This window comes from Ursus arctos, unplaced genomic scaffold (assembly GCF_023065955.2).
Source record: "Ursus arctos isolate Adak ecotype North America unplaced genomic scaffold, UrsArc2.0 scaffold_13, whole genome shotgun sequence".
NCBI lineage: Eukaryota > Metazoa > Chordata > Mammalia > Carnivora > Ursidae > Ursus > Ursus arctos.
The window spans coordinates 43,236,279-43,380,457 of record NW_026622797.1 but is presented as its reverse complement, the minus strand read 5'-3'; the positions used below and the strand labels follow the sequence as shown (position 1 = coordinate 43,380,457).

The 144,179-nt window shown below is 40.7% G+C and overlaps 2 protein-coding genes across 4 annotated transcripts in view; one reads left to right on the top strand and one right to left on the bottom strand.

The window, feature by feature from the left end:
* The window catches only part of VGLL2 (vestigial like family member 2), a 7,947-nt gene extending 792 nt beyond the window's left edge, over window positions 1–7,155 (top strand). Inside the window, exons 2-4 of one of the 3 annotated variants that reach the window (XM_026504687.4) lie at window positions 1,725–2,037; window positions 4,106–4,627; window positions 5,920–7,155. In XM_026504687.4, the coding sequence (XP_026360472.2) occupies window positions 1,725–2,037; window positions 4,106–4,627; window positions 5,920–5,960 (876 nt within the window). In that variant the 3' untranslated portion in view covers window positions 5,961–7,155. The other 2 variants (XM_044386274.3, XM_026504686.4) reach the window with 2 other exon arrangements.
* Window positions 7,156–23,254: 16,099 nt separating this feature from the next.
* Window positions 23,255–141,756, bottom strand: ROS1 (ROS proto-oncogene 1, receptor tyrosine kinase). The gene is made up of 44 exons (XM_057311122.1): window positions 141,138–141,756; window positions 133,136–133,180; window positions 132,227–132,286; window positions 130,306–130,332; window positions 125,533–125,593; window positions 118,450–118,598; window positions 117,651–117,789; window positions 114,503–114,704; window positions 113,771–113,847; window positions 112,021–112,143; window positions 111,670–111,854; window positions 110,373–110,470; window positions 106,131–106,627; window positions 104,570–104,782; window positions 103,711–103,821; window positions 102,280–102,458; window positions 100,273–100,464; window positions 96,794–96,894; window positions 80,195–80,409; window positions 79,709–79,869; window positions 78,976–79,120; window positions 76,500–76,762; window positions 74,158–74,221; window positions 73,635–73,837; window positions 71,881–72,086; window positions 70,726–71,003; window positions 67,532–67,708; window positions 66,765–66,967; window positions 64,915–65,059; window positions 63,917–64,149; window positions 63,653–63,829; window positions 59,914–60,082; window positions 59,076–59,193; window positions 56,004–56,194; window positions 54,290–54,373; window positions 50,710–50,845; window positions 49,242–49,404; window positions 47,561–47,625; window positions 46,496–46,625; window positions 40,598–40,695; window positions 40,179–40,382; window positions 39,085–39,219; window positions 33,760–33,923; window positions 23,255–25,393 (listed from the first exon to the last, which is right to left on the bottom strand). The coding sequence occupies exons 1-44, from the start codon at window positions 141,258–141,260 to the stop codon at window positions 25,083–25,085; spliced, it is 7,020 nt and encodes a 2,339-aa protein (XP_057167105.1). The 5' UTR covers window positions 141,261–141,756; the 3' UTR covers window positions 23,255–25,082.
* Window positions 141,757–144,179: the final 2,423 nt, after the last annotated feature.

The following is a 144,179-nucleotide window of genomic DNA, read 5'->3' as shown; positions in this document are numbered from 1 at the left end:
GGGATCAGGCCAATTAATTCCGGAACCAGAAATTCGTTACAAAGAGAACGTGAAAGCGTGGGTTGTATAATCTTTGCTCTGCAAAATTCTGGGGATTATTATCGGGCTGCAGTTGACCTGGCGGATGAGAGCTTCAGAGATAATATTTCTCCTTTCTAGAGCTGCATCGGGCTAACCTGCCGTCCACAAACGCACCTGTAAAAAAGACCACTTAACCCCGTTTCGGCAAACTCTTTAAGTTTTGTTTAATTATTCCAATTTCTCTCTTCTCCGGGCTGAGTCTGGTGGACCAGTTTTTCTTTCCACATCCTCAGCTGATATTGTAGAAACTGAAGATCGTAATCCAGTAAAAGAATAAGATCACACACCCAGGGGCCGTGGGAGTCGGGAGCAGGTTCCAAAGCCAGGACCTGGACTCCTGTTCAAGAGAGATGAAATACATCCGGACCCCCCACATCCAAGCTTCTGCCAATTTTGATTGTAAATTCAGAATGTCCATTCAAAAATTTCCTGATGAATTAGTGATGGAAGGAGTAGGTTTTGCTTTTTGCTTTTTTCCTTCTACCTCCCCCCCCCCTTTTAAACTTTCCATCTAGGAGTTTGCTTAGTCTCATAATGTTAATTTGGGGAATCACCAGAATCCCTCATGATAAGCCAAGTGGGAATCTGGTGGAAGTGGTGATACTAGGAAGCAACGGCAGTCTTTTGGCTTCAGTGTCTGAGATGGCTCCTTCCCAGGCTGGCACTGTTGCAAAGAGGAGAGATGGGTTGGTTTTCTGTCTTTTGGGTCCTTTCTACTCCCTGACCCTGGACCAACCCAACCTTTTCCATGAAGTTCTCTGTTCATTTTTGTATGATCCGCCTGCTTCAAGGCCATCTCTGCCTGCCTAAATTCGTTAAGACTGCAGTCTATTGCTCATTTCTAAGAAAATGCTCATTTCAGCAGCCACACGTGGTTTTTAAAATCACTACCAGACAGCCACAATTTATCCATCCTCACAGCCGAGATCTTCTTCTGTGTTCCTTATTATTACTTGTTTCCTCAATGTGCACAGAGATGGTAAGGGTAGAAATGCTCATAGCCCACTGGTTTTTCCTTACTCAAAAGAGGATCTCTTCAAAAACTGAGATAGACTTTTAAGTAGCCAGTTTGTGGGTGACCAAACAAATATCAACTTGCATTATTCACATGATCCATGTCAGGATGTGATTCCGCATTTTTACCCCCACATGATTCTTTCCTAAATGGAACTGTCTCCTACCTCTGTGGCAGTTCTTCCTTTACATTCCTGGCTGCAAGGGGTAGATTTGGGTCTTTTCATGCTCTATCAGGACGATGCTTAAGTCTTACATCTTGTGCATCTGCCCTGGATTCTTAGGCAGGGGACCGTCAGGATGCCCTTTATCCTTGGAGCCTGATTTTAAAAATATACCTGAGACTGGCTCTGCGGTCAAACTCAGCTCATATCCTGGCATCTTCTGGGACTTTTCCGCTGATATCTTCAGAGAGCTTTCCCTGTGGTCCGGCAGCAATTTTGGGGAGACAGAGATACCAAGAAGGGCCGTCTGCCTCTCAAGGAGCTCACGTGTGTTACTGAGCATGGGGATTAGGCCTGGCTGCCAGTTTTCCCCTGGGTACCTTAGGGATCTGAGGGAGTGAAGCAGGAACCCAATTTGCCATCTCCTTTGAAACTGACCTCTCTGTTCTTTCTGTCTTTGGGCAGAAACTAGCCTATTACTCCAAAATGCAGGAAGCCCAAGAGTGCAACGCCAGCCCCAGCAACAGCACTGGCAGCGGCAGCTCCTCCTTTTCCAGCCAAACTCCAGCCAGTATCAAAGAGGAAGAAGGCAGCCCTGAGAAAGAGCGCCCACCAGAGGCCGAGTACATCAACTCCCGCTGCGTGCTCTTCACCTATTTCCAGGGGGACATCAGCTCTGTGGTGGATGAGCACTTCAGTAGGGCCCTGAGCCAGCCTAGCAGCTATTCCCCAAGCTGTACGAGCAGCAAAGCACCCAGGAGCTCCGGGCCCTGGCGGGGTGAGTAAAGGGCCCACTTCTAAGGGCGGATAGAGAGCGCTCTAGGCCTGGGGCCCACTTACAGGGGCTCAAGGAAAGGCAGCAAATGTCAGAGAGGAAGTGAGGAGGAGCTTGTGGGGAGGGTAAGTAAAAGGAAAGATGGAAAAAAAAATATCTCCTTGAAGACGCAGAGCAGAGCAGAAGAGTGACCTGGAAAAAACACTAGTCTTGGAATTGGGAAACCTGGGTCTTCCTACTGGCCCTACCACTTCCTAGCAATATGACCTTAGGCAAGTCTCTTAACCTCTATGGGGTCACTCTATTTACTGGTCTCTAAAATTAGAATCATACTCGCCCTCTTAACTATCCCTGGAGATGGCTGTATGACAAGTAGGAAAATGTATGTAAAAGTGCTGTGGGAATGTGACGTATCCAACACGATTCCAAGCCACGAGGAAGATCTTCACCTACAACCTCTTAAGGGCACTTAGCAGTTCCTGAAAATTTGCCCAGAGGAAAAAGTCCTAGACCCCACTGGAAGCAAAACCTGCTGAAGTTTGTCTCTTAAAATGTATGTATGCTTTTTGCCGGGTTTCAATTCCTTAGGACATCTTGAAGCAGAAAATGTCCTTCAGTAAGCAAGTCAAGTACCAATTTTACTTTGGTACTTTAGTACCAAACATCTCTAAGGGTTTTCCCCCAAACACATCCCCTCTTTATTGTTCCACCCTTCTCACAAAGCGCTGCTTTATCTAGCCTGGGACAATGATTTACTGGTCAAGTCAACTAAATCTCCCTTCTATTATGAAATCTCAAGCTCCTTTTATTCCCAGGGCAAGGGTGGGGGTAACTATTTGGTAAGCTTTCTTACTAAACTTAATTTTTGATGTGTTGTACCAAGATGAGAAATGAGGACTTTGTAGTAAAAGGGAAACAAATATTACATTTGGGGGGGGGGGGGGAAGGACAGCCGTCACCCTCCCTTTTCCTCTTAAGAGTGTCTGACAGTTTGTGCAAGCCTTGCCTAGACAAAATCCCAAATCATTAGGCTGGAATACAGAACATTCTTTTTATTCTGCAGATGCCTAAATGTTTTTAACAGGAAGACTGTCCACGACTTAGAATGCATTCTGCGCACATTTTTAATTCTCTGGCACGTGGTGCAGATGCCTTCCCTAGAGAGGTGCTCCATCAAGTCCCCTGGAATTAAGTATCTTTCCTTCCCCTCCCACTAAAGGCAACACGTTTGATCTAAATGCTGTTGTTCTGTTAAAATGTTTCCCGGCATGGGGGTCAACAGTGCTACTGGCCATAAGAATTAGTATTATTCCTGGCGTCCCCACTTTAAGGAACAAATACTACTAATTAAAATTTAAAAGATCTGTCTCTTTGTGTCCCTCTGCAAATAATACAACTGCCCTTTTAATATATCCGGTTTACTCTTTTGCGTGAGTTCTTGGAAAAAAATATTTGAAAGAAGGTTTCTAGAAAGGAGGCTAATAATAGCAAGACTTTGAAATATGTCGATGGACTTCCAGTCTATCAGAGGCCTTGGAGGGGCACATTTTCTGGAGCTGGGGTGGCTGAAACGCGAGAGGGGGTAGTGAAATCACTAGGCGGCTGACCAAGAGTGGGTAGAAGTATCTTTAGCTTGGGGAGAGGCTGCGGGCTGGGACACGGAGGCCGCGTCTACCCCGAGGCCGCCCGGGCAGCGCAGCCTCGAGGCGGGGGAAGCTCCCTGCTCCCCAAGACTGGAACTGAAGGGGGGGTGCCTCCTCTCTTCCTCTCCCAGTCTGTCCTGGGGTTTCCGCACTGGAGACGCGTCTGCAAATTCCGAGGAAGCGGCCCTCCTTCCCAAAGGGTTTCCCCCATTTTGCGACGCCTCCAGCTCGCGTTCGCAGGCTGCAGCCCCCTCAGAAAGGCGCCGCCCCCGAGGCCCGGCTGCAGGTCCGCTCCCCGCCGCGGCTTTCCCGCCCTTTGCCGGCCCGGCGCGTTCAGCTTTCCCGCCGTGCGGGGTTGGCTCTTCCACCTCCCCCGCCGTGACGCGCTCCTCTCTTCCTTTCCTCCCCTCCGCCTCGCCGGCCTGCAGACGGCTCCTTCCCGATGAGCCAGCGCAGCTTCCCCGCCTCCTTCTGGAACAGCGCGTACCAGGCACCGGTGCCCGCCCCGCTGGGCAGCCCGCTGGCCGCCGCGCACTCGGAGCTGCCCTTCGCCGCCGCCGACCCCTACTCGCCGGCCGCGCTGCACAGCCACCTGCACCAGGGCGCGGCCGAGCCCTGGCACCACGCGCACCCGCACCACGCGCACCCGCACCACCCATACGCGCTGGGCAGCGCCCTGGGCGCCCAGGCAGCCGCCTACCCGCGGCCCGCCGCCGTGCACGAGGTCTACGCGCCGCACTTCGACCCGCGCTACGGGCCGCTGCTGATGCCCGCAGCCTCGGGGCGCCCGGCCCGCCTCGCGCCCGCCCCGGCGCCCGCCCCGGGCAGCCCGCCCTGCGAGCTCTCCGCCAAGGGCGAGCCGACCGGCTCCGCGTGGGCCGCGCCCGGGGGACCCTTCGCCAGCCCCGCGGGGGACGTGGCCCAGGGTCTGGGACTCAGCGTGGACTCAGGTAAGCGGGAGAGGGAGCTTGGCCTCCCCGGACCCCTCCTGCCCTGTGTCCGACCCTGGGCTGAGCCCCGGATCCCCCTTAGTTCTCCTTGGAGACCCCAGTGACCTTGTGGCCCAAAGGTCTGCATGGCAGGGTTGTGCTTCAGCAGGTGACCCAGTGTCATCGGTGTGGGCAGAATGAGAAAGGACACTGCCCTAACCTGGCTGGTAGAGATAATAGAGGATTTTTTTTCAAATAAATAAATAAATAAATAAATAAATAAATAAATAAATTTGTTGAAAAGGTTCTAGCTCTGCGCTGTTCAATTCTGTAACCGCTAGCCGCATGTACCTGTTGAGCACTTGAAATGCGGCTAGGACGAATTGGGATGTGCTGTAGGGCGCATAATACACACTGGATTTCAAAACTGTGGGCAAAGAAAAAATGTAAAATTCATGTCACTAGTATTTTTATGTTGATTGCATGTTGGAATACTTTCGACACATTGCATATTGAACATATTGGGCTAAATAAAATATATAACTAAGATTAATTCTCACCTGGTTCTTTTTACTTTTTTCCCAATGTGGCTGCTAGAAAATTTAGAATGATGCCTGTGGCTCCCATTGTGTTTTTATTGGACAGCGCTGACCTAGAGGACCTAGAGCTAAGAGTGTAGCTCAAAATCTTCTTCAGCTTGGGAGGGGGGGGCGGTATTGTCTCCTAGTGACAAGAAAAATGTGCTTCTGGTATCAACCTAATTGCCAAATTAAATAGGTCTCTTAAAATGTAAAATTCAAGGAGAATGTGATTTCAATGACTATATTGAGTTTCTGGCTTAACGAGTTGAATTTGAAAGGTACGTTCTTCTGCTTCCTTTATTTTTAGGGCATAATCAAAAAATGGTTATATTATAAATGCAGTCATTGGCTTGTAGTCTTGCCCACCCACCCTCCCTTCAGGTGAAGATCTGACACTTCTGTTTGCTTTGCTTTTACTTTCATTCATGCCCTTTGAATGAATTGTGACATTCACAATAAAACTGTGGTGTTTGTCTTTCTCTTTCCTTAAACACCTGTGCCTTCCCGCCCCCAACCCCCTTTCTCTCCCTCTCTATTTCTCTTCTCCTTCTCTCTCTCTCTTTCTTTTGTTTTCTCTCTGTTTTCAGGTTTACAGCCTCAGGACAAAAGCAAGGATCTGTACTGGTTTTAGACTGCCCACCTTGTTCCCTGTAGGTCTCTGCCTAGCGCGATTGCTGACGCTCAGAGCTGAAATCGAGTGGGTTTGTAATGGCTTCTGATCTTGGTTTGCAGCTCGTCGTTATTCCCTCTGTGGTGCATCCCTCCTGAGCTGATCTGATGATCCCGGGTTTCCCCTTCCCTTTCCCTTCCGACCAGCCATGAAGGCTCAAGCATCTGGGCCTCTCACTTCATGGATGAGGACGTGGGGGAAGGCAGAGACTTCAAACATCTCCACGTGTTGGGAAAACCAAAACATACATCTACAGAAATTTTGTCTAACAATAATTCCTTCTGCGGAAAGAGCAGATCCAAAGACTCTGAATCATGTTTGATGACTTTTGGGCAAATCACTGGAAATATCTGCGGTGAGCTCCCTTAGATGATATGATGTCATAAGTTTTCTTGGAAAGAGGAGGAAAAAAAAAGAGACTTTTTGGTGTGAATATTTTTTATGCTGATGTGAATTATGTCAGTAAGTAGTGTGACCGTAGCACTACTGATGTCAGTATCCTCACATTTAAAATGTGTTTGTATTTGCATCGAAGACTGTGGTAGAGAAGTAAAAGAGGCCAGTTCCTTCTTCCTCACCTCATGGCCTCCAGCTCCCTCCGTGCCCACTCCCTCTGCAACACCCACTCCAGACACAAAGACACACTCTTCTCCTTTGGACTGTGAATATGGAAGCCTCAGCCTAAATGTGAGTGGCAAGTGGCTTATCTGGAGCCACCTGCCCAAGTCTTACTGAAATGCAGCTGTTGTAGGACAACTGTTGAAAACTCCAGAAATACATCGACCAAGGTGGCACTTCCCAGTGTTTGGCACAACAATTGCAATTGCACTGGATCTATTTTGTGTGTGTGTGTGTGTGTGTGTGTGTGTGTGTGTGTGTGTCATATTTTTTACGAGGAACATTTTACGATGAAAGAAGAAACCCTTCTCTGCCTTCTCTCCCACAAATTCCGTCTCTCCTTCCGCCCTCCTCTGGATGGGAAAAAAAAGAAAAGCAGCAAGAAACCCCAACTGTCTCCATGAAGAAGAACCAGGAATCACCACAAGGGGAAGAAATGTCCACAGAGTCTCTAATACCTCGAATAGTCCTCCCAGTCTCTGTGGTCGCGATTTGGTCACTTTCATTTTGGCACAGGGGAAGGGGTCCATGCATGGGCAAAGCTGAAGGTGATGAGGAAGAAGAAACGAACAGTAAAGATGTCTCTTTACTGCAGGGTCGCTGTGTTATTTCATAAAAAGAAAATAAATGTCTTAGTCTTTCTCGAGTAGAATAAAATAATTTATAGTAGTACAATCTGATGTCGGTAACTAACGTGACTTTATGTATATAGTGCTTTTTGTTTTCCCAAAGTGTTTTGCATCCTGTGAAACCTGTTAACCCTTTCCACTTGACGTCAGCCCTGGGAGTGAGAAGTTAGGTATCCCACGTCTGTTTCACAAAGGAGAAAATTGTGGCCTGCAGACGCCTAGGGCTTACCTGTCAGCATTCGCTGGGTTGAAAGTAGAGATGGTACTGAAAGCACCACCCGGACACCACCGTTCAGTCAGGCACACATTTATTCTCCAGAAGGGAATTGTTGCTTTTTCTGTTCTCTTAAGACAGTAGTCGGATAAAAAAGTGTTTTTTATTGCTTGTATTACATTTTAGTAAGCTAGGCTAAGAAACCAAACCTACCACTAGGCAAAAAAAAAAAAAAAAAAAAAAAAAAAAAAGAAAGAAAGAAAGAAAAGAAAAGAAGGGAGAGAGAGATTGATTATTAAGAAATTAGTGGTCTTTCTCTTAATTTTCTCTTGATGCCAGAGTTATGTTCATTCACTAAAGTGCCTGAAGGAAATATTTTGTGTTATGTTCAAATCGCCCTTCTAGATCTAGATTATTCAAGCATAAAAATATTAGTTCAAATCTTGACCTTCATGATAACATGAGAAACAAATACAATTTATCTTGCATAATAGTCTCAAGAGTTGGGGGCCGTAAGGGACCTTACTCAGAGTACGGCTTAGCAAAGGTACCCATCCCCTCGTTCTATCATCTTGGCAGCTGTGAAGTAGACGGCAATCATTACAGGAACCTGTTACTGGTTTTGCTTCTGGGGAAGGTACTCGATGAGTATGCTGCATCAGACGCGATAGCGCTCATAATAACTGATGTTAAGTGTTTATCAGGCGCTGGTCTGAGGACTTCATACGCAGGTTAACTCATTGAAGTCGCAGCCATTCGATGTCGTATTTATTATGATGATCCCCTTCTCATCGACAAGACAACTGAGGCTCAGAGAGGAAAAATAATTTGCCCAGTCACACAGCCAGTAAGTGGCAGAGCCAGGGTGCCAACCCAGGCCACCTGGATGCAGAGACCGCCCTGTTACCCACCACACAGGCTGCTTGTCCTCTTCTGATTTGCCTCGGGTGGCTCAACTTTGGGTTTCCTTTCTCCTCCACAGTAAATGAAGAAGGAAGGGGAGAGAGGCAGGGCAGCAAAGGCTGACATACCATAGACCTTACGGAATCCCTGGTCTCAAAGGAACTATCACAGGACATTTTCACACCTCTTCATCAAATGATACTATCTATAGACCATTCAGTCAGATGCAGATTTCCATTCTTCTCCAGGAGGGAATTATTTTTGCTTCTCTTATTAATTCATTTCAGTATTTACCAGACTTCACGGCCCTGAAGCTCTTCACACCCAAGCCGAGTCGTGTAAGAGTTAGCCTGAGGTTTGGACATTGAAGCAATAACTAAAATTAACTCTGGACATCTCTGTGGATTTTTTTAATCCATGTTCCATTGGCACGGAACACTAGTATATACAAGCATAAATAAAATTCATTAAGTCCCAGCTTGCTTTTTAGAATTTGCCGCTGAGTATGCCGTTGAAGAAGAAAGCACGAGGTGCATTCTCTGCTGGACATTGTCTGCAAACAGTCCCCACTGGAAGAGACGCTGCCCGTGCCCCACGGCGTTAGCACCCACAAGATCTCTGCTCAGAACCCACAGGCAGCATTTGCCCAGCCACAAGGTTCTGATTACTGAAGCCTCTCCCCTGAGTTGCATCTGACCTGAATATCAGGTTGCTGGTGAGGAGACTCATTCACTGGAACTGGCCTTCAGGGCAGTCCTGACCAGACCATCCAGACTGCTGAGCTGGGCTCTGATGACCTGGCACGCAGGACACTCAGATGACAGCATTTCCCTCCGTGTTAGACGTTCCCCAAGTAGAAATGCAAGACGACCTAGAACTATAATGATCCTGTCTGTGTCATCAGAGAGAACTTGAGTGAATTAAAAATCCTAACAGACATGCTTTAGGCCCACCAAATTCATGCAAAATATGAATTCCTATGCCTGTCTTGTTAATATTCATGAAAGGATGCAGATTAGAGAAGGCCCTGGACGTCGATAAAAGGACATTCAAGGGCATGAAGGATGACACGGGGAAAGGCAAACATGACGTTTTCACGTGTTCTACCTGGTTGGGCGGCCTGAGAGAAAGATAAGCTTCTCCTCTGCTCATCTCCGCTGGCACTGGCAGCCTCTCCATGCAGCGTTCCCTGTGCGCTTGGCCTCAGCTGAGGGAGAGGTGATGAAAAGGGGAGAGACAGCTCTCCGCCACCAAGTAATCCTTTTGCCGATTGCCCTCTGGCTGAGAACTCAGTCACCCAACTTCAGGGAACTCTATCTGTTCTACTCCTTTAGTTTAAAAGGAGTTGCCATCCTGTCTCATTTCCCCTTTGAAGTTCTATTTCAATGTGTGGCAAATTCTAGCAATGACTTAAGATTGATTTGGGCCTGGATAGGAAGGAGGGCAGAAATGGTGGACGTTAGGACTTACATCCCCTTACTGGAAGCTTCTCTTGCACTCTTTCTGGGTAAGTACTGCTCTTTCTGTGCCCTTTTTATCAGAGGAAACAACTCTTAAGAGCAATTTAACTTCCAGTTTGCTCAGATTCATAAACCCTGGGTTTATGTGCGGTCACCCATACCCTTTCTATCAAAATATACAGGATTTTTTTTTAAACACTTAGTGATTGATCACTTTGGAGTTGGAGGAGAAAAAAAATAAGACTTAGGCAAACTGCTTTTCATATAAATGCTATTTCTATAAATAGCATTTTAAATGTAATTCCTACGGTGTCAAAGCATGAAAGTAAACTTGAAAGATATTTGAAAAGACTTTAAAGGAAACAAAAAAAAATAAGATTCCTTTATAAAATTGCCTTAACACTCTGTTGACAATATGCCTGCAAATAATTTACATTTTGATCATACTTTTCAAAGTCTATACTCTGTACATTCCATTTTCTTTGCAAGATTTTTAGGATTTATTATTATTCAGTATCTATTACATATTCCTAAAATCTGGAGTAAAGGAATAAATGGCCCAAAGGCAGTATCATTATTAGATTTGCTGTTTGTACATAACTGAAGTTTTGACATTTACGCAAGCAACGGGGTTAAGCAAACGTAAATTTCACATTTCCTCAACACCAGCTTTCCCTCATCTCTCATGAATAAATGAAACTAATAATATAAATATGGTACCCTCACAATAGAATCTGTCTACGGATATTTCTCTCTCTCTCTCTTTCTCTCTCTCTCTCTCTCTGATGCAGGCCTACAGGAAAATCAGAGACTCCGTGCCCTCAGACAGGCACAGACACAAATGATTATTCTCACTTGACAGACCAACTGTACTGCTCTTTCCTTGTATTTCACTCCAGCCCCAGAAGGCTGGATCAGGAAAGAGACACTTGATAGCTGCTGGTTCCGTGGTTGAAATATTTGTGAAGTTAACGCATAATCTGAAAGCAGAAGCTAATAAATTATAGGGTGCTAATTGGAGCTGGAGTGGAGCTGTCAATCATGTTCTCCTAAACACAGAGAGACCCTCATACCCTAAAAAGGCAAAGCAGCCTTCAGGAACAGCTCCCAGTTGTTTCCAGCCTTGACCCGCACTCCAGGAGAAACATCAAGTCCAGGCCGACTGGCCTCTGACAGAGGCGGCAGAGGTGTTCTGCTAGTCCAAGCTCACTTTAAGGAGAGAGACAGATTCTCTTCTAGGGGGAAAGAGCAGAATATTTTTACTAAAGAATTACTGTCTCGGAGAAACATATTGTTTACAGAAATACATAAAATCGAATTTACCAGAATAATGATTACTTTGGTAAAACGTTACCCTTTATTTGGAATTTTTCACTTTACAAAACAAGTTTAACTCAACGAGAGAAAAATCTAAAGGTCTCCACAATACCGTCATGTCTACCTCAAGTTACAGTATCTCTCTGAGTTTTCTGACCTACTCTCACGGAACGAACCTCCGCTAGAACAAAACTAAGGAGTCCAAATTTCCATTGCCTTACTGGAATTCCTTTATCTCCCCCTAGAAAAACAGCAGCAGCATATTTCTTATTCTTTTGTTTTGTTCTTATAAACTCGTAGTAACCTCTGGTTCTACTTATCTCCCACTATGTCAAATGGCTGACGTGATTTTGCTCAAACGATCCTCCTCTGTTCCATTTCCTGTCAACACTGTATAAATCAATAAATACGTAATTATTACATAAGAGAAAATTTAGGTTAAAGGTAAACCCAATTTTTGGGAAACAAAACTAAAAAATTAACATTTTTTGATTCCTAATCAATATTTGTGTGATTCTCACGATCGAGTTACTAGGCAGAAATTTTTACCAGCATTTATTTATAGAGTATATGTTTTGGTTTCTATGTGTATTTACAACTAGTAAAATACTGCTTATAATTTGGAAACTTCTTTAACATACTTCAAGTAAAAATCGTTCTCACTCAGGAAAAGCAAATCACGTATCCTAAAATTCTACACACACAATGGCTCAAAACAACAATTATAATTGATGACAATGTCGTAAGTTTGTTTCTTTTCTGGCTAATTCTCACTGCTACAGCCTTGCCCTTATTTTTGGCAAGTCTATAATCTGCCCTGTGCCAATAACAGCACTATCAAGAAATGGGATAGAAAACAAAAATACATATTTTGTTGTCGTTGCTGTTTATTTTCACGAGGTATAATCTTATTTCTCTTTTCTTCATCTGCCACATTCTACCCAATGTGTAATGCATCCCAGAAAATAATTGGATATTTTTTCATCTAGTATCACATGACTTTTTTTTAATATCGTACCTGTTTTTTTATGGAAGTTTCTGATATCTTTGGATCTTTTCTGATATCAGAAAAGTTCTGTATTATTAGTGTTATCCCACCTTGTTTGGTAGAGTGTGAAATCCTGTTTTTACTTCAGACAATTCCTCCTCTATACCCAGAAACTGACAGAAAGGTATTGACAGACTTTTGGTAAGAAACACAGCAAACATAGCTTATAATATTTGTTCTTCCTTGTTCAAAGATTCCTAAAAATACTCTTTTCTCTTTTTTTGCTTGCACTTTTTAATTTTTTATTTTTTAAATATTTTATTTATTTATTTATTTATTTATTTATTTATTTATTTATTAGAGAGAGAGACAGCAGCGAGAGAGGGAACACAAGCAGAGGGAGTGGGAGAGGGAGAAGCAGGCCTCCAGTGGAGGAGCCTGATGCGGGGCTCGATCCCATAGCCGGGATCACGCCCTGAGCCAAAGGCAGACGCCCCTGCTTGCACTTTTTTAAAGGAGTAAGAAAAGAGTCTAAGGAAATGTCAGACTTATACCCTGAGGAAAAATGACAATGAAGGTGTATTCCTTGGAATTGGTGAGAAGGAAAATTATTCACAATTTTATACTTAGTGCCAAACCATGTAGTTAACAAATAAAAATTGATAATGCTGACAACTTCATCTTGCGTTGATGTTTGAGATGTCTGGTTATTTGATCTTTAAGGAACGGTGTTATTATAAATGAGACTGAAAAATTTAAAAATCCACCATTGGGGTATTGCCATCTTCCTTTCTTTGCTTGAGATATAAAATGTGTTGAAACTGAAAAAGACACATAAACAATGCCTCCCAGTCACGTATCAGGCTGCAGGTGAATATGGGCTTTAGATCTTGGGAGGAAGAGAAAGTATACGTACCACTGAATCTCCCTACGTTACGGAACAGCAATTAAGTGATAAAATAAAACAAAAGTATACAGTTTAATAGTATATAATTTTTCAGATCCTAAAAGCTTATGACTACGTATTTTACTGCTATTTTAGAACGCATATTTCACTTTTGTCACCTCCCCATTAGAGGAATTCCTAATTTGAACTCAATTACACATCCTTTATTCTTTCTCTCCTTAATATAAACAGAAAAGTTCTAAAAGTGATGTGATAGACAATGCTTTGTATGCTGTCTTTCCATTTTCTTTTTTTTTTTTAAGATTTTATTTATTTATTAGAGAGAGAGACAGCCAGCGAGAGAGGGAACACAAGCAAGGGGAGTGGGAGAGGAAGAAGCAGGCTCCTAGCAGAGGAGCCTGATGTGGGGCTCGATCCCAGAACGCTGGGATCACGCCCTGAGCCGAAGGCAGACGCTTAACAACTGTGCCACCCAGGCGCCCCTGTCTTTCCATTTTCTGATCTGGCTCTTGTGCTTTCTTGTCCCAGATATCCACATCAATGCTCAGAATGAAGCTAGAGCTATCTTGTCTTGGTTTTCAGGGGGACACCAAACTCACCATCAGATGACTTCGGCTCAACAGCACACAATCTGGAAATTAACAGAGTACCTCAGCACAATTCTAGTTGACTATTCTTCCGGGTTAGAGCAGTCTGCCATGATTTTCTCATATGCTGCCGAAGGTTCCTTGTAAATTCCTACCTCCCGCTGTATTGGGAAACCTTCTAACTACCCTGTTATCCAAATGCTATCTATTCTCCAAAGTCTAGCGTAAGTTCTCCCTCCTCCGTGAAGCCTCGTCTCCACACCAGAGCCAGTGCGTAGTCTCCCCTCTATTGGGACTCCTACCACCTGATGTCTGTGCCACTTACTTGGCATTTACTTTATAACCTCTTGGGACTAAAGTTCAGCATGTAAGAGGTTGCAGTCACCCTAAAGATCATTCCATTCACCCTTGATTTATAATATTCTTTGCTCCCTTACCTGGATACTAAATACATTGAGCAGGTACTGTCAATTATTGTGAAAAATACACACAAAACATTGCATTAGTGTTTCCTATTTCATTATGTGCAAACAAATCTAAAAATAGGAGTTGAGTTGAGGTTTGGGGTAAAAGCTAAAAAAGGGAAAACTATCTGGAAGCCTGCTTCAGTAAAGAAAATCTCTTATTAAGAGAAGTGGGGAGAGGTTCTCCACTTTAAATAGGAGTCAGTGAGTGTCGAATACCATGTTCCTGCACTGTATCCCACTCTTTGTGCTCAAGACATCACTTCAACACTTGGCCTCTCTTCTTCCTGCATCATCAGTTTGCCCACTCTACTGGGTCATTCCCACTAACATAAAACAGGCTGCAATACTCCTGCCTTTAAAGACAAAAAACAAAAACAAACTCCCTTGACCCCTCTCCTTCCGGTTGCTTCTCTGTTTCCTTTAAATGACAAAATGCCTCACATGAGTCATCTTCTTGCTCTGTCCATTTATATATTCATTTCCCTTTTATCCACTCTAATTTAGCTTCCACTACACACACACTTGTCAAGGCCATCAGTTAGCTCTGTTATGTCTAAACCTGAAGTATTCCTTTTATCTGTCTCATCAATAGGGGCTACCTCAGGTAGGATTCTCTGATAAGCAGATGCCAAGACATGTACCAGGTACTGGCGGCCTTACCAATATGTTCTAGTAAAGATACTACATCTGGCATAGCAACTGTAATTGGGGCTCTATTTGGTTTAACTCATGGTATGCAAGTCATTCTCCAGGATCCATGTGGTCTCCATAGGAGCTCTGGGGAATTAAATGGAGAGATGATAGAAGCCATGAACCCTGCAACCTTTAGATCTTTAGTGATGGCGTGAACCATTGCTATCCCCTGAGCTTCAGCTTTGACATGGCTAGGGGAGGGAAAGGAGGAGAGCAGCCGGTTCAGAGGTTTCCACTTGGCTTGACACCTGTTAAAGAGAGAGAGAAGGGACGATTGGATGGGAAGAGCCTCAGATTACAGTGTAATTCTGGGAAAGTCTCAGCTAGACCAAAAGGGAGCCCCAAGTCAACATGGCCTCTTAGTAGCCCATAACAGCCACATCAGGTAGGAATGGCCCATTTCTAGTACTTCTCTGCATTCAGTCATTGGTAGGAAATGGCTCAAGGGAGGCACGACCTGGCATAAATGTCACAGTAGATCTGAAAATACAGCAGCTGGAGGTGTCAATCAGCCGTGCTCCCCACAGCAGGCTCTCCGGAAGATGATCTGAACAACACACCTCCGTGTGCACTGTAGGGGACCATGTAAGTTATGGTCTGAACAAGATCACTTTTAAGTGTGAAAGGGGCACTGCTAGTAATTAATCCAGGACAAAGGCATAAGCTGGGATGATCCTGGGCAAACTGGTGCATATGGCTACCTCGCCTGTCAATAATAATTGACACAGTTCATAATTCCATCCTTCTTCAAACATTTTGTCCACTTGGTTTCCAGGATTCCACTCTCCTAATCTTCATACTATTTTTCTGAGCCCTCCTTCTCAGCCTTTGCTAGTCTTTCCTTAGCTCCCTAATATCTAAACATGGAGTGACTCTGGCCTCATGCTTAGATGTCCTCTCTTATTTATAGGCAGCCCTGGTTGAGCTGAGCCTGTCTCATGGCAAGTCTCAGCCTTCTGTACATATGGAAAACTCTTCAGCCTGAATCCCTCTCCTTCATCCCTCTCCAACTGCACGCTCAGTGTCTCCCCAAAGATATCTAATAGCCATCTCAAAACTAACAATTCCAAAGGGAACCTCTCATTGCCACTCAGCCTGTCAACATGAATCACCTCTCCTGTCTTCCACATCTGAGCAAGTGATAACTTCCATTCTTCCTACTGCCTGGACTAAAATCTTTCTCTTTCTTCTCTCATACCCCACTCTTAATTCATCAGCAAAACCTCCCCCCAACATACCCTCTAGATCAAACCCTTTCATCGCTTGCACCGCTCTTGCACCACCTTCACTGCCAAGACACCGTTATCTCTTGCCTGGTTGATCATAATAACTTCTAGTTGATTTTCCTGCTTCTACCTCTCAGCCCCACCCTACTCTCAGGCTCCTCTCCACACATCTGGAATGATCCTTTCGAAACCTAGGTCACATCATATCTCTTGTTTGTTCAAAACTCTGGTGTTTTCCCATCACACACAGGGAATAGGCCAAAGTCCTCCTAATAGCCTACAGTGGCCCGTATGATGTAAGCACCACTACCACGCTTCCCTCCTTCGATTGACTCCTGACCTTGGTGCTGTTCCTCCCGTAGGCCAGGCATGCTTCCATCTCAGAGAGGGCTTTTGAACTTGTTTTTCCCTCTACTACATAGACATATGACTACTTTTTTCAATTCATTTCAGGTCTTCACTAAGTATCTCCTTATCAGTGTGGCCTTCCCTGGCTGTTGTACATGAAATAACAACTGCCCTTTCTTTCTCGCTATGCCTCAAGCCCTGATTCATATTTCTATTAGCACTCAACATCCTCTGACACATCATATATGTGTCTGTCATCTATATATAGTGAGTAGAGTTTTTTTAAGCTCTTATTTACAGGAGGAGTGTTCTAGACTTTGGGACTATGCTCAAAGATGGACCGAATATGTAATTCTCTGCATAACAACAAAAGAATGTTTGAACTTTGCAAAGATGAATGTGGAGAAGTTAGAATGAAGCCTAATGCAGTTATGGGGGTTTGGCTCAGAATATCTATTCCGATTTTCTTCTGTTGTGACTTCCCTCTCCCGTGGAGAGCAGAAAGCTAAACCAAGCTTTTCCCTAATTCATGTTCAGCTGGTGATGCAAGTTTGATTCAGGTTCTGTATCAGACGCAATCACAGGAGACTTGAAATTTGAACTGAGATAATGGGATGCTGGGCCTGTGTTTTATCAATGGGTATTATGGGAAATGTGGCATAGTTCTGCAGCCAAACTGTGTCTCTGAGGCTTGTTGGTTTGGCAGAAATGGCTTCTTGCTACTAGAAAAGGCGACATCATGTGGGATCCCGAAGCTTCCTGATTTTGCACATGAGGTTTCCCGACTAGGGCATGGTTGTGCTGTTCCAAGTCCAATAACAGTGGCTAATTTAACCACTCCAACTGAGGCAGCCCTGTATTTAAATACATAATAAGGGAAGCCTCCTAATTTGACAAGCAGCTTCCTAATCATGGCAGGAGAAGCAGCTCCTTTTGCAGCCTGGTTCTGCAGTACAGACTTGAAAATAGATTCTGGAATTTCATCCTACAGATTTCCATTCAACCATCTCAATAATTCTGTAAAGCCATCTGACATGCTGTAATAAATCCTTTTACTCAAATTGTCTAGAGTGGAATCTGTTCTCTGCATCAGAAAATTGACAAATATGAGAGCCCAAAGAGAATATACTGACCACATAAAAGGATATTTTTAAAAGTAAATCAAGTAATTGATTAAATTATAATTATTGACCCTAACAGTAAGTGTCCCACTGTTACTTCTCTCCCTTTCACTTCCAGTTATTTTCTGCTTCTTCACTCTATTCCTCTCTGTTGCCTTGCCATTCAGAGGAAGGGTAAAAGTAGACTATACAGTCAGCTATGATATCTGCAAGAAAATGTTCTTTTGAAATGTAATTTTGTATTTTTAATGTACATTTTTGACTCTCCTCAATATGGTACAAGATCTCAATTCAAATTAAACTTATTCCCATTTTATCATCAAGTGTACATTCTCTTAGATTTTTCTTTTACTTAAAAAATTATCCTTACTGCTAAACTTGCTTCCTTTTGGTTCTCATAACCTTTTTCTTTTGAAAAATTATTTTTTGAATAAGACATTTATTCAATTTCTTTAAACTTCTCCCATAAAAAAGAATAGTTCATTATCTCTCCTGCTCCCCCAACCCGACCTCTTGCACACAGCAAACACCGATCTATTCTCCATATCCATGAACCTGGGTTTTTTCTCTCTCTCTCTCTTTCTCTCTCAATCTAGCTATTATTCTTTTTAAGAGTTCATATATAAGAGAGGCCATACAATATTTGTCTTTTTCTGTCTGACTTATTTCACTTAGCATAATGCCCTCAAGGTCAGTCCATGTTGTCATGAACGGCAAAATTTCATTATTTTTATGGCTGAATAATAACCCATCGTACATACATACCACAAATTTTTTATCTATTCATCCATTGATGGACATTTAGGTTCTTTCTATATCTTATCTTGGCTATTGTAAATAATGCTGCATTGAACAAGGGGGTGCATATATCTTTTCTAATTAGTGTTTTCGTTTTCTTCTGATAAATACCTACAAGAGAAATTGCTGGATCATATGGTAGTTCTATTTTTAATTTTTGAGGAACGTCCATGCCCTTTTCCATAGGGGTTGTAATAATTCACATTACCATCAACAGTGCACAAGGGTTCCTTTTTTCCACGTCTCTGCCAACACTTGTTAGTTCTTGTCTTTTGATAATGGCCATTCTAATAGGCGTGAAGTGATAGCCCATTGTGGTTTGGAGTTTTACTACCCTGATGAGTAATGATTTCCCATCTTTTCATGTACCTAGTGGCCATCTGTATATGTCTTCTTCAGAAAAATGTCTATTCAGATCTTCTGCCCATTTTTTAAAAGTTTTTATTTTAATTCCAGTTAGTTAACATGCAGCATTATATTAGTTTCAGGTGTACGATATGGTGCTTCAAAATTCCATACAACACCAGGTTCTCATTACAACAAATGCACACCCTAATCCCCATCACCTATTTCACCCTTCTCCCTACCCTCCTCCCTTCTGGTAACCAACAGTTGTTTGTTCTGTATAATTAAGAGTCTGTTTCTTGATTGGTCTCTCTCTCTCTTTTTTTTCCCCTTTGCTCGCTTGTTTTGTTTCTTAAATTCCATGTATGAGTGAAATCATATGGTATTTGTCTTTCTCTGACTTATTTTGCCTAGCGTTATACCCTCTAGCTCCAACCATGTTGTTGCAAATTCTTCTGCCCTATTTTTAGATTTATTTATTTATTTGAGAGAGAGAAAAAAAAAAATGAGCAGGGGGAGGGAGAGAGAATCCCAAGCAGACTCCCGGCTGAGCTTGGAGCCCGAGGCGGGGCTTGATCTCACAACCCTGAGATCATGACCTGAGCCGAAATCAAGAGCTGGATGCTTCACTGACTGAGCCACCTAGGCACCCCTTTTCTGCCTTTTTTTTTTTTTTTAAAGATTTTATTTATTTATTCGACAGAGATAGAGACAACCAGCGAGAGAGGGAACACAAGCAGGGGGAGTGGGAGAGGAAGAAGCAGGCTCCCAGCAGAGGAGCCTGATGTGGGGCTCGATCCCATAACACCGGGATCACGCCCTGAGCCGAAGGCAGACGCTTAACCGCTGTGCCACCCAGGCACCCCATCTGCCCTTTTTTTTAAATTGGATTGTTTTTAGCTGTGAGTTCTTTGTATATTTTAGATATTAGCCCCTTATCGGATGTATGATTTACAATTATTTTCTCCCATTCAGGAGGTTGTCTTTGCATTTTGTTGATGGTTTCCTTTGTTGTGCAGAAATTTTATAGTTTCATATAGTTCCATTTGTTTATTTTTGCTTTTGTTGCTTTTGCTTTGGTGTCATATTAAAAAAAAATCATCAACAAGACTTACGTCAAGGAGCTTACCACCCATGTTTTCTTCTAGGAGTTTTATGGTTTCAGGTCTTCTGTTCAAGTCTCTACTCCATCTTGAGCTCATTTTTGTGTACTGTGTAAGATAGCTGTCCAGTTCCATTCCTTTGTATGTACTGTCCAATTTTCCCAACACCAGTTATTGAAGAGACTGTCCTTTCTCCATTGTGTGTTCTTGACTTCTTAGTCATCAATTAATCAACCATCGATGTGTGGCTCTCTGCTCTGTTCTGTTGATCCACACGTCTGTTTTTATGCAAATACCATACTGTTTTAGTAGCTTTGTAATATAGTTTGAAATCAAGAAGCATGAGGCCTCCAGCTTTGTTCTTTTTCAAGATTTCTTTGCCTATTTGGGGTTCTGTGATTTCAGGCAAATTTTAGAATTGTTTATTCCATTTCTGTGAAAAATACCATTAAAATTTTGATAGGGATTGCATTGAATCTATATATTGCTTTGGGTAGTATGGATACTTCAACAATATTAATTCTTCTAATCCATTTATTTATGTCTTCTTCAATTTGTTTCATTAATGCCTTGTAGTTTTAAATATATAGATCTTTCACCTCCTTGGTTGAATTTACACGTAGGTATTTTACTCTTCTTGATGAAATTATAATGGGATTTACTTAATTTCTCTAATAGCTTGCTATTAGTGTAAAAAAACACAACAGATTTTTGTGTATTGATTTTGTATCCTGCAACATTGCTGAATTTGTTTATTAGTTCTAACAGTATTTTGGTGGAATATTTCGTGTTTTCTCAATATAATATCATGTCATCTGCAAACAGTGACAGTTTTACTCATTCCTTTCCAATTTAGGTGTCTTTTAAACACCTTTGTCCTGCCTAATTGCTCTGGCTAAGACATCCAACACAGACTTTACTGTGTTGAACAGAAGTGGTGAGAATGGACATCCTTGTCTTGCTCCTGATCTTAGAGGGAAAGCTCTCAGCTTTTCATAATTGAGTATGATGTTAACTGTGGGCTGGGTATAAATGACCTTTATTATGTTGAGGTGCATTCCCTCCATACTCACTTTGCTGTTTTTATTATAAATGAATGCTGAATTTTGGCAAATACTTTTTCGGCATCTATCTAGATGCTTATGTGATTTTTATCCTCCATTTTGTCAATGTTATGTATCACATGGACGGATTTGTGGATATTGAAACATCCTTGTATCTCTGGAATAAATTCCACCTGATCATGGTATAAGATACTTTCAGTGTATTATCATATATATTTTTGCTTATTCATTATGTCTTTTCCCCCACCTGGAATGCTAGAATGTAACCTCCGGCAAGGCAGAGACCGCTTTGTTTATTACTCCATTCCTAGTGCCTGTAACAATGCTTGCTATACGGCAAGCACTCAAAAAATATTTATTGAATGAGTGAATAAACGAATAGGTAGATCTATAAGGGAGCAGTAAACCACAGCATATCCATCCTACGAGATTTTATGTAGCCATTAGAAACATTCCCAAAGGCCATTTTGAGGATGAAAGGTGGATTTGCGACAGGAAAGAAACTGACAATGGTAAAATAAATTATTGTCTCCTCTAGCATATGTTCTCCATCATTTCAAGGGCTTCCAGAATTTCAGTCCTAAGTCTGGCCTGAACCTCAAAGCAGTCTCCTAACTTCTATAATCTATCTAGGTCTTAGGAGATGACTCAGGATCAAAAGAATCCTCTTGAGCCCCCCTTGGCATTAGACCAATTTTCTGGCATCCTTTCTAAGAGTTACAAGTGAAGACTTGTTGTGAAATGTGTTGTAAAAATATGATGAGACAATCAGCCAATTAATCCATTAAATATTATTTTGGCTGAGAGAAGATACAAAGGGTTCAAAGTTATCACCTTGTCTTCAGAGAGCTTGCTATTTATTCAAGTGGGTCAGATACAGAGAAATTAGATGGAGATATATGTGGTTACTGCTAAATGAGATGTAAGGACAAGAAGGGCAACAGTAATTCTGAGAAGGGGGAGGAGAGGAAGTTAGGGACAAGCTTTTCCAGTTGGAATATGAGCTGATCCTAAAGGATGAGTGTGATTCCAACAAGCAGAGAATAGATGAGAGGTCCCACAAGGAGTCCCCCGACAAAACCAGTATAGGTGAGCAACAGGGCGCATGTGGGCCCAGGGACAGGCTCTTTTATCAAGGGCATTTTAAGTAAAGCATTGTCATTTCATTTCCCCTTCGCCTGTTTCACCTGTCCCTCTACAGCCGTTCCCCTCTGGCAACCACTGGTTTGTTCTCTATGTGTATAGTCTGTGTTGTTGTTGTTGTTTATAAACAATATTTTTCATTTGCAACTTACTTTTTCTTATGAATTATTTCTTTTCCTTGAACAATTTAAAATGAAAGTTAGATGGACGGACCTAGAGGGTATTTTGCTATATCTGCTATATTATTGAAATAAGTCAGACAAAGGCAAATACCGTATGATTTCATTTACATGTGGAATCTAGAAAATAAAACAAATGAACAAAAAAACAAAACAGAAACAGACTCATAGATACAGGAAACAAACTGTTAGTTACCAGAGGGGGAGGGTGAAGGTGAAAGAGGTGAAGGGGATTAAGAGGTACAAATTGCTAGCTATAAAATAAATAAGTCATGGGGACGTATTGTACCTAGGGAACATAAGCACAGGGAATATAGTCAAGAATATTGTAATAACTTTGTATGGCAACAGATGGTAACTAGACTTATTGTGGGAATCATTTTGCAATGTATAAAAATATCAAATCACCATGACATATCCCTGAATCTAACAGGATATTTTATGCCAATTGTGCTTCAATGAGAAAGAAAATAAAGTAAAATGAAGGTTAGATATATTGATTGGTTTTTGTATCATCGTGTTTTGTTCTTACCAGTTGTAACTTTTGCCTTTAGGAGCCATTTTTTTTCCAAGTCATATTTTGCAGATAAAAAATTTATCGCTAAGATTTTATTCTTCCATTGATTTTTACTGAAAAACATTTTTTAAAAGATTTTATTTATTTATTTATTTATTTATTTATTTATTTATTTAGAGAGTGAGAGTGCAAGTAGGGGGAGCAGCAGAGGGAGAGGCAGAAGCAGGCTCCCCGCTGAGCAGGGTCCAGTGTGGGCTCAGGAGGGTCAGGACTTGAGCTGAAGGCAGATGCTTAACCAACTGAGCCACCCAGGAGCCCCTTTAGTGAAAAACATTTTAACAAGTAGCATTTTTAGCCATTGCCGATTTTTCCCTCTTGATTATAAGGTCTGATTTTTCCAAATTAACTTACATAGTTTTCAATATTACCAGTCATTTGTGTTTTATCACTTTGATCTATAATAAATTTTACCCATGAGATTTCAACCACTATTTTATTTTGCATTAAATATTTCTACCAATATTATTCATTATGCATTATTAAAAAGACTACTAATTTACATTTATAGCCTAGCTGAAACATGGTATTTTATGGGTTCTTCCCCTCAGATATTCTGTAAATTTCTCTATTGTCCAAATTGTAATGCAAATGTACCGAAAATCCGGTTCTTCTACACACTTTTCATTTCTTTGTCTATTCCAAAATTAAGGTCCGTGCCATTGGCGGAGCGAAAGTCCTGGTTGCAAGCAACAGAAACGGACTGCGGCTGATTTAAAAGAAAAGCATTTATTAAAAGGATACGAGGGTAACTCACAAAATCCCTGGGAGGGCTCGAGAGCCAGACTGGAGCCAGGAGCACTTGCTAAAAGCAGACCGCAGAACCAGTCTAATCCAGCCACCCCGACTGCTAGAGGCACCAGGCTCCAGATCTGCTCTGCAGACTCTCTTGGCCCAGGACACTGGAGACCAGGAGTCAGACCAACTGCAGTCACCACCACCACCTGGGAAGACTCACCGTGGGCCCTGTGTCTTAGCTTCCTTACCTCTCAATTAGAAGCCTGTCATAGGCGTGTCTGAGTGGTGGGGGTCACATGGCTGCCTTTTTGCTTCAAGAGATCTTGGGGGAAGCAAATGGAATGTAGCTCCCACCCAGAAGATAAAGGTGGGGGAACTCCCCAACACGGCAGGGGCGTCATATGCTGGGCTATCGAAAAGAATGATAAATGCCCATTAGAACATCAGAAGATGAGAGAGAAAATATCCCGCCTCATTCCGTGGAATCACAGATGTAGCAGAGGCCGCAGGTCCTGGACCTTTCCTGAGGGGCTGTCCCCCACAGAACTCACACACTGACCTGCCTGTGTCCCTCACCATGCAGCCAACCACGGGTGCAGCTTCTCAGGCAGTAAGCAAGTTAAAAAATGAACCAAATTCTCCCCGGTGCCAATGGATATGTGATCCTCTTTCAGGAGTTTTTAGCAAATTTTATAATCAAAGGATTTTCCATATCTAGCAAACATCCCGTGTACTGCAACTGACAACATGCAGAACGCTTTCATTAGCATTGCCCTTAGAGCAGTTGAGGCATTCAGATTTAAACGGGTGACTGCAAAAACGTGATTGGCTCTAAATCAGAGCCTTTGTCTGGGGAAAGTTTTTAATAGTTCTCATTTAGGTATCTATTATTTCATGTAGTTGCTAAAAATCACAGGGCTTAAATTAACATCATATAATCATTTATATTTAGTTTTAAGGAGAATTGATACTAAATGTAATCTTAAGTATTTTATGTGTAAGATAGACACGGCAAATGCAAGCCATCTTTATACTAGCTCATTTCCATAGCAGCACACAAGTCACGGAGAGATTTTTATGTAACCCAAAGTTTGTGGAAGGCTGAACTTTAGGACTTAGAGCTCTCTTCATGGTCTTATTATCAATATGACTGAAGCTGCTGTTCCAAGCCTCCAAAATACAAAGTACTTGAGAGTAGTCATTAAAGACAATATTTTATGGTCGTAATAATGTAGATCTTCCCCCAAGATCTCTTGCAGCAATATTGTACTAATAGCATTCCAAACGACTTCTCGCATCCTAAGTGCTGGTTCCTTCTGTATCTGTAGAGTTATCTTGTCATTTCAATATATATATATATATATCCCTTTGGGGGTAATCTAGCTCAGTCGGCCCCCTGAGCATGCTTCTCACCCCTCTCCTTCAGGTCCCTGAACATAGCTATTTTGTCTCTCACCATCTAACCAAGGTGCTTCTGGTGCAGCCCAGACTGAAGGGTGGGCAACGGACTAAGGGGCCTCAAGGGGGTGGGCAGTTTCCCTTCCAGATTCTTGAGTCTTCCTAAGCTTTCCAAATGTCTAGTGGTTCACTTGGGAATTCTGCTGAAGGTTAGCCAGTTGTTATGGGGATTGTCACAACTGAAATCAATTGGCTCTTGGAACCAAGAACTCAGAATTCAGGAACTTTTCAGTGTTAATTTGGAGGCATAGACTACCACCACATCTATCATTCTACTCGGGTTTTCTTTCAGTAACTACTTAATGGGAGTGTTTATCTCAACTCTGCATTTCCCAAACAGAGCTATTAATCAGACCCATCTCTATATCCACTGTGAGTGAGACGGGCATAGTTCAGGCCTTCAGTCTTGCCAGGAGGGCAGTAAGCCACTTGTTTTTCTTGGCAGAGATCTTTGTCCGCATGTGGTTCCTTCTCTTCTTTCCTCAGACCACAAGATTCAGATTCCTTGGAGCCTAGAGGACCCTCAGAATTTTCTTCACCTTGGCTACATCCTGTAGCAAGTACCATATAGTTTAACCCTTCTTGGTTCTTGGTTTCCGTTAAGGCTATTGGCATAATGTCACCTGAATTCAAACAGATCACACCACCATCTTCATCTGTGAAAAAAACGTAAAAGTTATACTAGTATCTATTTGACTTTCTGTATCTCTAATATACAGGCTGTACAGGAATTATAACAATACCAACCGTATCCATTGGTTCAGCATTGATGAGGACCACCAAGGGAATACAAAGATAAGCAACACGTGCTCCTTGCCTTTGAGGCTACTGTAGTCCAGTAAGGGAGCAGCCAGGTTACTGTAGGAGACAGTGTGCGCTGTATATAATAAAGGAATATGGAAAATGTGGCGAGAGCGCAGAGACGATAACTCTGTATAACTGGACAGGTCACAGCCTTGTAAGTGGCCTTACAATGGCCCTTTTTGTCTAAAGTCCCACCAGCCAAAATATCCACCTTGAAAGGTAATATTCTTTTCGGTTGAGTAATTTAATCATCCATTAAGATATTTATTGGATGCTTAACACATGCCAGGCTGTGTTCTAAGTATTGAAGATACAACAATAAACCAAGCAAAGTTGCTCCTCTTTGGGGTTTACATTCTAATGAGGGGGGACAGACAATAAACTAGCAGCCAACAAAGTCTGTGCCGGGTGGTGACGAGCGGCAGCAAAATGGGGCAAGAAAATAACAGTGGGGGTGGAAGGGGGTTGCTACCTTAGATAAATTGTCAGCAAAGTCCTCTATAATGAGGTAAATTTCAGGAAGAGACCTGAGCTGATAGAATTCAACACGTGGATATCTGAGGAAGAAGGTTCAAGGAAAAGAGAACAGCAAGAACAAGGGCCCTGAGGCAGGAGCGCACTGAGTTTGAATTAGTGTGGCTGGTCCCCCTCAGCTATCTCTCTCCCTGGGACAAGTTGCATTAATACCACTAAGCAAATAAACACCCCAGCATGCTTAAGACCTCCTAAGGCTGGTAAGGAATGGATAGGCCTGGCAAGTTTTGATGTAGAGTTGAGTTGAGGGAGAAGGAAGATGACATGAAATATAACCGTGATTATTGTTGTTGTTAACACAGAGAATGTACTATGTGCCAGGCACTAGTCTAAACTATATACGTATATTAGCTCATTCTTCTAGTAAGCAGATGCTAGTATTATCCTCATTTAACAGTTGGGGAAACTGAGGCACAGAGGAGTTAAATAATTTGCCCAAGGTCACACAGCTGTAATTTGAACCCAGACTGTGTCCCCATATTCACCCTCCCCAATGGGAGGGCAGAGCTGCTGTGCTCCGTGAGGAGGGGCCAAGTGGGTGAGCGGTGTGCCCCACAGGAGTCCTTGAAAGGCACAGACTCTGGACGCTCGTGGGGGGGGTCAGGGTGGCAGCAGAAAAATGGGCAGCCAGTGGGTTATCAGGCTTCTTCACAATTACGCTCATATTATTTTATCTTTCTCTACTTAAAGACTGACATTTTTACATAGAAGACTAGAAGAATTCTTGCTGAAACCTAATAGCAGATCTTCTGAAACATTTCACAAAATTCTGGTAATTAAAAGGGACAAATACACAATATAAACATAAATATATAAATGTATAGTATGGGGATTGTTTTTGGTGGTCAATGCATTCCAACTGCTGAGTGTTATTCCCTGGATGAAAAATTTATGATTGGAAATATTACTGCTCTTTCAAACTGGGTCATATTTTACAAATCAGACACATCTCAGTCAACAGATGGTGGTCTTTGCTTTGTCTTCATCATTCTTCCAGCAAGAAGCTTCCAAATGGGTGTCACTAAGGAGGTGAGGCCGGCCGGGCTGCCAACCTTCTGTCCTTAGCTCTGATGTACACCCAGGTTGGGTTTCTTTGGCGTGAATTTAAATGGAAATATGGGGAAAAGAAACGACTTCAAAGAACTGAGGGAGGTACCACTGTAGCTACTTTTTGATAATGGGATTTAATGGACCTGCCTGAACTACCAAGCTTATTTTATTGTAAGAGCATGTGAATTACCAGCCCTCCTCTGTCTTACGAGGGGTGCATTTCTTGTGCCGACCTTCCCACACTGCCGAAGGACAAGATGGTGGAGAGACAGGGTCACAGACTCCTGGCCATCATTTCTTGTTCCTCTTCATCGTTCAAACATCATTATAGCTCATTGCAAACCACATGGATAGTCACATAGTGTTACAAAATATCTACCCCGTAGAAATCAGATGCCAAGCTTGGTTAATGCCTAAATGCTGAATATCTTTGGATGCATCCTGCTGTTACGATTATGGTCAACGTGTACTAAGAGCCATTGAGACACTTGTAAGAACAATTTTCTATATATAATGATAGCAATCAAAAATATCAAAAAGTGACAGCAAGAAATAAGATATTTAACTTTAAATAGTCCAGGGGGCCCAGATTATTGAGGAAATTAGGGTGTTCCTGAAAAGGCTTAAAGAAATTAGGTTAAAGGAAAATTGAGAAAATTTCAAAACTTAAATGTACGATAAAGCTCTACCTATTCATGTTATCAGCGGCTGTCATACCTTTAATCCATTAAATAACATATTTGGAAATGTTCTATCCATACGCGATTTTAACTCATTAATTAATTTATTTTTTTGCCTCCTGCTGAGTTATTTGGAAAAAACCTTTTCTATAAGGCAGATAAATTCTTTTTACAAATTCTGGCACCGTACGCCAAAGAAAAATCATTAGCTAGCTCCTTCATTTGTTTAGAGTACTTAGAGCAATATTTAGTAACTTGACCCTGGCAAACTTTCAGCAATCAGTACCTCTTCTTATTGCATAAAGAACTTATGAGAGATGGTGGGGAGGAGGGTATTTTGTTTGTTTATTTTTGTTTAAAACTGAATAGAAAGCCTGCAGGTCAGACTTAAGGCAGAGATCCTGAACAAAGATAGCATGTACTCAGCAACCCTTTCTTTAAGAGGGAAATATTAAAATAAAGACTTCCAAGCAAGACAGGGTATTTACAGACGAGACATATGCCGGCTGACTGGCTATGTTTAGAACAGCAGAAGTGCATTTAGATTTGTTTCCTGTAGAACTCTCTGGGACTGATGAGGTGATGTTTACAAAAATGCTTGGATGAAGTCACTGGGATATTTTTACTAGATGTCCAGATATGTTACTAATCTCTCTCTATCCCCTCTCTACCCCATTAGGTCAGTAGGACCACAGGATAGGCATGGTATTATTGTTCCCTGTAATTCTAATGCCCACCACCCCCCAGCTTTTTTTTTTTCTTTCAAAAAAAGTCCTTCCATTGGCTCTCTTACCTTCTTATGTATCTCCAATAATAACAGTCAAGACAGACATCTTACTGCTTTGCTAAAAATGCCACCAGTGTGCAGAGCGGTAAACTATTGTTAAACACATTCTCTCTTAACAAAAAGGTAATGAAGTTGAGGCTTCCCTTGAAGGGACTGTTTTGTGATTTCTATCCTTTGCAAATATGCAAACTCTGCCTGCCAGTCTATTTCTTCTCTCTGCCCCTTTTGTTCAGTTACATCTCAACAATCAAAATTTTTAGTGACTTCAGTATCTCTTTCCATTCCTTACCTTCAGGATTCACATCAGTCGTAAATAACAGAATGAGAACTTCTCCTTTACTAAAATTGAATTTCTGTCATGGCGCAGCATTGCTTGTTTCTATCTAATTGATCCGAGTTTGATTATATTCCCTGTTAGACTCCTCCTGCATCATTATTCTGCATGTCTGTCTGCCTCACTATTTTTTGAATATTATTTAGAATTTTAATTCAGTTTGCCAACAACTTGGCACCTAAATGACCAGGACAAATTGGGGTATCTTTTCTAGTAAGCCAGAAGTAGTAAGTTCTTGGGGCGCCTGGGTGGCTCAGTCGTTAAGCGTCTGCCTTCGGCTCAGGGTGTGATCCCAGAGTCCTGGGATCGAGCCCCACATCAGGCTCCTCCACTGGGAGCCTGCTGCTTCCTCTCCCACTCCCCCTGCTTGTGTTCCCTCTCTTGCTGGTTGTCTCTGTCAAATTAATAAATAAAATCTTAAAAAAAAAAAGAAGTAGAAGGTTCTTTCCCTATCCCTAGATGCACAGCACACTACTGATAACAAATTGGGGAAAGCGTGTGGGTATTTTCCTTACGACAACCATGTTTCTGTGAAGGCTGAAAGCAGAAGCCATACCCCAGGCATACCGGAACAGAAGCCATATGCCAGCCCCACCTCAGCAGTATGGCCCTTGGCAAACTGCTAAATCTCAGGCTTCTCATCTGTTAAATGGTGATATAATAATGCCCATGTCATAGGGCTATTGTGAGTATTTAGTAGTTAACCCACATAGCACAGTAAATGACACATAAAAAAGGGCTACAGTAAGATTAGCTGAACTGGAGGGTATTATGCTGAGTGAAATAAGTCAATCAGAGAGAGACAATTATCATATGGTTTCACTCATGTGGAATATAAGAAACAGTGCAGAGGATCATGGGGGAAGGGAGGGAAAACTGAATGGGAAGCCATCAGAGAGGGAGACAAACCATGAGAGACCCTTAACTACGGGAAACAAACTGAGGGTTGCTGGAGGGGTGGTGGGTGGGGGGATGGGTTAACTGGGTGATAGGCATTAAGGAGGGTACGTGATGTGATGAGCACTGGGCATCTGAAAGTGATGATGTACTATTTGTTGGCTAATTGAATTTAAATTTTAAAAAAGATAAGAAAAATAAATAAAAGCCATTCACAAAAAGGGTTTTGTTCTCTATATTTAACGTGAGCATTGTTTGTTACTTATCTCAGCCTCACAGATGAACTAAGAAATGCAACATAGTAAAAAGATTTTCGTAAGGGTTCATAGAGACTTCTGGTAGAGGCTGAGGTAAAGCTCAGCTCTCAGGCCCTCTTAAACCCCATATGGCAACCTCTGTGATTTCTGTATAATGTCCACACACATTAGAAGGAAAGGACTCCATGAGCAAAGAGTTAGATTTTAAAATACAATACACGTCAACTATAAGATCCTTGCATCCCCCTGGAACTCTTCACTTCTGCAGCATTTGACCACTCCCTCCTCCATGATTCTCTCTCCTTTGGCTTTGACAATACTCTCTTATGACCTTCCTGTCCCTTTCTGGCTTCTCTCCATGCCACCATCTTTTTTTGCCAGTCCCTAATATCTTAGCTGTTCTCTAGGCCCCATCCACCATCCACTCCTCTTCTTATTCTATACACTCTAATTGAATGACCTCATCTACACCCTTGACTTCAGCTACCTATATTTATAGGACAGACCTTTCAACTGAATATGAGGCTTCTCCACTTAGCCCATAGCCAGTTCAAGCCAAACCTGTGCAAAGCTATTCTTCCTCCTATGTCCCGCCATCTCTGGGAAGAGCACCGCTTTCCACCTAGTTTCAAAACCACGAGGGTTCATCCTTGTCCCCTCTCTCTGTCACTCAATTAGATGCCAGATCCTACAACGTCTAACTCTGGGCTTCATGTCCTCCTCTCAATACCCGTTACCATTCACTAATTCAGCTTCCAGTAATTTTCTTTTTTTTTACCTGATTTTTTATGTATGAATACTCTCCCTCCAATTTCCTCCCTCACCATCTCCCACCCTCATGTGTGATAAACTATACGCAGTTCCGTGTACGCCCCATTCTCTATCATTCCCTGCCTTTCTACAGACTGTGCCTTCTATCCTTCAATACTGCTTTTCTCACCTCCCTGCAAAACTCAGCTTGGAAGTAACCTCTTCCCAGTGACTTTTATTGACTCTCTGACACATGATATGGACTTGGCATCCTTCCTCTGGACTCCCACAGAACATGGATTCTCTTGGTGGCAAGAGAAAATGCCTCCCGCTCCCTGAAGAAGATGTAGCATAAATCACCTGCTCCCCAAATCCTTACACATCAGCTCACTTATAAGAAAAAATATAGTATAGAACTGACTAGAGAATTGATATCCCACCTAGTCCTCTAGATTACATCAATTTTGTCTCTGAATCCAGCCAATACATTTACAAACACACATAAATGAATATTTCCGTAAGTGGTTGTATACGCATATAAAATATCTCAAAGCATATAACCAAGTTGCTAACTACGGCTAGCACTGGAGAGTAAGGATAGAGAGGAAGTACGAAACTTTTGCTTTTTATTCTATTTAGATAATTTTATGTGTTTTCAAACCATAAACATAAATTACTTTCATAACACAGATCTTCAAAATGTAGATACAGTTATAAAATAACATAGTGAGAGCAATTACTGAGATTAATTATTGGAAAAGTTCGAAGGAAAACTGGAAAGGAATCAGGAATCCTTTTTATGATTGATGTCAAATAACACAGAAATTATTTCTTAAGGCTTTAAAAAGGTAATTGTGCTGAATTTTATAAGGTCTACAAAAGGCGTCGCAAATTTGAATCAGGGTCTTCTCAGTTAAGTGTTGCTTACAGAGATAAGAGCAGTGATTTAGTAAGAAAAACGTGCTTTCAACGCCAGGTAAGTAAAACCACTCTCTGCTTGCCGTTCACGTGTCTACACAGTGGGCTCTACTCAGTTACTGCCGTTTATCTGTCTCAGGAACAAAAGATTTCTTTTTACGCATTGGTAAACAACCTCGGACTGTGGTTTCTCTCAAGTTTCCGTACGTGAGGTCACCACAAATAAGAACCAGACCAAGAGGAGCAGATTCGAACAGCTTCCGCAGAACAGCAGGGACAGAGATGCAACCTGTGACAGGGACAGCCAATAGAAGCAGCGCTCGCTATTAAACTTTATAGACAAAATTAAAGAAACTGATGCTAATTGCTCAAGGGAAAGAAATATTCTTGTCTCCTTTTTTTTTCTTTTCTTGAAACAGCCCAATGGAACACATTAAATTTAGGTGCTTGACACTATGCCTTGCCAACAAGTCAGTGTAACTGCTGAAATCATTTTTTAAAAATTTTCTCAAAATTCCATTTAGAGAACTACGTTAAGTAAATGCTTAGCAAATGAGAAGGACTCAATAGTATCTAGAATGGCTTCTGGTCTGTTTTTCCTTATCTCGTGTGATCTTCACACAGGCATGTATATGCACAGAACCCTCCAGAAGGATGGGGCTTGGCCCCTGGCCCTCAGAATTCGCAGAGCTCCACGATAAGAAGGCAGGTGCGACTATTACCAAGGCTTATCTGATGAGGGCTGTGATGCGTGCTCCAGCCCTCGCCAGTCTGTCACTTACTGCTCATTTAAAGCAGCCAAATGATCCGTGTTACTTCCACGCTTGTCATGGCGTCTAAGTTACCCCCATACATATTCAGAAACACAGCCTGCAAGACAAGCAGATGTTCACCCTGCGCTTCCTATTCTTCCCTGCTATTCGTCAAGAGCATTGCTCCAGGCAAAGGTCTGGACTCCTCCAAGGCCGTCATCAGTCGCTGCAAAGAGGAAGGGGCCTGATCTCGGAGAGATTCTGACTCATCCTTCTTGCCAGCTTTACCTCTAAGCAAAAATGTCTGCATTCACAAAGCGCCCCGTGAACTTTTAATAGCCGGAAGGAGTTTTAGAGCTGGTGGAGTGGATCATTTTAGAATTCACTTTTCTACAGCCAAGTAGGCGAACATATTTTAAATCTAATTTTGGAAATGAATTAAGTGACTACTGGGCTTTAGTTCCATTTTGTACTTTTCATTGAACTAAAAACGGTTAGTCTGTCCATCACAGTAGAATGGTGCCAGAAGATTATTGCCTCATTTACAAATTACTGAAGTTGCGGACTCACACTAGACCTTAACGAGGCGTGAGCCACTCCAATAATCATTGCTAAATTACTCAGCAGTTAGAAGCAATGATTAGATATATACATAGCAACATGGATGGCTCTTAAAAACAGTGCTCAGTGAATAAGAAAAGCAGCTTTACAAACACAGCAGCATGTGTGTGTACGAAACAATATGCATTTTGCAGCAAAACATACAAATAAAAAGATATACATTAAAAGCATTCGAATGGTTGCCTGGCCAGAGGAAAGAGGAAGTAGAACAGGAGAAGAATGTGGAGATAAAGGGACTAAACAAACAAGGGAGAAGCCCTGCCTAGACCAATGATCATAATGTACCACCAGCTAACCGTCTATAATTAACTCAGCTCTGCACTTGAGGTTGAAACTTGGACGAGGGTGGAGGGGAAGGAACACAGATCTCACAAAAACAGGCTAACATGTTAATTCTCCTCCTTACTACCTTAGATGATAAATCCAGGGGCCATATCACTATTCTTTCTTTAATTTAGTGCACAAATCAAAATAATTTCCAAAGAAGAGCACAATGAGCACTTCATTATTATGAGGGTGGTGTCAGTATATTATCCTTCTTACTCACCATAAAATGTCTTCTATGGATATCCCGTCTTTACCTCTTCAATTCACACTGGAGAGAAAACCAGAAAATTCTGAAGAAGAATCAAACCTACCTTCAAAGCCTTCATTTATGATTCCACTGGGGTCTGCTGCTTCTCTGCATTGAGAAATACTGTTTAAGGAAACGTTTCTGAATAACTCCAGCTGGTCTTGAATTTTGCGGAAAGTGGGTCTTTGGTCAGGTTCTTGAGCCCAGCACTGGGTCAACAGATTCCACCTGGATACACAGGTAAAGACGGGAAAGTAAACGGTGCTTGGAGATCATTAGGCAGCCAGTGCTGGTAGTCCATGTAAGGTCATTTTAGAAGGCGACACATTTGACTTTTTGCCAGTTTTCCATAATTAATATAAATAAAACAGAAAAAATCTTTGGTTTCTGATTTAATAGTAGCTTGCAATATTACTACTTTTGCTACATGACAACTTTCTGTTGAAAAGCTATATCTTGGGGCGCCTGGGTGGCTCAGTCATTAAGCGTCTGTCTGCCTTCGGCTCAGGGCGTGATCCCAGAGTCCTGGGATCGAGTTCTGGGATCGAGCCCTGCATCGGGCTCCCTGCTAGGCGGGAAGCCTGCTTCTCCCTCTCCCTCTCCCCCTGCTTGTGTTCCCTCTCTCACTGGCTGTCTCTATCTGTGTCAAATAAATAAATAAAACCTTTAAAAGAAAAAGAAAAGCTATTTCTTTTGAAAAGTTATTATTTTTAACAGTTATTAATCCAAATAAATAGATAAATAGATGGTTGGAGAACAATTACTCAACACATAAGGCAATTTACAGCTATAAAAATTACTGAAAACTAAGAAGACTTTACATTCATACATTGACATCTAAAACAAAATCTAAGATTACTCCAAGCCACATAGATCTTTATTGGCAGAACCTGAGATAGAAACATCCAATTCTAATGCTTTTAGTCTTCATTATACTATCAGGTTAAGTAGGGTAAGGATGTGTTCAATCACCAGGCGACGATGACCAAGAAATCATTATAGGTATTGTATTTAAAATAGCTAGTCTCTATGTTAGAAATTATCATGGAAAACCTCCGTTCCATCATTGGATAGCATGCAAAGCCCGCTGTCATTTCTTTCGTTTCTTGACAAGCGCCTCAGGTCAGAGTTGGGACTCAATATCAGAGTATTACGGGGAAACCTAATATTGGTCTATTTTCCAGCATTCATCTGATGACTTCAGATACATAACAAGGAATTTACACTCTCGGCATAAGAGTGCCAAACTTGGTTCTACTTAAAAATGAGAATCATGGCTGAGAACCTATCTTTTACATGTTTCTTTATAACCTCTCATTTAAAAACAGGAATGATAAAAGATAGAATGAAGGATGCTTAGACTCTGAAATAAAATATCATAACTTATATTCGATCATGCAGTTTAAACCAATAGTTAAAGCAGAATCTTGATGATTCACCCAAGGGTTGTCCTAAGAGATGCAAGGAGAAAGCATACTTCGTCATAAGAATCATATCCCTTCTGAAAATACAGTCGCGATTCAAAGAGATTACCAAAAAGTAAATAGAATCTCTCAACACTTGCCATATGTTAATTATGAAGTTTTTTGCTTGTTTATTTACAACCTGCTTCATTCCTTTTTCTAAGATTTTATTTATTTATTTGAGAGAGAGGGAGCACAAGCAGGGGGAGTGGCTGGCAGAGGGAGAGGGAAAAGCAGGCTCCCCACTGAGCAGGGAGCCCAAAGCAGGGCTGGATCTCAGGACAGGGGACTATGACCTGAGCTGAAGGCCCCCGCCTAATGTCCTGAGCCACCCAGACACCCCTAACCTGCTTCATTTCTATAAAGGACTCAAGATACTTAATAGAGATGATTCAGAAGGAGAGAAAAGAAAAAGTGAGAAGGAAGACAGAAAGGGGGAAGGAAGGAGGGTGGAAGGAGGAAGAAATGATCCCTACAGTCGCCCCTTAGTCTGTTTCTCACCCACTCACATGGCCCTCCAAAAGTTCAACCGCTTGTTTAATCCCTGTAACTTATTTCAACATTCCTATTGTCTTTCGTCTAAGTGGTTTTCATTTACATTGAACCCAATCATTAAGCTTAAATTTCTGATGGCAAAAATATATGAACTGATAGTATATCAAATCTTTCTCTCCCACCATCCGGGAGCAAATGAGCAGGGAATTGCCCTAGATCAAGAAAAGAGGAGCGCGAGAAGGCGATAGTCATTTAAAAAGAAAGAGTGCAGTTTACTCTTAAACAGCATTGAGCTGGCAATGGGATGAAAAGGCGTTTATGAATTTAGCAACTCCTAAAAAATGCATTTCTCATATCTTTCTGGTAAATTAGCAACAGCAGCTATACCTTTGGCATTGGGTCTTCCCTTACAATCATGCACTTGTCACAATTCAATATTGCACTTGTGCTAAGTTACAGTTACAAATATTCAAGCATAGTACTCTAAATAAACTTACAGCTCATTCACTTTGTTAAAATTTCCCTAGCCTGGTTTTTCTAGCTCTACAAAATACTCACTCATACTTGAAATATTTCACTTGGCTAAGTGTTCAGGTTCAAATTCCTCCATTTGCCATGCCAACCCTTTACTCTTTTTTGCCTCAGTGTTTTTTAAAATAGCATGAGATTCATTAGCCATGTTCATTATCGGTCTCTGTGAGTATTAAAGTCCTTGAGTTCATAAAGCAATTGAAATTCAACAGATGAGAATTTCATAGTATCTTTCAGTATGAAGGGGATGAGTTTCTATAGGTATTGAAACAAAGCACATAAAATACAGATTTTCCAGAACTCCCTTACTCGTTATACCCAATCCCAAAGAGACTCAATTAGCATCTAGGTGTACATATTTTTTAAGAGGTAAAAATAAGACGGTGAACCTTCGTGCCCTCCCATCGCCGCCTCCTACGTTTGAGATTCTCTCCAGTAATTTCAGTTGCCCCTGTGATACACCTGTCAGAGAACCCCAAAGAGCCCTCACTTGAAGTAGATTGCCCTTTGCTCCCGTCTCTTCTCAAGAGTCGCATGGATGTCGTGCAAACTGAAAGTTGACGAGAAGACTGAGGATCGGGCTTTCCACCATACATCCCAGGCTTCGGAAAGAAGGGCAGGAATGCTCTGAACTCCTGCATTCCATTAATAGTTGAGCACCACGTAGCCATCGATGGGCTCACCTGACCCAGAGTGCATCCAGGTGCTGAGCATTTAGGCCGTGAATAGAAGGTGCAGCGAGGCTCAGCGCAGACTTTCAACCCTCTAAGCTGGGCCTGTGATCTCAGAGAACTGCTTCAAATACAAATCAGCTCCCTCTGTACTCTAAGGAGAGTAGTTAATCTTTATCATGACAACTTAAGGCCGTGGCCAGATTGAATGGCATGGCTGCGAGCTCCATTTCCTAGCACACTTGTTTTCCTGGTTGGCGGTGCGTCCTTAACCCTTCCCGGGGCTCTGAGAGCCTGCAACCCTCAGGAGGAGGGGCGCATTGTTTACTTTTTAATGACCAATGTTCAGATGAACGCCAAAGCCGCCGATGGAAATTTGGGGCTTTAAGGGAACTGTGTTTTTATAAAACTAGGGCAACAATGTATCCAACCAATGAATTATTCAACATAAAGTTATATAGAATATTAAGCTATATAGTGATAGAAGTTACATAAGTATACATTATATAAATATAGAACATAAATGTTATATAGGATATCTTTGCCTATAAACAGGAATGTTTTTCTAGCACTTTTCTAGCATCCCTTCTTCCTCCTCCTCCTAGTTGCATATTTGGATACATCTTGGTAAAGCAAAGTTCAACATACCTACATTGTTCTGCTCTACAACCGTCCAGTAATTATCCACCTCCATCCTCTCCAAAATAAATGAACACATCGATTAAAATGTATAATTCAGCGATGGATTCCTAAAGTGCCTATCCAAAACAACTGTGTAATTGTGAGGAGGTACCTGGTGCCCCCTGGGGGAAATAGGCCAGATAAAATTCTAACAGGATAATAAAAATGTGGTGTGCCTGAAATTCTGGGGAAAATTTCTGAGTGTTTGATAGGTAAGAGGCAAAGCAGGGATTAGTTTGCTAACCAATAAAAAAGTATTTCATGCTTAAGTATGCTGGGCTTTTTCCTCAAATGCTAGACCAAAGGTTTTCAAATTCTGTATCATTTCTGACTTATTTCCAGAATTTTTTCCATCTCTTCCAAAAGGACCATGCATCCTTTTTAAGCACGGTCACCAGACTTGATCACGTATGTGTGCGTCCGATCCTGTAAATGTCCCAGAGTCTATAAAAGCTCAGTCAGAAACAAGCAGTGATTCCAATCTCCTTCTTCTGGCTGGAAGGTTTAAATAACACAAAAACATTCACCAGTAGAACATCCTACCAAGGTGCCCAGTTCTTAATCATCCTTTGGCTCCCGTCTGAATAATCCTCTAAAAGACCACAACATAGTCAAGGCAGCAGGGCCGTGGTGCGTAGCCGCGTACTGCTAAGTCCTTCTGCACTTGTCTGTACCACACAGTTTAGCACTTGATTACATGTCGGCTTGTTATCCAACTGTTCCATGTGCATTTCTTTTCTTTCAAAAGACATTCGGAGATGCCGAAGAGCTGGGGCCATGGTTTAAACACCTACACGTTGCATATAATATGTTGCTTGTGCACGTAACAGAGGACTTTAAACTTGTTCAGTACTTGTTCCTTTTGAAACTTCTGGGGTCAAACATCCCTTAGAAAAAGTTTCGAAACTCGTTATTTCTGCTGAGGTTTTTTGCAAGAAGACAGATTTACTCAGCAACATAACTGGGCTTATTTTTCTTTATAATTAGATCAAAACGCTTACTCCTGAGAATCACGAATTTATTAGACTTCAGTAGCAGTCAGGTTCGGTTTCATCGAGTCACTAATTCTTGGTCACTTTGTTTAAGTTCATAAATAGATCACAACCTCTGTAATTTTTAATATTACTATGTCCCAATATCAGCTGCATCAACAGAGGCAATCCAACTTTTAAACAATATATTCCTATTTAATACAATCTCCCAATATGCAAATCAAGGTTAATTAGCCAAATTAGATCATCCAAATTAAATGAGTATGTGTGTATACACCCACACAAAGCTTTTATCTTCATTAGAATTCATCTATCAAGAGTATGAATATATTCTACTCTTCTATATTTTGTTTCTGAAGTGAAATATCATGTATATATAAAAAGAGACCATCGCGCATTTAGTAAATTAAATGTTACAATCAACTGACTTTTTATGTAGACAACACAAATATATAAATTCCAGTTTTTATTTTAAAAAACCATGCCAGTGAGGCGTAAGATTGCATGGGCACATGTTTTTGGTTTTTAGGTGCTTATCTTAGCATAATTAACTTACAAATCATCAGGGCAATTTCTCGGTGGCTCCAGTCTCCCTCCTGTTTGCACATAGTTTAAAACATCAAGGTTGGAATGAGTTGGATAAGGCTGATGACCAAGGGTTAAAATCTCCCAAATCAGAATTCCAAAAGACCTAAGGATGTTAAAGAGTTTACTTTAATTATCCTTATTACGAACATCATGTCTAGAGTAGTTTGTCCAATGTAATTATTCCCGGGGCTATTGGGGCCTACTTTGTGATTGGCATTATTGGCCCCATAAAAGGCAAATGGGAGACTTAAAAGCAAGTTGACCTCAAGAAAAAGTAGAAAAAGCAACTGCCTACTAGCAACACTTCAAAGGTGATAGGAAGGCTTGGGGCATACACACATACACACACACACACACACACACACACACACACACACACCCTTTGCTCCTCCTTCCCAGCTGGAACTGCACTGCAGACCTCCATTACTTAAGGCTTTCATAGCATCAACATGCAGCTAACGCGGAGGTAAGCAAGAAAGCACTTCACCTTTTTTCCCCTGCGTTTGAATGCTAGTAGACGTGGAGAGGAAAGGCATGAATGTGAACTGGCAACACTGAGGTCCAATTTTATCTCATCATCGATTTTGCCTGGGGCCAGTCCAGCTTAAAAGTTATTGAACAAATCTTTACATTTTGAGTAGCTCTAATCAAAATTTGGGGTCCGCGAGCAAATATGAGTGGCCTTATTCTAATAATAAGTACATGTCCAACCCTCCCCAATGTCATATTATTTTTAAGATCCATGATTTAAACTCTACCTATAAACCAATGACCACACATCCCAAAAGAGTAGGCATTTGGACACATACTTGGACATCGAGTCGTATGTACAATTCCTATTAGTCATAGCCACCACATTTGTGGACACTGATAGAATACTTGAAGTAAATGTATCTGTATCACATACACTAGTAAGATAAGGGATCAAAACTGATGAGGGTGAGGGGTGAAAATACTGAGACTCAGGAATGGTCTCACAAGATTAGATGACCTCTTATAGTCCCTTCTGTCTCTGACATTGGCTGGTTCTGCCTGAATTCCTCCGTGTCCTGTTAAACTCACCATACGTCAGACTGAGTAGTGAAGATTCCGTCCATCAAACTTTCTGGAGCCATCCACCGAATGGGGAGTAGGCCTTCCCCTGTCTTTCTATAGTAGTCATTTTTATAGATGTCTCTCGCGAGTCCAAAGTCCCCAATCTTCACTACCCGTGATGGACTAGTATACTCTTTCACGGACACGAGGCAGTTCCGAGCTGCCAGATCCCTGCGGCAGAAGCTATGTTTAATAATGCTAATCATAAAGTTCCAGAGATCAGACAAGGAGTCCTAGTAGGTCTTTAGAGAAGAGAGACATTTTACAAAAACTTTTGTTATTTTGAAGTAATGAAATGTTTAATTATCTTGTAGGTTTTACCCCAACCACAGGTGATTATTGTGTCAAGGCCCGTTAGGAACCTCGTATCTAGAATAGCACTGTACCTGTGAATGAAGTGCATGTGCTCCAAGTAGACACAACCTTTTGAAATATCTACACACACATCTACAAGGTCAGCCAAGGTGAGTAGAGGACCGTGGAACTGTAAGACATGAAAGAAAAGTTACAGGTACTTTTCCAGTTTGTACAAAACATATATGTGATGTGTTAAAGGTACATTTAGTTACAGTTACAAGAATTCAAACAAAGAGGAAAAGAGCTAGATTTGCATACTTTCTACTGAAATGAATGTAACTAAGCCTATTTTTAGTAGACAGAGGCCAAATGGGATCTTTATAAGAAGGATCGCAGGGTGTCAGGTCAGACAGACCAAGATTTGAAATCGAGTTCTGCTACTTACGAGTTGTGTGAACTTGCTCACGTAGCTGAATTCACTAAGCAACTTTCTCATACGTAAAATGGGAATAATAATAATACCGGCCGGGTAGGAAGTGAGGTAAGATACGGAATCTGGCTGGTATACAACAGGCACTTAACAAATAATAGCTGCCGTCGTAAAAAGTAATCACGATAATTTAAACAGTACTAGCTAGTTTAATTACTAGCTGTCACACTGTAATGTCAGTCATGACAAAGGGCTTGTTCCTCAGATGAGCCCCCACATAAACCAGCACTCTATTTCAAGGTCACAGATGCCTCCTCTTCTCCATGAGAGCCAGCATGCATCTAGAGTTGAGCCTATACCAGCTGCAGTGATTTCTACATTAAAAAAGCCAGTGGAAGTTTTTACTGGTACCATGTGGAAAAAATTCAAAGTTCCTTCCCCGAGGTTACATTCATAAATTGTCTTTCCGCCATTTCCCTGCAATTACCCTGGTTCGGGCCATTATCCTCCCTATCTGACACATCCCAAACTTGTCTCCAGCCTCTGGTGCTTTAACGAGCCCACTCCATTGGGCCCCACTGCCTGGGGAGCCTATTAGAGATTCCTAAGCACAGCCTCCATGCTGGCCGCAGGCTGCAGCCTCCTGTCTTTACCTCCGCGGGAGGTCCCCTAGCGTTTCCTCTCCTGATCTATGCTTCAGCCACACTGGGCCACCTGCAGTCCTTTATACCTGCTCTGCATTTCTCAACCGCTCCTCTTTATTTCTGCTACCATTCTGGAATGCTCTTCTTATTCTTGGTTTCCATCCACATCCTTCACTGAGTATCTCACATGATTCCCAACCTAGAAATCCCTTAGTTTCTCATAGATGAGTGCTCTCCAGTGCTGCGCCCCTTGCCTCCCCCAACGAGCTCATGTCTTGTCCCCAAACCAGGAAGATTCCCCATGTTCTCAGATTCAACATCACCGTGGTCCTGCTCGACCACACCTCGGTCCGATAGCAAGGCTTGATCTTACTCCCAGGAATCAGTGCCCCCCGCAACACTGTTCGGGTCCAGCAGACACCAGACACCGGTCTCTTGGCCTGTGTCTGAGTCCCTGCTGGGTGTCCCGACTGGTTCACTGGTCCCTCTGTGAGTGGAATCCTGCTCTGCTCTTGGCAAAGCCCACTCGACTGAAGACGCTCCTCACTTGGAATCTTGCTTCTGAACTTCAGGCTGGTGGCTGGCATCACGGTCCCTGCGGACATATTTTAATGCAGCCTGCCTGCCTACGTGTCTAACTATCCCTTGCTCCTGAAAGCCCCTGTGACAACCTGTTGGGATACCTCATCACCCCATGTTGGGGCTCCTTGACTTCAGATGCTGCTGCCCTCGGCTGTCACCTGTCATCTCTTGCCAACCCCCCAGACATACTGAACCTCCCTCTGGGTCTGTTCCTAGTCATAGCTTTTCATGACTCATGTGGGAAGATGTGGTTTCAGAGACTGTTCTGTCCCCTACTTCAGCTGTGTCTCAAATGGAAGACTCTTCCATGAAGCCTTCCCAAGTCTCCTCAGTTGGAAATCACCTCTCTCCTCTGGGCTTCCATGATACAATCTTTACTACGCTCCAATAGGTCCTCTTACCTTCTACCTTACATGAGTTATTTATATATGACTTACCTCCCTACCATGTGACAAAGTCCTTGAAAGCAAGAGCCACATCCTTCACCACTGTATAATAAACACGCAGCAAAAAAATGATGCATTGATTGTATCTGGCTATGTATTTATACTATTTTGATAGGTTGTTTTTTTATTTTGTTTTTTTTACTTTCTTCTGTCTTAATAGAATCTTAGGATATCAGAGCTAAAAAAGAGCCTGAGAACATTTTCAATTCAATATCCCATTTTATGGATGAAGAAACTGAGATCCTGAGAATGAAAGACTGGACTAAGGTATGGGGCTAGACACAGCCAATCCTGATACATTCCACTCAACACTGCGGTCTTGGAGCTGGGATAGGGAGAAGGACGCGCGTGGCTGTTCTGGAATGTTGCTTCTGAGCACTCCCTGTGGAGAAACGGCTGGCTCCAAGAGACCTCAGCATGATGGGGACTTCGAGCCTGTGGTGTTCTGGCTCTCAGCTCCTAACAGCATCGTGCCCACCGGTTGGAGTGAGGACAGTGAGGCACGGAAGCTGTCCTGCTCAGGAAAGGCAGTGGAAGAACACTTGAGAACCAATCAGTAGAACCATCAGGATCCTGACTAAATAGGAATAATTTGGAAAGAGCTGGCCCAGATTTTCATTTCATCCCCTCTTCTCCACCCCAAAACAAACAAAACACAACCTATAGATAAATGGTCTTGTTAAAGATGGGGGACTAGGTGTGCATTCTTAGTCCCACTTTCTCCCCAGACCTCACTATGACAGTATAGGGAAACTGTTTTTAACCTCAGGAGGACAACTACATCAGGAAAATAAATTTAGTGCATGAAACATTTTGGAGAAACGAAGCGGATGGAGGGGTGGTCTTTCAGCAGAGCCGAGAGACAACTTGGCTGCCTGCAGGGGGAAAGGCAAGAATTAGGCTGTGTTTCACCAGAAAAGCCCCGAAAGGCTCTGCAGTTGGAGGCAACAGGCATCTCTGAAAGCAGGGGTGAGCGGCAAGCCTGGAAGCAAGAGGAATGTTCAGAAGTTTTATTTTAGGAGCTAAGTAGATCCCAGGTCCTCCCACCACAGCAGGAGGCTTTCCACTGCAGAACACATGCACACACACACACACACACACACACACACACACACACAGAACCAGCACAACTCCAAGTTCAGAGATACCAGTCACACTCAGACACCGTGCTGAAAATGGAGAGGAATATTAAATGAAAGCTCGTATACTCAGCCTTCGGATGTCTAACCCCCTCCCCGCTCACCTCCCTGCACTGAGGCTTAGGCATTTATGGCCCAGGCAGGAGACCAGCAGATTCCCCCCTGCGGAAAGTGGGGTGTGCCAGGGAAGACACCCAGATACTGTCATTAGACGATTCGGGGACCCCCGATGAAAAAAGGTTGGGTCGGTCCCACATGACAACCAAAGGAAGCTGCCACAGACACCAGGTTCCAGTCAACTTCTTGGGCCTCACTGTTAAATAGAAAGACCAGCCACAAATCAACAAACGTTGGAGAAAAAAACTTCTCACATTACAAACAGATCCCAGAACAAAGAGGATAAAGGAAACCAAGACAATGCAGGAAGCAAATTAATACTTAAAAAAACAATAATTAGTGTCCTAGGAAAGATTAGAGAAGATTTTGCCCATATGAAAAAGAGAACACAATACTATTTTAAGAAGCAATCAAAATATAAGAATGAGTCTGTGGAAAATTAAAATTTTAAATTCTCTTTTAAAAGTTACAGAAATCTACCACAATTGGGAGCACAAATGCAGAATTGGAAAACAAGAGAAAACCAATAGAACAAAAGGATAAAACAAAGTGCTCTCTTATCTGGCTAATAGAGGTTCAAGAACAAGGAAATACAGGGGACTAAGAATTTTATTCATTATCAAAAAAATAATATAAAAAAATCCCAGAACTAAAGGGGGTGATTTTCCAGACTGGGTGTCCGGATTGGTAAAAAGTACCACAGATAAGAAGTTCCTAAAATTTCCCAGAGAGGAGGGGCCAAAAGCAGGTCACTGATCCTAAGTCCAGGAATCAGAATGACATACGACTTCTTAAAGGCGACTGTACAAACGAGAATGCTAAGACAAAGGGGGTTTCAGCCTAGAACCCAGCCAGCTTATGCATCAAGTGTGATGGAAGAAAAAAAGACATTTTGTCAAAAAGAGGGGAAAGAGGAGACTTTTGCCTCACATGCATGCTTTCTCGTGCTTTCTCTCTTCTACCACAGAACAAAAAAGTCATGGAATAGAGGAAACTAAGGTCCAGCAAGGAAATTAGCAGGGTAAATGTGAAGGGAACCGCAAGGATAACAGCTATGCAGAGAGCCCAGAGGACAAGCACCCATATCGGCTCCAGGAGGAGAGTGTCCAAGAAAAAAACCTGTTAGGTGCTGGTCAGCTGATCTATTCACCGTAATGATAAAAGTGCCACAATTCTGTCAAAGAGTTGAGGTATATAAAAAATGAAGCAAATGGGGGAAACAAAAGAGGCATTTAATATTCTTGTCCAATGGGGAAAAAAAACCCATAATCACAGCATTTGAGTAACTCAGCTGCAAGTAATAGTCATAGTAATGTAAGTCTGCACTATTGATGTATCTGAAAATTGTGATAACCGTCAGAGGATGGGGGAACAAACTTTTCAATGTGTAGAGCTGGTGGGGTGTGGGCTGGTACTGAGTCAGTCTAAGAGTGTTAAATGTCATCTCTCATAGGGGCTCCTGGGTGGCGCAGTCGTTAAGCGTCTGCCTTCGGCTCAGGGTGTGATCCCAGCGTTCTGGGATCCAGCCCCGCATCAGGCTCCTCTGCTGGGAGCCTGCTTCTTCCTCTCCCGCTCCCCCTGCTTGTGTTCCCTCTCTTGCTGGCTGTCTCTCTCTGTCAAATAAATAAATAAATAAATAAATCTTAAAAAAAAATGTCATCTCTCATAGTAGGGCGTCAGGAGATTCCCCCCAAGATTGAAAAAATTCCATGCGTAGCAGCATACAGAGTATGGAGGAACATAGAGGTAAACACCAGAAGAAACGTGGAGACACCTGGTGTGTGGGGATGAGACAGTCTTTCACTATAAACCTTGTTCTATATTTCAGTGTTTTAGCCATCGAATGTGTACTTTGATAGAAATAAAAACCAAATTTTAAAAAACCATAGATTTAAATATTAGTGTCTCGTGTTGTCTCATGTGTTTCTCGTCTGAGATAGCAGGTAGGTTCACACAGGTGCTGTCACAGCTGGCCCTGATTCCACCGTCTCGGCGGTGTCTGCGCTGAGCCAGGTACAGCTGCAGGGGAGCACCGAGGAGAGAAGGCCAGGGAAGACAAGATGGAGTCCTGCTTCCCGTGGGCGCAACTGCGAAGCCGGCTGCACTTGTTAGTGTGGTCGTGGAAGAGAAAGCAAGGAAGCGGAGAGATGGCATGGAGGAGGAGGTATGAACTCAAGATTTCTGTTCTGGCCAACACAAGTTTGAGATGCCTGCGAAAATCCAAACAGATATGCCGACTGGGTAGGGACATAGAGTACTCAATAAAGACACAGGGCTTGCAAGTATCAGTTTGGGACAGACAGAGATACAGATTAAGTACACAGAAAGATGTGCCTTTCCAACGCCACACCATCTGTTCCTCAGAAAACATGATTTTAAAGGAGTGAGGTACCTATTTTCCCATTAAAGACTAAAAACAGCCTCAAATAACCAGAAAATGCCAGAAGTTAGCCCAGGATTCTAATTGTCCTAATTCAACTGAAGAGAATACAAGAATTCTTTCCACAGGAGTCTCCTGAGGTCCTACCAGCAGCCCAAACTGCAGCCTATTGAATTTAAAGAAACTTAGTGGGAAATTATACGGCACTTGCATCACAAAACCAATACAGGGACCCCATTTCCTACCTACCATTGTCATCCGGGCTTTACGCAAATAGGTGAGAAGGTCTCCTCCTTCCATCAGTTCCAGGATAATGTACTGGGGCTCATTCAGCAGACAAACTCCAAGCTGCTTCAGAATGTTGGGATGGTTAAACCTGCTACAGGGTGGAAAGAGACAGGATGACGTGAGAGCAAGAGGAGCCCTGCTGAGAGCCTTTAGGAAATGGAGCAATTCTTTATCTCCAGTTTCCTTCAAAACTCCTGTTGGGGAGGGAGGGGTTGTTTTGTTTTTCTCTCCATAAATGCAAGTCTCCTTTTCCAAGTGCTGGTCCACGTGCGTAGAGAGATGATACGGCAACCCCTAGTGGCCAGCGCACACGGCGAGACTAGGTGATCTTTAGAAGAAACGTTCACAGCAAGTAGTTTCTGTTTTGGTAAAGAAAGGAATCTTAACCACTACCCTTCAAAAGATATTTGAAAGCACTCCATTTGCAGTCATCACAAGTATGTGACATTATTCTCTTCCTTTTGGAGAGACAATTCAGACACGCAGGTTTGGCTTCAACCATTTTCTCAAGACATCAAACCAAGGAAGCCCCGATCCAATGCTTAGAACCCACAGCTGGGACCCCGGGGACCACTGCCTCAGGCCCTCCCTTTAAGATGCCTCTGAGCCATTTTCATGACCAGCAACGGACTCTAACCTCGAAGACAAGATTACTGAGACAGAGGGTATTTTCATCGACATCCCTGTCCTTCGAGCTCTCCCTTGCTCTGGATTTTCCAGCCACGATCACACGTTTAGAAGAACACAAGCATGTTGAAAGCTGAATGGCTTCAGACATCACTTGCGAAACACACTGCTTGTTGAAGGTAAAAGGAAGGAAGAACTTTTGCCTGAGGACTGCCTGTTGGAAGACCAGTTTCTATAGAACACTTGTCACCACAGACATATTTCTGTTCAAACTTCAGCCATGTTTATTTGGGGCGTGATCTGTGACGTCCGGTCGTTTTGAATGCTAACAATTTGCCAATCGGATATAAAAGCTTTCTACTCCTATGAAGGGAAAATGAAGCCAGAGAGCCCCAATACCTCATCAGATGTGCCTCTTTTAGGAACTCAATCTTCTCCTGGTCTGTGGAGCCCTTCTTCAAAGTCTAGACAGCATAAAAATAAGCCAGGAATCAGTATAGCAGACATTTCTGTGAGCTCAGTGGGTTAACGGAGACAATCTTTGTTTTGTTTTGTAATATTCACCCCGAAAGCTGGAAATAGATCATGGCTAATACACGTGTGTGTGTGCTCTGTAAACTCATTCAAAACTCAGCCGGTGTTAGAACTAGTGTTCAAGTGGGAAAGCCTAAAAGACAAAAGGTCCAGTGACATTTACAGAAATTCCCTCCAAAAATGTAGGAATTTTAAACAGAACAAATTTGGTACGTAGGCCAGTTTCTTAATTTTTAGTTTTCTACTCAATATTTGTTTCCTCCTGCTTCCTTGCTAATGATACCCTAATTTGTTTCTTAGAGGCAAGATGCCCAGTCCCAGACAATTGGTCTAAATGAATCAGGAAAATTGTGTTTTGTAATTCTCCAGCCTCCCTTACAAATAAGGGTGGTCGTCTGTGTCAGTTCTGGTCAATGAGGTGTAAGGGGAAAACTGCTAAAGGGGAGAGAGGCTTCTGGAAAACTTTCACTTTTTTGAACATATACATCTAACATCATCTTTCCCCCTTGCCCTGACCCGAATGAAGATGTAATGCCTGATCTCTGGCAACCACGTTGGGATCATGAGGCAACACACTTGTACACAGTCAAGAGTACTGCACCAAAAACCAGCAGTCCTCTCATTACATGAGAAAAATAAATATTTGTTTACACCAGGTGAGGCTAGAGTATTTTAAAGCACTTTTAGATCACATCATTTGGCAGTGGGGAAGATTTTGCCAACCTTTCTGGTTATATAGCCTTCCCTCAAAGCAACAAATTCCTAACGAGCAGTGGTCAGAATTTTGGCCAATTACATAAAAGATTCATCATCCCTAGATCAAAAGGTTTTATACAAATATGAGAGTCTACCCACACTTCCTTAAAACTATATTCAATAGCCCATGTGAATAACTGTGTCATGCAGGGGTCAGCAAATGATGGCTTGGAGACCAACGCAGCCTGTCACCTACTTCTGCACAGCTTGAGCTCTGAAAATAGTTGTTCAGTTTTAATTTTGTATTTTTCCAGCTTTACTGAGGTATAAGTGACACATTACATTTTCAAATGGCTGGAAAAAAGTCAAAAAGAGGATATTTCTTAACATGTGAAAATGATATGAAATTCCCATTTCCATGTTCATAAATAGAGTTTTACCGGAACGTAGCCGCACTCTTGAGCTCACATATTGACTAGGGCCGCTCTCGCACTGTGACGGCAGAGTCGTGTAGCTTCAACTGATGCCAAATGGCCAGCAACTCTCTGCTCCCTGCCCTCATACGGGGACATGGAGAATGCGCTTCCCACCCCCGGTCCTCTGAGAGTATATTCAAAGGGAAAAACTGCCTGCCGAGTCTTAGCGAACCAGTAGCCATAGAGGTAACTACAAATTACAGAGCTTACGGAAGAAATGGAAGAAACATTGTCATCTCTGTTATCATGCATGGATTCCCACCTTCAGCTCTCTTTTCAATTGAGATCACTCATATTTCATTATAGTTTTATCCATGCAAACTCATGTAAATGTGCTGACCCAACATGTCAAGGAATTAAAAGATCCACATTACCTTCACTGCTACTTTGGTTTCTCCACTTCCAGCTCCTAAGATGTCTACTGCTGTCCCTTCATACACTTCTCCAAAGGCCCCACTTCCCAACAAGAGGCGCAGAGTCAGTTTTTCCCGAGGGAAGGCAGGAAGTCTTTCAATCTCCTCTTGGGTTGGAAGAGTACTGGAAAATAATATTTTTGGTGTCCCAAAATACATTGGTTTACATGTTGGTGTTGGTGTTAGTGTTTGAGAAAGAGTATGAGAAAGAGAAAGAGAAATCTCATGATTTTGCAACACACGGTTCTATGTAAGATAGTGACATGGAATTTTGCGTTTCTATTTCCCCCCATCCCACCAACCAGAATATCCCTTCCCTACTCCAAAACACAGACAGAGCATGTCATATCACTTCAAGGCACCATAATCGTGATAGAAACATGCCTGTGTAGGTCCTGCCTCAAGAGTTTTTATTGTAGCTTATTTTGTTAAAATTATGAGTTACTAATTTCTTCAGGTAATCAGTTTATGTAAAAAGCTATTGCAAATTCGTAATAAATGTATCTGGGTTTATAAGCCCAAAACTATAACTATTTCACACACCTGATCTTTTGTGTGAAACAAAATTTAGTATGACTTCAAAAATCAACTCCTTCTCCGTAACTTTTAGAAGCCAATTCTCACTTGGAATATTATGAGAGGGAAAAAATGGTCTGCATTCAAAATGCTTTGAGTTTTTAAAAGAGAATCTTGAATATCAAATGTGCTGAGTATTTTCTCAAGGAAAAGTCACCTCTGAATCACTAAATTAGGTCACCCTGCGTCTACTTCAAATCTTCCATTTCTCTATCTTGGATTATAAATTTCAAGGCCTATGACTACATAATTCCTTTTGGCAGAGGCCGTAATACAGTGTCTTGCCTAAACTGCACTTAAGTGTCTTACATAAAAAGACATTTAAATATTTTCTTTAATTATTTTGACTACATCAAAAACTAATGACATACTATAAGTTGGCTAACTGAATTACAAAAAATTATGATGACAACGTAAGTTCAAAACTCAACTATCCTAAAAAGCTTTTGTAGGCAATCACCATACAACTTCTGAAAACAGACTCAGGTGGACTTAACAGCACCGGCATGGGACCCTTGGAATTCTTCTCTTCCAGATGCTTCCAGTTGAACAAAGCATGCTACCGTCTGTTCTCATCCATACAGTATTTATGTCCTTGTTTCGTTTACTTTATAATTTTGCGATAAAACACTGGAACACAATGGAATTTTGCTTATTTTCCTTAGGATAGAATAACCACATAATTTGCCATCCATCTCAGGTCCCATTTGAAAATGGAAGGGGATGTTATTAGTAATCATGCCAGAATAATGAGCATCGACCAGGACAATCGTGGACAACACGAGACCCCACTGCCTTTATAGTTGTCCCCTCTTCATCAAGGTGCCCCGTAGTGACGGCGCAGGTTACGTACTGTACGGCATAGCAGGCATTAGCCAGCCCTACTCCCACGGCCCGACCGCGAAGCTCAGCCAGCTCTTTGTCTTCGTTGATGAGACCCGTCAGCCCTTCCTTGGGAGTTTTTCGACTCTTTAATTTTCTGTGCCAGACTATAAAGAAAAAAGGACATAATTTACAAAACAAAACATTGCTTTCTTTTTTCATCAAGAGATGATAACATTTTAAATGTTTATATATAAGAACACCGTGGGTAGAATAATAGAATTTGATTGAAAAATGTGTCCATAGTAGAAAAATGTGTCCATAGTAGAAAAACAAATCAGGTACAAAGACTTATAAAAACACATAGCTCAAACTACATCACTTCTTATTTCTTGACTCAAACCAAAGCTTCATACATTTCTTATTGCTGTTATAAACAAGTTGAAGTACCTTAATATTACAACTTATTTCTCAAAATCACTCTTAAACTAGAGTCAACATAAACCAAAACAAATTTGGCATTGTAATTATTAAATAATTATTTGCATTCTAATTAAATTACAAATTTATTTGAGTCCAGATATGTCCAGGTTATACTCCTATAGAGGATCTGAGGAATGTCTTCAATTATAATGGCATGCTTTTTTTTTTTTGAAATGCAGAGTACAGGAGTTCATACCACTGTTCGTATACACATACTCAAGCATACAGAAATACTGTTGGAATGAAACCCACCAAGTGTTAGTAGTGGTCCTCCCAGTTGTGAAATCATGGATGACTTATATTGTCTTTTTCACACAATGAGCAAATACTATTTTCATCCTCATAAAAATAAGTGATTTTGGGAAGATTAAAATACAATTATGTCATAAGATCAACCATCTATACTAGAACATTGGTTCAAAAGTTGAAAACAGCAAGGATGTTTTGTAAGATGATCGTTAAAATTTGAATTTTATTTCATAGTATATTCTATATCCAACAGGTTACCATTTTATCAAAATGAAATTCCATCTGAGGGACCACGCTGGGAAAGATCTTAAATACCTTTGCTAATGCAATTTTTCAAACCTGAAAAGCTGTCCCTACCCCTCTTCATTTTTTTAAAGGCCCATCTCCGGCCCCCATCCCCGGTGATGCCTTCTGAGGCCCTGCCACTCTGCTGACCTCTCCGTTCTCAAAGTCTAAGACCAAGCGTAGCTCTCGGTCCGCAATTCTATCGCAACTGTCCGGCACAGATCATGTCCTCTTGCCTTTTGTATCTCACTATTTATATTTTCACACAGGTACGTCTTACCTCCCTCATTAAATGGCAAGCTGCCAAGGTCAGCAATTGTATATTACAGCTTTGTATTTCCCTCTGCTCCCAGCACGAGGCTAATGTTGCACGTTAGATGCAACCAGTCACCAAAGCCAAGGCTGTCGATGTTTATTTTTAAATCGTTGTTTCAATCTTGCATTTATAAGTACAACGTCTGAGAGCCCCAGCACAATACAAATATGTTTAAACAATTACTACTTCTCCTTATTTTAATAAACTCAATCTTTTCTCATGCACTCCCCCACTCCTACTAGGAAAACCACATGCACTGCTACTAAAAGCAAAGAAGCAAATTAGCTTAGCTGTACTAAAAAATTCGTTAAGTTCCAAATAGAATAAAGACCTTTAAATCCTGAGAAAGTCAGATATCCATAGGATGTCTTGAAAGCACAAGAGGTTGTCTGAAATGATCTCATGCTCATCCACTAGAGTTATGGGTTTGAACAATGGTGGTGGACACGCAGGCAAGCAAAGGTCAGATGAAAGATTCTTCGTGCAATGCTCCTTCCCAGTAGGAAAGCAGACAAGCAGTCAAGCCTATATGCCAACTGCCAAATATACTACAGTCATACGTGTAATTCTGGAGGGGCTGGCTTAGTGGCACAAGCATCAGCTGTGCAATACTTAGACTCCCTGGAACCACAGGTTAAGATCCTGGCAGGGTCAGCTGAAATTTTTAGCTTTCCAAGTTAGCTAAAGGAGTTCCATATATCATCTGAGTGGAATCCATGAAAAGAAATCTCAATTCAAATTTCAGTGTGCTCTCTGATAGTTTACAACTCCAATTGGTTTGGGGAAAGAATAAAGATTTCGACCACTTTGTAAAATACTGGCTTTCTTTAACCTGAGAGAGTTTAGCTTTATGTGTGTAACTTTTCCTTAAACTCTCCCTTCTGTATGATAAAAGCAGGCCACAATTTCCCAAATACACACTTGAGTATTTTTTCTGGCAAGTATCATGTCTTTCTTTCCCTTTTTTAAAAAATTGTATTCATTTATTTGAGAGAGAGAGAGTGAGAGAGAAACCATGAGAGAGGGGAGGATCAGAGGGAGAAGCAGACTCCCCGCTGAGCAGGAAGCCCAGTGTGGGGACTCGATCCTCGGACTCCTGGGACTCCGGGATCATGACCTGAGCCGAAGGCAGACACTTAACTGACTGAGCTACTCAGGCGTCCTATCATGTCTTTCTTATAATGCTTCAGCATGTCAGGGACTCATAATATCAGTAAGTGATAGGATGACCAAATACCTTGTAATCCAAACGGGAACACTTTGGGCACTGAAAGTCCTATTAATGTTTGTGCTGAAACAACAGGAACGAACCAGGATGTATGATCACCAAAATAACCCTAGAGGCCCAATATTTGGCCCCAATATTTCTGGGGTTATCCCTGTATTTTCTCATCATTAAAATAAATCTTAAAAAAAAAAAAAAAGACTCCTAGGACCAGCACATTAGTATACAATAAAGAGTGGGAAATAGCGACCTTTCTATCGACCTAACAACTATTTCTGCTTTCCTGGACATTTATAAATGAGCAGGGATCTGAAATAAGCAAGGCAGACATCTAAAAGTCAGAGTGGAGCCTACAAGCCGGAGAGGGGTGGTCTGCAAAAGAGGAGCTGCTCATTCCGAACCAGTCTGTCTGCCTGCCTGCCTGGAGACCCAAACTCTCCCAACCAAGGACTGTCACGGGTCTCCTATTAACCCTACATTTCTTTTACATCCAGAGCGGTTTTTCTTTTATTTACTTAAAACCGTAAGCCACAAAGCACTTGTTATGTAGCCGATCTGAAACAAATACTGGCTTAAAGAAAGCTCAAAGTTGGTGCCTTTATAATTAGTTTCATTTAAAGTACACCATGAAGGGTAAGTGCAGATATATTTTTTCATAAGATGATTACTCCAAGATCAGAAAACAATCCACAGAAGTTAGTGCTTCTAAGAGTCTAGCTAAAGGTAACTGTGTAATTTATGAATTTATTTCATGTGGGAGGTTGAATACACTAAGTGATAAATCAACTAATATGACCAAGCAAACAGGTTACTACCTGTATTTTTTTTTTTTAAGATTTTATTTATTTATTCGACAGAGAGAGAGACAGCCAGCGAGAGAAGGAACACAGGCAGGGGGAGTGGGAGAGGAAGAAGCAGGCTCATAGTGGAGGAGCCTGATGTGGGGCTCGATCCCATCACGCCGGGATCACGCCCTGAGCCGAAGGCAGATGCCCAACCGCTGTGCCACCCAGGCGCCCCTACTACCTGTATTTTTAAAGCTATTATACTTACCAAAAACCACTGGGATTGTAACAACCAGAAATATTCCAATTATAATAGTAAGTACAAAGCTTGTTTCTGGTATCCAAAAACCATCTAATAAAATAAATGAAAAAAAAAAGTTAATTTGCAGAATAAAGCTAGGTAGTTTCAAGCCTATGCCAGATATGCCTGAACTAGCTCCTACTAGATTTTTGCAAGCCAGTTGTTAAACCACTGGGAGTCTGAAATCCCCCACAGCAAGAGTGCTTAACACCACAGGAAACCAAACTCAAGGTTTGGTTTGGTTTGTTTTGGTTTTCCAAAGATCTGGCTTACCAATACCATTGTGATACACCCACCCAGGCTTCTACTTCAAAATAGCTGAGGAAACATGTATAATCTTTTTTTTTTTAAGGTTTTATTTACTCATTTGAGAGAGAGAGACAAAGAGAGAGAGAGCACGTGCGCAAGCAGGGGGGAGAGGCAGAGGGAGAAGCAGGCTCCCCACTGAGCAGGGAGCCTGACGTGGGGCCTGATCCCAGGACCCAGAGATCATGACCTGAGCCAAAGGCAGACACTTAACCATTTGAGCCACCCAGGCGCCCCAGAAACATGTATAATCTTTTTAATGAATTTGCAACCAAGAAGTCTCGGTCTTCATATATTATATATCAGGATTATTATTTCTTCTATAACATCTTGATACACATTCAATTCTATGGGTATTAAACATGGAAACGTGGTACCTTCTCTTGGGTAGTTTCAGTTGAGGAGGAGACAAACATGCAGGGCAGAGCTCAGCAAACCATGGCCTGTGGGCCGGGTCTGGCCACAGTCTGATTTCTACCGCCCATGAGCTAAGAATGATTTTTAACTTTTTAAAGTATTATTTGAGAAAGCAAGAGAAAGGAAAACCCAGCCGAGGGGTGAGTGGCAGGTGGTGGGAGCCCACGTTCTAGGCTGAGGGAAACAAAGGCTAAAGACCTCGTGTCGTAAGATGCTTTCTACCAGTCTGGTATGGCTCTAGCATAGGGATAGATGGTAGGAACAACAAGCCACAAATGGAGGGCAAATCATGGAGTGTGCGCACTTGATTCCAAAGGTAGTGATGAAGAGTCATTACAGGGATTTCAGAGGGGGGTCAAGTAATCCAGCTTGTGCTTCAGCTCGATCAACTGTCAGCAGTGTGATTAAGCCAAGAGCACAGGCAAGAAATGATAAATTAGAAAAGCCAAAGTGGGAATAGGAAGATGAACACTCAACAGACAGAAATCAAGATGGTAAATCAACGAAACTTGGTGACTGAGTAGAGGGGAGAAATTAAATATGGTATTGAGATTTCTAGCCTCTGCGATTAGACAGATGATACATCATAACCTAAAATGGGATACACAGTAGAAGATGTAGAAAGCATCGTTTTAGGCCAGCTGTGTAGAAGATGAGAGTATGGGGAGCAGGAGCATAAGGCTGGATCCAGACCAGACTGCGGACAGCCTGGGAAGCCTCTCCAGGAGCATGGACTTGACGCCTTGGGCATTAAGGAGTAGCTGATTATTGCGGAGGAGAAAAATGACATGAGGATGCTGATATTTTAGGAAGATCACATCAGATGAAATGAATAGTTCCATAGTCTGGACGATAAATTACACAGTCATCCAATTAGTTTTAATGTTAAGAACTGACTTATCTTTATCTCTGAACCTTTGTGTAATCAGTTAGTATATAGACAGATATGGCAACATACCTCCAACTAATATAATATTCTCACTGATTCCACTATAGTCACCAAATCCCAGATTATTTGCAGCTACTACTCTGAACTGAAATGTTCCTTTCAGGTTTTTGGACTTCCATGTGCAAATACTACTGCAAGATCCATTAAATGCCATCTTCCACATTAAATTCTGGTTCTGTGAATCATTTGAAATTCCCTTTCTAAAAAAAAAAAAGAGCAAAATGGTAAATATAGAAAATATGAGACATTGTATGTGTTATTTCTAGATGGTCACATATCAGAGCATCTCCTAGTGCACACTTTACCCTTGATCTCATTCCTGTCACATGGGTTGGCTACAGAACACAGCATAATCTCATAGAGTCATCCCGGAGATGCATGGGGGCCAACCAACTCAGCCCACTGGGAAAATAACAAATAATCAATAGCCTAGAGAAAGCTAAAGAGGTTTTTCCTACTATTAGTATGTGTAAACTTTCTTCAGAATTTCAAACAAGGGGTAAGATAATTAACCCATAGTTTCTAACCTGGAATTTTTTTTATTCTTTCTTAATTCTCAGTCTCTTATGCCATCTGTAGCTTATGTATACCACAGCCAGATAAAATAAATTACAGGACACAAAATTGATAAAGAAGGTATAATCGTTCGACTACCAAAATTATCATTATGCCTGAGATTCCAAGGTGTATTGCTTCCATTGGTATTGGCCTGCACACCACCCAAGTCAACCCACATTATTCTCTACATGAAACATGGAAAGAGTACAAGAGTAGGGCTCAAAAGATGTAAATGGAATAGCTTTTAATAAAATCATAGACTGAAGGGAAGCTCAAGGCCTTCTAATTTCCTCCTTTCTGATGGGGAAGAACTTTTCAAAGTCTGGGATTTTTCAGACAACAACAGTTTTAGGACTTGGTACCAACCCACAGTAGGCTTAGGGATAGCTAGTTCTGCTCCTGCAAAGTGAGTGGTCATCCTGAAAGAGATGGAAGGCTAAGCCTTTGAGGGACAGGGAATGGGCAAGAACATCCGGAGGATGAGGGCAGCAGAGTTGCTCACAACTGCTACCGGGAGCTAAGTGTGCCAGGGACCATTCTGCATAAGACTCTTCATACAATGGGTTTGCACATTTTGTGAAGTCTTGTGTTAGGCACTGGCACTTTCACTGTTCAACCCAAACGAGTCTGATCCAAAAGAAAGAGACCCTTAAAAATTTATAAAATGGCTCTTCACAGTTACTGGCTGCTGAGGAAGACAAGGACTCTGACCCTGGATGAGCATCTTCTATTTACAACCCCCCACACTGGCGCTTTTCATTTTGTTTCATTTCATTGTGTTTTCACAGCCACCTAAGGAGGTAAATGCCATCATCCCATTGTACAGATGGGGAAACTTAAATTCCAAAAAGGAATAAAGCAAGTATTTAAACATGGCCCTGGGTTGAATAACGTCCCCCCAAAACTCAGGCCTACCCAGACTTTGTGAATGTAACCTTGTTTGGAAATGAGGTCTTTTTAGATGTAATCAAGTAGGACGAGGTGATACTGGATTAGGGTAGGCTTAAAGCCAAGACCAGAGCCCTCTTGAGAAAAGAGAAATTAAGGCACAGATACACACAGAGAACACCAGGTGACGACGGAGCCAGAGACTGACGTGATGCATCTGCAACGACTACCAAAGATTGCTGGAAAGTCTGGATCCCCAGAGGCTAAGAAGGGGCAAGGAAGGATTCTTCCCTAGAACCTTCAGAAGGAGCATGGTCCTACCGATATCTCGATTTCAGACTTCTAGTCCCCAGAACCGTGAGAGATGTCTGTTGTGTTAAGCCACCCAGTGGTGGTACTTTCTCATGGCAGTTTTTGGACACTAATACGGTCTGTTCAGCTCCCAGGCTCACACACTTTCACTACCTTTCACATGGCACCATCAGCAAGAACCCGGGTACACTAGTGTTCCGACTGGAGACATGACTTTGAGATACCAAAGGTACAGCAATTCATTCCATCATCCCATCATCCCTGTCCTGACAGTAGAGGCTTGAGGCAAGAAAATGCGAAGAATTCATGGAGCTATGCGCTTAAGGCATCGCTAAAGGGAACATGCTAAAGGGGGTCCTAGCAAGACGGTGGTGTGGGCTGGCTGGTGAATACAATTACAATCAGAGACCACCAAGAAACTTCTGCAGAGTAGAATGTATTTGACTCCTGAAAAACAGTAATAGGAATTTCAAGGAGGTTTCAGTTAGAAAGGCGGCCAATGTAATTCTCGCAGCAAAATTTTTTAAGGTTATGGAAGTACCAGAGCAAGATGAAGCAAAAATAGATCTAAAGATCAAGTTGCCAGGACTATAATTATGGAAGTGACTTTTGTCCTTGGAGCTTCTTAAAAGATAGCTTCATGGACCCGTGAGGGGAGTGTCTGTGGAATTTGGAATTCTCCCCTCAAGCTGGCATGAAATCAGTCCATCTGAGCCAGTTACCATTTACAGAGCTCCCCATACTGGCCGGCTCTGAGGTTGCTTATGTTCATAGGCTGCATGAAGGTACATTTTCAGCCTCTTGGGAGCATACTGTAATCTTCACAATGGATAAAGAATCCTATGTAAACTATAGAAGTCAAACCATTTTGGACCTTGACCTGCTTTTACCTTCCAAAAAATACCAAGTTCACTGTCAGTTCTCACTAGACATTATTCATTTTGCTAAAACAAATTATCATCAGAAATTTACATGAGTACCATCATCTAACATCAAACATCAGCTCAGCTTCTTGAACAGAATAGACACTAAATAAATACTAGTTGCACGTGCCAATGATTGGATTATTTCCATAAAGTTCGGACAAGTAGTTGCCGACTTATGAGAACCACGATGTGATCTACTTTATCATTGGAGTGCCAAGGCTGACCGCTGGGAATTGCAGAGAACATAATGGTGAACTCAAGGTCCTTCAGCTAAAGATCCTTCATATTTATTTACAAATATATGTTCATAAATATTGTTAATTTTGATCTAATAATACTTTACAATGAACTGCTTAGCTCTTTATAGTTTACAAAGCACTTTTGCAAAGAGACATACCTGATCTCAAGGATATAGTACATAAGCCGGCTGCCGTTATCTTCAGCTTTTTCCCACTGTATTGAATCTTTGCTCCCTTCTAATACTTTTGGAATGCCTGGTTTACTTGGGACTCCAGCTTTGGAAACATAAGAAAATACTGACTGATATGTCAGAAGTATCAAATATTCTGCATACCATCTTTCTATAGAATACATTTCCGAAAAGGAAAGCCCTATACGTTAAAGAAATATTCTCATTGAATGAGTATTTACACACTCATTTAACTCATTTAAATACTCATTAACATAATATACTCAATAAACTGATTAAATGAGTATCTGAAGTTTTTATTAGTGATGGATTAGATGGATTAGTGATAAGAATGATAATATATCTTAATTCACCACAAAATAAGTGATGCAAAGAAAACTACTGTAAATTTTGGAGCATTTTCCCCTTGATTCTTATAGGGATCGCTAATTAACATTCTTTTTGGATGTTTTTTATTTTTAGCATCTGGAATATAGTAGTCAGTAAGTAAATATGTGTTGAACACTCAGTAACACTGTTTTCATTTAGTTCTCACTGCAAAATATCACAACCAGACAAGAAAGCAGAGGATACTGAAAGGTGAAATACTCTTGCCCAGTTCAGGATTCTGCAAGACCAGGTCAGTATTACCTCATTAATGCCTGTAAGGACTCCTGGTTCTTTTCAGTTTCTTTACTCAAGCTCTAGAAATAGTAATTTACACCTTTTTAAAAAAGGTTAACCTCTAGGATTGGTGAAATAAATGATAAGAAAGGCATGGAGAAACTTACAGGATTTTTTGAATGCTGAGGATGTTAATACCCACCTTGTGTCTTAAAGCTTTCCGGGAGTGAGGTGCTGTTTTCTCCTGTCCTATAAGCCACCACCACGCGGACGGCATAGCGTGTGTAAGGCTGCAGGTCTGTGATGTTACAGGCGTAAGCCGGGCCATGGACGCACGAAGCGTTAACACGGGAAAACTCATTGTCCTTCCACTGGAAAAAAAAGTCTCAAGTAACATTTTTTGTTTCTTTATAAACATAGACATTCACAAGTCCATGGCAATCAATTAAAAACTTAAATCAAATGTATTTTCTGTTAAAAAGTAAGAGCTTCTTTATGAATGAATGTTTGATCCCAAACATTACCTCCACCGCTGATGGCCATTTTATGTTTTGTTTTGTTTTTTGTGACAAGTTATAACTGACTTGAATAACCGTTCTTAGGATAAGTTCAAGGTGGGACGTGAACCTCTTACTACATATATTTTATTATGGAAGATTCGGAGCTTAGCTTTTTGTTATCCCTAACTGGAGAGACCTACTTTAAATTAGGATGGCTGAGAACGCAAACTCACAGCTGAGGGACCACGATGGATCAAAACAATGATATTTTCAATTCTGCGTATTTGTTAATTTCAAATTAATAATATTTTTACATACTTTGATTCTTTAAAGAGGTCCACAGTGACTTATAAATTAAAACATTTAGTTTCTTCCTCCGAAACCCTTTTCAGACTCCTAACCAGCATTCCTTATTTTTATACAAACAGAGCCTAGTTCCGTAAAAGAGGGAAATTTCTGCCCACCATCACTCAGTCACCAAGTAGCAAGGTTAGAAGTTAAATATAGGAAATCTTACTTTCATTCCACTGTAGATACTGGATCTCTATTTATGGCCATCTTACACTTTCTTTGTGCATGGCTTTTAAAAAATCTGTGTATTTGGACCCTTAATATCTTATTTGAAAGTGGTGATTTTTTTTTCAATGTACAAGTAGGGAAAGACAGAGGATATGGCATTTTGTCAAGGGTTCTTAGTGCATTTTCTCCAGTAGAGTTTCCTAAGAAGGTCAGCTTCCATAAATAACCCTTACTTTACATCTCGTTTTTCATTTCGCGCTCACAAGGTCACATCATTTCATCGGATGGACACTTTATATTAGTTTTCTATTCAATAAGGAATGATTCCTATAGCACCTTCAGGAAGTAGACCACCTTGTTACAAAAAGAAAGAGGCAAAGAGGGGATGGAAGGAATGAGAAAAAATACAGAAATGCCGATGTCTGGGCCATTGCCTGCTAAATTCATAAATGGATCAATCCCACTACGACATACAGGCTTTAGAAACAGATGTGCTGGGCCCATAATATTTACTCTGAACCATGGAAAAGAGAGAGAGAGAGAGGCAGAGAGAAATATTGATTTCTGGCTCAAAAGTTTTAGCCCTTTATGGTCCTGTCTTCTGAATAATCTGCTATAAAAACTACCTTAAGTGAAGAGTCTAGATGGCCCAACATTCCATACCATCCAGAAATGATCAAAGCTCCTTGGAAGGTCAGATGTGTGACCAAGGTTCTGCTGGAAAACTGTCGAGTACTGGCCTCACCACAGCAATGAATGTTCTGGGCAGACCATCAACTTGGAGAGGTGCCACAACTACCCCAGTAAATCACAAGGGAGTCAGGACCTTCCATTTGTCAGAGGCCAACAAGTGCAGGGGTGATTTTCAATACCACAGAGGGATTTTCAAATTATTTGGGCAGGGGTGTGGAGGAAATGGTGTAACCTATCATGTCTCAGAGACCGGAACTTCAGAAATGTTTGGTTCTGGTAGGAATTTTCCTGGACAGTTGAGAAACACTAAATTTTAATGGGCTTCCATGAAAATAATTTACCAAAGTGAAACTACTTGTTTCTCCTAAATCTTAACTTAAATATGTTCTTCTTCTATATACTGTTGTGATAAAAAAAAAAAAAAAGAAAGAAAGAAATCTGTGGAATTTAAGACCTAGATAGAAATTTAGTCTTGTGCTCTAATTCCTTCATTTTCCATATAAGGAAATTCTAACAACAAAGATGAAAGCTGGAACAAGTTTTCTCCTTGTTCCCTAAAAATAATTTTTAAAAATTATTAATTAAAAAGACAAATATGCACCCTTACCACTCACCCCTCAGAGTTTCAGTAAGGAATTATAGGATCATTCCTAGCTGTCCTATCATTATGGGGTAGGTTCAAGTGACTCAAAAGATACAGATCTTTCTGACTCAACGGACTCATCAACCCTCTCAGAACACAGCCTTCTACTGTGCTCAGCAGTTGTGCTGACATGTGGTCACACATGTGAAAATTACTGTATCCTACACCTTCAGCTTCATGATTTTTCTCAGTGGTGTATCTGGAACCAACAAAGAGCATTGCATGAAAGTCACAAGGACTGAACCAGGCAGGCCCAGTCTGCTGTCCTTGTCCCAAACTTTGAGGAGTGGGGTGGGTGCTTTAGTGACTCATATTTCTTTCATGGATAGCACCCAAGTAGGACTTCTGTAGAATGAGTCAGCCCCCAGGGCTCTTCCCTGCCTGGCTTGTGATATCTGACTCACTATGGCACCTGTCTGGCTCTCCGACTTCTCATCGGTAAAAGGAGGGGCTTAGAGTCACCAGCTGTAAGGCCCTTCCCCATCTCATTTCTTTGACATAGAAAATAAACTTTACATCCCCCACCTTCCATTTAAACTGAACTGCTTTAAGCTTACTTTAATAGATGTCCAAAAAAAGGTGATCCTCCAATTTAACTGCATTTTTATAAGATGACCATTTTTTAAACGGGCAACAAATCATCATAAACATGCTCAGTGGAAAAAGTCTAACTAAACCATTGCCTTTGGTTTTATCAATTCAACATTCACTGTTGTTACACGGTTTTCATAGATTTTATCTAAAAAGCACAAGATCATAGAAAATATCTTACATAATAAAATTTAAAAACATCCCGGGGAGCAACTCCATTTTTTTAAAAAAAAAGCAAGGCTATGACTATACTGCTTTGTTTTTGTTACAACTGAACAAAAGATTCCTAACCAATCTTTACAAATGTGGACACACAAAATATATACTACTGAAAATGAAATGCAGTGGTTATTAAAAATAATCCATTTTAAGTGTACCAATATAAAAATCAACATAGATTTTCCCCAGCAATGAATTAATTAGATTAATCGATGCTTTCAAATTCAGTGGATATTTTTATATTGGGTAAAGCATGAAGATTTTTGGACGAGGACCCATTTAAAGTTTATAACCCAAGATCAAACTAGTTTAGAATAAATTCATTTTATGTTTTACTTCTCTCCTGCTGCTACACAGCCCTTAAATGGTGGACAGAACATTTCTAAATAAGGTTTTGGATGTTGTTTGCTTGTTCATTTTTTAAAATTTTTTCATAGATAACACCAAATTGCTATGGACTTTAAACTAGACAGCCATGCTGATAATATCTAAACTAAGTGAAATATCATGAAAACCAGTAAACCATAGCTTATACCCTTTTCCATGGAGCTTTTAAAGAGCAAACTAATCTCTCTGAAAATTCTTTCCAACAGAAATGAGTCTAGATACGGCAAACCTAAATCAATGAATGTATATGGCAAAACTAAATCAATGAATGTTGTCAAATATATTGTTGATTTATACAAGAGAATACTCTGGACATATGAGAAAGGTCTTCTGATTTATCCCATAGCATAAAACACAGATCTGCATGAAAAGTGTATGGCGAGATCTACCTTCTGGAGTTCAAACCAAAATCTGATGAGGGGAACATCAGACGGAGCCTTCCAATCTAACTGCAAGCTAGTGTTCCCTGGGACCAAGGCAAACGGTCTCTCTGGTGTGTCAAACATGCGGACAGTGACAGGGTGACTCTCAGCACACCACAGCTCCTCAGCATGGCAGGCCAGAACCTTTTTGTAAAAAAGAACAATTGCTTAACGTTTTCAGAACCTTGCACTTAAGAATGGCAATAAAAGTGCCCAAGACCCTCGCCGTACCTTTAATACATAGAGTTTTCCGCCGGACAATCTAGTGACAAGGAGAGCAAGTCTTCCATTTGGATATTCACTTCGTCTTAGAGGAGTCTCTGGGATGAGAGCCAGATGCGAGATTGCCAACTGATAGCGGACGGACTCTTTAGGTCCATTTGGCTTGTGAGATTCTCTCCAGGACACGAGGAGGCTGGTGTCTGAACGCACGGTTGCGTTAATGAGCCTCACTGCCTCCGGCACTGAAATAAAGAGCAGCGGATAAGGGCTGTTGCATCAGCACTGAAGTGTGGAGGAAGGAACGGGGTCTTGGTTGAGGAGTAAATCGTATCGTGTGAGCAGAGCAAACGACCGATGTTCCGCAGGAAAGCTGTATAACGGTAACATGTAACACCAACAGGCTGCCGGAGAGGCTCTTGATTATTTTTGCCTAATGACTAAATCATTCTCTGACTCCAGCTCAATAATACGGCCAATGAGGATGAATAAACCGTTTCACATTCTTCTGGGGAACGTCATCAGAGACATCTGAAAGAAATGGCATCACCTCAAAATAATCACCACCACTCAGAACATCTCTTTAGATTCTAGATCCATTTTCTTTCAGGCAATGATGTTATTTACTGTCAATCTCAGGGGCCCCGGTAAAATTCACACAGAGAAAAGGCTGAATCCTGTGTCTCCACGTGGACAGAGACCTGCGGATACTCAGGGAGAGGGTGACACTCTGTGGTGAGACCAGAGAATGTGTTTCTTGGTCAAACAGTATTGACTCTGATGTTTCATCTTCTAGTTGCTTTTCATTCCGATGGAATATTATTCATCTCCTGTTGTTAGAGCAAAAATCAGGTCCTCGGGGTATTTTCAACAATACATTTTTCTTACTAAGCTTAAAAAGCTCACATCATCAAGATTACTTAGCATCCAAATTTTAAAAAATACAGATATATACATCACATATATCACAAAATGTCACTCTAGAAACCTCCCCCAAGCCCATAACTCACCTCCAGTTTTAGTTTTTCCCCAAATCTCTTTTCCCAGAGGTAACCGTTCCACAGGGTCTGAGTAATAATTCTTTACAGCTGTCTGTATCACATATGTTGAAAATGGTTGTAAACCATCAATAAGGACTACACTGTCCTGAAACTCCTGTAATTAATTTAAAAAAATCAGTACCTGATTCTTATTTTTTGTACAAAGGAGAAGAAATTATTTAACTAAAGAGAGAAAATAATTAAAAGATTTTAATTTTGATTTATTTCTTGATGTCAGATCATGAGAACGATCACGTTCATTGTCCTAAACTGCCCAGTCCTGAGTTGCCTAATACCTCCAAGAATAAATACTAAATGATGGGCAGCCCTCGGTCAATTCTGTGACGTGCTCATTTCACACACGAAGCTCCGTTCTCAGAAGAGGCTACTATTTCACTAGCACTGCTTCAAACATTCAGCAAGATGGTCTGGTAAAGATGTGACACATAAGTGAATATGATGAAAGATGAAGTTGGATTATCTCATGAGTCTGAGAGGTAACGCTTAAGAAAGTAAAAATACTTTCCTTAGACCGATGGTTCTCAACTTTGGTTGTACGTTGGAATCATCTGGAAAGTTTTAAGAAAACACTTGTGCCCGGGTCCCACCCCCCAGAGATTCTGATGGCACTGGTCCGAGGTGAAGTGTGGGCTCAGAGATTTTTAAAACTCCAATGTGCAGTCAGGTTGGAGGACCACTGCCTTGGACCCACATTCATCAGTGTGGAGACAGTAGGACGGACCAGCTGCAGTAACAGAACTATTAAATGCCGGCAGCCCAGTCTTGGATCAGCCAAATGATCCAAGCTGTCTCTGATACATTGAAGCAAAGCAAGGTTAAAATAGACAAAGGAACTAACAAGAATCATGTATCCTTTCTGGGAAAGTATATAGTGCTTAACTTCCAACAGATCTTGGTCAGTTTCACCTTTTGACTTGGTTAAGTAACAAGCACAGAGCAAAATATTGGATACATCTGACTCCATCACAAGGACAGCTGAAACACGATGCCAGTGAGGGGATCAACTGCACAGTTAATTCATCCATTCAAGAACTATCCAGAGAAAACCTCTACAAAGCCATCTACTGCGCTAGGTGCTAAGAATACAATGACGAATAAAAACAGACACAGTCCCTACGTCATAGCACATCCCACAGCACATGGGAAATAATGGACAAAAATAGAACATGCCATTTTTATATTAAATATGGGCTGTGGAGGAGGGGGTATCCAGTAATGTTCTTTCCAGCTAATCATTTCTTATCCTCCAATCTGCAGTCTGCCACATAGGCCACAAAAACACATCTCTATCACTTTCTGGGGATAATTAGACAGTCAGGGAAGGCAACAAACCCAGTTCTTCCAGGGCACTCAGGAAACTGTCACTATGGCAATCCACCGCTGGTCAGAGGTAATATACTTCCCCGAAGCTTAATTCCCACACAAGACTAGAACACCATCTGCTTTGATGAATCAGCTGTGAAAGTTTGCATAGCGGCGTGTTTCAGAATATAGTATAGAGAACACTTTACTGTGAGCTTTTTTTTAAGATTTTATTTAGTTATTTGAGAGAGAGAGGGAGAGAGAGCGAGAGAGCACAAGCAGAGGGAGCAGCAGAGAGAGAGGGAGAAGCAGGCTCCCCACTGAGCAGGCCCCCCCAACGGCAGGCAGCCGCGGCTCAATCCCAGGACTCAGGGGGTCATGACCTGAGCAGAAGGCAGATGCTTAATGGACGGAGTCACCCAGGCGTCCCGAATGAGAATTTCATATCAGAAACAGGTATCTTGTGAAAAGACAAAGACCACCAGCTCCAATCTTACCAGCATTTTATATTTCAGCTCAGAGCTGGTTTTCCTGCCATTAACTTCTTTGTAATAAACCAGGTATGTTGGAGTAGGGCTGGTGATACCGGGCCATGAGAGGTTTGTCCTGGCGGGTGGCAATCTGATTGTGAGGCTGGTGTTAGTGGTGTTAAGTATAGTTGGCTCTGCTATATCTGAAGCTAGACGCAGTAATGCTTTATCTAAAATAATAAGAAAAGATTAAAAATATACACATATATGTATAAAGGAGGAATGGCAGATCTAGTTAACATCAAGGATAATAACGTCTTTTTTTTTATTTAGCTGACAAGGTATGCTATACTTAAGTGTTGGATCTGTTTTTCAGGAAAGGAAGCCAAGGTTGTTTTTTGTATTTTGTATTTTGTTTTTTTCCCCATACATTTTGAAGTCCTTAAATACCTCAGAAAAAGGGAGCAAGGGAACGGATCATTGCTCAAAATCTCCAGCAGGTGGAGCTAAAGTACACTGAATAATGTCCGTAGCCGCAGCAAAATCAAGTTGACCAATTACTTTGAAGAAATTTAGTAAGTCCGTGCAACATCTGTTTGAAATCAAACACACACATATACACGTACATCCTTAAAAATAAAAGCCCTAAAGCTAGCATAAGTTTTTGTAACTGTACTTAATTTTAAAAACACAATTAATATAATGCTTTGGGCGACAGCCTGGAGAAGACATTCTGGGATTTTCTGACCCTAAAAACTGAGAGAACATGCTGAGTAAGAGCACAGTGTTATTACCCGGAAAAGGCTGCAGAGCTGAACTGTAAGCCAAGACACGCCTACTCCTTTGGGCCTTCACCTGAGAGAGGATGGCCCCACTGCTTTTCTTTGCTTGATAAATCTGTGTGCTGTCCTTTGCGGAGGAGATCCAGTACAGAAATTCCCCATCCACAGTTAAGCTTTCAAGTGTTTTTCCTGCTCATGAAAAACATAGAATAAAGAACATAAAGAACAAAATACATAATGTATATTTCCACTCTACACAATATCTGAAATCCTTTTTTTGTATTGGAATTGCTAAATTTTGAATCTTTCTATCATTTCAATGTGGAAAAAAATACCACCTTTATTTTATGTTATGAAGCTAAGGATTTTATAGATATTTTTCCATTTTGGCAAGCCAGTAAGATAAATACTATTATTATTAGCCTCATTTTGTAGAAGTGGAAGGTGAGACTGAGCAGTTAAGTAATCTCCTCAAGGTCACAAAGTTAGTAAAGGGCGGAGCCAAGACTGACAACTTAACCTGAGTGACTCCACCTCAAACAATGCCTATTGGAAGAGAGGTGTTAGACGATAGGCCCGGCGCTCAGTGTCTTGCTCAATATTTTTTATCAATGATTAGGAATAAATGCAGAGTAAACATACTTATCAAATTTGTACATAATACATGATTCTTACTGACACTAGCATGTTCAATTATTGACTAAAAATTTGAAAATATCATAATAAAATCAGGAAATAGATTGCAAATTTAATAGGAATAAATGTGACATCCTAAATTCAAGCTTAAAATCAATTCTATAAGTAACAAAGGAAAGAAATCTGGCTTAATAATAGTTAACATGAAAAAGACTACGTGTTTTTCAAATGGCAGGCAACCCAAAGACATAAGGCCACTTCTAGCTCCAGTAACATAAGACAGGAAGTCAGAGGCTCCCTGCACTAACCAGACCACAATGAGAGCGCAGGGAGTCGTTATGGGGGCAACATGTAAGAGGATATCAAGCAGCTGGAGTGAAACCACAGGAGGTTTACTAGGGCAAAGAAAGATCTAGAAGCCACATCATGTGAGGAGTAGTTACAGATATCATGAATTTTTCCTCCAACAGAAGTGCTTAGAATGAGCTATGACAGGAGCCCCAACATACGTGAATGGTTATCATGTAGAAGGTGATTAGTTCATTCTTTATAAAGTTAGAGGTCCGAACTCAGACCAATGAGTGGGAAAAATGGGGAAATACAGGGGAATAAAAATCTAACATTTAGAATTGTTCCCAAAAAATTTAAAAATGTCCTTATAAAGAAGTAGATTTTTTTTAAGTGGGTGTTTGAGCAAGGCTATTTTCATAGAAGGGATTTCTTCCAACATCATGCCAGCTAAAGGATCTCTGAAGTCATTCGTATTTTCTAATTTTAGGATTATAAATTTCAAGTATGGATTCCTGAAAGACGAACCAGTTCTATACCTAGAGGATAATGGCCCACTAGATAATTCTTGTGTATCAGACGAGAAAGAATAATTATTCTGACACTTGTTTAAATGGTAAGGAAGACTTAAGTTAGGACTACTGAAATATTGCAGTAGGAGAGAGAGATGTGCTCGACTTCACATACAATGAAGACAGAGATGCAGGGCCAACAAGCAGAATGAGGGGATCAGTGGACAGAAAATTACTAAGAAGAGACATTAAGGATAGGGATTCTTGCAAAACTGGCTTACTATGATTTTTGCTAAAGGCAAGCCAAGAACATCAACGGTGGGGGATGAAGAACTTGATCAGATACCAAGGGTGGAAGATTATCTCCAAACTGATTTAGCAGGATTCTTGCTAAAACTAGACTCAGCAATGACAGACATGGAAGACCAAGGTCAAGGCCTAGTTGAGAAAAGGACTCAGGGGAGCCTAATGTTTGATCGAGGAAAGAGTCTTTGTCACAGATTGAAGAGAGACAAGTATTCTTCTAAAAAGAGAAGTTCAAACATTATCTCCACTCTGAAGCCCAGAAAGCATACTGGAATTGTTTCTAAAGGGCTCTGGGTAACATGTCAACAAAACCATAGGCGCAGTTATAACACAGACACATGTACACACCATTCGCAATTCCAAAACTTTATTATGTACACCAGCAATGTCCAATAGCACTTGGGATGATGGAAATATTTTATATCTATGCTGCCCAACACAATAACCATGTAGTTTTTGAACACTTAAAATGTGACTTGTGTGACTGGAGAATTAAATTTTTAATTTTTAAAAATTTTAGTTAATTTGAACTTAAATCACATGTGACTGGTGGTTACTACATTGGACAGTGAGGAGTAGACTCTTAAGAATATAAGAGAGTACGGGCACCTGGGTGGCTCAGTCAGTTAAGCGTCCAACTCTTGATTTCTGCTCAGGTCATGATCTCAAGGTCGTGTGATCCAGCCTGGGGTACGGCTCCAGGTTGAGTGCAGAGTCTGCTTGTCCCTCTCCCTCTCCCTCCACCCCTCCTTTCCCACCTCACATGCATTCTCTCTCTCTCAAATCAATAAATAAAAACTTAAAAAAAAAAAAAGAATATATGGGGGTATTTAGAGTGCATTTTTTCCCCATTGCAGTTACTCCTGATTAGAAGACCCCCAAATCATTTCAGACCTTTAAGTATTTCCTCCACAAGCACATGCATTTCAACAAATAGACTTGTCAAGTATTGACCAACTCATGCTGAATGTGGAGTCAATGGGACCATCACAACAGAAGCAAAGTAGGGTGCTGGTAGTAAGATCGCAGATGCTGTGGTCAGGCCCAGCTTCAAACTCCAGCTGCTCCACTAATCATGGCCCTCTGGATAAGTACCTTACCTTTCTCAGCCTCAGTTTCCTCGTCCATAAAATGAGGACACTAGCATCTACTTCATCAAGGTGCTTTGAAAATTAAATGAGGTAGTACAATTGGTAGCTTGCCTAGAATATACAGTTAAGCTCGATAAATTGTAGCTCTACTGTTAATTATAAAATAAACAACAACAAAGAAACCCATGGATCCAGAAAATTTTGTGAATGTCTATATATAATTTTCCTGGAAACAACTAGACTTAAATTCTGCAGGAACATTTGGCATGGTCCAGAGCAAATACCATGTGTATATTCTTTTGAATATATTCTTTCTTACGGAACAAGAGGGACCGCCATTACAAATGAGCACATATGCACACGGATGTCTTACCAGGCAGAATGATAACTTGCCAACACTGACATCCTTCCAGATCCATGGCCCAGATCTCTTGCCCTTTGACAAAGTATATCTGTGGTTTCTTCAGGTCAGAGGTATCAACCGTCATCGTTCCATTAAACTCGAATTGAGTAACACCACAAAAACACTGCCTCCTTCCATTTGAATGGTTTGTGGCTACGGGTGGAAGAATGTGGCTCAAGGTCTCGTTGATAATACTGTAGTAGAACATCTGAGAGCCAAGATCGGAAACTTCTGTCCAATACAGGCGACTATAGGGGGGAAGAAAGAGCCTCCAACTTAATGAGTAAAATGTACCATTGCAAATGTTAGGTTCCAATGCGGATTAATCATTCCTAAAGACTGGAGAGACAAATAACAGCCTTTGGAGAGAACATGTTCAAATGTCCAATAACCTTCTGAGATGGAGATGGCCACAAGCAGTCTAGTTTGTAGCATTTTTCCATGACTTCTCAATAATTGCATTTATAACTAAAGCCTTGGACTAAAATGACCTTGCAGTGCTGGATGCAATGAGTCATTAATGGCTGTAAATATGAAATATATTTGCACACTTTCCGTCAAAGTTCATCTCCATCTCCCTCCTCGCAAGTTTGTTTCTTCTTCTTAATACTGGTTAACCATCTAGTTTCAAGTCTATAACGATGCTTATGGCAAAATAAAATATATCTTTCAGCCTGAGAAACTGCTATTCAGTTGCCGAATGGAGGCCTTAAAACTCATCTAAAAAGGACATTAAGTAAAGATGGATGAGCCCAGAATAGCTTTAGCTGTGCATGACATGTAGCCTGTCTATCTCCCGTTCATCTCTTGCCACATCTCAGTCCCTCTCTCATCTTTATCATCTGAGGATATTAGGAAATCCACTGGTATAAAAATCTGCTTTGGTTTCCTGTTGGTGATTACCACAATTTTAGGTTAGCCAAGTTGTCAGTATGGATTAAATTTACAAATTTGTGGCTGTGGGCTCATAAATTATGTGTAGAATTACTTAGTGTGAATTAATATAGCTAGTCAAGAAACCTGAGTATCTTATTTTCCCATCGATGACTTTCAACATTAAACCAAATATATTATATTAAATGTCTATTTCATCACAACAGAAACAGATACTCATACTTTACATACCTTAAAAGAGGATATACAGCAAAAGAGACTATTGTTGAATTTCTATTGCAAATTTTCAGCTTTCTGGGGTATTTCACCTTGTGTTCAAGATCAACATCAAATATTTCCATTCCATTTTGTGATGCTTTTCGCACAAAGTAGAGATGCCTTGAAATCCACTCAACTGCAATAACTGTGACATCAAAAACCAGAGCATCTCGGAAAATCTTTAGAGTAGAAAACACAGCCAAGGAGATAGTCGTCATTTTTTTTTTTTTCAAATTGGAGGATTTTTCTGTAAGCTACCATAACTTATTTACTGCACTTCTTTGTAATCCAAAACTTCAATAGCTCTGGACTGTGTACCATTGTAACATCGGTCCTCTTCCCACATTGTATTCTTTCTCTTGGTTAATTTCAACTACCATGACTTCAACTGTAATTCACAGACCAGTGCTACAAGAACAGTAGCAAGGTCCCTCGCTGAGTTACTGATTCAAACTGACTACTGAACATCTCCATATGAAGGATCCCAGGAAAGAGAATTCATCACTTCACCCCCAAAACCTTCTTTTCTCCTGCATACTATATTTTTATGGATTTCCAACACTCACCTGAGGAGCAATTGTGACAAATGTGGGTGATCCTTGACTTCTTCCTATCATGACTGCCCATCATGAATTAGTCCCATGTTAAATATGTCCCAAATTTGTCCTCTCCTTTCTCATATCACTGCCTCTCATTTCCTGCCTACCATTTTCTGTCTGGGTTCCTGTGATAGCCTCCTAAGTGTCTAAGACTTAATCTTCTCTAAGTCATTATTCAAACCGCTAATAAAGAGGTCTTTCTATAACATAACTTGATTACGTGAATGACCCACCGAGTTTCTTCAATGGCTTGATGTGGTCTTCAGGATTGGCATTCCACACCTTTGCACAGTAGAGGAGCCCATTATATTGAGGCTCCTGCCTACATCTCCAGTTTTACCACCTGTCCTTCACTCACCCTCACCCCCGCCTCCATTCTAAGCTCACTCTATTATAGACTCCTAAATGTGGCATGGCTCTCTCGTTTCCCTGTCTTTACACTTACTACCCCTCAGCTTTTCCCACCTTCACCTGGCTCATCTTCTTTGTACCCAATGTGTCTTACCATTGTACCACCACCACCACTCCAGCCTGGGTTGATCGCCCATTTTCTGTGATACCACCTCATCCTGGCCTCAGCCTAGCATGATGCTGTCTTCTGTCTGCCTGCTCTCATCAGTGAATGCCACCACATTCCAGCCATTGTGCTCAGTGCCTCCCACAGATTATCTCATTCAATCTTCGCAGGAGTCATATGACCAGATACCACATAATCAGTGGTTAAATAACTTGCTGATGGACAGATCTAGTAAGAGGTGAAGCCAGAGGTAAATTCTAAATTTCAGATCCCAAAGCTCACACCTTAGTTGCTATACAGTACTGTCTTCCTAGTGTTAGACTCATACCAGACTGGATTTGTTCAAGGACTGTGATTTTTTTTTCCCCCTCTATCCCAGGAACTAACACAGTGCCTTAAACCAAATAACCATTTGCTAAATTAATCCTGAATGACATTTGCCCAAAATCTAATCTCTATTCATTTGTGACTAAACAATTATACACCATCTGTCCTTTTCCACCATTCTAATCGTAATGGCTCAACTACTGACCAGTCATTTGAATTACAGGGTAGTGTGATATGCAAATTATTCACATCCTTCCTTCCAGAATAGTTACATAGTGAAATACCTCAGAAGTGGACCTGTTGTGCATGTTCAGAAGGTAGAGTGAGTCTCCTTGAGCATAGTACCCCATTCCGTCATCAGCTGTGTAGCCCACGCTATTGATGTCTCTTTCTGTTGAAAACGTCCATACAATTTGATTTTGATCCATATCTAACAAAACTATCTTGCTGTCAAAAAGAGTTATGAGGTATGGAAATGGGTTGATTTCTGAAAACAAGAAACAAAACACTTACAATATGTATAAGGAAAAAAAAAACCTTTGGTTTGGCAAAATCCCTTGATTCACTAGAAGGCTATTCTGAAATCCATGGGTTTCCTCTGGGTTCATCTACTGCTCCAGTCTCAGTCAACACTGACCAGGCGCCCTATGCTTAGGTTTATTTCAGCATGTCCCGTGATGATAAAAATTGATTATTTGACTTTAACTTCAGTTCAGAGATAGCATTCGTATCCCTGAGAATAACAACAGTCAAGAATGTTTTTAAAACACTCACTGTTTTTTTGCACAGGTTTTAGGTAATAAATACCTGATGTTTTGGACTTTACTATGTCAGAAAATGGTCCAGGTCCTTTGGATGTGAAGACTCGAACCTAAAGAAAGAAAAGGATACCAAAAAAATTGCATTCAATGGCATCCTCAATGATAATAATTACATTCTGAGACTGATCAATTATTGAAACTTTCATTTCATAATTCTGATACCAATTATGAATAGTTTCTTTTTTTTCAAGTTTTTATTTAAATTCCAGTTAGTTAACATACAGTGTAATATTAGATTCAGGAGTAGCATTTGGTGATCCATCACTTACATACAACACCCAGTGCTCATCACAAATGTCCTCCTTAGTACCCGTCACCCACGTAGCCCACCCCCACCTACCTCCCCTCCAGCAACCCTCAGTTTGTTCTCTATGGTTAAGAGTCTCTTATGGTTGCCTCCCTCTCTTTTTTTTCCCCCTTCCCTTATGTTCATCTGTTTTGTTCTTAAATTCCACATATGAGTGAAATCACATGGTATTTGTCTATCTCTGACTGAACAGTTTCAAATACTTACTTCCCTCCGAGTATAAAGCAATAAATCACTAAGAGGTAAATACTGCCTCACATTCATGCTGGTCATTTGTTTTTTATTGTCATTGTTTTTGTCTAAAAGAGTACAAAGTAATGGCACAAATCTCCACTGCAAAAATTTTGAATTTCTAAGAAAGGTTTTTAGCTATTTTCAAAACTAAATTATGTAGAGCATTTAACAGAGACAAAACTATGGTAAACTTCCACTTACTGTGAAATAAACAACTAGATGCTTTAAATAGCTAAATTTACTAAACTTTTAAAAAAGGAGATTTAGAAAAGGAAAATAATTAAAACTTATATTTGAAAATAAGTTGCGCATCTCAGACCACTTTTATATACATTATCTCTTTTGATCCTCACAACTACTAAGAGCAGAAGCTGGACAAAATCACAATTAAAGATAAGTAACTCATCCACGATGACACATGCAGAAACTTGCATAAAACCCAAGTCTTCTGAGGGTCGTATACTTTCTTCCCATGGTGCCTCTCTGCAACCTAGTATCAAAGCTTTTTAGAAAGTTTTTATTATATGTCTTTTATTGTGTAATAAATTATTTCCATTTCCAAACCTTGCATATATACAATAACCTATAAAGAAAATTGACATCCATATGATGGACCCAAAGGGTAGATCCTCAAGTGCCCTCTCAATCAACAAAGCATTATTTTTATTATACTTCTAGCGTTAAATATATTTTGCCATATTATACATACTACTATCCGTATATGGTGTGTGTGTATCATGGTATATACATATACCAAGAATGTCTTCACTTTTGCACAAGACCATGTTAAGTGAAACTCATGCATATCCATGCATATCACCTTGCATGGTCATGTGGTGACTAAGATCTGAAACTCTATGTACATATAGACAGATACACTTAATCAGGATATTTATTTAACCAGAATATACATAATTCTTAACAAATAAGAATGTGTATTATCTCTAACTTTCATGTACAACTTTTTTTATTCATATATGTAGACCTAATATATTAACAAAATAATGATTGAAATAGGATTTTACAAGAAGAAAATAGATCCTTAGGAAGCTCAAATCTCTACAACATTCCCCAAAGCATTATGTTACCCCAAAAGAATTGGAAAATGGCTCTAAATATGTACAACATTGTCACCAACTTGCTATTGAATGAAGACATGAAAACCATCAAGCCGTCTATCATAAGTAGAAAGCTACTTCATATTAAAGTTAAAATGCACAAATGGGGCAGCAGTAGCTTTTTATTCTTGACTCCCATTCTCTCTGACTTTCTCCTCTATCAGTAGGCAGACAGTAATTCTAAGATGTCAGCGACCTAGACCCTCAGTTTTTATTTCCATTGGTAGCTCCAAGTTGGGGCATCCAGAGGCTTCGCACTAGTGTTGTGATCCGGTGGAAGGGACTCTAGAAGTTGGACTACAGCACAGCACTTCCTACCCAGGGAGCATTAGTAACTCACTGATACACTCAGGCACATGGCTTTTTCTTCACAGACCATAAGAGGATCAAGTGAGATAAGGAATAGAAACGCATCTACCATGGTACAATGGCCTGGAGTGATCACGGGAAAAAATAATGGTCTGTTCTGAATCTGAAAGTCAGAAAGTTGTCAAGATGTCCTTTACCCTAGCTATCCCCTCTCCCCTCTGTATCCTCACTACCCACTTGACTTCCGTGATCACAGTGGACCTCAATTTACTGACAGAGTGGCCGAATTGTTAGCCTAGTCCTTTAACCAACTTTCTGTCCGCACCATTGAGACCCTCGTTTCCCTGCTTTCACGCATACCTGGAAGGCGATGGTGTACCCGGGACTCATGCCTTCAAGCTGACAAGACATCTCCGAGGGAGCTGCATTGACAGCGATCCAGTCTTCGAATGTTTCATTTGTGTCTGTCTGGTTGGATATTCGATAGAGAATTTCAAATCTTGTTAACACACCGTTTTCATGCTTAGGCTTATTCCATCGAAATTCCACCACAACTTCATTCTGGTTATGGTATTTTCCGCTTGGCAATACAAATATCCTGGGGTTCTGTGGTGCCGATGGAACTGCAAAGCAGAGACACAGATAGGGTAGACAAGAATAAAGGGTTGACTTTTCACCATTCATGGTGAGGGTGTGGAGAAACTTAGCAATAAGTACTTCTCATTCCAGACCATTGAAGTGTATCTATCTTGTTCTTAAAGATCTTCAGGAGAGAATATTCCACAGATTTCTTCAGGAACCTATCCTGATATTTCAGCAAATCTTTCTTATCTTCAACCCAAATCCCTCTTGCCAGCATTTAGGTCCATCTCTCTCATCTGTGCCCTGTATAAATGGAGAGTGGCTGGTTCTCCTCATAAAATACACTTACTCCTGCTGACATAGTGATTTCGCTGGTGGTGGGAATGGCAGTCACAGGAAGGAAGGCAGGAACTCGGTCCAGCCTTCAACCAGTTCAGGATGTAACATGCAGCATATCAGGGATCAGGCGCTCTCACCTTGAACCCTCCCCGGCAGCAGGGAGTACTCCCAAGAGTACAGTTTAGGGTTGCCATTTATCCTAGAGCCTCACCAAGCAATTTAGTCTCTCCCAGTCCTTCAGTGAATTTATCTTCCTCCTAATCAAGAGAAATTCCTCTGCCTGAGGTCTGTGTCATTTCATCCAAGATGCCTGTCTTCTTTCTTCGGACTCCTCTACAAAGTCCCCTTTCGCTCTCTACTCCAATCGCATCACTTCTCAACGTTCAACACACATCCTCATGCAGGCTCCAGGCCTGCTTACGCCGTGCTCACATGGGATCCTTTTCTTGCATCATTCCTCAGAGCCAGCTAGAATTCCCCCTCCCCAAAGGCCTTCGGTGGCCATACCAGTCCATGAGCACTGCGCTCTCCTAAGAGCGCGGGGGCTGCCTGATACAGAGGAAGCTTTCCGTCTTGTCTATTCGCTCTATGCCATTGCAACTCAGTTCCCACGGTCTCATTTCTATTGTCGTTGGAAGCATGTGTTTATCTCTACTGTTTTATGAGCTCCACCAGAGAAAGCACCTTTTCTTGAGTTCCTTGTTAAATCCCCTCAAGTCTAGTATAGGACTGGCACACAGTAAGTGCTTAAGAAATATTTGTCAATTTGAATAATTTCCCGACTATATTATAAATTTTGGAAGGCAAAGGCCAGATCTTTTCTTTTCTTTCTATTTTATTGCCCCCGACATCCAGCAGAGTGCTGATGACCTTAGCCCCTGGTGCATCCCCTGACACACGCAGACAAAGCCACTTCCAAGAAAGAATCCGACCAAAGCTGACATCCCAAGACCACCTCAAAGAGAGCATACCTGGATCCAACGCTAACTGCTCCAGAACCTGCCCAGGCTCCACTATGTTCCTGTCATGAGACTCACGGATAGATATCATTGAAAGAATCTTAGTTAAAAAACCACAGTGGTGAATGGATGTCTATGCTTACTGAGCTCTTACCGCCTGCCTGGTCCTGTGCTAATAAGTTGATACTAAATAAATCAATATGATACTATCATTGACCACCATTTGCAGAAATGACCAAATGGAGATTTGATCAAACTACAGCACAAAGTCTGGATTAAGTCCCAGCCCTGTCACTTAACTGGCTATGCGACATTGAGCAGCCACTGGGCTTCTGCTTTCTCATTTGCATAAATGAGATAATAACACCTGTCCTACCTTCCTCAGAGCAGGGTAAGGGTTGAGTGAAAGGATGAAATGATGTTTCTGACACATGATAGGTACGCAATAAATGTTTAATAAAGGAGTGATACATATAAATGTGCTTTGCACATCTTATAGCAATATGCATGTAAGATATGACTAGTAGCCTTTTTAAAATATGTTCCAAAGAGAAACGTTAAATTTAGACATCAGTTATTCACCTACGGAAGATTCTGAGCTACCGTCCATGAGAACATTTCCCGACAAGCCTGCCTTCTGTAAACTGTCTCTGCTGTTATATTCCCATTTTCCTTATCAAGTGTTTCACAAATTTCCTGAAACAGGTTTCTGCATCAGATATATTATGATAATCAAGTGAAAGAGTCTCTAAGAAATCTTTGAAATATGCTTTTGGAATAAATTATGCAGATTTATTTTAATGGTGCTATTCTAATCTCTGAGAAATCATTGAGAGGGTCTTGAATCTTAACACATCTATAAAACTGACAGTTATTTTTAAAAATTATTAGCTGTTTATTCTAGATCATGGAAAGTGAGGTTCTGCCTTTTGTAAAAGAGATTTTGACCCATGTACCTGTTTCAGGTGCTCGAAGTGACAGAGATGTTTTGGGGCCTTTTCCCCAGTACGTATAAGGAGTGACAGAGAGATTAAAGAAGGCGTAGGGCTCCAGGCCTTCCACAGTAAATACAGGTAAAAGCTGTTGTTCACTAGCCAGAAGCTAAAATATAAGAACAAAACATTATTTTCTCAGCGAGGGAATCATAAAATCCTTTAATCCTAATTAATTAAAATCCCCAAACTCTGGTTCACATGTGAAGTCAAAACTTGCAATTTCGGAAATGCTAATGTTGGTAAGTTCCATTGGTTCCACATAGACCAGTTAAAATGTATCTAACAGGGGCGCCTGGGTGGCACAGTGGTTAAGCGTCTGCCTTTGGCTCAGGGCGTGATCCTGGCGTTCTGGGATCGAGCCCCACATCGGGCTCCTCTGCTATGAGCCTGCTTCTTCCTCTCCCACTCCCCCTGCTTGTGTTCCCTCTCTCGCTGGCTGTCTCTCTCTCTGTCGAATAAATAAATAAAATCTTTTTTAAAAAAATGTATCTAACAAACCAGTTGTTACCACTAACCGCAAAATGGTCAGAGACTGGCTGTAAACAAGGGTTCTCAGGAAAAATCTTAATAACCAAATGCTGTGGGAACAACAAAGAAAATAGATGGGCTTGGCTAAATGAAGGAGGCACAAATGAGTGCAGGCAGGTGGTACAGACTCTTTGAGAAATGGAAGCTACTAGAACCAACACCATACCTTAGAATGAGAACTGAATTCCACACTGTAGAAAATCACACCCCAATCCACTGCTGGGGGAGCATTCCACAGGATCTGAAAACTGGAAGCATTCCCTTCGATCCTAAATGAAGATTCTGGCACAGAATCTGGGATAACCTTGGGGGTAACAGAAAAGTTGCCTATGGGATGAAAGAAAGAATAGAGGGGGAAAGAACTTAAGATTCTCAATCATCATAGAAAGCATGGAAAATTAATAGAAATTACTAATAATTGGTACCAAAGCAAAATTTCCCTTTCTTTTACTATATCCTGAAAATTTTCTTTTTCTGACTGTTACACACTACAAATTTGGGTTAAGAGTGAACTCACTGTAAGCAAGCCAACAGAAACTACTAAAGCCTTTTTCTTTTTAAAACATAATTCTTAAGAAAAAAATCCCAACCTAAACATTTATTTCACAAAAAGTTTGGAGGAGAGAGGGTAAGCAGGAATAAAATCTTGTACCTGGCAGAGGCTTGAGGGATGGCTGAATAATCGTGAACTGGTTAAATCTGGCTGGTTCCAACACAGAGACACTGGCTCTCTGACCTATTTCCTGAGCTGTGATAATCCTAAAGCCGTTGATCCAGAAGAGCCGACCACTATAGTACATCAGTGTATTCTGGGAAATTTCCGAAGTACTCCAGGCTGCAAATTCTGTGATGTGGGGCTCCCCAGAGCTGCGAAGACATGACACCAGTTAGCGCGTGTACCTGAATTCGGGGGAAGGGCTGGTACATGCCAGGACTGGAGCGAATACGTGCTTGTGAGAGTGTGTGTGTGTGTGTGTGTGTATTATACAAAAACAAAAAGAAAATACTTTACAATAGTAATTATTGTTCTTTTTAGTTCCATAGAAATTTGATTTTTTACATTTTTGTTGAGATATGCCTAAAGCAAAGTTTCTAGGACTTTTCTTCTTAACGAGATATTGCAATGGCAAGAGACACACAGACTTTGGCAAATACTTTCGATTCTTGGTAGTACCCTGAATACTGACTGCTTTCTCCTCACTGAGCCGCGCCTCCCTCCTCTACTTGGTTAGTCACCTTCCTTATTTGCCACTCATCATTCTACCCTGTTTGGTCCTTCACTTTGTATCATTCACTACTGTTGCTTCAATGACACTTACTAGCCTCTTCGGCTCATTCAAAATGCTTCTTTTCAGACTGGGGGATTCAAGTTAACAGATTAGTACTTAAATTGATGTTACAGTTTTTTTCTCAATGACAGAATTTTACAATGACTTTCACTTTAAAAATCTGTTTGGTGTTTTCTCAAATTACTCCAGTTGCCTAGTACTCAATAAACAAAAACTATCTCAACGACGTTCAGCCTTTTGAAGCAGTGGTTTCACTTTTTTTTTTTTTTTTGATGATTTCTCTAAAGCTTTTTAGAGTGTTGACATGCCCCTCTTTAGAAAAGGATGAAGTATGGCATTTAAAATCAAAATACATAAAACTTTTGATTTGTAAATTTCACAATACCTCCTTGACAAAACTGAAACTGCCTAAGAGAACCATAACTGGAAATTGAGAACCTTACAGAGAAGTATATTCATGAGGACTATTCCCATCATCCTTTTTAAGTAAATACTCTATTCATACCTACACGGTTCTTTTTTTTTTTTTTCTAAGATTTTATTTATTTATTTGACAGAGATAGAGACAGCCAGTGAGAGAGGGAACACAAGCAGGGGGAGTGGGAGAGGAAGAAGCAAGCTTCCAGCGGTGGAGCCTGATGTGGGGCTCGAACCCAGAACACCGGGATCATGCCCTAAGCCGAAGGCAGATGCTTAACGACTGAGCCACCCAGGTGCCCCCATACCTACACAGTTCTGAAGACAACATCTGATTCACCTCTTGGACTTTCACCCACTTATCTAATGTTACGCCTTGTTATTTCTACTTCTCGTTAGAACTTTCCAGCAACCTTGTGAAATATATAAAACCAAATTCCAAATGGAAGGAACCTCACCAAGCGGGATGCACGTGGTCTGAAGAGGCTAGCCCTCCTGGACCACCCACAGCGTTGCTGCAGCCTGTACCCTGTCAGTGAACACGTTTGTGTTAGTTTTGCTCACCGGGTTGTTTCAACATTCCCCAAATAGTCCCCAGGACAGAGGATTCCCCGTGGGGTGAGACTGGATATCCCTCAGTTGCTACTGGCTTGGATTGCCCCTCAGTTCCAGCTAAAGACTCCTCCCCTGTAAAAAACTCTCCTGAGCTAACCAGAAAATTCTTGACCTCCAATGTTCACAGCACAACCTCAGCAAAACCTCTTCACTTTCAGGAGGTCAGTATGGGGCTTCCTTCCATGTCTTCAGCAATAAGTGAAGCTGGATTTCAACCAAAGCTCAACAAAAAAGTCATAAAAAGACAAACTCTTCCATGATGCCATGAAGCTGTGTATAGAGGTCAGCTGAGATTACTATGCCGAGGTTTCATTCATTTACTCATTCATTCGACAAATGTTCTGTGCCTAGTTCTGTGTTAGCCGCCAGGAATAGAGTGGTGAGTACGACAAATACAGTTCCCCACCCTCATAGAGTACATGGGCTAGCAGAAAAGCAGTCTGGTAGAAGATGAGCAAACAATGACACTGTAAGAAGAAAGGTAGAGTGGGCTCCTTAACAAGGACACCTACTGGAGTCTGGTCAGAAAAAGTGTCTCTCAGAGAACAATGTTTAAACTGAGCTGTGCAGACGGAATACCAGTTAACCAAGGGAACTGAGTCAGGCAGAGGGAACAGCAAGGACCTAGGCTCCTTTGGAGTAATGTAATAACTCTGGACAGAACTAAATACATCTGAAATTTGAAAGGTGCACCCTCTTCAACTTCCATGTCAGATATATTGTTATACTTGCAACTGATTCATTCTTTCTTAAACTGAAGGGAATGGATGGACACAGGAGAGTGAAGAGCAATTTCAAGAGTAGCTCCACTACAGCTGTCAAGTCCAGAATATACCAAGTTGCAACAAACAGCTCATCTCATCTTTACCACAAGCTAGAGCTATACCGCCCAACATAATAGCCACAAACCGCGTGTGACCACGGAAGCCTTGAATATGATCGAGGAACTGAATGTTTCATGTTATTTCATTTTAATTAATTTAGGTTAAGCTTTAAAACTAATATTTGACTCATGCATTATGAATCATATGCATGAATTATGAGAAAAATTATAAGTATTTTGGGAAAACAAGCATATAAACCAACTTTTTCAATGTAAATTTTATATATCAACACCAATCAAGTATTTCCTATGAAAACTTAATGTACAAATTGAGAAGTGCTATATACGTAAAATACACTCTGGATATTCAAGAACTAATATGAATTAATAATTTACTTGTATCTTTCTACTTTTTTCAATGAGGCAACTAGGAAATTTACAATCACATATGTGGTTCACATTATATTTGTATTAGTGCTGATCTAGACTAAAGAAAAGGAACTTAAAATGTAGAAGAAGGAATCTGGGCTGTATAGAAGAAAAAATTCCTGCTCGTAAGATGCTCTGGAATCTCTGTCTTTATGTACAACTTTTATTTCCTGATATGATAAAGAGGCAAGACTTACTTGGAAGGCAAAAGTGCCTGTCCATTGTGTAACCTTGCCAAGCACTGCTGCACTCGACTGTGAAAGCATACAAGGAAACATTTTTAACCTTGAGATGAGGAAATGTATTTTTAAAGGAGAAACCTCCTTTCTCTGCCTGTTCAATCCAATGATATCAATTCTCTGGATGCTTGAGGAGCTGGGCTCTCAAAGAACACCAACTAACCAGCCCTCCAGCATGTGCAGACACAGAATGAACCACAATCCTTCAGGACACTGTCACTTGAAACATATTATCTCAGACAGATTCTTTTGGCAATCAGATTACCAGTACCTTCCATTTCCAGGGAAAGGAACAACTGGTTTTCTGTGGTTCACAGGTGGGAAACAAGCCAAAGCTGTATGCCATAGTAGATAGGAAATAATTGGTTACTCAGATTGTTGTGTATTTGTTTATACACATTATATGTTTATATACATATTTCAGATGTGTATATCCTTTTCCATAGTCTATGATTAAGAGTTTTTCCAGCAACCAAAAAAAAAAACTGAATTTTTTTATCTAAAAGTAGTTTTGTCATTGTCTTCATGTAGCAGGAATTCTCTGCCTTTGTAAGATTAGGCTCCCTGAAAATTGATGAAAAGTATAGATCCTCAATTTCAGGGCACTCACACACATCCTGAAGCCCTCCATGAACTCTCTGGGGTCCAAGAACTCAGTATTAGAAAACTCTTTGCTAGAACAGCTACATGCAAAAGAATGAAACTGGACTACTTTCTTACACCATAAACAAAAATAAACTCACAATGGATTAAAGACCTAAATGTGAGACCTGAAACCATAAAAATCCTAGAAAAGAGCACAAGCAGTAATTTCTCTGACATTGGCCATAGCAACATTTTTCTAGATATGTCTCTTGAGGCAAGGGAAATAAAAGCAAAAATAAACTATTGGGACTACATCAAAATAAAAAGCTTCTGCACGGTGAAGGAAACAATCAAAAAAACTAAAAGACAACCTAATGAATGGGAGAAAATATTTGCAAATGACATATCTAATAAAGGGTTAGTACCCAAAATATATAAGAAGCTGATACAACTCAACACTCAAAACGTGAATAATCTAGTTAAAAAACAGGCAGAAGATATGAACAGACATTTCTCCAAAGAAGACATACATATGGCCAACAGACACAAGAAAAGATGCTCAACATCTCTTATCAGGGACACACAGATCAAAACTACAACGAGATATCACCTCACACCTATCAGAATGGCTAAAATAAAAAACACAAGAAACAACAAGTGTTAACAAAGATGTGAGAAAGAAAGGAGCCCTCGTGCACAGTTGGTGGAAATGCAAACTGGTGCAGCCACTATGGAAAGCATATGGAGTTCCTCAAATTAAAAACAGAACTACTCTAAGATCCAGTAATCGCACTACTGGGTATTTACTCAAAGAATAGAAAAACACCAATTTGAAAGGATATGTGCACTCCTGTGTTTATTGCAGCATTATTTACAATAGCCAAATTATGAAAGCCGTCTAAGCATCCATGAATAGATGAATGGATAAAGAAGATATATGTATATCCTGTAATATTATTCAGCCATAAAAGGAATTAAATCTTGCCATTTGCAACAACATGGATAGAGCTAGAGAGTATAATGCCAAGCAAAATAAGTCAGTCAGAAAAAGACAAATACCATAAAATCTCACTCATATGTGGAATTTAAGAAATAAAGCAAATGAACAAAGTGGGGGAAAAAAGAGAGAGAGAGATTGAGAGAGAGAAACCAAGAAACAGACTCCGAACTATAGAGAACAAACCGATAGTTACCAGACAGGAGGTGGTGGGGGATGGGTGAAATAGGTAACGGGCATTAAAGAGTACACTTACCATGATGAGCACAGTATAACAGTGTATAAAATTGTTGAATCACTATATTGTATATCTGAAACTAATATAACATTGTATGTTAGCCATACTGAAATTAAAATTAAAAACTTAATAAAAATGAAAAAAAGAAAAATAAACAAGCAAAAATGTAATTCCTATTAAAAAATCTCTGCCCTAGAGCACTATAGTTTGGTTTACTTTAACCCTTTACTGACCATCTATTTAACTATGTGACATTATGCAGATCTGCACAACTCTGGATCTCTTTCCTCATCTATGAAATAAAATGACCTCTAAATTATCTCTCTAAATCCTGTTCTCTAATGATTTAATGTCCTATATTTTAATTTGAGATCTATAACTGCTCCCTTAAAATTAAAAACATGTTAGCTGTTTATCAACTTTTTTTTTTTTTTTAAGACAGGAAGATGGGGGAAGGGACAGAGAGAGAGAATCTCAAGAAGACTCCATGTCCAGCACAGAACCCTACATAGGGTTCAATCTCATGACCTGAGATCATGACCTAAGCCAAAATCAAAAGTCAGACGCTTAACCAAATGAGCCACCTAGGCGCCCTATTGTTGGCTGTTTAAACTAAAAATAGTAACAAACATGGATTCTATGCTGTAGGTAAAAGTAAAATATATGACAACAAGTACACAAAGGGTAATAATTGCAATATATTGTCATAAATTTTTTTTAAGTTAGGATCCACACCCAGCATGAAGTCCAGGGCAGGGCTTGAACTCAAAACCTTGAGATCAAGACCTGAGCTGAGACCAAGAGTCTGATGCTCTACCAACTGAGCCACCCAGGTGCCCCTTGTCATAAAATTTTTAATTCATGAAATAAAAATATTTTGAATATTTACTGCAATAAATTGAAGATGTTTCGGTAAAAAATGAATATATATTCTCTAAAGCAACCTAAAAAAAGTATAAGTAGATGTAATTAAAATGTCATGAGAGGAGATAAAATGGCATACTAAAAATGATTTTATTCACCCTCAAAAATGGAAAAAAATAGAACAGAGGAGCGAAGAACTGGTGAGACAAATGGAAGTCAAACACCAAGATGGTAGATTTAAACCCAAATACATTAATAATTATACTAAATGTAAATGAACCAAACATCCAATTAAAAGACAGAAATCAGACTGCTTAAAAAAGCAAAACCCTATATGTTGTTTACAAGAAACATACTTTAGAGATAAAGTCAAAACTGATTGAAAGTAAAGGGATGGATTGAGGTGTACCATGCAAACACTAAGCTTAAGAAAGCTGCTGTGGCTATACTGATATCAGACAGTGATCCCTAAGATGAAGAGTAGTACCATAGACTAATGAGGGTATTTTATAGCAATAAAAGGCAATATAATCAAGTATATAAATAACAATATAAATACAAAGCACCCAGACACATCAACTAAAGAGAACTATAGGCAAATCTACATAGTCGAAGACTCTAACACCTCTTTCTTAGTGATAGATAATACAAGTAGACACAAGTATTTTAACTACACTATCAACCAATTTATGTACTTGACAGTTATAGGCTATTATATGAAACAAAAGCAGAATAAATATTCTTCTCTAGTGGCACATGGAACATTGACCATGACATACCCAATGGTGGGCCATAAAATAAGCCTAAATAAATGTCAAAAGATTGAAATTATATGGAGTATGTTCTTTGGCCACAATGATACTAAATTAGAAATTAATAGAAATAATACCTAAACAATCCCAAAATACTTCAAAACTAAGCAACATACATTTTAAAAATATATGGATCAGAAAAAACTAATAAGGGAAACTGGAAAATATTTTTAAATCAATGATAATGAAACACAGCATACTAAAATTTGTGGAATACAACTAACCAGGTCTTTAAAAGAAACTTACAGCTTTAAATGTCAATATTATAAAAATATTAGTGGAATTATTTGAACACGATGACTTCTCCTTTCATCTTAAAAAGCTACAAGTAGAAGAGGAAGTTATACCTAAAATAAGTAAAAGAAGAAATAATAAAAATAATACTGGAAAGGAGTGAAACAAAAAATGGAAAAACATAGAGAAAAATCAACAAAACTAGAAGATAGTTCTTTAAAAAGATTGATAAATTTGATAAACCCTTAACAGGAGTGATCAAGGAAAAAAGTACCAATATCAGAGATATAAGAGGACATCACTACAGACCTTCTAGGCATTAAAGTGATAACGTGGGACTACCATTAAATTTAATTTGATAGCTCATTCAAAATGGATAAATTCCTTAACAGACATAAATTACCAAAATTGATTTAAGAGGAAATAAAAATTTAAATAACCCTATATCCTTAAAATATATTAAATTTATAATCAAACAATTTTCCACAAAGAAAACTCTAGGCCCAGATGGATTCACTGGGGGATGCTATCAAAACTTAAGGAAGAATTAATATCAATGCTATAAAAACACTCAGAAAATTGAGGAGGAGGGATCATTTTAAAAGACTACTATAACCCTCACTAAACCATTCTGCATGAAACCAGAACAGTGAATTCAGCAATGAATCAAGATACAAAGTCAATATACAAAAATCAATTGAATTTCTCCATCCTAGTAATAAGCACTTAGAAAACAGAATTTTTGAAAACGTCACCTATAAAGCATCAAAAAAATAAGATACTTAAGGATTAATTAGTGAAAGATGTGCAAAACTTCTACATTTCTACACTGAAAACTATAAAACACTGTTAAAAAAATTAAAGAAAACCTAAATAAATGGTGAATGATACCATTTTCATTGATTTCAAGACTCAATATTTTATGATGTCCATTCTCCCTAAACTGATAAGAGATTTAAAATTCCAACAGGCTAGGGCCGCCTGGGTGGCTCAGTTGGTTAAGTGACGGACTCTTGGTTTGGGCTCAGGTCATGATCTCAGGGTTTGAGATCAAGCCCCACGTCAGGCTCTGCACTCAGCCCAGAGCCTGCTTAAGATTCCTTCCCTCTCCTCCTGCCCCTCACCCTTCTTGCATGAGTTCTAAATAAATAAATAAATAAATGAAACCTTTTTAAAAAGTCCCTACAGGCTTTATTCCAGAAATTAGTAAGATGATTTTTTAATTTGTTTAGAAAGGCAAAGGATGAAGAATAGCCAAAACAAAAATATTAAAAAAGAAAAACAAATTGAGGACTTAATGTTACCTATCTTTAAGTCTTTTTTTAAATTTATAGTAATCAAGAAAATGTACTATCTGCATGAGACTAGACAAATTATCAAAGGCCAAAAATTGACCCAAAAATGCTCAGTCAAATAATTTTGAACAAGGGCACCAAAGCAATTAAATAATGAAAGGCAAATCCTTTTAACAAATGGTACTCCAGGGGCACCTGGGTAGCTCAGTTGGTTAAACATCTAACTTGATTTTGGCTCAGGTCATGACCTTAGGGTTGTGAGATGGATCCCTGCATCAGGCTCCACACTGGGCATGGAGCTTGCTTAAGATTCTCTCTCTCTGGGGCACCTGGGTGGCTCAGACGGTCAAGCATCTGCCTTTGGCTCAGGTCATGATAGAGTACCTCAGGGTCCTGGGATAGAGCCCTGAGTCAAGCTCCCTGTGAGAGTCTGCTTCTCCCGCTTCCTCTGCCGCTCCCCCACTCTTGCTCCCCCTCTCTCCAACAAAGAAAAACAAATTGTACTAGAACAATTGGAAATTCATATCAAAAAGAAACATCTAAAAACCGGTATCTAAAAGTCATATCTAAAAAGCAATTTTGGATGGATCATATATTTAAATATAGAAGTTAAAACAATTAAAAAACCATTATATAAAATCTTCATAACCCTAGGATAGATGAAGATTTCTTATAGAAGACACGGAAAACACAAACCATAAAGAAAATAATTGATAAATTGGATAAGTCAAAGTTAAAAACTTCTGCTCACTAAAACATACCACCAACAAATATATAGGTAAGTCAAATACTGGGAGAAAATATTCACAATGACTATATTTAACAAAGGACTTATATACAGAATACTTAAAGATCTCCTGCATCTCAAAAATGAAAGATATACAGTCAATTAGTGAGAAAAATATTTGAACGGCCACATCAAAAAAGAGGATATATAAATAGTCAATAACAAATTAAAAAGTGGTCAAAACTGTTAGTCATTGTCAAGTGTAAATTAAAAGCACAATGATACACTGCTACACACAACAGTGAATGGTGAAATTAAAAAGAAAGCCAAAGCCAACTGTTGAGAGGATGTGGCAGAACCAGAACTCTCATACAACTCTCAGGGGAATGCAAAGTAGTAAGAACCCTTTGAAAATGAGGAAATTACTTAAAAAGTTAAGCATATATCTCCCCTATCACCCAGCAATTCTAGTCATAGGTATTTATCCAAGAATATGTCCACAAAAAGCCTTGTCTATAAATATTTATACAGTTTTATCCATTATCACCAAAATTGGGGAGCAATCTAAATGCACATGAAGGATATGCAAACTATGATATGTTCGTGCAATGGAATTCTACTCAGCCATAAAAAGGGAAGATTAAGACACATAACAACATGGATGAATCATAAAGATATTATGCCAAGTAAAAGAAGGCAGGAACTAAAAGTGCATATTTCAGGGGCAGGGGGTAGGGTTAGGTATTGATTGGAGGGGAGCAGAAAAATTTCTGTGATGATGGAAATGTCTGTGTCTTAAAATGTATTTGCCAAAACTGATGTACTGGAATACTGAAGATCTGAGCATTTGATGTCATGTATATTACACCTAATTTTCAAAAGCAAAAATGGGATTCCAGTTCCAAGATGGCAAAGGAGCAGGAGACCTAAAGTTCATCTGGTCCCAGGAATTCAGCTAGAGAACTACGAAACCATTCTGAATACCTATGAACACAACTGCAGAATGAAGAAAAGAGTAGCAGAAACTCTATGAACAGAAAGGCAACCACTTTCTGCAAGGAGGAGAAAAGATGGCGGAGGAGTAGGGGATCCCTTTCTCAGCTGGTCCCCTGAGTCGAGCTGGATATCTACCAGACCATCCTGAACACCCACGGAATCAGCCTGAGACGCAGGAAGATACATCTGGATCTCTACAAACGAACATCTCCAGTGCTGAGTAGTGAGGTACGAAGTGGGGAGCCATGAATCTGCACACAGACATTGGAAGATAACCGGAAAGGGAAGGGAGCCAACACGCTCAGGCACTGGGAAGCGGTAGCCACCTGCACGGGGGAGCGGGCCAGACTCGTGGACCAGCACCTGCGAGAGAGCAGACTGAGACCATGAGCCCAGGAACACGCACGACCAGACTGAAAACCGAGCTCCGGAGCGTTCACTGGAACTGGACTGAAACCAGGAGCTCAGGAGTGCATGCGCATCCAAACTGAAAACCGGAGCTCTGGAGCTCGCACAAACCTCACTGAAACAGGGATCTCGGGAGCGCGTGTCGGAACCGGGGTTGGCTGGAGGTGTTAGAAGCACAAAGGACAGAGAGGTGCGGGCCCTGGAAGGAAGGGCTGGGAGAGCGGCTGCAGGAAGCACAACCCGGGATGCTGCAGGGTTTTTAGCAGCACCGACAGAAACAGAGTTAAAGTGGCCAGGAGAGCTCAGTAGAGAGCGGACTGCAATCTCTCTGTTCTGAGACAGAGGCTAGGATACAGCCACTGCTGCTCTGATTCTCAGAAGAGTCACAGAAAGCCGCCAGAGAACAAAAGCCCGGAAATACAAGCTCACATTGTGCCCATCCCCATCCCCCCTTGCAGGTGACAGGGAGACTCTACCCAGATAGGGTTGCCTGAGTATCAGCACAGCAGGCCCCTCCCCCAGAAGGCAGGCTGAAAAATCAAGAAGCCCACATCCCTAAGGTCCCTATAAAACAAGTGCACACTGCCTGGGTCCTGGTCAATAATTTGGGCTCTGGGCATCCCCGCAACCTCTCCTCATCAGAATGATGAGGGGAAATCCCCCCCAGCAAAGAAAAGATAATGAGTCTGTGGCCTCTGCCACAGAACTAATGGATATGGATATAACCAAATTGTCAGAAATGGAGTTCAGAGTAACAATGGTCAAGATGATGTGTAGGCTTGAAAAAAATATTAATGAAAATATTAATGAGAATATAGAATCTCTAAGGGCAGAAATGAGAGCAAATCTGGCAGAAATTAAAAATGCTATGAATCAAATGCAGCCTAAACTAGGCACTCTGATGGCGAGGGTAAATGAGGCAGAAGAACTAATTAGTGAATTGGAGGATGGGATGGTAGAAGAGAAAGTTAAAACAGAAACTTGGCTCAAAAAAATCTGATCTCAAGAATGTAGATTACGGGAGATTACTGACTCAATCAAACGTTCCAATGTCAGAATCATTGGCATCCCTGAGGGGATGGAGAAAGAGAGACGTCTAAAAGAGATATTTGAACAAATTGTAGCTGAGAACTTCCCTAATTTGGCAAAGGAAACAAGCATTCGTGTCCTAGAGGCAGCGAGGACCCCTCCCAAGGTCAATGAGAACAGACCTACACCACATCACGTCAGAGTGCAATTCACAAATATTAGATCCAAGGATACAGTACTGATAGTGGCCAGGGGGAAGAAAATCCTTACGTACAGAGGGAAAAATATCAGAATAACATCAGACCTGTCTACAGAGACCTGGCAGGCCAGGAAGGGTTGGCAGGGTATTTTCAAAGCTCTATCTGAGAAGAACATGCAGCCAAGGATCCTTTATCCAGCAAGGCTGTCATTCAGAATTGATGGAGAGATAAGGACCTTCCAGGATCGACAGAAACTGAAGGAATTCATAACCACCAAAACAGCCCTACATGAGATATTAAGGGGGGGTTCTATAAAAGTAAAAAGGCCCCAAGAGTGATATGGAACAGAAATTTACAATCTATAGAAACAAAGACTTCATAGGAAACATGACATCATTAAAATCATATCTCTCAATAATCACTCTCAATGTGAATGGCCTAAATGCTCCCATAAACGCAAACAGGGTTGCAGATTGGATAAAAAGACATGACCCATCCATTTGCTGTCTACAAGAGACTCATTTTGAACCTAAAGATACATCCAGACTGAAAGTGAAGGGATGGAAAACCATCGTTCATGCCAATGGACCTCAAAAGAAAGTTGGGGTAGCAATGCTCATATCAGACAGATTGGATTTTAAACTAAAGACTATAATTAGAGACACAGAAGGGCACTATATTATTCTTAAAGGATGTATTCAAGAAGTGGATCTCACAATTATAAATATATATGCCCCCAACAGGGGAGCAGCAAGATACACAAGCCAACTCTTAACCAGAATAAAGAGACATATAGATAAAAATACACTAATAGTAGGAGACCTCAACACTCCACTATCAGCAATAGACAGATCACCTAAGCAAGAAATCAGCAAAGAAACAAGAGCTTTGAATGCCATACTCAATGAGTTGGACCTCATAGATATATATAGAACACTACACCCCAGAACCAAAGAATACTCATTCTATTCTAATGCCCATGGAACATTCTCAAGAATAGACCGTGTTCTGGGTCACAAAACAGGTCTCAACCAATACCAAAAGACTGAAATTATTCCCTGCATATTCTCAGACCACAACACTCTGAAATTGGAACTCAACCACAAGGAAAAATTTGGAAGAAACTCAAACACTTGGAGACTAAGAACCATCCTGCTCAGGAATGACTCAATAAACCAGGAAATCAAAAATCAATTTAAACAATTTATGGAGACCAACGAGAATGAAAACATATCGGTCCAAAACCTATGGGATACTGCAAAGGCAGTCCTAAGGGGGAAATACATAGCCATCCAAGCCTCACTCAAAAGAATAGAAAAATCTAAAATGTAGTTTTTATATTCTCACCTCAAGAAGCTGGAACAGCAACAGAGGGACAGGCCTAATCCATCCACGAGGAAGCAGTTGACCAAGATTAGAGGGGAAATCAATGAATTAGAAACCAGGAGTACAGTAGAGCAGATCAACCGAACTAGAAGCTGGTTCTTCAAGAGAATCAATAAAATTGACAGACCACTGGCAAGACTTATCCAAAAGAATAGAGAAAGGACCCAAATTAATAAAATTATGAGTGAAAAAGGAGAGGTCACAACCAATACCAATGAAATTGGAAGGATTATTAGAAACTTTTATCAACAGCTATATGCCAATAAATTAAGCAATCTGGAAGAGATGGAGGCCTTCCTGGAAACCTATAAACTACCAAGACTGAAACAGGAAGAAATTGATTTTTTAAACAGGCCAATTAATTATGAAGAGATTGAGTCAGTGATAAACAACCTTCCAAATAACAAAACTCCAGGCCCGGATGGTTTTCCTGGGGAATTCTACCAAACATTCAAAGAAGAAATAATACCTATTCTCCTAAAGCTATTTCAAAAAATAGAAACAGAAGGAAAGCTACCAAACTCATTCTATGAGGCCAATATTACCTTGATCCCCAAACCAGGCAGAAACCCCATCAAAAAGGAGAATTACAGACCGATTTCCCTAATGAATATGGACGCCAAAATCCTCAACAAGATCCTGGCTAATAGAATCCAACAGTACATTAAAAGATTATCCAACATGACCAAGTGGGATTCATCCCTGGGATGCAAGGGTGGTTCAACATTCACAAATCGATCAGTGTCTTAGATTTTATCCAGAAGGAAAAATTCAAAAATCATATGATTCTCTCAATAGATGCAGAAAAAGCATTTGACAAAATACAGCATCCTTTCCTGATTAAAACCCTTCAGAGTGTAGGGATAGAGGGTACATTCCTCAATCTCATAAAAATCATCTATGAAAAGCCTACAGCAAATATCATTCTCAATGGGGAAAAGCTGGAAGCCTTTCCCTTAAGATCAGGAACACGACAAGGATGCCCACTCTCGCCATTATTATTCAACATAGTACTAGAAGTCCTAGCAACAGCAATCAGACAACAAAAAGGGATAAAAGGTATCCAAATCAGCAAAGAAGAAGTCAAAATGTCTCTCTTCGCAGATGACATGATACTCTATATGGAAAACCCAAAAGAATCCACTCCCAAACTATTAGAAGTTATAGAGCAATTCAGTAATGTGGCGGGATACAAAATCAATGCTCAGAAATCAGTTGCATTTCTATACATGAATAATGAGACTGAAGAAAGAGAAATTAGGGAATCCATCCCATTTACAATAGCACCAAAAACCATACGTTACTTTGGAATTAACTTAACTAGAGACTTAAAAGATCTATATTCTAGAAACTATAAATCACTCTTGAAAGACATTGAAGAAGACACAAAAAGATGGAAAAATATTCCATGCTCATGGATTGGAAGAATTAACATAGTTAAAATGTCCATGCTACCCAGAGCAATCTACACTTTCAATGCCATCCCAATCAAAATACCAATGACATTTTTCAAAGAACTGGAACAAATAGTCCTTAAATTTGTATGGAACCAGAAAAGGCCCTGAATCGCCAAGGAACTGTTGAAAAGGAAAAACAAAATTGGGGGCATCACAATGCCGGATTTCGAGCTGTACTACAAAGCTGTGATCACAAAGATAACATGGTACTGGCACAAAAACAGACACATAGACCAATGGAACAGAACAGAGAACACAGAAATGGACCCTCAGCTCTTTGAGCAACTAATCTTTGATAAAGCAGGAAAAAACATCCGGTGGAAAAAAGACAGTCTCTTCAATAAATGGTGCTGGGAAAATTGGACAGCTACATGCAAAAGAATGAAACTTGACCACTCTCTCACACCATACACAAAGATAAACTCCAAATGGATGAAAGACCTAGATGTGAGACAGGAATCCATCAAAATCCTAGAAGAGAACATAAGCAGCAACCTGTACAACATCGGCCAAAGCAACCTTTTTCGTGACACATCTCCAAAGGCAAGAGAAACAAAAGATAAAATGAATTTATGGGACTTCATCAAGATAAAAAGCTTCTGCACAGCCAAGAAAACAGTCAAAAAAAACTAAGAGGCAGCCCACGGAATGGGAGAATATATTTGCAAATGACACTACAGATAAAGGACTGGTATCCAAGATCTACAAAGAACTTCTCAAACTCAATACGCGAGAAACAAATAAACAAATCATAAAATGGGCAGAAGATATGAACAGACACTTTTCCAATGATGACATACAAATGGCTAACAGACACATGAAAAAATGTTCAAAATCATTAGCCATCAGGGAAATTCAAATCAAAACCACACAAAGATACCACCTTACGCCAGTTAGAATGGCAAAAATTGACAAGGCAAGAAACAACAATTGCTGGAGAGGATGTGGAGAAAGGGGATCCCTCCTACATTGTTGGTGGGAATGCAAGTTGGTACAGCCACTCTGGAAAACAGTGTGGAGGTCCCTTAAAAAGTTAAAAATTGAGCTACCCTATTACCCAGTCATTGCACTACTGGGTATTTAACCCAAAGATACAGACGTAGTGAAGAGAAAGGCCATATGCACCCCAATGTTCATAGCAGCATTGTCCACAATAGCTAAATTGTGGAAGGAGCCGAGATGCCCTTCAACAGATGACTGGATTAAGAAGATTTGGTCCAGATATACAATGGAATATTAGTCAGCCATCAGAAAGAACGATTTCACAACATTTGCAGCAACATGGATGGGACTGGAGGAGATAATGCTAAGTGAAATAAGTCAAGCAGAGAAAGACAATTATCATATGGTTTCACTCATTTATGGAACATAAGAAATAGGAAGATCGGTAGGAGAACGAAGAGAAGAATGAAGGGGGGGTAAACAGAAGGGGGAATGAACCATGAGAGACTGTGGACTCTGGGAAACAAACTGAGGGCTTCAGAGGGAAATGGGTGGGAGATTGGGATAAGTCGGTGATGGGTATTAAGGAGAGCACATATTGCATGGTGCACTGGGTGTTATATGCAAATAAGGAATCATGGAACACTGCATCAAAAACTGGGAATGTACTCTATGGTGACTAATATAACAAAATAAAAATTATTTAAAAAAAAAGAAATCCATGAAAGCAAAAATAAAAAATAAAGAAATAAAAATTTTTAAAAAGCAAAAATGTAAAAAAAAAAAGTATAGGAAAAAAAATAGGGAAAATAAAACCTGACAGACAGTGCTATTACAGAAGATGTGGTGATGCCAACGAGAACTGGGGCTAAGTTTGAGAACACAGATCAAGAGAATAACACATGTGCTTCTTTCCACTCTGGTTTTTATGTGTGCCATACAGGATGATTTCTGCCTAACTCCATCATGTATGCTCTGCTTTGTTAAGGAAAGGGAAAAACATATCCATCCATTTCCTGGGCTCTCGAGAAGCATTCTTCTCAGTGTCTCCACTGGACCTTCTCTCTACCCATCACAGGATTCACCAGATTCCACTGTAAGTAGCTGTTCACAAACCTATCTTTCCCCACAAGCACAATGCCTGCAGAAACAGTGGATAATTAGTAAACATTTATTAGAAGAATAAATGAATTCCCATGCATTATCACATAACTAAGGCCATAAGTCATTCTCATTCTCAACCAGTTGTTTTCAAGGGCGATTACTTACCTCTGCCCCCGAAGAACAGCTGCATACAGATGAATGCATTGACTGTCTTGAACCAACCAATACAGGAGCCCATCGCTAAGGTCTAAAGTTAGAGCAACTACCTAAATAGAAAATAAGGTAAGAAAATGAATCAAATACATGTCTGGAGGATACCTTTGTGAATAAGTCACACCTACACAATAGACTTTAATATCTTCTTTGGAATAAAAAACTCAGTGATTTTTACCTTCCACTGAATACAAAATTATGTGAGTGTGCCTATTGTTATGAAATTTGAATGTAGACACTGGTTTTCTAAAAATCCTCAAAAGGCAGGGACTTCTATAAATTTAGCTCTGGTGGTTCTCAAAGTATGATTCTCGGACCCACAGCATCAGCATCACCTAGAAACTTATCACAAATTCTCAACACATTTCAGGTCCTACTGAATCAGGAACTTTGAACCACAGTGTTAAGCCTTGCCTAAAGCTGGCCAGAAATTTGGACTCTGGCCACATCAGCCAATGAATTTCTTTGTTGTTTTAATCTGTTGTTCCCAAACATGGATGCACATTAGAATCATCTGCTGAGTTCTTTAAACCCCTTCAATTCCCAGAGTGCCTCCTATTAAGTTATAATCTCTGGAGTTGGAACCCAGTTTCCAGTGTGTTTTCAAATTCTCCAGATAATTCCAATATGTCACCAAGCTTGAGAACCAAGGTCTTAAGCCATTTTAAATTATATTTTCTGTTAATTAAACCAAAACATCCTGACACGTTTAAAAAATATAATACACACAGGGTTTTTATGTGTTATAATTAGATAGAGTCAGGTATATATAAAGTTCTATTTCCAGCTAACATCTGAAAACCACTCCTTACTAATCTTTCCTCGTCTTCTTGAAATGGTGCCTGTCTTAATTTTATGTCCAGTTGTCTAGGTAAGGCCTGAGGAACGACTGCTTCTCTTATGAAACAGACCGCATGGATAGAAGTTACAACACAAGGGAACTATTTGCTTTCTTTGGCTTTACAGGTATTTTTCAAATAAGCTGAGATTGCCAGGTGCCTGACCTCAGAGTGGTTGACTGTTTCTAGAGCAGACCTAGAGGCTAAGAGGAATCAAGGATTAAAGTTGATGACTATGTCTTTAACAAGACACCGCAGCATAAAAACAAAAATGATGAGCCAGTGAGAAATGTAAAAAAGAATACAGCAAGGTATCCAAGAACTGAAAATTCTTGCTGACAGGTTCCCCAAGGCCTGCTCCAAAGGCCCATCACTGCGAGAAACTCCAGGGGTCATATATATCACAGCCTCTGTCTTCAAGGAAACTCAACCTCCTCCTTTCCCACAAGATTAAACAACAACAACAAAAACCCTATTCTAGCAATCCCCAGCCCTTGGGAAGTTGCATCATGTCCTTGCCTCAGGCTAAAAGAAATGTACTGACTATTGTCTCAGTTAAAGTAAAATCGGGTTCATCTGGTTTGGTTATTTATAATGAGATGCACTCGAGTTTTCCGAATTACAAAGTCTCTTTTATCTCTTAAAAAAAGAATACTCTACAACTCCCTGTTCTAGAATACAGCAAGCAACTCGAGCTCTAAGCAAAATTCAGGTGTTGAGTCATTACCTCATTCCTTTGCATCTGTGGTTTGGGCCCATATTTAAACAGAGCCAGAGGATGTTCCATAAATCTTCGGTAACCGTTGTTATGTTTAATAATGCCCATGCCTTGGAAAGGATCCTTTTGATCGAAACTAAAAGCTTGAGGTTTAATCCTGTGGTAAAATGTACTATGTACTAGGAGCCCGCCCGATCCATCAGATGTGGCAAAGGGTATCTGTTCACTTTAGATGAGAATCTCGTCGCATTCTCCCTTTGAATCACACAAATATCAAGTCTTCCTCTAAGTAATCGCTGACTACTTTATTATACCTGCTGACAGCAAAGTGTCTCCTGACTCCGTGATAAGTCTATGAGTAACGTATGAAGGAATGACAGTGAAATGGAGAGTTTTGCTCAGTGCAAAATGTGTTACCTTCAAAACACCCACTAGCATTAACGGAAGCAGATGGGTAAGACATCAAACCATGGACCCAGAACACAGATTTGTATAAGCAGCAAGGCTCGCCAGCCAGTGAGAGGACTTGGATTGGGGGTTTAAGCAAGGGTGTGCTTCCCCAAACATGCTGAGAAATTTAATTTCTCACTCATTCACAGAAAAGTCCCCAGGGCCACTGTAGAACTTTCCTGAGTGAACATGTCTCAAATGACCAGATTGGACCAGTAGGGGAAATTACTGACAAAGCCCCAGGAATAGATAAAAAGTTACTCCTGAGATAATATTATCTTTAATAAGCTTTTATGAAAATAAAAGTGCTTTGCCCCAACACTTATTATTGAGGCATAAAAAATATACTCTCCTGTATTCAGACTGAAGTGGCCCCAAAATAGAATTAAGGGATGTTTTCATGATCTGACAGGAATGATTAATCTCTGAATATGTGTGTAAATTTTCATTTCTTTTAAATGTCTGTGCTATAATCTGTATATGCAAATAAGGTCTTTGAAATACCCTAGGAATTACAGTCCACGTATCCTGGAATTGGAGATCATGTAACTCACAATTCGTTTGTTTATAAATGATCTGGTATATCTATATTATGTGTATTTTATCTCTATTGGCAGAAAAAAATGATTAAAAAATAAGAAAAAATTTAAGGAATATTCTAGGTTGAAATAGGATGAACACTTTTCTTTTTCATGCTTTTCTAAATTCCTACAGCAAACATATGTTACTGCTATGATCAGGAAACACAAAATTTAGAAATTAAGATGAATAGCTACAGGGTTTTAAGAAAATACGTACTGCTCCTAGAAGTTGAGCAAGTAACATGTGTTTAGAAGCATTCCTATATCAGGTGTGTTTTTCAGATTTAGTTACGGTAATAAGAACTTAACTATTAAGTGGTTACCATGTGCCTGGAACTATTCTCAGTACTTCCCATTAATTATCTCATTTAATCTTTGCAACAACCCTAAGAAGAAGGACAATTGCTAATATTCCCATTTTTCGGATAAGGAAACAGACAAAGAAAAGTCAAATAATTTGCCTAGGAGTGATGCAGCTTTTAGAGCAGTCAGTACCCAAAATTGATGGAATATAAGAAAACATCTAATCATTACCCAACAAGAAGCTCTAAAATATCCAATATAATTCCTGAGAACTATAAAAACAGAAATTAAGATGCTTTTAAGTGTGGGTCCATTCAAGATAAAGCAAATTACAAAATTCTCCATATTGTATTTTTATTTATTTAATCATTATGACAATTAAATGAGACTTAGAGAAATTTTGGTTATACCAACATCTGGACAGTATTTCCTTTCAGATTCTACCTGAACTATTCACAATAAGCAGAAACAGTAGTCATAACTGTATAATAGCACTATTTAATATTACTAAGTGATCAAATCTTATTTTTAATTCGTCACCTTTTTCCCAGAAATCCAAGGCTGTGCCTGTAGTATAAGGGAACTTTCTCCATTTAGCCTGGTACTTTCCACTGAGTATAATGTGGTCCAATAGAGAAAACCTCCAACTGCATCCACCACCATGTCATTCACCAACAACTTCACATGAGTCACAATGTCTGTGTGCCCTGTCAACAGAGACTGCCTTTGTATCTAGAAAACATAAGTGTACGGTGGGTTAATAATTTTCACATGACATGGTTATTTCTGAGTAGCTTATTGCAATCATTAGTAAACTGCTCCATTCATCCAATCCCGAATATTTATTAGCACTATGTGCTCAGTAGTGTGCAAACCCTTGGGGACATAATAGTCACGGGGAACACCCTCGTGGAGCTCATCTCTTTTCATGACTCTAGAAAAAAGGGAGGCAAATTGATTTTGACTTAAAATGTTTACTTTTCCTAATCATACAACCAGACAATTGAAAAACTGCTAGATAAGAATGCATTTGATTGGACTCTTGAGAAGATGTATACATCCTGATAAATGATGATGTCTCTCCTTTCTCTTCTCTATCGGTATATTTCCCTAATATTAATTACTGCCATTACTGCATACCTATTATGTGTCAGGCAGTGTATATTTTCATCTTTAAAATATTAGCTTCTGTAACCCTAACATTATAAAGGATTTCTATCTCAAGTTAACCAGGTTCAAAGAAGTTAAGTAATTTTCCCTGGGGTTAAACAATTTTGTAAGAGATAGAGCAAACACTTGAAAGCAGTTTTTACATCTACTCTTCCACTTCCTCCTTCAAAACTATTTTTAAACTAATCCATTTCAGGGAGTATTCTCAGATTTACCCCATTCAACTCCATTCCACCTGCATATCGTTGGCACTTATGAATTCAGACTATACCACATTGCTTTGTCTCTAAATACATTGCTTTGCATGCTTCTTCTATTATTTTATATATGTTTTTTATCTCGTCAAAAGTACAAGGACGAGTAGCGATGGTTTGCACAACAGTGAGCATACTAAAAAACACTGTGTTTTATACAATAAAAGGGTGAAATTTATTGTATGTGAATTGTATCTCATAAAGTTGAATTTTTTAAAGCATATACATGTCTACTACTTACTTTATATTCCCTACTACGCCTATCCTCATGGCTTTCAACACATTGGTAGTAGATACACGATTGTTGAGTGAATAAATGGACAATTAGTGCCCTCCTGATTAGAAAATGACTCCAGGATAATATTTCTTGACCGGTCAGACCACTATTCTCATCATTAGCCATCCTTCTCTTCGAAGTCTACCACTACGCAGCTGCGCAGGATGGCTTCCTTTTGCATCCAGCTACACTTTCCAGCCTCTCCGCCCTACTCTGCGCCCCCGGAGGCTGGGGCTATAGACTGCATCAGCTGGACTCCTCTGGCTTCCAGGGACCCGCAGCTAATGGACGCACTGACAGAAGATCAGAGGGCAGAAGGAAAGAAGGCCAGGTGGCCTTAGTCACTCAGATCTGACAGTGGCTGGGTTTCACGTCAGCAGCTCCTATAACTACAGCCCTCACCAGCTTCTGCCCCTCAGCCCCCTGCCCCCATCTGCCTGAAGGTGGTTGTATCTTCCCCCACTTCCTAGCCCCGGGCGTGCTTCCACATCCTTTGCTCATTTCCCTTAGCCTTCTCCACACCTTTGAAAATAGTCGCTTCTCTGGGTTTCCTTTAATCATGCCTTGGGGTGTGTCATCTTCCTCCAGGACACTGACCCACAGGTGAACGTTTTCATATATTTAAGATATTACTGAAAATAGAGAACTAGTATACCAAATAGTGATATAAAGCTTCCTTTCCATATAAATATCTCTTAATTAAAAAGTGAGTAGGTTTGGAGACAATATTAAATAAATAATAGCATAGGTGGCATCCAAGGATGAAAAAGAAATCATGAAAATGACATGGAAGTCACCGAAGTGGGTATTGTTCTAAAGCATCTAGAATGCTGAGCTTTAACTTACCACGTATGTCTTTCCAGCCCAGTAGAGAAACTGACCCAGCCAATCAAAGGCTAAAGCCCCTGCTCCTGTGATGTTGGATATGGGATAGTTTTCTGAGACATCCGTCCCGTTCAGCAGCCACACGTAAACATCCCCTTTCATGTCGCTGTAGTAGAGGCTGTTGTTATACCAATCCATGTCTCAAAACAAAGTGAATTGGTAGCAGTTATTTCTCAGGCACGCCAGCATAAGTGTGGTGAGTCCACCCATCACACATGCATCTCCATATAATTGTAAAGCGCATACGAACATGATATTCATTAGAACTTCAGGGATCTGTCAAGAATGTTTCAATAATGTTCTTGCAAAATCTCAACCCCTGGGACTACGGAGAGGGATTAATATTCACTGGGCCCCACGTCTTTGCCAGACATTGTCCTGGACACTTAACACACCTCACTTACATCTGAAAACAAAGGTATGAGTTAGGAATTATCCCCGTTTTCGGGGCGCCTGGATGGCACAGCGGTTAAGCGTCTGCCTTCGGCTCAGGGCGTGATCCTGGCATTATGGGATCGAGCCCCACATCAGGCTCCTCCTCTATGAGCCTGCTTCTTCCTCTCCCACTCCCCCTGCTTGTGTTCCCTCTCTCACTGGCTGTCTCTATCTCTGTCGAATAAATAAATAAAATCTTTAAAAAAAAAAAAGGAATTATCCCCATTTTCGACTTGGTAAACCTGAGACTCAGTGAGATTATCTCTGCCCTAGGCCTCACAGATTCAAACAGTAGAAGCCCAGATTCAAGACAACTCCAAAGCATCATTCTTTCTACTGTGACCACACTGCTTCCTAAGTCCAAGTCCTTCCTCTATTGCTCAGAAATGCCGTACTTTTAGTGGCCCAGCAAATAGAACAAATAATTCACGTAATTAGAGAAAATGTCTGCAGGCAAGCTCACCGGTACACCATCCCACAATGAAGACTTTCCTTCATCCTAAGGTCTTCAAGGCAAAATCGCATACTTATTACTTAATAATCGTCTTTGTCAAGAAATTATTCTTCCACTTTACTTAGAACTTCACGCAACCATTCCTTGCTTCAGTCTTATAGCGACTATAGTAAATTACTTAAGTGTAGCTGTTTTCGTGGAACCAGAGAGGTTGTTACCTCGAGATAACATTGAGAGGTTCAAATACAGGAGAACTATATCAAAGCCTTACTAAAATGGACATAAATCAATAAATAGCCTCACATTTGAAATAACAAATAACACCCATACTGGAGAACTGGCATTTTCTTAATGGCATCACTGGTAGTGTAGTTCAGTCAATGTTTTTTCCTTTCGTTATTGACCTTATACCAAAACACTCAATTCTTTGGATGTATCGAAGAGCTTAGGAGGTCTTATATGTGGAAACCTGACATCCAAGTGGACAAGGATTTGGTGGTTACCTGACACATTTCCTATATCAGAGGATAAGAATTCTCCTGGGCCAAAGCTATTCAATGGCTTACTCCAAAGACCATCTTCTTTCACAGCCATGATAAATGGTGGTTCTGAAGCTGTTTGGTGAAAAAGAAATTAAAAGAAATATCACAGAAAGCACATGTTTTAAGGTACACATCTTATACCCAAGATTTCCTTTATAAAGTAGAAGACTATTGACATTTGAAAAATACTATGGAAGGATATGAGTGATTACATCTGCTTAACAGAATTATCTATTGTATTAATAGATATTGTATTAAGAGATAATTTTCTGATTTTTACATAAATAATTGAAATTGAATGTGAAGAGAAATGTGTGGTGATGCTGCCTCCATAGCAATGCCATGGTCATGGCACCATTACCCCTCCCCCTTTGGCTATTGGTTGCCATGGCTCCATGCAGAGCCCCCAGAAGTCATGGTGATAACAACAGCAATATAAGTGTTATAGTTCTCTTTCCACATTCTGTCAGCCAAGAGGGTGGAGTTCAGCATAATTTACAGCCCTCAACGTCTCTCACCATGACCTTCAGAGTTCAAAGGGTATTAATTGCTTCATAAACCATGAGAAAGAAGAAAACCATAAAGAAGAAGAAAATTATATTGTTTCCTCAAAGATCTCTTGAAAAAGTTAAGATAATAATTTAGAAACATAAATTAAATATCACACAATGCTTTATTTGCTTTCCTCATGCAGATAATAAACACATACTCAAGAGATCCACGCATCCTCATTCCAGTTTCTTTACCACATCGGAGTTAAGGACACAGGGAATAAACCTATTTTGTCAAAATTACTCCTCAATCAAGAGCATGTTCTCACCTGGCACCAGGGTAGTACCCACCGACGGCTCTGACCAAGGGCCCGGCCCCTTGGGAGAACTGGCTCTCACGGAAACTTTGTATCTCGTAGCACTCTGCAGCTCGGGCACATGAAGCATGGTCCCACTGATGTTCGAGAAAACATGAGTGGTTTCAGGAAAGTCTTGCATTGATACTTTCACCTCATAAATCCAGTTCTGCCAGGCAGAGGGGCCTAATCAGAAGAGTTAAACCATATTACTCACCAGGATGAGCGAGCCAAGGGCAAACAAAAGGCTGTCCATGAATTCATCTACAGCTTCATCGTGAGTGGAAGGGTAATTGGGCAGTAAACATGCTACCTGCTAGTCGCCAGGGTTACCCTGACGATAGGACTAGGACACTGTCCATTCCAGCCACGCCATAGTCCATGCTCCCTCGAAGGGGACATCATTTCCAACACATCAGAGTCAAAGCTCAGTCAAAGCTACACATGTGGCTGCATAAAATTATCAGAGGTGTGTCAAGTAACACCCCCAGGTGTACCCAGGCTCCTAAGAAAGAAATGTTTAATGATGAATCTCTAATGTAACGCTCAGTGTTTGTACAGCTTGTTCGTCCCAGAAGCCCAAACTATACAAAACCAAACAACAACAACAACAAAAACTGCCTCTCGAGTGGTTGAAATATACAGCAGACTGGCATAATTAGCTTTGCCTTCAAGTCAAAAATAGCCCATGTTTGCTCAATACTCTAGGACCAGGAGTTGGCAAACTACAGCCCACAGGCCAAATCTGGCCCACTGCCTGTTTTTGTATATAAAATTGTACTGGAGCAGCCACAGTTCCTCATTTACATATTATCTAGGGCTGTTTACACACCGCAACGACAGACTTGAGGACTTACACAGAGACCAGATGGCCCACCAGAGCTGAACATATGTATACTATCTAGTCCTTCCTTTACAGAAAAAGCTAGATCCTGTGCTAAGTGTTCTACTGACACACCTTAGTTCTGTCTGTATGACAATCCCAGTGAAAGATGTCATTAACGCTCCCATTTTCTAGTAGTGAAACCCAATGCATGGAGCAGTTCAGTAATCTGCCCAGAATCATTCTGCCAATAAAGGACAAGACCAGCCTTTGACCCCATGCAGGCTGGTTCCAGAGCCTGTCTGCTTACCCTCCACACACACTGCCTGTCTGGAGATGAAAGTGCAAGTTCAAAGAGTTTTAGGAAGTTGCTCCAATTCATGCAAGGTCTGGATGGACCCAAATCTCAACCCGTCTGCTCTATCCCTCTGGCTAACATATTCACTCAGACCAAAATGTCAGTGCCTGGCTCCTGGTAGACATTCAATAAACGTTCCAACTAGTGTTAGCATATTCACGAGAAATATAGAGATCCTTCTAGCGTAAAACCGATAAATGCAGAACAAATGTATAAGCACTTTTTCTGGAGCTAAATAGCACCTCTGGTTGATGACTGAATAATCACATACAGGGTCTCAAAATTGAGTCGTGATGTCAAGCAATTCAAACTTTCCTCCTTCCAGCAACACGGGGGGGGGGGGGGACACTCACTGGCTCCTATGGCAAGGGCGGGGGGCTTCCACTGAGCCAGGGCCTGGTGGGAGCCAAAGAGCACGGAGAGCTGCTGCGGGCGGCCCGGCAGCGGGTGCGGCTGGGCGTTGGAGCCGAAGATGACCAGGTTACCAAATCCAAACTCTTCTATGTGACTCAGGTCACATCCCACGATGAACTCATTAAAAGACAGAGAGTCCTGCTGGAAAACAGCCTTGCCATCTGTGACAAGGAAGTCACTGTTTTCACAAGCAAAGCTCTTCACATCAGCAAAGGAGACATGAGCTAGGATAAGATGGGAAGCAGAACCGTCCAGAAACATTGACATGAAGACATGAGCGGTGTCATTGAAGTAAATGATTCGTTTGGACTGTGGTTTCACTGCAAAGTCCTTTAACGCGCAACTCTCCACAATATGCAGGGCTTCCGAGTCCCGACCAGATGGCACGGGGAGATCCACTCTATAGATGCCGTCTTTCAGGAGATAAAAGACATACCTGACATGGGATCAAAAGAAGCCTGGTGTGACCCAGTGCAAGCGGGGGTGAGTGACCTCCGCCCCCTGCTTCATCCTGGGTTGCAATCAGAACCATGTATCTCACCAGTCCCTAAGTACAGGGTGTCCCAAGGTGCACAGGGTAAAGGTACTTACTAAAGATATGCACTATTCATTTAAGTTAGAAGCTGGAACATTGGAAAATTTCAGCCTCGCTTTCAATGCTTTGTCTTCCAATTATATATGTGAATTTATAAGGAATCAGAATTTAAGAGCAGAAAGGGTCTTTAAGATTTTCTACCGAAGCCTACTTTTAAAGAAATGCATAGTATATAAAAATGACATGGCTAAACATGTTATTTATTGTAAAATACTTTTCTCCAAAATGCACATATTTTTAAATCCAATTCTTTCCATACATTTTCCCATGCATGGTGGAGGATAAAATAGAAGAAGGCAAAAACTTTTAACCCATTTTCTAAAACCAGTTATTGTAACGCTGTAAATATCTAGCAAAACTACCTTGCATTTTGCAGTGGACTAAGTGTTTTGTTATTTTTTTTTTTAATATTTACCATTGAGTGGGGCAATAGAGCCACCATTTTACAATTCATGAAGAAATACCCACAAGAGAGCAAAACAGCTAGGATGGACCTCCTAGCACTTAGAAGAAGCCAGTGGAAGAATTTTGGGAAAAGAAACACCTGATTTGGAGCCAAACCTCATGGTAACAGTACACATGAATTTTTAATAATGAAACAGAAAACACCACTAAAATATTTCATTGATAAACTAAACCTGTAGATACAATTTTAACTAAAACACAAAACGATTAACTTGAATGAAGCTAGTTTAGAATTTGTGATCATGGAGACTGATGCTAACACATGTACACTTCTGCTGGGGCCCTGGGTGGCTCAGTGGGTTAAGCACCTGACTCTTAATTTTGGCTCAGGTCATGAGATCAAGCCCCAAGTTGGGCTCTGCACTGGGCGTGAAGACTGCTTAAGATTCTCTCTCTCCCTCTCCCTTTGCCACACCCCACGCCTCTCACTCTCTCTAAGAAAGAAAGAAGAAAGAAAGAAAGAAAGAAAGAAAGAAAGAAAGAAAGAAAGAAAGAAAGAAAGAAAGAAAGAAAGAAAAAAAAAAAAGAAAAAAGAAAAAAGTATACTTCTGCTTAGTAAATCTTTCTCATCACAACCTCATGGATTGACGGGATTCTAACCTCTCACCACAACTGTCAAATTATTTTCCTTGTCCTATTCAGTCCCTCCCTTGTTCTCCTTGATGACTATTCCAAATCTTTATCAATATGCTCGACCCCTGTGCTAAAATAATATCCTGAAGTATAAACTCCATGTTGAGATGTGAACTTATGTTCTTCTTAAGAGACGTTTGCAGCAGGCAAAAAGCGGAAACAACTTGGCTCCTAACTGCCTGCTTTAGTTTCCCAAGTTCAAAGCTATTAAGAGAACATAGACTTCAGAGCAGACAAGAGGAAGAAGATTTGGGGTGAAGATTACAATCCTTGTACTGAAGCAGAGAGAGGGCAGGACTTTAACCCTCATTGCCACTTTGGAAGGGAAAGAAAAGAGAGGGAAGGTGTGTGGAGCTGAGGTGTTGCGCAGAGAGGGCAGAGGTGAGAAGGAGAAGAAGCAGTGGGGGGGGAAGAAGGTAGGAGGTTTAGAGTAAGTACAAACTTAATGAGTGAATAATTCAATGGTGCAAAATAAGAGCAAAGAGGAAACCACTTCTAATGGAGAATAAATGATTTCACCCACCTGCAATTCCTTAGGAACACTATATAATACAAAGTGTTGCTAAAAATTACATGCTAATTTTTACAGAAACTCTATTAGTGTGTAAGGAGATGATTAGAAGACAGGCCCCGGAAGTCAAGTCCTAGCCCCACTGCAGAAGAGCTGTGTGCTCTTGGGCAATTACTAAGCTGTGCTTTACTTTCCTATCCATAAAACCGAGGTAATACAAGTACTTCATAGGGTTGAACAAGAATTACATTAATTTTTGGAAGCAATACACTTACAAGCACATATTAAGTGCCCAATTAATATTATCATTATCATTTCTAGTCTCATTTCAAAATCTAAGCACAAATCAATTTTATCTAATGGGAAAAAAAGCCAGCGGAGACCTCACTGAGATGGATTTTGAGTGACTGATTTAGTGGGTGGTTTATTTTCCTTCTTATATTTATTATACATAATATTATAAATATATTTATTATTATTTATTTAGTGGGTGAAGTTTATTCATAAAATGCGTCATTTGGGGTAAATGCCAGGAGCAAAGTTCCATCACATAGGATCTTACACTTTTACAAATGAGAAAAATAAGATCCAGGGACCCAAAAGACTCACCCTACAACACAGTGTTTGTAAAACATATTCTTGAATCAGTGATTCATTCAAACTTAAGTATCAAGACAAAATAAGTACCTAGTAAATTATGAATGAATGTGAATAGAAAACTTGATTTCAGATCGATAATGAGCAACATTTTTTTTTTTTAAGAAGATCAATTCATCGGGGGTCCTGGGTGGCTCAGTCAATTAAGCATCTGCCTTCAGCTCAGGTCATGATCCCAGGGTCTTGGGATCGAGCCCTGCTTTGGGCTGCCTGCTCAGGGAGAGTGTGCTACTCCCTCTCTCTCTGCCCCTGCCCCTGCTTGTGCGCTTGCTCTCTCTCTCAAATCAATAAATAAAATCTTTAAAAAAAGAAAAAAAGGGGACGCCTGGGTGGCTCATTTGGTTAAGTGTCTGCCTTTCACTCAGGTCATGACCCCAGGGTCCCGGGATCGAGCCCCACATTGGGCTCCTTGCTCAGCGCGAAGCCTGCTTCTCCCTCTCTCGCTGTATCTCTCTCTGTCAAATAAATCTTAAAAAAAAAAAAGAGAAGATCAATTCATGAAAAATAAAGTGTCATGGGCTATATATTTTTTTCTTTCAAAATGAAAAGTTCAAATCTTATAAACTTGGCATTGCTTATTACCTATTAACCTGTTAGTCTCGCAAAATATATTCACAAGGAATACCTCATTTCATCCTCAAACTAACACGAATGGGCGACCATTGGTATGTTCCACATACAGACAAAAAAGTCACAGGTACAAAGTTACTTATTCCAAGTCAGAGTGCAATTGAAACAGAACAGCTGAGCTAAAATGTGTCCACTTTATTGGGGGGGGGGGGGAATAGTTATTTAAAATGGGAAATTTTTACTTATTATTAACCATCAACACCTGTGTCCAAAGATGCTAATTCGGAGGCCGCTACGCCAGCCTCTGCTAAGTCTGAGAACAGGACCAGGGAAACGAACCGGTGCGGAATTGCTCAGCAAAAGAAACAGTACAATGAAAGGAGGAATCACAGCCAGGAAGGACTTCCCCTAGGGAGTGTTGAGGGGGATATGAGACCTGGAGTCATGCCATAAAATGACAACTCCAGGACTGGAACCTGGGTCCCTCAGACCCAGAGAAGAGATCTTTCCCATCTATCCATATTTTACTGTAAAGGAGAGAAAAATCCACTCAACTTGAGAAGTTGTGGATCGAGTTTGCAAGAAATTTCCTTGTGGCTCTATAGAATGCGAACTTTGCCTAGATTTAATTACATTTGACATAAGATACATAGATTGGCTCCTCTGGTTCTATGATGTTTCACTATCTAGCAAGTTTCCCAAAGATTCTTGCCAAGGAAGAGAACTCATAGGTATAAGGCTAACACTTACCCATTGTACGAATCAGCCACAATTTTCTGAGGTGCAGTAATTGAGGGAGGAGTAATTTCCTCAACGTTCGAGCAGTTTCCTAAATCACAGACATACACCTAGAGAATCAAGCATGCATCTGTAGTCAGTGTCTGTCTGTATTCAGTTTGGCCAACAACTATTTCTTTTTTCATTTTTTAAGGCGTCCCCCACCTCCCACCCCTTTCTAATAATAAGTATTTCCTGAACATCTGTTCTATGCATAGGATTGTGCTAGTCCCTAGGGGCGCCTGGGTGGCATAGCGGTTAAGCGCCTGCCTCCGGCTCAGGGCGTGATCCCGGCGTTATGGGATCGAGCCCCACATCAGGCTCCTCCGCCATGAGCCTGCTTCTTCCTCTCCCACTCCCTCTGCTTGCGTTTCCTCTCTCGCTGGCTGTCTCTATCCTGTCGAACAAATAAATAAAATCTTAAAAAAAAAAAAAAAAAGAATTGTGCTAGCCCCTGACCACTTTTCAAAGTATTGCAAAAAAAAAAAAAAAAAAAAAAAAACCAACTCGTAAAAGTCAGTTTTATATCCTATGTCCTAATGAATGTACATCCTGTTTATATCAATGAAATACAAATACCTATTTTCCTGGCTTGTGGAACCAATTTAAGATATTTTTTCTTTTTTCTTTTTTTTTCTTTTTTTTTTTTTCTTTTAAGTAATCTCTACACCCAACATGGGGCCCGAACTTAAAACCCCGAGATCAAGAGTCACATGCTCCACTGACTGAGTTGGCCAGGCACCCCTCAACTATTTTTAAAATTTAAGCTGTATCCAAGTTTATGGGCCTCCAGCCATGGTGATTATAATAAGCCTGTCCCTTTGAAAGAAGGAAAGTTGAAACACATCAGGACCGTCTTCTCAAAGATTTCAATAATACTGTATTTTTAGAGACCACTGAAGTTACCCTTGGTTATTACATAATTTAAAACGCTTACAGCTGATTTTAATCATGATTGGTGGTCTTACCCAGTGATAGCACAGGCACCACCACTCTCTTATAAAAAATGAATTACCATTAATACAATAAACCCATGGCTTTGAAAAATCACCAATAAAGATGATTTAACCGTAGGTCAGGACTAGTCTTAGGTAAAGTCCGGACCTTCCTACAGACCAGATCTATGACTCAGTGCTAACCCAATGTCTGAAACTTAGTAAATACTCACTGAGTACTTACGGAGGGAACTAATTATGTTTACTTGTAGATACATCAAGACATGCATGAGAGTGTCGATATCTAATTATTCACTTTAAGTCCTCAGACTAACCAGGTCATCCATGATGAAATACATTCTCTGATAAAGCCAGTCGACGGAGATGGAAGAAATGAATCCTGAACCTCTGTAAAAAATTCTCAGGTCAGACACATCAGACACGTTGGCAGCCTCTTTCATCCATATGAGAGACCCTTCCGAGAAATAAACGACTTGCTCGTGGACATTAACTGATATTCCTAGAAGAGCCATGCAAATACATGTGTGTTATGATATCACAACCAAAAAGAACCTTACATGATAGGAAATTTATTTCTTTAATTTTTAATAAGGAGATTAACATAGAAGTCAGTCTGGGTCTTTTTTTTTTCACGCGGAGGAAACGTTTCTTCCGATCGTACTGACCTGTGATGTTATGGTGCAGAGCGTCTGACTGGAGGCAACGTGCTTCATCTACTAAATGTTTTAAAGATCTCTTTCTTAGAGAAGCTTTCCTGGATAAAAAGAGCCACTGTTCCTCTTCTTGAACTAAAACAATAACACGATTTATAGGCAGACCAACCACATGCACATCGACACACACAAAAATCATTACCATCCTTCGAAGCAAGGCAACTAACGCTCAAAAGAGGCTGGTCAGATTTTTCTCTGAAGCCACCGGGGGCATTTCAAAGGCAGCATAAATCGCACTATTCCGTGATTGGGGGTGGGAAGTACAGTGTCAATCAAGTAGGGTGTATATGTATGTGCCCCTAAGTGCCCCCAAAATAACACCACGGAAGGGATCGCCATTCTCCACAGCCTTGCGCCAGCAGGAGCTCGGCTCATTATCCGCAGCCCTGAGAATGTGACCGCTCGGGGGAGGGGGTCCAGCCCGGGCCAGACGGGGTTGTTGCATAACACCAGACAGACATTGGTTGTCTCTGTTTTGTCTTCAATTATCTCTCCGTTTGAGGCCAGAGAAAAGTCCTTAGAGCAATGAAATCTGAGGACTGCAGAACTCTGCTTGACGTCCCACTCGGCTGGAGACTGATGCAGGGTGCGCCGATGAAGGGCAATTAATAAAAGGTATGCAATAATTGCAGTCACAACAACCTTAAACCTGCTCTATATTTAACTCATCTTTCGGATGCTTCTTGCATAACAAAAATGCCTCTCCTTTCCTAGAGTCCAGTAACAGCCAAAAAACCAAAGGCTGGGGATCGGCGACACTCCATACGCGTAGACGCGTGCAGATTAGGGGAAGGGCCAGTCCATTCGGCAAATGGGATTGGGGCGAAAATAGAAAGCAGACTCCTAGAATTCTGAATCTTTCTGTGTTGTTCAAGACTCCTACTGGGGTCCCCAGAATATTTCCTGTGCTTCTTTGAAAGCATTTTCATTTATTATTTTTTCCACACAGGCATCATACAGTAAGTATTCAATCTCCTAGGCAATCATTAAATGCCAAAGTGAAAAAAAAAATAGTACTTGCAAAATAATAACAAAAGCTAACTTGGTAGATTGAATATTTGAAATGGTAAAATGTAAATTATTAAGTCCAGATATATTTAAAAATCTGAAGGAGAATGGAAGAAAAAGATATCCGATACATATTAAATGATGATACAGAATATAAAATGGGAATGTCAATGAACTTTAATGTTATCTAGAACAAAAACATAATTAGGAAGGAAATTCTTTGGGGAACAGCAAATGCGATGTATCAAGTTGCAAAGCAAAAGCTTACAGTTCTGTGTTACTTGTTTAAACTTATTTATGCTGATAAAACATATTAGAAGCAAAATATCCTGGGGTGAGGGCAAGACGATTACGTCTTCCTAAGCGTATGCACGTGAGTCACAATCACTAATGATGTCATCTGAAACTAAGGATTTGTATGAGGCCACTTTTTTCTCATCCCTAAATTTTTCATTCTAATTTTGAAATTCCTAAATTCTAATTTAAAACCTTCAGGTCCAGTAACTTCTATTTGTCAAATACTGGATGGGATTCATCTAAAACTGGAGTTGACCAGTACCAAAAGACAGTGTTGATTTGGGCAGCAGAGGTGGGGTTCTTGGGTCCACCAGATGAGCCCGCGCTCTGAGATCTGAACCCACCCTGGCCACCCCCTCAGTTCCCGAGTAACAGAAGGGGCATTCCCAGGTTGTACCTGTTGAGGATAAAGTGGTAATACTAGATTCTGCTTCTGGCCCCTCACCAACTTCATTTACTGCTGCAACGGAAAACCTAGTCCAAAAACAATTTAGAGAGATGTGTTTCACATGGCATGGTGTGAACATGAGACAAAAAGGGAAGGAGCAATAATATTTCTATTTAAAGAACAATGTGGCAATGCATGTATCTAGTTACTCAGTCCCACCGCTCGGCACCGAGATGACCATCAATCACATCCTTGTTTGCATTCCGCATAGAACAGTTCAGGGTCACAGGGGTCAAAAACTGAACTCTGCTATCTGCATGACCCCCATTCCTACCCCTAATTTAAAGAGGCCTTAGTAAATGCTGGAAAAGCTAACAATAATAAAATAATCCCCCTAATGGTTAATAAGAAAGCATCACTAACAAAATTTCACCTTCTTACTTTTTTCATGTTGGGTTAAATGAAGAAATGGTATTTATGGTGTTTATGCTGTCTTTATTGGTGCCCTTTATAAGGATCCTCTGAATATAATAGAAATACTTGAGAATGTTTTTGCTTAGAACACTGTAGTCTAACAAACATACAAACTTGAGAAACACTACAGTAACTTCAACCCAACAACACAAAGTCAATGGGAGTTTTCCAAATATATCTGGAAACGTCTCTGGGGCCATGTTTCTGAAGTAAGGCTGTTTCTGCAGCCTTGCGGGCTGTGTCTTGCTCGCACCCCTTAATTCTTACCTGTAGGTGGTATTTGGTAGAGTGGAGTAAAACTGGAAACTGGTTCTCTGTGTTCCTGCATCTAATTGTTGATTTTTGCTGATCAGCCTTAAGTTGTAACCCAAAATAGGTCCTCCTGGGAATTGGGGCGGAGCCCAACTGACTTCCACAGTGTCGGGACTCGAGCTCTCGATATTTCTAATGGAAGGAGCAGTCTCAGGAACTAGAAGAGGTAACGGTGACATGGTGAGCAGGAAGATGCACAAGCAAAACGTGTAAATAGCATGGGGAGAAAAGTCCTTGTTTTTTGAGGCGTAAATTAGATATTTTTATTAATATTCAAAATGAGTGATAGAGAGAAGGTGGTAAGATATCTAGGAGCCATAACTCCTGACCCTTAAATGAGACCAGTTGGCTACTTTCCTAAGGGGCTCTACCAAATGTTAGTTTCCTTGCATCTAATTTATGAAGGTGGAGGTACGCAAATAGGATAAATGTTCTAGTAAGAAGTTATCAAAAGTCTCCAGAGATCTGAATGCGTTGGAACTGTGGGGTGGAACCGGGTTAGGAAGAAGAGAATCTGTGACAAAACAGGAGTCAATGATTAACAGGAGTTGAAAGAAGTAAATCTTGGGCCTTTTCCCTCACTCGAGTGCTTGCGACAGCCTGAGCAGTTCCAGCTGAAGATAGGGGTTCCGATAAGCTTGAAATAAAAGAGCGTGCTTCCCTCTTGCTGGCATCAGTTCTGCTGACCCCGACTGTGTGTCCCTTCCCACCGCCCCCAACGTCCCTTGGAATCCAAGTTCACCGTGCTTTAGCCCCACCCTCTCTCTTGCGAAGGCTTAAAGGAACACGCATGGATTAATTACGCATTCACTCAGACTGGAGAAGCTACCTGAGTGGCAAAGAGCAGAAAGAGAAACAAATGATCTGACAGCCAGTCTGCCATTCCTGCCTCTACCTACTTTTCAGACCTCCCACCCCCTGAAGCCACACTCTTTCATTTCCTCTTCCTGTAGAAAGATACACTGTGATGTCACTTCGTTCTTGGGTAGACTTCCCTCCCTCTGAACACTTGGCACACGCTCTGCATCAGTCCTGACTCAGGAGAGTTGGTAGAAATAAGACAGGGCAGCCTTCACCTTGGGTGAGTTTTTTAAAGGCCTGTTTATTGATCTCTCGGCCTTTCTCCGATATGACCCCTCCTCTACTCTCAGACCCATCTTTGCCAAACACAAACATCATTGTGTCGACTCCTCTGTTCCCTGCACTCAGTCACCTTGGTGAACGGAGGGACATGAATCATCTTTCACTGATTAGAATCAGAATGTTGAAAAACCTAATTCATCAGGGTCAAGGCGCAGACATGATCTGCCCCACTTCAAGCAAGTTGGATGCCACCCACACGGTGAGCTGTGATTATTGCCCAAACCTCTCCCACGAAAATCCTCCCTGTAAGGCCAGTCAGGGTGGGCAAGATATTCCTTGCCTACTAACCATTCCACTTGGTTAAGAAATGATCTTCATAAGGGCCCCGATTAAAAGGTAATAATCCCTCCGAAGTCATACATTTCCCATCACGAAAGGAGAAGAGGGCCATGAGGCGTGGGACACAAAGCAGGAAACTCTAAGCTTCAATGTGGCTAGAAAAGTGAGAAGGAATTGAGGAATGAGGGGCTATCCGTAGAAAGGATACCCAGTGTAGGTCTGGAATACCTGGCGGGCATGAGGGCTTGCAAATCCAGGAGAAAGGCCCAGAACTGGAAAGCAACATTTGCCTTCTTATTTTGATTTGAGTAACCACGGGCCCTGGATCATATTATCTCTCCAGCATGGGAAAATGTCCCAGCACCGTTGGAATACATGAGGCATTGCTTTGAACAAAGAAGGATCCATGTATTCCACTCTGGTCTGGAACATTTCAAATATCGCCCTAGCCAGTGTCTGACCCGAGCTTCGGAGGGTGGTCAGGGAGTAATCAGCACAGGTGGCCCACACACAGCCTCAAATCTGACAAGCAGTGAGAGAGCACGAATCAGGGAAAGGGGAAAATGCCGTCGGCGGCGTCATCAGCCGTGCAGCGCTGCTTGGGTCCACAGCCTAGTGCAGCGTGAGGCTCGTGCACACGGCCACACTGCAGAGCTGAGGGGCGGGACATTTAACACCGGCCTGGTGCCCATGCTCGCAGGTCCGTTCAGCCAAGCCTGAGGGCCAGGGCACCAGACAACTCTCCTTCAGTGTCTGCCCGGACGGGCACGCCCCTAAAATGCTCTAGGTCTGGCCCCTCCTCCCGGTATGGAAGTCACATCTTCAAAAGAAGAAATCAGAAAACACTCCAAGGTAGGTGCAATTTTTTTTTTAAATCATGTCTGATAAAATGCTCAAGTATGACGGTAACCTCCGGGCTAGCTGCTCTCTCTCCGTGGTTCCCAAGCTGATTCCCTCATTCCCTCAATTCATTCTATGCGTCATTGCCAAAACTATCTTTTTCAGAAGCACTTGAAACCATTACTTCTCTGCTTTAAAACTGTCCTGAAGGGGGCGCCTGGGTGGCGCAGTCGTTAAGCATCTTCCTTTGGCTCTGGGCGTGACACTGGCATTATGGGATCGAGTCCCACATCAGGCTCCTCCGCTGGGAGCCTGCTTCTTCCTTTCCCACTCCCCCTGCTGTGTTCCCTCTCTCGCCGGCTGTCTAATAAATAAATAAAATCTTTTTTAAAAATTAAAAAAAAACAAAATAGAACTGTCCTTAACTGCTAACTGCTTGTTGAGGCTTGTCTGCTGCCTTATTTAATACTGCAACCTGCCTGTCCTTTACCCCCGCGCGCCATTTGCAAGCCCCTAACGGACGAACCCTGTTCAAAATGGCCCTCTTACCATCCTGCGCAGCACTTTCCCACTTACGATGTACTTTCCTTATTTATTAGGCTTACTGCTTAGAGTATGTGTCTTCCACCAAAAGGTGGGTGCACGAGAACAGGGAGTTTGGTACTGATCACAGAAGAGTGCTGCGTACCTAGAAGGCTACGTGGCAGGTGGTTAGGTACCCAGTTACTGAATGGATCAATTAACAAAGGAGTGATTTATTTCATTATTTTAAATAGAAACAAACTAAACTAAAGCTTTGGAATAATCTCCTTATTTCATGAGCAACAGGGACACACTGTACCTCCATCAGGATGAGTCCTGTAACTGGGACTTGACAGAGAGCGCAGCTGCAGCTGGGCTGTGAAGATCCAGACCACTCGGAAGATATACTCCGTGAAGGGGTGCAGGTGCTCCACGGCGTAGGAGAGCTTGGACACGGCCTACGTCGGGAGGGATGATTCATCAGCATTTACAGACCCACCACTGCACAGTGCGGCTCCACAGCACAGAGGAGTTTGTAACAGGTGCAGGACTTTTTGGATATGGGGTGACCCAGGGCCCGCCAGACCAGACGAAACGAGACGGAGCTCGAAGCTGAGCCGTCCAGATGTCAGTCTGCATAATTCACACCGAAAGTCTCTTCTTCAAATTTGCAAAATTATGGATTCGGTTATTTGGCATTTACCTTAAGGCTTTAATTTTTCTGTGTTAATATATTTAGTGTCTTGGGGCTATTTTTCTCTGAGCTTACTCATGCATTCTTAAAAGAGACAGTCCTAGATGACTTTCTTGCCCTCCATTCTAGCTGGAATCATGGTAGGTGGGATGGGCAGAAAATGACCAATGATACGAGTCGTAGGTTAGGTGACACTGTGCTGAAGGAACAAAATAGATGTCTAACAATATGTTTTGCTCAAAAATAAAGGATTTAGCATCAACATGTTACTTAGTAGCAGAGATTGAAGTTCAGCTAATCCAACCCTCACCTTACACTTCAATCTTCTCTAGAATGTCTTTATACCAATTATAATACTTAGTAATTTGGCACTTCTAAAATCTGGAAAAAATCTGTGTGTACATACATATGCAGCTTTTCATACCTCAGTATAAGTCCAGCTTCCAGGAAGTTGTGCGTATTTCCACTGAATGATGTATTTTACTCCAGAGATGTTGGCAGGTTTCCATCGTAAGGTCACAGCATGGCTTCCAATGGAAGAAGCAAAGGGTGCGGTGGGGAAATCTGCATTTTCTGGGGGAGGAAACAGGACTTCATTCACCCTGCACCTCTGTCCGTCAAGTCAGGAGAAAGGGCGTCTGTTTCATCGCCGGCTCTCCAGAGTCTCTGGTTACAGCTACATCTTGCCACAATAACTTACCCGAATAATAAATGATGCACATATTCAACTGGTTTATTTTTTAAAAATCAGCTGGATAGTCTGGCATCTTTTTTCCCCATAGAATTCACTATTATCTTTTTTTTACAGGCAAGCAACGTGGAGTATTGTATAGTTTTCTCTTACCATACCACTTCCTTAAAGGTGAGGGGGCTGGGTGCCGGGAGCATGTATGGTACATAACAGAACCATCCACTCTCCCAGAACATGTATCGCAAGACATATTTTAAATTTTACACTACAACCTGTTGCTATTGCTTTTCTTGTCAATACATTAGTTTTATACGTACGAGTAATTCTACTCCAAAGGATTCTATATTCAGTTGTTCTATACTGTAAAATTTTTGTGACTTCTAAATATTAGTAACATTGATGTGGGAAACAAAGGCAGAAGAAAAATTATTAAATTTCCTTAATACTTACAGCCCATTGACAAGTCCTGGAAACAAGCGGAGTGACATTCTTCTAGGGACTCAATTGCCTTGATGATGATACTTTGCTAAGGGCAAAAGGCAATCTTAGCCCGACCCCCAGGATCCTGTAAGTCTTCTTTAACATATAAAAATTCCTTTGGAAATTTCCTTTATCTCTATTCCCCAAGATACATGTTGGCAATCATCCCCCAAGCATATGACCCACTGATATACATCTGAAGGGTCTCATGACTAAGGTTTTATTGGACAGCAATAAATGACCTTTTCCCAACAATAGTTAACCTCCTCAAGGTCTTGGAAACCTTGCTTGCAAAATTCCATAGAGACTTACGCTAACCCTAGCCCCCTCCCCCTTGAAAGTATGTAAATTGCCACCCCTCGCAACCCCAATGCAGCTCTTTCTGCCCATGGGTCCTGTCCCCATGCTTTAATAAAACTACCTTTTCGCACCAAAGATGTCCTAAGAGTTCTTTCTTGGCCATCAGCTTCAAACCCTGACGTTCTTCCTACCTCAACATTACGACTGGCAACACACATTTACTGTTGCTACTTTCAGGCCCTGTACAAGGGGCTAGAATTTGGACTGGTATGTTCCACTGGGATGAGGTTAGTTTACTTTGCTTTTCCTGTCTTCCAAAATTGTGACCGATATGCTTCAGCTTGCTTTCCCCACCCCCACCCCCAATTTTTTATTGTGGTAAAATACACATGACATAAAATTTACTATCTTAACCATTTTTAAGTGTGTTCAGGGGTATTAAGTACATTCATATAGTTGTGCAGCCATCACCACCATTCATCTCCAGAACTCTCCTCAACTTGCAAAACTGAAACTCTACCCACTAAACATTAACTCCCCATTCTGCCTCCCCCCGCCCCCGGCCCCTGGCAAATACCATTCTACTTTCTGTCTCTACGACTTTGACGACTCTAATATATCATGTAAGTGGCACCAAACAATATTTGTCTTTTTGTGACTGGCTGATTTCACCTCACATAACGTCCTCAAGGTTCATCCATGTGGCAGCATGTATCAATTTTCTTCCTTTTTGAGGCTGAATAACATTCCATCATATGTATATATCAAATTTGCTTACGCATTCATCTGTCAATGGACACTCGGATGGCTTTCACGTGTTAGCTATTGTGAATTCAACAAGAAGTGTGTTACATCGGTGTATAAATATCACTTCAAGACCCCACTTTAGGGGCGCCTGGGTGGCACAGCGGTTAAGCGTCTGCCTTTGGCTCAGGGCGTGATCCTGGCATTATGGGATCAAGCCCCACATCAGGCTCCTCTGCTATGAGCCTGCTTCTTCCTCTCCCACTCCCCCTGCTTGTGTTCCCTCCCTCGCTGGCTGTCTCTATCTCTGTCAAATAAATAAATAAAATCTTTAAAAAAAAAAAAGACCCCACTTTACTTTGAGTCTATACACACAAGCGTAATTGCTAGATTCTATGGTAATCCTGTCTTTAATTTTTTGAGGAACCATCTTGCTGTTTACTACAGAGGCTGTATCATTTTACATTCCCACTAACAGTGCACAAGCATTCCAACTGCTTCACATCCTCATCAGAACTTTTATTTTTCTGGGTTTTTTCAGGGTAGCAGTTCTAATGAGTGTGAGGTGGTATTTAGCTGTAGTTTGGATTTGCATTTCCCTAATCAGTTAGTGATGTTGAATATCACTTCATGTGCTTATGACCATTCGTATATATTCTCTGGAGAAATATCTATTCAGGTCCTTTGCTCATTTTTGTCTTGGATTGTTTGGTTTGTTTGGTTGTTCAGTTTTAGGAGTTTCTGTATATTCCAGATATTAATCCCTTAGCAGATATATGATTTGCAAATATTTTCTTCCATTCTATTGTTGCCTTTTTGCGCTGTTGATAGTGTCTGATGTTGTATATATTTTTTTTAATTTTCATGAAGTCCAATTCGTCTATTTTTTCTTTCATCGCCTGTGCCTTTGGTGTCATATCTAAGAAGTCATTGACAAATCCAATGTCGCAAAGCTTTTGCTCTATTTTTTCTCCCAGGAGTTTTATAGTTTTAGGTCTTACATTTAGGTCATGAATCCATTTTGAGTTAATTTTTTCATGATATTATGTAAGGGTCCAACTTCATTCTTCTGCATGTGGATATCCAGTTTTTCCATCACCATTTCTTGAAAAGATTGTCTTTTCCCTATTGAATAGTCTTGCCATCCTTGTCAGAAATCATTTGACCATCTATACAGGATTTATTTCTGGACTCTTTATTCTGGTCCATTTGTCTGTATGTCTGTCTTTATTACTGTAATAAGTTTAAAATCCGAAGTGTGGGTCGTCCACCTTTGTTCTTCTTTTTAAGATTTGGAGTCTCTTGAGATTCTATATGAATTTTCAAATGGATCTTTCTATTTCTGCAAAAGATACTGGGATTTTGATAGGGATTACATTAGATCTGTGGGTTGCTTTGGGTTAGCATTGACATCTTAACTGTATTGTTTTTCAATCCATGAATATGGGATGTCTACTTATGTCTTCTTTAATTTGTTTCATAAGTGTTTTATAGTTTTTATTTTACAAGTTCTTCACCTGCTTGGTTAAGTTGGTTCCTAAGTATGTTATGCTTTTTGATGCTATTGTAAATGGAATTGCTTTCTTAATTTCTTTTACAGATTGTTCATTATTAGCAAACAAATGCAACTGATTTTCACGTGTTGACTTCGTATACTGCTACTTTGCTGAATGTATTAGTCCCAACAGTTTTTTGTGCTGTCTTTAGCATTTTTTACTTATAAAATCATACTATCTGCAAACAAGGATGATCTTCCTTCCTCCTTTCCAATTTGAATGGCTTATTTCTTTTTCCTGCCTCATTGCTCTGGCTAGGACTTCCTGTACTATGATGAATACAAGTGACAAAAGCAGACATCCCTGCCTTGTTCCTGACCTTACAGGATAAGCTTTCTTTTTTAAAACAACGACTACTCTGGTCGAGAAAACATAATAAGTTTTTGTAAAAAGCTTAAAATGGCTAAATACAAACTTCCATGACCTCTCTCTTTCTGGTTAAAAGCTAACACCACTGGGATCACTATAGATACTGAATCTGGACTAATTGTAGTCCACACCACCAGAATACTCTGTGACCCAGAAAAAAGAAAGCCATGGTCAGCTAGCCCACAGACAGCCTGATTCTTCTATTTATGGTTCATTTTTAGCCATTATAACTATACAAGCAGAGCACAGTTCCATTTTCCCCCCGTTTAATGGTGTGAGACACTTAATAGCAGAGATCGGAATATTCTGTGGGAAACCTTTGTCAAAAAATAAAGGACTCCTGGTTTAAAATGGAGTCAGGAAGCCCTGAAAGGGGAGCTCTCACACACACACCACTCGTTTCAGCCTGCAGAACCAGCACAAAGAATTATTTTGCCAAGAAGGACATTTTTCACATGGGAATTTCATCTTTTCTTTTTAAGAAAAAGAAGGAAGATCTCTCCAAGCTCCAGCAACAATGCACTAACCACCGCTCACAGCCAATGAGAAACCGCCACAACCTTGAGCTTTTGTTTTTCTCCAGTGAACTTTTGTTCAGAACAACCCTCCCCAGTTTCCTCCTTTCCTCTATAAAAGCTGAACTTCCCTATGTTCTCCAGACTTACCTATGGTTTGCCGTAGTTTGCTTGTCCTGAATTGCAATTCCTTTACTATTCCCAAATAAACTCATTTTGCTAGTAAGATAACTGGCTATTTTATTTTGAAGGTTGACACTTTAAAGAGGGGTCCAGGGGCGCCTGGGCAGCTCAGTCGGTTAAGCTTCCTGCCTTCCACTCAGGTATGATCTCAGGGTCCTGAGACTGAGTCCGACATTGGGCTCCCTGTTCAGAGGGGAGTCTGCTTCTCCTTCTCCCTCTGCCTCTTCCCCCTTGCTTATGCTCTGTCTGTCTCTTTCAAGTAAATAAATAAAATAATAAATAAATAAATAAATAAATAAATAAATAAATAAGGGTCCAGTGTGGAGTTGTCAGCAGAGTAAGGAAGAAGATCAAAAGAATCAGAAAGAACGTAAGTTGAGAACTTGGCAAAAGGGACCAGTGCTCTATGAGTAAGTGCCAGTGAATGTAAACCTCACAGCTCACTGGAGACATGTGTTTCAAAGCCATGGCGATGTGTATGGAAAATCAGAGGTTAAGTAGGTTTGTTCTAAAATATCAGGACAAGAAGTAACTACATGAGAAAGAGAAGCTGAACTGAGCTGTATACTACTTTCAACACATTGCTGAATGGGCGAGAAAAGGCTCTCAAATCAACTCAGAAGGTTAAAATCAAGTTACTCCCCTTCTAGTTCATCTTCAAGTTCATCCCCTTCTGTGTGGCCCCAAGCAAATATATATACTTTGTGCCTCCTTTTTCTCATCTGTAAAATGGGGATAATAATAGCATTTATCCCTCTGAGCTGAAAAAGACTAATACCTATAAATTACTTTTACCAGTGCCTGACTCATTAATGTCTAATAAATAATAGTTCTTTTTATTTTAATATATTTTTAACAATACCTTTTCCACTGTGGAAAAGAGATATGGATGGTATCTAAAATAGAATAACGTAGCAGACTCACAGATAAATGGACCAGGACTAAATGTGTTAGAGACAAACACGATCTTAGGTGTTTGGCCGAAAAGATTCATTCTAACAAACTAAAGATATGGTCTATAAGCACAATTGCCTTTATTTAGACTTGGTACATCTCATTTGTTAATAGTCTATAGACAATGACCCATAGTCAATGAGAAATTTTAAATAAAGCATTGATTAACTTGTATTCTAACAGAATATATAATTAAGTTGGTAGTGTAACTTTGGAATACAAGAAAAGAATGTAAATCAAAGTTTTCCAAACTTTCTCAGTTCTGGCATCTTCAGTTTCTCAGTAATTATTTCATAACTCCTTGGACCAAAAGACTTGCCTAACAACACCATTTATTGTATTATAACTTAAGTATGCACGACCTTTCAACTTAGTAGATGTTTGAAAGAAATAACACACATAAATTAAAAGACAATATATGTATTCAATCCTCAAATAAAAATAATTGCACACTAATGGGATCTGTGTGCCTACTGGGGACAGCACAATTTCTCCAATATTGTAATCACACTGGGCACCACCATCCCCATATCCTATTCCACACTGAGTTTCTTGCTTTATATCGCAGCAATCACCAAAAAACTCAGCATTGCACAGATATACTATAGAAAGGAATGTAGTGCATTTCATTGTTTATACCATGAACTATCTCCAACTAGCACTTCCAATGATGTCCGGAAGATGTCAGCTATCCTGTGTTTCCCTTGAATGTTCAAAATGCCCCGTGCCTTCCTATGAGGTCGATATAATGCACTGGGGTACCTCGGTGCACAGAATATAAATTTTATTCACAGCTAACTCCCACTATGCAGTAGGAAAAGAATGTAATATCACTGTCTCTCCCCAGAAATGTCAAGGGGGTTCTGTCTAAAGGACAGAAGCAAATCAGGACAGCAAGGGAAGATCCTCCCAATTTCCATCAGCCACTGAGAGCAAGGAGCAAGCCATTGAAACAAAGACTACAACTTATGGAAGAATCAATCAATTCCCAGTCTGGAAGGAACTATCCATCTCTTAGTGGGAGAAAGACCCTGGAAATTCTGGAAAAGCAAGCTACTAACATCCAGGATGTGACTTATCAAACAGTTGGTCCTTCAGAAACCACTAGAGAATTAACGCACTAGGACAAAGCCACTTAGACATACCTCACCTGCTCTGAAATCAGACAGAGGGAGCTGGAGACATACAGCTAAGTTCCCCACTTACTCAAAATCTAAGAGCAAGAAGCGTATAGCTTCTATACCCTCAGTAAATTTCCCAGAGCCTTGTAGGGAGCCATGCACATCATAGGTACTCTATTGGCTAGCTAGCAGCTGAATAATTAAATGCACATTAAATAAAATATTCCTGTGCTTTCGGTTCATTAAAATAGTGGCATTTCCTGACATCAAGTCTGCTTAGCTATTCATAGTCATCTCTTTCATTAAGATAGAAGTGATTTCACTTACTGAACTGTGGGCAAAACCTCAAATTCTAAACCTCAGTCAGGTGCTGCGTTTCCCCTGTTTTGCTCTGAAAGAAGAGTCTTGCTGAGTTTCTATCACAATGGCTTTCACATTTGAAATTATTTTTTCTGTATACGTATATATATTTTTATAATGCTGAGATACAGAAGTCTAAATATTTTAAGAGATGGCTCATTCTCCTTACATAAGCACGGGTTCCTAGAGTGGATGTCGAGTATTTTTAATAATCGTCGCGTTAAGTCTGCTTACCTAGCACTTCCTCCTCGAAGGCAACTTCCGCGCTGCTGCAGCCGACCTCACAGGATTCTCGCTGTGGAGACAGGTGGCGTCCCAGTCAGTGCAGCCTCGCTCCTGCTGTTGCTGATACATTTCAACTACATTGTCACTTTCAAGTGCCTGGTATGTAAGTGTTCCTGTATATCAATTATTTCAACTGCAATACTCTAAGTTTCCATTTGCTAGTGGGATTAGAAGAGCACCTTTCAAACTTTTTTACCATGTCCCAAATTTCAAAACACATCTAACCAAACAACCTAGTACACACATACATGTTGGGGAAAAGAAATCTTGAAACAGTACTTACTTTTGTTTCCTTTTTTATTGAGGTATATTTCATATGCCATAAAATGCACCCATTTAAAGTACACGATTCAGTGGTCTTTAATATATTCATGGAATTGTGCAGTCATCAGTACAATCTAATTTTAGAACAACTTCGTCCCATTAAGAAATCCCACACCTGTGATGCAATCATACATGTTCTGTTCTAGTCTATTCTTTCATTTTGTTTGTTGTGACTCTTTATTCACTAAGTTGATTTCATGATCCTCTAATGAGTGACATCCCACAGTGTGAGAAAGCACTGAGCTCAACAATGCAATTGTATGTTTGCCGTCTTGGTCAAAGTTTTAGTGAGTTAATAACCTAAAACTCTAGCCTAAAATGGTGCCTATTTATTTTGTATATCCATGCTTTCCTTCAGAAATTAAAACCTGACTAAATTTTATAGTAACTTGAACGTTTTATGAATATCTTAATACTAACATTAAATTTTAAGGTTCTACAAAAACCTAACAATGATTAGCATTTTCCTTCATTAACTTAAAACGGTAAACATTTTCGTGACCCAGACACAACTGCAACTCTTAACAGATGCATTAGCATTCGTTACAAAGAAAGAAAGAAGGAGGGGGAGAGGGGAGGGAGGGAGGAAGGAAGGAAAGAAAAGAAAGAGAAAAGAAAAGAAAAGAAAAGAAAAGAAAAAAAACTTTCGGAAAAAAGGCACAAATTCTAAGACTATAACACAATCATGATCCACCTTCCTGCTTTCATTCAATTTGCATTTATAATACCCAGGACAACATGCTATTGTTTCTCCTGGTGATAGTGGAAACCATGACACAATACATTTGCCCTGAACATTGCAGGTAATTTGCAAATACTAGCTGCACAATGTTTGACCTATTCACTCAAGGGAAGTGCAGACTGATAAGCTCCGGTTTGCTTAGTTAAGGATTAATTTAAATACCTCAGTCTGGGCTCAGGATTATTTAACTTAAGTGCTTAGTATACTTTTCACATTCTTTTTGCAGGTTTCAGTAAAATACATTCAACCTGTTCATTAACTGCAGAGAATAAATATACCAAATGGCAACAAAATTATCATGTAACATGGAATTTTTTCCCAAGAATTAAAACCAAGGAAGAAGAAAGGAAATAGAACAGTGTTTATTTGGAAATATTGTTAGTCCTGACTAACCAGTACATTGTGGGTTTATTTTACCTGAATCTTTTCAGAGGAAAATAGATAATAAAATTCCAATCTATCTAGGAGTTTAAATGTTTTGTTACTTTGTGAAGCTTGTATTTTTTCAGCTTTATTGAGATATAATTGACATATAAAATGTATAAGTTTAAGGTACACAACATGTTGATTTGATATATTTTTTTTTAAGATTTTATTTATTTGACAGAGAGAGAGAGAGGAGAGAGAGAACGCACACAAGCAGGGGAAGTGGGAGAGGGAGAAGCAGGCTCTCTGCTGAGCAGGGAACCCTATGGGAGACTCAATCCCAGGACCCTGGGATCATGACCTGAGCCGAAGGCAGACACTTAGCTGACTGAGCCACCCAGGGGCCCCTTGATACATTTTTATATTGCAAAATGATTACCACTATAGCATTAGCTAATGTCACCATCCCGTCACATAATGACCATTTCTTTTTTGTGGTAAGGACATTTAAGATCTGCTTTCTTGGCAACATTCAGGTATAGAATGCAGTTATTATTAGCTATAATCACCATGCTGTACATTAGATCACCAGAACTTCTTCACATTAAAATGGAAGTTCGTATTCTAAGGAGTTTAAATGTTCTATCAAGTGGAGACAACACGATAAATTAGATTCTCTCTCTCTCTCTCATCTAACATTGGACTTAGAGTGACATTATCCAGTGCTCGAATTGCCTAGAGAGAATCAAAAGGAGGTCAGATTTAAGGAATTCACAGAATCCGAGCCCAGACCCCCGCAATGAGGCATGTAGACAGTGTACGCCAGGCTCCTGAACTACCATTCCCACGCAGAAGCCAAGTTCGTGCTTCCCAGGACTACATCAATCTACTGTCTCCGTTTTAGTCCACACTCCCGTTTCTCCCCTAGTAGTGAAACCACCTTTCTCATCATCCCTCTGGCTCCGTCCCTGTGTTTATCAGATGGGCACACGTGCTAGCAATGCCTTTCCTTACTCCTGTAACACAAGGAGGACGTACCCACCACCCTCCTGGGGTGCCCCTAGTACAGCCTCTCCATACGAATTGTGGCTTCCTTTCCTCAAAAACTACTCATTCATTCATTCGAAAATTACTGAGTACATATTTTGTGTGTGTGCCAAGCCCTGGTGTCGGCTTTAAGGATCCAGCAGCGAGAAAGACTGTGAAGTTCCTCACCTTCATGGAATTTACATTCTCTTAGAAGAGGACAGACAACAACTGAGTTAAAAAAAAAAAATCAAACAAAGTACATTCAGATGATGAGAAGTGCTATGAAGAAAATAAAACAAGTTAAAGGCATAGGGCATGACCAGGCAGGCAGGAGACTTCGTCTCATCAGAGTGCTCAGGAAAACCATGCAGAGAGGAGCCTGGAGCAGGACCTGAGCGGTTGCGAGAATCTGGGCTCATGAAGGACAAAAGCTAGGAGGCAGGAATGTGCCTCCTATACTCCTGCCTCCTATACTCCGAAGAGGGAAAGGCCAAGGCAGGTGTGGCGGGCACAGAGAACGAGGGAGAAGGGGTGTAAGGTGAGGCAGGGGAGCCAGCGAAAGGTAGTTCGTACGCTTTCTCAAATGGCAACGCAAAGCCCTAGAAAGGGTTTTAGGAACAATATGCTCTAATTTACATTTTTAATTATCAGGGATGAGTCATCTCACTGGCTAACATCATTTTCCAAGTTACAGTTTGCTAAACTACCTCTTCCAACACTCTTTCCTCCAAGGAACAGGTGCAGAAATGCCCAGCTTCCTAGGCTGAAGCATTCATGGTTGAAGAGTTTGATTTCCTGCTGGTGTGGGTAGCTGAGCTCAAACGGCTATGTATCCATGTATCTATCGCAGTCTCTACACCAATGTAGCATGCATTGCTGTTCAGTTCTACTTTACTTAAAGTGTGAAATAGCCAAGTATACAACGAAAAGAACAGAATAATTATGTAAGTTATAACACCGAGAGAAAAGCTGCACGTCATACAGACACAGACACGGGGCAGCGCTCTGATCGCTAGGGAGCTACACATTGGAAATCCAATCTCCGGCTGCCTCGGTGCTTAAGAGGCTTGAACCATCCCTGACTTTCTTAACACAATCTTCCCAGGGATGGTTTTGTGGGGGGCGGGGAGAGGCTGATGTTACTTTAATCACATAAAAAGTTTCTCAGGCACTTTTTGTTTTTTTAAATGTCAATCAGGAAAGACCTGTAATTGTTTTTTTACGTATGGAGTGAATCCTTCCCACCCCCCCCCCCCCCACCAACACCCCATTTTACGTCTTCTTAGCCAGCCCTGACCTCTCCATCTATTCCCAGGGAAAATCACTCAGGGGCAGAGTAAGCACAGACTATTCAGAAAATGTTCCAATGTAACATTTTTTGTTGTTTATTTTTAGTCTCTAGTAAAAAGAAATTTTTCTGTTTTACTAATGGATAGTAAGTTATATTCCTTTCCCAGGCAGAGTAAAATTATTCTGTTCTTTGGTTTCAAGGACACTTAAAGAGAATACAACATAGGTTTTAAATTTTCTTCATAAACCTCTATGGTCAACCTAAAACTAATTCTGAGGGCTACAGAATCCAGAACAGTTGAAGAAGAACAAGTTGGAAAAAATCAAAATCCTTAAGGTCTTTCTGAAAAAGAGGAGAAAATTCAGAGCAAGGGAGGGGCCAGTATAGGGATGGGGAGCTGAGAAAAGAGACCTGAGCAGCCAGAGTCAGCATGAAGACACTAATTATCATAGCAGGGGGAAAAAAAATAAAATATCTTGAAAGCTGTGCTTTAAAATGTTGTCAAAGGAGTTTGTTGAATAAGGAAGAAAATTGCAACTACAGTGTTCTTTTTAATATACATATTTAATGATAGACCACTGTGATTTATGGGGAAGAAGATGAAGTCAGCAGAGGTAAGTGTATCCCTAGATGGGTCCCCTCCTCTCTCCCCCCCCCACCCTCTCCCCACCAGGCTTCCAGAATTAGAACCTGTCCAATCAGATTAGAGTGGTTTATACGTATCTGTATGAATAAGTGTGTATACATATACACATATATACGCACACAGGTATATAAAACAGCAAGTATTTGTGTCAAAAGTGGAATCTTACGGTCATTCTTGTACCCGAATTAATAGCACCCCCACAAGGAAGATTTTTGTACACTGAGAATTAGTCAGCCTTCTTCATTCTTATTTTAATAGCTTTTTTAAATATGAGAGATAAAGACATGGGGTTTGATGACATCTTGTTTGTGATTGTCAACTCACCTCACAACCAGTGGCATAGGTATCGTTCTGCATACGAAAAAAGAAAAGTGAAATTACTTAAAATCCTTAAGGCTGTAAATAATTGTAATGACACTTCGTTATATATTTCTTTCAAATTAACTTCTTGCCCCACCATTGACAAATAACCAATAAAAACAATCAAAATCAAAGAGCCCAGAGCTGGGCCTTCTGCCCAGGCACGCCACTGTATGAACAGCTATAAAAATAATGTTTGCAGGGCGCCTGGGTGGCTCCATTGGTTAAGCCACAGACTCTTGATTTCGGCTCAGGTCGTGATCACAGGGTCGTGAGATGGAGCCCCACGTCGGGCTCTGCACCGAGCTGGAGACTGCATAAATATTCCCTCTCGACTTCTCCCTCTCTCCCTCCCCATTCACGTGCTCGCTCTCTCTATCTCTCTCTCTCCCTCAAAAAAAAAAAAGAAAGAAAGAGAGAAAGAAATTACGTTTGCCTCACTGGAAAAATGGTGCAGTTTGATGCCTGCTAGAAAATCCCAGGCAACTAAGAGGTAATCTGTGGACCGGGTTAGAGAATGAAGAGGCGTGGACAGGTGCCCCGTGCAGACAGAACCTGACATGACAACCACCAATAGCTCTGCTAGCAAAGGCCCGTAGGTTCCCCTGCCCAGACCGGCTGCTCTGGTACCCACTCTATGGCCTGGACTGTCGCCGGCAACACACGGTACCTCCCATCCATTCACTTGGCAAGTGCTGTCTCAGCACCTGCTACATGCCTCTCCCCTGTTGTGTGACATGGACACAGTGTGAACAGGGAGAGAGACCCGCGCTGATTGGCTTACAGATCGGAGCAAAAGACAGCAAATGATGATTGCCACTGAACTTTGTAAAAAGTGGCACCAAAGAAAGGGAAAAGTATTTTTTAAAAATGTGTAACGGTTCCCAAATGCAGACAGCTCCTGCTCCACTGTTTTCTGTCTCTGGGGCACATAACCACAAACGTGAGAGTAAGCCTAAGCCTGTCAGAGAGGCCAGAGCACAGACCATATAAGCAAAGCTCTGAGCACCATTTGGAAGGAGAAGTTAATGTCCTTATTTCAATCTCAATGATATAGTTTCACTCATTAATAGAAAACAATATTAGGATTACCCCAAATTACCATGATTCAACCTGGGTCCTGAACAACCTGAACAAAGGAACCCATGTTTAGATGACGAAATTCTTGTTCATTAGATCAGGATAATTACAGTGTATCAGGCATTATCCTGAAGAGGGAAATTCTATTATTATCCTAATTTATTGGGGAGGAAAGTAAAGTACCAAGAAGTTAAGTACCTTAACCAGTTACACACTAAGTGGCATTTAATTAAAAATTAAAAATGAAGTATTTGGGGATGTATTTTCTACACAGAGTGGAGTAAACATAGTGGTTTGTGACCTCTGGATTAGATTGCTGCCATGTTCCCTGCACAGACACTTCGAACGTGATCTAGGGCCTTGCTATCCAAAGTGTCCCCAGGGACTACAAGCATCACATCACCTGGGAGCTTGTTACAAGTACAGAATCTCATGTCCTGCCCTAGGCTTTCAGAATCAGAATCTGCATTTTAACAAGATCCTTAGATAATTGTACTTTCACATTTGAGATGTACAAGACTCAGAGATTTGACAAGCACCTGACTTTCTACTCAAAGGCCATTATAGATGGAGCAATTGAGCACCCCTGGGTTCCACAGTTTGCGTTAACCTCCCTGGGTCTCCGGTTGCATTAATTTATCTCAATTTTTCTGCATTATTATGTACCACTCAGGCTATCACACTTTTCCTTTAGAGTCACGCAAACTCCTTGAAAGTCAGTGCAAATTCCAATGGGAATCCTCTTAGATAACTTTTCTCTTGAAGGAAATATTAGTATCAAAACAGAAACATAATTAATACTTACACACTTTAAAGCACAGTTTTCCTGATCTACAGAGTTCCAAAAATGACATCCTTGGATGCACTGCAAGAGAGACATTAAGAGACAATGGTGACAGGAGAAGGGTGATTTTTCTTGCCACCTGAGTAGTGCAACCTAGTACCAAAATGTATCTATGCAGGAATCTGTGGCCCAGCAGGATCAGGACCCGGGGAATTCTATAGAGCTCTGCTGTCTCCAGAGGGAGCGGGGCTTGGCGTGACTCACTGCAGGGCAGCGGGTTGCTGAGTGGAGGCGGGGTGGGCAGGCCTAGAACCAGGAGATCACCCAACCTTCGGGGAGCACCCCATCCCCTGGGTGGCTGGCAGCAGGTAAGGTCCCGCACACCGTGGCATCGAGCATGTCGTGGGTCCTGGCCATGTCCTTACACAACAAGCAAAACTCAAACCTGGGGACTCAACCGAAGGCAGCGTACCAAACCCTAAATGGGTCCCCAGTCTGGGAAGTGCGTTCATGTTTATATTTGGAGTCACTACACTCCTGTTGAATAAATGGATACAGGTGCAGAAAAGTAATAAAACCATAAACGCCATTGTTAGAAGAAACACTGGAAACCATCTCATCCAGCCCTCTCAGATAACACGTAATAAAAGTAAGTCTCAGAAATATTAAGTAATTTGCCCCAAGTAGAATCAAAATCATGGAGCTGGATTAGTCCTGTGTTCTTTCCACTTCAGCACAAGGTGCCTGAGTTCATTTTTGAATATTCTGTAATTCAAACTTCTCCCTATTTTCCATTGAACTTCCTCCATCAAGGACAAATAAATGAGACTTTACTTGGGAATTATTCTTACTGTAATAAAACCTGACCATTGTCCCATTTTTATCAATACAAACACTATAAACTTCCTGACAATGGAAGTGATTACTCACCGGTTCACTCAGGTTATATGGCGCGCCAATGTCAAGCTGCCGGCCCTGAAGTGAAGAAGGAGATCGTAAACGCCAGCTATCGATACCACAGTCAGAGAGACTACCACACCTTTTCTAAAAAAGCTTCCTGGAATAGTGTCGCCTCTTCCGTGTTTTCTAACTATGTAGTACGATGTTTTAAAGTCATTAAATCAGTCATGAAATCTGGTAAAATGCCAATGCAAATTATAAGATGGAATGCCTAAGAATTCTGCAGAAACGATCAAGGCAAGAGGGGGGCTGTAAGGAGTGGTTAAGGGCAACAGACAGATTCTCACACGGTATGAAATAAGCCTGTGACTTTAGTCAATTCATCAAGTCAAAGGACTCGGGGGTTAAAGATGAATTATGGTCAGGTTTTTTTTTAAGCAGTCTTACTAAGAATAGTGGAAAAAAATACAAATTCAGAATTTTACATATAGTAAAACATCAGATTACTCTGGGTTTCTTTCTCATATTTTCACAAATTTTAAGAACTTTTTGTGCTGGGAGAAAATAAAAGAAATAGGAGCTCGGGATGGAGGCAGGGGGGTGGGGGTTGGAATCTACAAATTGTTCATCCTCTCCCTGGTCATTACGTGAGTAGAGTCCTTGATAAACAGAAAAGCTAATAAAGGATGACAATATTGGGCCTACAATGATCAGCCATGTGCCTGAATAGTGTTACATGGATATGATCTAATTGTCAGCCTGCCTCACTTGACTTAGAATTATGAGCAGTGGATAACTAAGTGAATACTCCTATACCTCCAATTGGTACTGCTCAGAATCTCCCCTGAAAAGTTGATGGATTTGAACCATTGAATTGAAGAGAAGATTAATCCAGCAAGAAGCATGCCATCTGACCTTGGCTGACCCAGCGCTATAAGCAAGATGTGTTCCAGGAGATGATAGAAAATCCAAAGGAACACTGGAGGTGTTTTTTTGGTTTTGTTTTGTTGAGATTTATTTATTTATTTGAGAGAGAGGGTGCGTGCACATGCAAGTGGGGGGAGGGGGGCAAGGGGCAGAGGGAAAGAATCTTGAAACACACTCCCCTCCCAGAGGGGAGCCGGGCACAGGGCGTATGGCTGGATCCCACGACACATGAGATCATGACACTTAATATCAGGACCTGAGCCGAAACCAAGGGCCGGACTCTCAACAGACTGAGACATCCAGGCACCCCCCCACCGCAGGTGGTTTAAGCATCTCTTGTGGACTTCTGAATAGCCCGCGCTTTTCAGAGGGAAGAGATCGGTTTATCACTAAGTTCACTGAGCATTCTCTCCCCTTCCAGGTAAGCACCATTCATTTTGCCCTTCACTCTATCCTTAGTATCTAGAACAGTCCGGAGGGGATAAGAGGTCTTCAGTAAATACATACGGAAAGAATAAACCCATGAACTCAAGATGGCCTATTATATAGGAATGGTCCAGAAGTCTCATCTCTTGGAAACCTCATCCAGTAGCCTGGCATTGTGGGGGTTCACTTAAGAAGTAATCAGAGTTGCCTTTTCCCCTCCCATTTGATGTGTGAATGAAGATTCTTCCGACCTCCATTCCCTACCCACTTATATTTGTAGAGAAAGGAGAAGGATGCTTAATATATTTTGTCTCTAGATAATAAGCACTTAGAGAGTAAGAACTATATCTTTTAGATTAATTTTGCAGCCATGGGCATAACTGTGCTTTGTTTCCATGATTTCGTTCAAAAAGAAGCTTTTGATTCCCCTTTATGTGATTGACCCACAATCATATATAATCAAGTCTAAGAGTGAATTTGCAATTAAATTTTTTCAGGTCCCTTCAAAAACCTGTTAGCTCATAAAAACAAAAGGGTGGTTGCTGGGTAGTTTCTGCATTCCATTTTAAACAGTAGGCCAGCAGAGATGCTCCTTGGTGACCATAAGGTCACATTGTAACAGTATTGAGTCCTTTCATTGGCAGCTCTCAAGATTACATTGAACAGGCTGAAGGGAGAGCCACCACGTGGCCTTGGGCAAGGCAGCCTCATGGTCTACGGGGTTCTGATGAAGCAGATTTTGTCAACCCCTGTCGTCATCATTATCACAGCTACTGTTCATTGAATGGTTCCTATGTTCCAGCCACATTACAAGGTGTTTTACTCTAAATCTCATTCAACCTCTCAACAGCCCTTGTAGGTGTGTATTATTACTAACTCCACTGCACAGCCGAGGCACAGGGAGGTTTAGTGAATTGTTCAAAAGTTCAAATGTAAAGGAGGCTGAGAGGTGCCTCCAGAGCCTGTGCTCTTACCCAAAGCACGATGCCTCCTGTAATCTGCACCAAATCCCCAGTCCTCAGTTTGCAGTTAGGATCCCCGCCAGTTTACCTTAGCTCTGCCTCCTCCAATGATCTGCTGAAAACACACAATCCCAACCCTGGATCTTACATCTTCTTAACCCATACCTCCCTCTTGGCACAAGCTTGTCTCTCCCGCCCCCCTCAGCCACAACGAATTTCATTCCTTTACTTCCTACCCTGATAAATGAAATAGAGCAGAATGGTCTGCCTGTTAGTCCCATTTAGGACACTTGCTCCTGATGTGACATTTCCCAAGTTAGCTGTGCTGTCTAAGTATTCTCATCTGACACATAAGTAAGATAATATTTAGTGCATAAAGTTCTGTGAGGATTCAGTTAAATAATGTATTATTATAGTGCAGTGCCAGGCCCTGGGAAATCTATTAGTAATATTATGTGTGAATAGATTTTCCAGGCATATCTCTGGTGAGTTATGCAAGAATCTCTTCAGATACATTTCTTGATGTGCATGAGAGTGCTGGTTTATCCCGTCTTTGCCAACTATGAATGTTTTTATCTTTGCCAATTTGATGAGAGAAAAGTTGGGTCATTCTGCAATCCTGTGCTTGCTGTGAGGCTGTGCCCTGGTCACGTACGTTAGCCATTTCTGTTTCTTCTTTTTTGAAGTAGGTCTTCATGTTCTAAACTTATTTTAAATCATTTTTTTATATATAAGTGGTGGTAAAATTCTGTCCATCATATGTAATACTTTTTCCATTTTTTTGGCTTTGTTTTTCTTGTACTCTGCTTATTGTCAAATAGTTTAAGCTTCTAAGTAGTTAAATTATTAGTAATTTCTTGTAGGGATTCTGTATTTTGAAGCAGGCTTCATAAGGCATTGCCACTCCAAGACTGTAGAAAGAGTCACCCCTAATTTGCAAAAAGAACTATTGGGACTTCAGCAAGATAAAAAGCTTTTGCACAGCAAAGGAAACAAAACCAAAAGACAATGGGCAGAATGGAAAAAGATATTTTCAAATGTCTTATCAGATTAAGGGCTAGTATCCAAAATCTATAAAGAACTTATCAAACTCAACAGCCAAAGAACAAATAATCCAATCAAGAAGTGGGCAGAAGACATGAACAGACATTTCTCCAAAGAAGACATCCAAATGGCCAACAGACACATGAAAATGTGCTCAACATCACTCGGCACCAGGAAAATACAAACCAAAACCACAATGAGATACCACCTCACACTGGTCAGAATGGCTAAAATTAACAAGTCAGGAAACGACAGATGTTGGCGAGGATGCAGAGAAAGGGGAATCCTCTTACACTGGTGGTAGGAGTGCAAGCTGATGCAGCCATTTTGGAAGCATGGAGTTTCCTCAAAAAGTTAAAAATAGAGCTACCCTATGACCCAGCAATTGCACTACTAGGTATTTACCCAAAGGATACAAACATAGTGATTTGAAGGTGCACCTGCATCCCAATATTTATAGCAGCAATGTCCACAGTAGCCAAACTATGGAAAGAGCCCAAATGACCATCGACAGATGAATGCATAAAGAAGATGTGGTGTATACATACAATGGAATATTACACAGCCATCAAAAAAATGAAATCTTGCCATTTGCAATGACATGGATAGAACTAGCAGGTATTATGCTAAGCGAAATAAGTCAATCAGAGAAAAACAGTTATCATATGATCTCGTGATATGTAGAATTTAAGAAACAAGACAGAGGATCTTAGGGGAAGAGAGGGAAAAATGAAATAAGATGAAACCAGAGAGGGAGACAAACCATAAGAGACTCTTAATCTTAGGAAACAAACTGAGGGTTGCTGGAGGGAGGGGGGTGGGGAGATGGGGTGGTTGGGTGAGGAACATTGGGGAGGGTATGTGTTGTGGTGAGCTCTGTGTGTTATGTAAGACTGATGAATCACAGACTTATACCCCTGAAACAAAAAAAATACATTATATGTTAACTAAAAAAGAAAAGAAATATTCACCCATAATTTATTCTAATATATTTATGGGGTGAAGTCTTGTTTCGTTTTGTTTCTGTTATCTGTCTGTTTTTATTTAAATCATAGTATTTTTTAATAACTCCTGGAATCTATTTGAATCTGGTAGTATTATAAGGAGATAGGTTTTTAAAAATTTGCCTAAACTTTTTTTAAAGACTTTATTTTTGGGGTGCCTGGGTGGCTCAGTTGGTTAAGTGTCTTGGTTTTGGCTCAGGTCATGATCTGAGGGTCATGAGATTGAGCTCTGCACTGGGCTCCATGCTCAGCTCTCGCTCTCTCTCTCTCTCTCAAATAAATAAATAAAATCTTAAAAAAAAAAACAAAAAAAGACTTCATTTTCTTAGAGAAGTTTTAGATTTACAGTGTAATTGAGATTAAGGTACAGAGATTTCCTAAATACCTCTGTCTCCCACATACCCATAGCCTCTCTCATTATCCGCATCACTCACCAGAATAGTAGTTGTTACAAAGGATAAATCAACATGGACACGATAATAATCCCCAAAGCCTGTAGTTTACCTTAGGGCTCACTCTCGGAGTTGTACGTTTGGACAAATGGGTTTGGACAAATGTACCCATCATGATATCATACAGAGTATTTTCACTGTTTCTACCAATCCTCTGTGCTCTCTCTATTCATCTCCCCACCACATACAAACCCACTCCTGGCAAACACTGATCTTTTCGTTTTCTCCATAGTTTTGCCTTTCCTAAAATGTCATATGGTTGGAATCATCCAGTATGCAGTCTTTTCAGATTGGCTTCGTTCACTTAGCATATGCCTTTAAGGTTCACGCCATGTCTTTTCATAGCCTGAAAGCTCATTTCTTTGCAGCTCTGACTATTTCATTGTCTGGATGTGCCACAATTCACTTATCCATTCACCTACTAAAGGAAGGCGTTGTCTTTTCATTCTAAATGAAGAGCCCCACTTCGGTTTGAACTGCCGTCTTTATCATACTCCATACTCCCTTACGTGCATGGTTTAACTCCCAGACTGTATTCTGTTATACTGATGTGCCCATTCCTTTTCTTTTAATATTTTATTTATTTATTTATTTGAAAGAGAGAGACAGAGATAGTAAGAGGGAGCATGAGCGGGGAGGAGAGGAAGAAACAGGCTCCCCGCTGAGCAAGGAGCCTGGCGGGGGCTCCATCCCAGGACCCAAGGATCATGACCTGAGCCAAAGGCAGACGCTTAACCAACTGAGCCACCCGGGCGCCCCTCATGTGCCCATTCCTATACTAATACAAACTGTGCTAATTTCTGGATATTTTATGACATTTTTGGGTTCTGGTTTTGTTCTATCATCTTGCTATAAACGTATATATTGATATACAAGAAAGGTATTGAGGTTTGTACTTTTTCTTAACAGGAGAACCTCTGGAACTCGTTTCTAATAGTCTTGCATTGAATTGAATTGATACTTCTAACAGAGCATTTCTCAACGCTAGTTCCTCAGTTGTTGGGACTTACTCGAAAAAAAAAAGGTTTTGTTGCCAAACAGATCAGAAAATTATGATTAAGCAAAGCCATGAATATGCTGTTGTGCCCTGTGACTCCACACAAAGCTGGCAAGAAGCAGTTCCATAAAAGGAAAAAAAAAGAAGCATTTCTATAAACTATTTGACCATGAATCGCTTTTGTTTCTTTTTCATGAAAGATGCCACAATACTAGCGTCCCGAAGAACATTCGTTATTGTTTGTTCTCCGCAACACCGGCACATATAACTCAAAAATACCAAGTCAGTTAGTGCCTTCAACTAATACCTACAGATCCCTCAACTGATGTAAACTACTTGTGCTCAGCAGAGAACCGTGATTTGTGCACATTGGGACAACAATTCTGAACATTCCTTTGTGTCAGACTCTTTGTATTTCTTTTTAAAAAGCAAAGATGGCCCAGCATCAAGAACCACCCCGTGAAATCAAAGATGACCTTCACAGCGAACGTCCAGGCTACAAAGAACGGCACACACAAAAAATGCAAACAGCATCATAAACTTAAGCACTTTACGCATCCTTTCCCTTGATCCACAGCTGTGTTCACTGTTCCTTCACCTAGCTCTCGTCCCTCCAGACCCCGCGTGGGAGGCCCAGATGGAGAACAGTGATTACAGGCACTGGGCCACGTCTCTGGCCGTGACCACCGCCTCGGCTGTGCCCGCGTCTGTAGGTGGCGAGCGGAAGGCGGTGCAACGAAGGAACAAACCGTGTACTCCTACTGCCTGAAACCCGGGAGCCCGCACACAGATAACAGGAGACTAAACCCAACTAAAAAATGAAACAAAGTAAAACAAATAAAATGGAGACTACAGTAATGGAAACAACCAACATCAGTTTTGACAGTAGGGGGAAATTAACAAATTATGGTGGTGCGTTTATAGGATGGAAATATTCTAAATATACTGAAGATCCTGTTTCCATAAAAACGTCAGGGCAGAGGAAAAACTTACAACGTCATGTTAAGTGAAAAAGACGGGTGCACAACTGTATGTAAAATTATATACATATTTGAAGAGAAAGTGCTTTTTTCTTTATTTTTCTCTACTTCTCTACCTTATAAATCTTTTACAGTGAATATATGTTCTTACTATAATCAGGGAAAACTTTTAAATTATTGAATAAGGAATACATTTAGTAGTCTTATTTTTCCATGTTTAAGTTTGGATGACGACTGTAGAATCCTCACACCTACAATTCCACATTAAGAGCAATGAGGTCTTCAATGGGGATTTACAGAAAATACCAAACTTTTTTGAAAAGCACTTTACCTGTAGAAACCTTAGGTAGTGTGTTAATCTTTGGTTTAAATAAAGCCAGAAGAGTGTAACACAGATAATTATCTTTTTTATCTACCATAGACTTCCGCCTCCAATGCTTAAGCGTAACAATGAGTACTGTATTTGGTACTTCTATTATTCTAAAAAGTAGGACTCTAAGTAGTGGAACATGTAAGCTATCATGCTATTCCCTTTGTCTCTAGATAAGAAGAGTGCATCTTTCCCTGGCTAGAATGTATTTGGTTTTTACAGTTGATTCAGTGGCTGTTTGAGGCACAATCAAGTCACAGTAACTGAAAGATATGAAACAATTTTTATGGGAAGGATATCCAAAAAAAAATCTCACTACTGAAAAAATTACCAATGCACAGGCAGAAGTAAAGGAACTTAAAAACAATTCTCGCTTTCCAGATAGATGGCTGTTCTATATGGCATCTGTACCTGCTTCCTTGGGTATCCACCTCCCGATACAACCATCCATCCACAATATAAATTCTACTGCTGTCTGCAACTGGTAGGCATTGCCCTGTGGCCGAACCTATTTCTTGCTTCAAGACAAATATAAATGGTTTTGAAATAAATGAGTTTAAATAAACATTTTTAAAGCATGTAAAATTTACCCCATGTAAGCTTCTTTAATGCAATTCTTATGCCCCCTCACACACACACACACACACACACACACACACACACACACACAATCAATGAACAGATAAAGAAATAAAACAGCCCTCCCCTACCTTCTGTAATTAAAAACGTTCCTAACATTTTTTGGAAAAAAAAAAAATCTTTCTTGCCTTGCTACCACTCCTCATGAGAAAATCATTCCCTCATTTATAACAAGCTGAATTCTACATGTTCCAGTTCCGACAAAGACAAATACGAGACCAGCAAACTTACCAGGTTAGTTACACATGACTTTAGGCAGCCGTTTAAAACTGTGCACTGTACCACAGAAATCCATGTGCAGCCAAGAGTCGCAACACGGACGAGTTTCAGAATCAGCCAGCAAATGTTCTTCATCCCTTCACCGATGGCGATTTTTAGATGACTGTTCTCATTTTCTCCATCCCACTATATCAATTCTTTAAGTTTCTGTTGAAAGAGTGGCTGGTGGAGTTGGGAGGGGGGTTTGACATGTTAGAGATTCTTTGCCTTTTTAAAATAATATTTAGACCATTTAGTAGAGACCTTCGAATCCTAGATAGCATGTAATAGTCCCCTAAGAGCTATTTCATAATTGAGTTTCCTTTTACTCTCATAAAGAAAGGCACCCCCTGTCCAAAGGTTAGATCTTAGCAGTGCACTTCGCATGGGAAGGAAACAACGTAGAAGATGCAAACTGCATTTCAGCCAGCATGTGACACTTGCACCGTCTGGAGCTGGAGCCTTTCGGATCATCCACTGCTTCACTCCTCTGAGCTTGGTTCAGCTATGCGGGAAACTGGGTTTTTGACCATCTCTGCTTCAGCAAACAGTGGCACCATTATAATGAAGAACTATCAGAAAATCAGAGTCAAACGATGCTGCAGAGGGGAAAAACAGAACCCTTTGAGACCCAGTACATATTTCAAAATTAAAAAGCAAACAAAGCTGAAATTAATAGACAAATACTCTGAGGGTGAGTTAAAGACAAGGAAGTTTGTTAGAGTACTTGGAGAACTTCACTACATATTAACCAAAATACTGCCTTATCAAGTCTATTGAGACAGAGCTGAAACTAGCCACCGCGGACCTCAGATATGTACAAGTGTAGCTGTCTTGAAAAGGAAATATTGTACAAATTTCAGTTAGCCTTGCATCAAGATTAAGTTAAGAATTTGAAATCTGCAAGGTACAGAAGTGAGTCATTCTGGAGAGCTACTTTTTAGATGGCTGAGGATTAACTCTTTCAGGCCAGATAGTTTTGTGTTGGTGTCCTTTTTTATGATTTAAGCATTAAAGAAACTTCATGTCTTCTTAAATAAATTATACTAATGTAACTTCAGCTTTTCTTATTGGCATGAGGTTCTCATTGTGAGCAATACAGGCATAGGGTTTTTTCTGTTTGTTTTTTCAAGCTGAACATCTTTGAGCAAATGTTGACAAAACCGGCGTACAACATAAAGACAAATGGTACTGACTCTAGAATTGACTCCTAAAACTTGGTTTCATGGAAAACTTCCCCATTGTCCACCAGATCTTTTTCATTTTCTCTATTTTTAAGATCGTAGATTAAAGAATATACAACTGTCCGATTTCTTGGTCAGAGGAATATGGCCATTTTTCTACAAAATATACATTTAAATCAGAAAACAAATGACCTTGCCTAAGGAATTTCCTCATTCCAATGAAATTTCTCTCCTTCACTGTGCTATCAATATCTTTTGCCTTATGAGCACAAATAATGTTTATGACTTTTACTTCGCTAACAAAATAGACCACTAAATACTTTCTTGATGTAGCTTTATTGGTGGAATGTGAAAAAGAAATATCCTTCCAATTTCAAGATTTTGTGCTTCTTCTGTTTTCTGGAATTTAACTGGCACATAGTTGCACTCGTGGAAAATGGCCTGTGTTCAAAGATATTTGTTATGGAATAACTTATATCAAAAGATTGGAAACAACCTAATAGTCCAATAATATAATACTGGATCAATCAATTCACGTATCTCGTCCAGGTGATTTCTTCACATGGGCTTGTTTGGACTTCCTCCCAGCATGACGGTCTACAGGCAACTGGAGAGCTTACGTGGTGGCTTAGAGCTTTGGTGGAAGTGTTCAGGGTTAAGCTGCATTGTCTTTTATGATTCAGCTTGAGAAATCGTAGTTACTTTTGCTGCATTTTTATGGGTTGCCAGAGAGTCACAGAACTGCCCGGATTAGAGGAGAGGGAAATAGGCCCCACCTCTTGGTGTGAAAACAGCAAGCTTTGAGAGGAACAGGTAGGATGGAAGATTGTTGCACTACCTTTGGAAAATACAATCTGCCAGCAAAGAGGCAGTTAGCATTCGCCTGGTTCTCAGAGGCAGAAATTGTATTATTATTTTTTTTAAGTAACCTCTACCTCTAATATGGGGCTGGAACTCATGACCCCAAGATCAAGAGTCACATGCTCTACCCACTAAGCCAGTCAGGCACCCCTGAAAGGCAGAAATCTTAGTTACCACAGTTTAGTTCAGTAACACTGGTCCTCAAACCACCTAAACTTCAGTTACCACAATATATCAACTGTGAGGAATTTCATTAAGAACGAACTTCTCTGCTATTTCTTCATTCAAATGAGTTTTATAATTCATTAGCAACAGTCTAGATTTGATATGATCACATATATCTGAGTTCTAAAATTATAGTTATTGAAAATATAGAATGTACATCCTCAGACCCAGTTGTATTCCATCAGTATCATAGAACTCCAGGGAAATGAAACTGTACAGTCATCGAAAGGAGCCTTCAATAATGGCCTTTTATACTATCAGACTGGAGAGGGGCTGTCGCAACCTTCGAGGCCTGAAGAATTTGCTATACAAGCAAATTCTGCCTCATGCACATACCTTTCCCATCATCCCTTCCTGCTCCTCGGGCCCACTGGAACCTGATCGTGGTCGAGCACAGCACATAGCTGAACCTTGAAGTTGGCCAAAAGATATATACTGGTCATCACCATGGCCATAATTATTTCTCTGGTGGGATATTTGGTGGCATTTGTCTCTCTCTCATTGTCGTTCATTTGTCTCTGTCTCTTGCACTCAGCGCTTCTCATCTTTATGTCTCAGGGAAGGGATGATGCTACAGAGTCAAAGAAGGAAAATATTAAATAATTAGCTTTTGAGTTTCAAGGGCCAAGGTTCCAGCCTAGAGGAATGGAAGCTAAACACGCAAAGTTCAGTTTCTGGTCTGCAATTTGGTTTCACTACATTATTATGAAATTAAAATTTTATTTTAGCCTGGGACCTTGGTGGT

Coding starts and splice junctions, on each gene's coding strand:
- ROS1 (XM_057311122.1), bottom strand. CDS start 141,260: ATGAAGAACATTTGCTGGCTGATTCTGAAACTCGTCCGTGTTGCGACT. Junction 132,287..133,135: donor CATATAACCTGAGTGAACCG/GTGAGTAATCAC, acceptor TCTCTCTTGCAG/TGCATCCAAGGATGTCATTT. Junction 54,374..56,003: donor GAATATTATATTAGTTGGAG/GTATGTTGCCAT, acceptor TTATTTTATTAG/ATGGTTTTTGGATACCAGAA.